The sequence below is a fragment of the Mobula hypostoma genome, chromosome 14 (genome assembly GCF_963921235.1).
Source record: "Mobula hypostoma chromosome 14, sMobHyp1.1, whole genome shotgun sequence".
In the NCBI taxonomy this organism is placed as follows: Eukaryota; Metazoa; Chordata; class Chondrichthyes; order Myliobatiformes; family Myliobatidae; genus Mobula; species Mobula hypostoma.
Window position 1 is genome coordinate 29448463 of NC_086110.1, and position 144179 is coordinate 29592641.

The 144179-nt window shown below is 39.6% G+C and overlaps 1 protein-coding gene and 1 pseudogene across 4 annotated transcripts; both read left to right on the forward strand.

Moving 5' to 3' along the window:
- The first annotated feature begins 3437 nt into the window (after window positions 1-3437).
- On the forward strand, window positions 3438-112128 carry tox3 (TOX high mobility group box family member 3). 4 transcript variants are annotated; one of them, XM_063067440.1, is made up of 9 exons: window positions 3438-4131; window positions 66542-66607; window positions 81610-81861; window positions 98210-98479; window positions 99264-99491; window positions 101234-101314; window positions 104344-105114; window positions 109226-109401; window positions 110817-112125. In XM_063067440.1, exons 1-9 carry the CDS (start codon window positions 4030-4032, stop codon window positions 110875-110877), a joined length of 2007 nt encoding a protein of 668 aa, XP_062923510.1. In that variant the 5' UTR covers window positions 3438-4029; the 3' UTR covers window positions 110878-112125. The 4 variants fall into 4 exon arrangements, with proteins under 4 accessions (XP_062923510.1, XP_062923512.1, XP_062923513.1 ...); XM_063067441.1 differs by lacking the exon at window positions 3438-4131 and adding an exon at window positions 43752-43825 and having other exon boundaries at window positions 110817-112128; XM_063067442.1 differs by lacking the exon at window positions 109226-109401 and having other exon boundaries at window positions 110817-112122.
- On the forward strand, window positions 44410-49398 carry LOC134356404 (sin3 histone deacetylase corepressor complex component SDS3-like; annotated as a pseudogene).
- Window positions 112129-144179: the final 32051 nt, after the last annotated feature.

The following is a 144179-nucleotide window of genomic DNA, read 5'->3' on the forward strand; positions in this document are numbered from 1 at the left end:
CCTTTTTCTTCTATATTATGTATCGCATTGAACTGCTGCTGCTAAGTTAACATATTTCACGACACATGCCGGTGATAATAAATTTGATTCTGATTCTGAATGCACTTTTGTACAGAATTTATGTGTATGAATGGTATGCAAGACAAGTTTTTCACTATACCTCAATACAAGTGACAATAATGTGCCAATTTAATTTACCAATATGATCACATTACAGACTGCTTTGTGAATTCAAAGCAGAATCAAAATTGCCGACAGACATTTCTTCACATTATTTTATCAAGTACCAGCATCAAATATTACTAGGTTTAACTTCTGAAGGTGAGTACTTGTTATTGAATGTGAAACAACATGGATCTGCAACAGTCAAATGGCCACTATAAAGAAACTGAGGGTGGCCTTGAGTGGGAGAATGATGAGATCTTTCATTCGTACACCAGGAACCAATAATAACGTATGCAACTCTCTCACATCTTTTTTAATCAGCAATAATACACAATTCACTGAAATGTTACTGGTTGTAAGGAAAGGTAATAACCTGATAACACAGTAATCCCATCATTTGCTAATGTACCTAACTCTGCGGCCAGAATCTCATTGATGCTTCCTCTTCTTTGCAATGTCTTTTTCCTCCTTTTTGTTGCCCCCAACTGTTATGATATCCCTTTTTGCCCAGAAATGCCCTAATCACTGCCTTCACTATGTCCCAGATATCCAATATAATTACCTCACTGCTTGTGATATCCTCCCACTGACCACAATATCTCATTCACTCCCATGATGCTCAGCTTATCCCCCCCTCCCACCACTACGATGTGAGGTATCAATCTCTTTGCCCCAAAAGGATGTCCTTTTACTCCCCCTAACAAGATCCAAACCACCACAATGTCACATTTGTCCTTTCTTTTTGATCATTTTAAACAGGTCCCACTACTAACTTGGGCAGAAATAACAAAAAAATCTGCACCTTACACTTCTGGTTTCATTACTGTCACAGTGTACCATGGTTTAATAACCATCCTTCTCCCTTAGTCTTAGACATTACAGTGTAGATCCTAGATTTCAGCCACTTTGCTTCCCTTTTCTCTTACCCACAGAGCAATCTTTCCCCAAATACTCAAATTAAAGGCCAAAGTTTTAATTCAGTATATTGCTGGTTGGATTTCTCTTTGCTTTGCAGAAATTGCTAGGTTACACATGTACCCCATTCCTTTGTTTTCTTCCTGCATCTATGCCGCCATCATGACAACATTGCCATTGCTTTCTCTTTCTCTCTCTCTCTCTCTCTACTCTAAACAGTAATCTATCAAAACTTCCCCCAAGCAAAACTAATCCACTCTTCCCAAACATGCCCCTCCATTTGTGCTGATCATACCTTTGTTCTCTCTGAATTTTCCGTCTGCCTGTTAGTTTGTCTGTTCGTCCGTCCATCTAACTACCTATTTATCTTTCTATATGCCTGTCTGTCTTTAGGTCTACCTATCTATCTGTCTATCTATCTATCCATCTTCTACTACTAAATTCCTATCTGCTAGATTGATGGGATTTGTCCTTTCAGATGACATCACTCTGGCGATTGACACAGGTAGACCCAAGACCGAAGATTTTTGATGGGTTGGATGATTTCTGCCAAGCTAATGATAGGGTGCACTCTAATTAGCCTCAGGTCCTCTAGTTTAGGCAAGTGTGAAATCCACCCGTAATCCTGCTCATTTTAAATAAATTGGCGGCCGTTGGGTTTGCCGCTCATTTGACTCACTTTGGCTGGGATAACGTTGTGTCTACTTGACAATCTTCTTTTATCTTTTTGTTGCATCTCCATGCTCAAGTCTGTACATAATTGCAGTTGGCTATCATACCCATCTCTAAACACAGTGAATTCAAGATCTAACTCTCTGTATCAAACCACTCCTTTCCTTCTATTCACCCATCTTACTTCTGCAACTTTCTCCAGTTCTCTAGTCACGTCCTTACGTTTCTCAGTTCTGACTCCCTTTTGTGTTCTTTGTTCTGCCTGCCTTCCCTCCCATCTTCCCCAGCCTCTTCTATAATACACTACTACGAAATCCTATAACACATTATTGTGATATCAGAGAATTGTCCTCCTGATTTACTTCCCTTCTTGATCAGATAATGTTTTACTGATCATTTCTCGCCACAAAGAAAATAATTTTGGAATTATCATTGCAAAAATTAAAAAGGTCTCAGACCATTTCATGGTGTTGCATTAAGAGCTAATGTTCGTAATTCTATAGATATCTTAACAGTGAAGTGTTTTCTTTAATGGCTAATCTTAACCATGCAGAGAGAGAAGCTATTTAAATGTTTTAATAGTGGACATTTGATTTGGCTTTCATTAAATGGCTATTTTTTCTTATCTAATATAGATGTAAATTACTCATAATAGTTTAATATTTTAGCTTTGTGGTATGTACTCAGAAGTATGAGGTGATTCCTTTTCAAAAGCCATGGGTCAAGCTAGACTGCATTCATATTGCAAGGTCTCTTTCTAACAGATAATGAGCGAAGCCATTTATTTTCATTTGGCTGTACTTAATTGTATGACTCTTGCTTGGAATATTAACTCAATGGACAGGTGGTTGGAATTCCAAGCAAAGACAATGGAGCTGTTGCAGGAAAATAAATTCCTTGTCCTCAATGGGAAAAATATGACTAGAAATGTAGCCAAAATGCTAAATAAAATTAATTTAAGAAATGAATAAATTTAGTCAAGGTTGCATTAAAATTGAATCTGACACCATGCATTTGCTTGGAGTGCGGCAATTGTCGTCTTATTAACTGAGATCATTAAATAAAGTTTTAAAAATAGGAACCTGCCGTATCCGTGGATGGGTTGCCTGTAATTTGGTTCACACTCAATGTAGGTTAATTTATTAATGAACTGATTTTAATTGATTGTTTTCACTGGGTTTTCGCAGTTTGCCTGCACATAGTCACTCAGAGGGGTACGAGAGTGATCGGGCATAAGCCCTAATGGTAAAGTGTTAGAGATCGACAAGAGTTGTTTATTCTGTAAATTTGCGAGCAGGGTTCGCATTGATCCCCTGATAAAGGTGCGGTGGATGATATTTATAACATGTGTTTTGTATTGTGTTTACATCTCTGCGCTTCTCTGCTCGTCTACTATCGCTTGATTACTTTGTTTAAGAAAATAAGACTTACGAAATGCAGTTCCAATTGGTCTGAACCAGGAAAAGGGACTTGAACAAGGAGACTGAAACTGGCCAGAAGTAAACTGGTTTATTATGGCTGAGATACAATGTAATCTTTGGTTTGTGTGTGTGTGTATGTGTGTGTATAGTGGCAGCTGCTCTTGGTGGGAGTGGTGAGCATTACTGGGAGTGGCTCATTATGAAGCTTTCTTTACTGCCTTCCAGGGGCTTTACTTATTCATTATTCTCAGGGAGCGCTGCCAGTAGCGGCTTCATAGCTCTTCAGCGCTTTAGACTACAAGCTGTGACCGTTGGGTGGAAGACTTGCACTCCTGTTAGCAACCCCTGGCTTTAAATTCTTCAAGGACAGCTTTTTAATCTTGCCAGCCCAGCTGGCTGTGCGTGCGTGAGTAGCTATGGACGGCTAAAGGTACTGTTTTAAGAGTTAACAGGAAAGGAGCAAAAAAAAAGGCTTTGGAACCGCCTCCGTTTATTATAAGGGACTCAGTTGCTGTTCCAGTGTTTATCAGCAGCCCAGATCAGAGTCTGCAGTGGTGAAGCTGGAAAGCATCAGCTTATCAGTGCTGGTCGCGTGGCTTCTTTGTGTACAGCAGCTGCTGTTGAATGCATGGGCAAATACTGAGGCTCAGCACTGGGCAGTTAAACACAGACCCAAGGAACACAGGAAATACATGTATCTTTTCTAAACAAGAGATTTAAACCACTTTGTACACAATCCCCAGGGTTACATCTGTGCATTATTTACCCTCAATTGAGTTAACACTTAAGTGGATGTCAGAAACCCCCACAATAATCAAAGTGGTTCATTATTGAGGGTTGTTATATTTTTTAAAAAATGGATGTACGTTTTTATCCAGCTGCTGCTGGCAACACTATTCCTGGAGATCCTTCCAACCTGGACCTTTCCCAATGCTTGGGCTACTACAACTACAACAAGGTGAAAAGATTTCTTTATCTTCATTGTTTCATGCTTTACGTGATAGTTTGTAAGAAGCAAGATGATTGAATAACTTAGCATTAAATTGTATCCTGCATATACATTGTCACTGTTTTATTGATTTTATGACTCTACCATTTTGTTTCTATGATTTCAAATGTATTGTGTACACTTAAAGTCATTAGAAAGTAACTCCAAGTGCATAATCATTATCTGTCATTTTAGATTTCCAAAATCAATAGAGACATTGATGAGTTTGGCAGCACTATCATGAGCCAGAAACTTATTGTTAACCATCTTCTGAAGAAAAGGCCATATTTGCACTCCTGAAAATCAGGCAGTTAACTGAAGCATCATTTTCAATATTTTATTCTGCTGCCTGTGGATATACACTTCAAAAGTAGTGTTTTTTAAAAGTGGATTATTTGTTTGAAGTTATAAACTTGAATACCAGAGAATTTTACAGATTCAAGCAGTGTAAAAATGTTCTGTCACGTAAAAGTTTACAGCCCGTTTTGGAGATCATTTGAAATTAATTTATGTCTTATGAAATGCAGTATTTTATTGTGTTGGTAATGTGCTCTCCTTTTGATACATGCACTGCATTGACTTTATTACTTGTTTACTGGATGCTTTTACTGTCTCTGAGTAACACATTGCCCTGGCAATTGTTGCTGCAGGCTTATGGGACATTGCATCTAATTATTGCTTAATTAATGTGAGAAAGTTTATTTCCCCCCCCCCTTCATTTTCGTCTGTTATCATTTTCATGGCAGATTCTCTTGTTCTGTGTATTAGGAAAGTAATCCTTTTGTGCTGTAGAACCAAGTACTATTTCTGAACTCTCACATGGTAAATACAAGGTTGTAATAATCACGTTCTCTTTTCAGCATTATTAGCACTGCTGATCTTTGTTGATAGCTGCATCATCATTGCTGCTTAGTAAAGAGTATGGTGAATTCTAAAGAGAGGGTTTGGTAATTCTAAAATGCCTTTCTGTGCTCCTGTGACTGTTTTGATGACCTGCTGTAGATATGCTACCATCTAGCAAGTCCAATTGATTGTGTTATTTAGCATACAGTTGTCATCCTGCTGAGTAAATGCTTGCTCCATTCTCCCATGTTTCACTGGAAAGGTGTTAAATGTTTGGAAGCAGTTCCTAGTTTAATTTCAGTCATGAATTTGTGAACCTTTTTGAGTTGAATTAGGTGTTAATAGTACATAAAACTTTCTGAATATTGTACTTTGAAGCATTTGATGTTTAAGAGCTGAAACTTTGGTGGAAGTGCGGCAGTAGTTATATGAGTAAAGATTGTACCATGCTGAAGCATGCTGAATATTGAAAATCACCTGCAAAGTTGGAACAATAATACTATTTTAGTTTGTTTAAAGGATAATGTAATTTTGTAACAAAGAAACTGTCTTAAACTGTTTAGAATTAACTCAGTGCCATGGTGAATGTTAGAAAATGAAAATGCTTTGATTATTACTCAACCACAGGCTCCGCCCACTGTTATTACTCCATCTCTGAGCATCATCATCATCATCGTTATCATCAGCATTAACTTCAATGTGTCAGAATCTGATCTAAGCAGTGACAGTCTACCCTGCAATCATTGACATCACAATGGATAAAAATTAATTTTCTTGTAATACCTGAAAACATCAGTATTATCAGTGTAAACATCGGGGTGCTTTTGTAAAAATAAATCTTGTTTCTGAAGATGGAAAATTTGTCATTTTTTAAAAAAAGACAGTTATTTCACACAAGGTTGCAATTAGAATATTTTCCCTCCCTAAAATGTACAAAAATGATTGTACTTGTATCTAGAAAATGAGTGAAAATGGAATTCTGATATATATTTGGACATTTGGCAGAGGTTGATAGGCTTCTATTGCTTTGAGTAATGCCTACTTAGAAATTGGAGAACTGCAGCATTGTCACTCATACCTTAAGTACAGTAAAGACTTTTTCTGGGTACAAGTCAGAAACATTATGCATTTAATGATCTTGAATCAGTTTTTTTTCCCCGATATTGTAAGTGCCTGAAGTACAATCTAATGGCACAAAGGTAATTAGTTTAGATTGACTGGCTAACCCATGTTTTTGTTGACTGTGTGCAGTTGTCCAGTCACCATTGTTTACCAACAGTAATATATTCAAAATATCCTGCATGCAGTAAAGTCAAAATGGTGCATGAAATAAAAATCTTCCAACTACAGAATTTGAGAGTTTGTCCCATAATTGGAGTAGGAGGAATCTGCTGCAGCTATATGAGCTTGTCCAAAAGGTATTCAACACAGTTGCAGTATATATCATTTGTACTACAGTTAGATATTTTTGGTCTGAAGTTCAAAGTTTTTTTTGATTATTAGATGAATTGGAATGATCCAAATTTAAGATTACAGGTAATCCAAAATGTTGCTATGCATATTTATGAGAAAGAGGAGGAGCTGGAGTATGTTTGATGCAAATATAATATTTCCCAGCAGTTAAATGCTTTTATTCTTAAGCTGAAGAAACAAGTTTTTGTTTTTTGATATTTTCTGTGTCCATTTCAACATAGCCTTATGGCATGTCTTCAAGATAGTTTTATAAAGTACCTACCAAAAACTTTAGTCAGGCTATTTGTTCCCAGGTAGTTCTCTGCAAAGGTAGTAGATATTGTTGATATGCAGAGCAGCTATGATGTAATGGGATGTCTGAATAGTTGATGGAAGTTAGATTAGAATGTTTAGACTAACCCTGTGTTGGTGGGGAGGAAGCTATGCCCATTATTAGTACACTTGTCAAAGGTGGATGCAGTGAGAATTGAATAAAAGTGTGTGGTTAACATTCTTGGTGGACAATAAAATTCTAACTCTTCATTAGTTTGTTCTGCATCTCAACTATTTGCGCCTCCAAAAAACAGCAAGTGAGAGGAATAATTTCTGGACTGCTGTTTTCTTTGAAATTGTAATTGGTGAATGAAGTCATTGCAAGGGAGTAGATGATAAAGGATAAGTTGAGGACCTATCTTTTTTTTGTTGTTGAAGGTATCCAAAGCAGTATATAAATAAGATGATGCATATTTGCATATTAGCATTTGAGGCAAATCTTGTTTTATTATTTCATAAAAACATCTACTGAACAAATGCAGAATTTATTTTGCAGCTTTGAGCTAATGATCCAACTCAGAATTAGCTACCTCTGGAAAAGAAGTTTTGTATTCACCACGTATTACAACTCGGATTTAATCAGCGTAGCTTAATTTGACATCAGAGAGAACACTACATTATAAACAGTGACAGTGATCATAGTTTAACATTACTGTTCATCCTCCATTCATAAAATTTTGCTAAAAGTTTATTTTCCTTTTCAGTAGCAAACCATGTTCTGGTTTTTTTGATAAATAATTTATCAAAAAATGTGATAAATAAAAATGGTTATCAATTTTTTAACATTCCAAGGCTCAGTAAATGAAAATCTTGCTCAATAAATTTAGTTTTGGGAGAGATTAGTTTTTAAATAACTTTGAAATGTACGTGCAGGAAGGGAATATTTAAATAATGCATGCATTAAATATGACACTAGAGCAATTGAACTGGGGTTAATACAAGGGCTGAGGAAATTGACAGGAAATATATACACAGCAGCAATAGAAGATTGCATTCTGTCGTTTGCAAAGAATATGTTTATATTTGTGAAGTGCTTTAGAAGTTATGATCTATTGTACAAATGTTACAAAGATATTGAGGGAAAAATGTAAATAAGGACAATTGTAATGAAAAGCCACTTTACATTAATATAGTATAACACTGATTTTATATGCAGAAAATAATGCCATCTTGCCTGGGTGTGTGCAATCATAGACTACGTTAATATGTTTTATTTTCACAGTTTGCTACTTAACCAGCATGTGGTAATCAGCATCATTCTCCAGCCTCTTTCTGTGGTGCATATTTAAACAAGGAGAAAAGTACTCAGCTGGGTCTGAGGTTCGGTGCTGGCAAAACACAAGTGATAGATGTGCTTACCATCTTTTTAGTGTGTATTGATTTAACTGCTATGATCCATAAACAGGCTGTATCAATAAACTTCTGAAAATGAATTCAGAAAATGTTACTCAAGATTAGCAATGTCAATGTTGAGGAAAAACAAAAATATTTACTGAAAAAACAAAGTGTTTTATAAAACGTGAAGATTCTTGAAGTAAGGGTTTTGTTTGTGTTTTTCTTAAATGCAGTAAATATCATTGCTATTTTTCATTAATATATAAAATTGACAATGTACTGAGTTATGATTTTAAATAACCAAAAGTGTCTCCCATCTGCTTTTGTTTGTTTACTTGGGTTAAATACATTGTGACCTTGCTGTGCTGGGAAAGAACCAATTTAATCTCAGGAAAGGTTGGATATAATAAGGAATTATAGATAGGAAGAATCTGAAGATTCCCTACCTTGTCTCTTTTATAATGTTACAGTTCAATTCAATTGATGTAAAATTGTATGGATAGATTAAACAATCAATTTTGCTTAAATATTCTGAGCTAGAGAGAGACTTGCAACTTGTATATGCCTGAAATGATGTGTTGTATATGTAAGATCACAGCAGGGAACAAGAGAAATTGTTTACTTATTATGGATGAAAAGCCTCTATTCCTTCCTGAAACACAAGAGTTTTTCAGTACCTTTGCTCCAAAGGCACTTGCACTTTGTGTTGCTAAGCCGTTGGTGGCTGTGAGAGCAGAGCAGTTGCGGTATTATTGTCCTGCTACTTGTAGTGACAAGATCCCTAAGTTTGTAATATGTAATTCTGAAATAACTATCAGATGGAGGAGATAGAACTTACTTCCAGAAAGTAGAAGGGAACCTGCTTTTGGAAAGTTACTTCATAATGTGCATGTTTCCTAAATTTGGAGGGGGAAGGGCAATAACTGTTCAATTTCTTTGTCTTGGTCCTTGGCATACCTTTTGGTAACCCTGGTAACAAAACAGTTTGCAAGAGAATGATTTGTCACAGCATGGTACTGTATTTGAAGCCACATATGCATAAGTGGTTTAAAATGGTATTTTTCTGCATCAGTTTCTCCACTGTGACTACTGAAATGATTTTAATTACAAGCTTGTATGGAACAGTAGTAATAAAAGTACCTGACCTCAGTGTAATCTGCCTCAATGCTGGCTGTCAATGATAATGCTTATTATACTGTGCATAATTTGGGTATTAGTGGCCAAACCAATTTCTGTATTTGACAATTACTAGGATTTGCTTTATTCTAAAGTTCATTTGGTGTCGCCAGCTGTCTTAGCATATTGATCAATAATTGCACACTTGCTTAATTTTTATCATGAGTGCTTTCAGCAGCTAAGTATGGCTATATAAAAACTAATTTGTTTTCAACAGGATTTGACTACAAGCATTATACTACTAATAAATAACTCTCTCACTAGAAGCATGTTCCCTTTTGAGGTAGGAACTGGGATGTTGCCACACGTCTTTACTGGAGTCATTAATGGTCAAATGAATACCCCACAATGAGACAAGGGTAGAGGGTGCAAAATCTTGTTGAAAACGTGGTTGAAAGTGTATCTGAATAATGATGATCTCGCTTTGAAAACAAAGCAGAAGTATTGACTTGGATATTGTCACTTTAATCTCAGTTCAGAGACTAACTGGAGGTGATGGAACTGTTGCGCGGCAGGGTCTTGCCAAATTACAGAATGGTAGAAATCCACAGTTCTGAGGGTGACCTTTTGGCCACTGGTGTCCATATTAGTGGAAAATTGCTATTTGTATACATCGCACTTCCCAGATATCAAACTACATTCTTGTAGGTAATGCCACGTCAGAATTGATCCATGTACATTGAAAGCGAAATTGGGTCATTTGACTTCCTCGATTATTTGAATAAAACAAAAAAAACTCAATTCCTTCCCTAAGGAGCTTCCACACTTAAATCTGGCCCTCAGGTTTTTGAACGTGTTGCTGAAGAGTATAGATTCTTCTTAATCCATCTCCAGACCTTTCAAGATGCTATCATCTTGGTTAATTGGCTTAATACTAGTCCCTGTCTGATTCTTGGTACATTTTTTTCCTGCAAACCAGGCCAATACCGATTTCCCCCACATGTGAGCAGTCTCTGAGCAAAAGGGTCGGTACAGGCAAATGGCAAGTTGTTGTAAGTAGGGTTTAAGATGTTAAAAGATGGCGAACTCCTGGAGTTGTAAATACAGATTGTTTTGGTCACTACTAAATACCATGTGGGCAGCAGCTGCATATCTGAAGGTGCAAGGAATTACTGTTGAATTGTGTAAAATGACTACACAAATAACATAGAAACATAGAAAATAGGTACAGGAGTAGGCCATTCGGCCCTTCAAGCCTGCATTGCCATTTATTATGATCATGGCTGATCATCCAACTCAGAACCCTGCCCCAGCCTTCCCTCCATACCCCCTGATCCCCGTAGCCAATGAACTGGCCTCAACTGTTTCCTGTGGCAGAGAATTCCACAGATTCACCACTCTCTGTGTGAAGAAGTTTTTCCTAATCTCGGTCCTAAAAGGCTTCCCCTTTATCCTCAAACTGTGACCCCTCGTTCTGGACTTCCCCAACATCGGGAACAATCTTCCTGCATCTAGCCTGTCCAATCTCTTTAGGATTTTATACGTTTCAATCAGATCCCCCCTCAATCTTCTAAATTCCAACGAGTGCAAGCCCAGTTCATCCAGTCTTTCTTCATATGAAAGTCCTACCATCCCAGGAATCAATCATGAAATAATACATGTTTTTCACTTGTAATTCAGAGCAAGCAGAAGTCATTTTAACCTAATCTGTATTGAAAGAAACTAACAGGACCAGGTTGAACAACAGTTTGGCAGCCCACCCAATTTTACCCTTCACTGACTTCAGTGGAGGGTAATTTGAGCCTGGTGTCAAAATGGCATGTAGTGTGGGTTTTGTCAATTTCCTACTGGGTGAATTAGGTCAAAATTACCACTAAGGTTTCAGCTTGTTGATCTTGGGATTGTTTTGGAAGAATTAATATATATCAAATATGGCTGCTATAAATGGCAGGTGCAAATTTTGTAGCTTTTGGTTTTAGTGTTGGCTATTAATGTAATAATCCCTGATACTTAAACTGCATTTGGGCATCTGCCAGTATACAATCTTAGATTTAGTAGATAACTCTTATCATATTGATTCAAACTGAAGGCAGGCACTTTGGGGGACACAATATAAATGGAACATTGGACCGGAAAATTACTGCTGTTCTATCCAAAGAATTGAATTGGTTATATATTCTATGTTGTAAAAGTTTATGGGAAAATAATGTATTAAAACATTCTTCTGTGATGACTTTTTGCCTTGTCAGAAGGTTAAGGCTGCATTCTACTGCAGTTGTACATTATTCATTATAAAACATAGTAAAGAGCACAGTTCTAAAGTCCAATTGAATTGGTTTTGGCTGCTGTATTGTGTTGTCAGTTAACTGGAAAAACACTTCTGTTGTATATAGTGACAGTGAGCATAAATGCTTTGCTTTCCAGAGTACAGAGTGGAACACAGCTTGTTTCTTTGTGATTGAAAGTGGTTCAAATCCTCCTAGGTAACTGGCATTGACTTTTAAAGCCCTGGACATATGGTACAGTAAATGATTTGTATTTACAGTACTGCCAGGCCTGGGTATCATGTTTCATAAAGGCAGTGTTTTGTAACAGTGCCCTAGTTTGTATTCCCAGTTCTCTTTTCAGTGTGCCATGTCTCGGTATCCAGCTATTGAGGTGGCCATTATCTTTTACAAATCATTGCATCTGTTATCTTCTCAGGTTACTGTTGGCAAAGGATTGAGCCTCAACTGCCTACATATTCAGTTATCACTTTGCTTGTTTGTTGGCTGTCTGACCAAATGTAGCAAAGATTTTTTTTGCTATAGTTACAGTGTTATAATTTTAAATGTTTCATTATATTTAATGATGCAGGTTTTTTAAAAGAAAAGAATGGGTCAGCAGACATGTTTCAATTTGCTTTAATTAAGTTGATTTGTTTAACTATTTATTTGGTGTTTGGAATGGTTAAGAAATCTGCTTTCCATGCACTTGCTCTTTGTGGGATTTAAGTTCCATTCCCATTTTAGTTCTCATTAACCTGAATCCAGTCTTCTGTATTGTTGCAATGCAAAAAACCTGAAGACAGTGGGAATTATAAATTTTTTCTCTCAATGCAGAATGCTCATTAGCAATGACAGGCTGACTATTATTGTATAACTGGAAGCCTGCAAGCAGATGTAGCTAAAAGGAAACTCCCGTATTGCTTGATCAACTTGTTCCAAAAGCAGCAACAACTTCTAACATTCAACCAGTGCTGTTTGAGGGGGTACATTTGAAACTGTTCCATAAAATTTTGCTCCACAATGCAAAGCAGTTGAAGTCTTAAATGGCATTTCCAAGCAGATTATCCTGAATCACATCTTCAAAATAATATGTTTATTATTCTAAATGCATTCTACACCTTGTTGTAATTTGCATTATATTTTAATGTAACTTGTTAGTTTTCTATCAGCGAAATTACTTAAAATTGTGCAGTGATGCTTAATAAGAGAACTGTTTAGGTAGTGCTGTTTATAATAGAGGTGGATGAAAAAAGGTACAGCGTTTGTATAACATTCCTCTGCCTGTGAGAATTACTTAAATAACTAAAATGGATTAATACTTTACAAGTAACCTCAGAAGGTGATATAAATAAAATATTGCTCTGTTAGCACTGCAAATAGTTTGCTTGCAGTGTACAGTATATATTCAAATGCTTCAATTTTTTTAAAATAGTCAATAGAAATGATATGAATGATTTTACAACAGCTTAATAATAGAGCAAACTACTTAGAGAATTGTATTTGTAATCAGGCAAAAAATGGATACACTGTTCATTTTGTATGTTTTTAAAAAATCCAAATTTGAGGGTAAATTTTTTCAAAAATGTGGAATATCCAGAGATTTCAGATTTGCAAGTAATGAACTTCTGAATAACTGCGTTATAGAGTGGTCTGGCTTTGGCTCAACAGGCTTGAGCAAGCATGGACAGAGGTTCTAAGTAAGTAATTTCTAGTAAGTTTTTCCTTACTGTTAGTACTTAGCTGGTGTGCTGAGAACCAGTCCAGAGGTAGTGATATGTTCTTGGTGCGAAGTGCAGGAACTCTGGGAGAATAACTACATCTGCATGAAGTGCGTCAAGCTTCAGCTCCTTGGAGACCGTATTAAGGAACTGGAGCTACAGCTGGATGACCTTTGGCTCATATGGGACAATGAAATGATAAATGGGAGCTGTAGGGAGGTAGTCATACCTATGCTGCAGAAAGCAGGTACCTGGGTTACTGTGCAAATTAACCCTGCGGCCATTCCCCTCAATAATAAGTGTACTGTTTGTTGGAGATGACCACCCAGTGGAAGCAGCAGCGATCAGATCCCTGGCATGGAGTCTGTCTCTGTGGCCCAGGAGGGAAATGGGGAGGGGAGCAGTGGAGTAGTGCTAGGGGATTCCATGTTTGGAGGAGTGGAAAGCAAATTCTGTGGATGTGAAAGAGAAACTTGGATGGTATGCTGCCTCCCAGGTGCCAGGGTTGAGGATGTCAAGGACCATGGCCATGGCATTCTAAAGGGGGAGGGTGAACAGTCAGAAGGTTGGAAAAAGGAGGTCGTCCTGAGGGGAGAAGATAGGGAATTAGATAGTATGCTGAAAAGCAGAACCTCTGGGGTAGTAATCCCTGGGCTAAGCACCAGTGAAGGTAAGAATAGGATGATTTGGCAGATGAATGAGTGCAGGGGTCAGGGTTTCAGATTTCTGGATCATTGGGATCTTCTCTGAGGAAGGTATGACCTGTATAAAAGGGACCTGATACACCTTAACCTGAAGGGGACCAATATCCTTGCAGGCAAGTTTACTAGAGCTGTTGGGGTAGGTTTAAACTACTCTTGAATGGGGATGGGAACCAGAGTGATAGGGCTGAGGATGGGGTAGTTTGTGTACAGCTAGATGTAGTGTATTGTGAAGCAGTGAGGAAGGATAGGCAGATGATAAGGCAAATTGCAGTCAGTGGTATGAGATAACATGTAACAGAAGTGCGAAGTCAATAATGGTGATAAATACAAGACTGTAGATGTTATACTTGAATGCACGTAGCATACGGAATAAGTTAGATGATCTTGTGGCGCAGTTAGAGATTGGCATGTATGATGTTGTGGGCATCTCGGAGTTGTGGCTGAAAGTGGATCATAGTTGGGAGCTTAATATCCAAGAATTCACATTGTATCTAAAGCACAAGGTAGGCAGGCAGAGGGGATGGGTGGTTCTATTGTGTGTGTGTGTGTTTTTTTTTGGAGCAGCTTGTGGTTAAACCCACTAGGGGAAAGACATTTCTCCATGGACACCTTCACAGCGATTGCGCAACCACCACGGACTCTAGATTGGTTGTTATGTTATGTCTTAGATTTGATTAGGAAGCTTAAGATAAAGGAACCCTTAGGAAGCAGTGATCATAATATGATAGAATTCATCCTGCAATTTGAGAGGGAGAAGCTAAAGTCAGATGTATCTGTATTCCAGTGGAATTAAGGGAATTATAGAGGCATGAGAGAGAAGAGCAATGGCTGGTATTTATCGGGGAAATTTGAAAGATGCAGGAATGATACATCACAAAGATGAAGAAATATTCTAAAGGGAGGATGAGACAACTATGGCTGATAAGGGAAGTCAAAAACAGCATAAAAACAAGAGAGGGCATATAACACAGCAACAATTAGGAAGTAGAAGATTGGGAACCTTTCTAAAACACTAGAAGGCAACTAAAAAGTCTTAGGAGTGAAATGATGAAATATGAAGGTAAGCCAGCCAATAATATAAGAAGATATAACAAGATTTTTCAGATGTGTAAAGAATAGTAGAAAAGAGAGTAGATATTGGATCACTGGAAAATGACACTGGAGAAGTCGTAATGGGGAACAAAGAAATAGCGGAAGAACTTTAATATTTTGACCATTGGTCTTTACTGTGGAAGACACCAGCAGAATGCCAAGAGTGTGAGAGTGTCGGGGCAGAAGTGAGTGTCATGGCTCTTACTAAGGAAAGTGTGCTTGTGAAGCTGAAAGGCCTGAAGGTGGATAAATCAGCTGGACCAGATGGACCTCACCCCAGGGTTATAAAAGAGGTAGCTGAAGAGATTGTGTAACAATCTTGCAAAAATCACTAAATTCTGGAGGGTTATGAAGGTTCCTGAGGATTGAAAAACTCCAAATGTCACTATTCTTTAGGAAGGAGGGGAGGCAGATGAAAGGAAATTATAGGCTAGTTAGCTTGACTTCAGTGGTTGGAAAGATTCTGTAGTCCATTATTAAGGATGAGGTTTCAAGGTACTTGATAAAATAGGCCAAAGTTAGCATGGTTTTCTAAAGGGGAAAAATCTGTTGGAATTCTGTTGGAATTCTTTAAGGAGATAACAAGCAGGATAGATAAAAGCTAGTCAGTGGATGGTGTTTCTTTGGATTTTCAGAAGGTCTTTGACGAGGTGCTGCACATGAGGCTGCTTAACATGATAAGAGCCTGTGATATGACAGGAGAAGTACTAGCACGGATTGAAATTTGGCTGACTGGCAGGAGGCAGAGTCTGGGAAAAAGGGGGCCTTTTCTGGTTGGCTGCTGGTGACTAGTGGTATTCTGCAGGGGTCTGTGCTGTATGTCAATGACTTGCATGATGGAGTTGATGGCTTTATGGACCAGATTGCAGATGATATAGGTGGAGGGGCAGGTAGTGTTGAGGAAGCAGGGTGTCTGCAGAAGGGCTTAGACAGACTGGGGAAATGGGCAAAGAAATGGCAGATGGAATATAATGTAGCGAAGTACACTTTAGCAGAAGGAATAAAGGTGTGGACTAAAGTGGGGAGAAAATTCAAAAATAGAGAGGTGCAAATGGACTTGGGATTCCTTGAGCAGGATTCCTTAAAGGTTAACTTTTAGGTTGAATTGGTGGTGAGGAAGGCAAACACAATGTTGGCATTCATTTTGAGAGGACTAGAATACAAAAGCAAGGATGTGATGCTGAGGCTTTTAAGACATTGGTCAGACTGCACTTGGAGTATTATGAGCAGCTTTGGACTCCTTATCCAGTGCCAGAGGGCAGAGCCTCGGAATTGAGGGACATCCATTTGAAATGTAGATGAGTAAAGATTTCTTTAGCCAGAGGGTGGTGAATCTGTGAAATTCATTGCCACAGTTGGCTGTGCAGGCCAAGTCATTTGGGTATATTTAAGGAAGGGGTTGACATGTTCTTGATTAATCAGTGCATCAAAGTTTACGGGGAGAAGGCAGGAGAATGGGATTGAGAGGGGTAAGAAATCAGCCATGATGGAATGGTGGAGTGGACTCAGTGGGTTGAATGACTTAATTCTGCCCCTATGTCTTATGGTTTAATGGGTGCATGGGACATGCTGCCTGTGGTGACGGTGGAGGCAAATACGTGAGGGACATTTAAAAGGGCACATGGATGGAAAAAGTTAGAGGGTTATACAGTAGGGAGGGTTAGATTGATCTTAGATTAGGTTGGAAAACATTGTGGTCTGGAGTGCCTGTGCTGAGCCCTAGAGTTCTATATTCTATGTGGAATCTCTCGTATTCTCCCTTAGTGATGCTTTGATTCGCAGTACCACCAGCACTGTCACTCCCAGCTCACTCCGTGCTCAGAGTGGTCACTCTTCCATTAATGAGGACATGTTGGCTTTCACTATAAACGCGCACAAAACAGACACATCAAGTCGGGCAGTATCTATGGAGGGGAGTAAACAGTTGACATTTCAAGCTGAGACCTTCATCAGGACTGGAAAGGAAAGGGGCATGGGTGTAACGTTGGGCTTTATAAGGTGTTGGTCACACCACATTGGCATATTGTGAGCAATTTTGGGCCCCGATCTAAGAAAAGGTATACCAGCACTGGAGATGGTCCACAGGGGCTTACAAGAATAATCCTGGGAATAATAGGGTTACCTTATGAGGAGTATTTGATGGCTCTGAGCCTGTACTTGCTGGAGTTTAGAAGAATGAAGAGCAATCTTATTAAAACCTATTAAATATTCAAAGACCTTGTTAGAATGGATGTGGAGGCGCTGGTTATTATAGTGGGTAAGTGTAGAACTAGAGGGTACAGCCTCAGAATAGAAGGATGTACCTTTAGAAAAGAAATGTGGAACTACTTTTGCCAGAGGGTGGTGAGTCTGTGGAATTCGCCTCCACATCCATCTGTGGCAATGAAGTCATTGGATTTACTTAAAGTGGAGGGTGATAGATTCTTGATTAGTTAGGCATCAAAGATTATGGGGAGAAGTCAGGAGAATGGGGTTGAAAGGGAAAATAAATTAGTCATGATCGAACGGCAGAGCAGCTTTGATGACTCAAGTCTTATGGTCTTAAACTTTCTTGGCTGTAGGTTAGAGTATGATGAAAATTAAGAATTGGACTCACACTGGAGACAGAAATAATGATACTGGACTTGCCTGAAGCTTTATAAAGTTGTGTTAAATCTATTCAAGAAAAAAAACTAAAAGGCTTAGTTCCAAATGCTGCTCTTCACTGCTTATGGAGTCGTGAGGGAAAAACAATAACTCATTGAAGTTCAGGTGTAAAGTGTGCACTTCCTAACGAAATATTGTCCAACCTGATGAAAATTCACTATATCGGGAATTGGTTGATTGAGCTGCTGGCATGCGTTTAACTTGCAGGCAAGGCTACATCGACATTTACAGAATACACCATGCATTATTTGTGTCAGCTGAAGAGAAGTAAATTAGAAGAATTTTATGTTGCAGAAAGTTAAATAAATGAGCTTGATGCAATTACAGAATAAGTGCGAGATGGCAAATTAATAAAATTGAAAATTGCAGTTTTTGCATGGGAAGCAAAAACAAAAGTTATAAACCAGGCTTCCAATCTGATATTGGTGTGCTCGTTCAAGATGCATTCAGAGATGATCACATTGAGTACCGTGAGTAATGACTGATTCCATTTCAATGAAGTGTGAGCATATCCATAATGGAAACTCAAAACAATAAATTATAGTTGTGGGTGGTTACCTTTGGGAATCTAATTTAGATCATGACATTGAGGGGATAATTGTGTGTTTCTGGGAACAAATCTTCACTTGCCTGCTAAGTATTCAAACTTTGGATGAGAATCATATCATGGTCCCATGTGTGACTTGAGAACTTATTTAGTAATGAGTTTAACGCTTGTGTTATCTCTGACAATTAATTTAAAATAGAGTGATGTTTTGCTCACACTTAACATGATAAGTATCTCCAAACATAACTGTTACACCAATAATAAGATTTACAGTCATGATTAGAAACTGTTTCTTTACTTTCTCATATCTCATGTTTTTATACATTTTTTCTACAATACTTATTCCATTTTAAAACTTGCTTATTTATTTGACCCTCTGCAAGGTTCAGTGTTTTATCTAATGTGGTATCCTTTTCGAATTGTATGTTTATTTATCATTAATTTTATGGTTATTGTAGATGCCTTTGTTGGAGAAAGAACAACATACTTGATTTTCATCAGTTGCCAGCCTACACAGCCATGTCATATAGAACTAGAGTCCACTTGTATCTGCCCAGTCTATTCTTCCTGACAATGGGTGATTCTGTTCTGTGAACTTGTACCTGATTTTTTTAAAATACTGGGGTTGGCAATGAAAAGTTACTTAAGTTTTAAAACTTTATCTGGCAGAAATAAAAATCTCTTTCCTTCCAAATACTGTGTCTACATTTCGTTTATAGTAACATAAGGTGATGAACTGGATACTTTAGAAAGACACTTTTGTGCTTTGACCATCCAATAAATTACAGATAAAAGTACCAGCCAGCATTTTATCTTTTAAGTGCTATCATCACATTCATCCTGGCTTTCAGCAAAATCTAAATTGTTTCTTTTTAGATAGTTGTGCTTGGAGTGATCACAAGGACCTTCACTTACGAAGATGAATTGAACAAAAATTTAACTTTTTGGTTTTGATCTAAATGAGGACTATATGTCATATTGAATCTGCAGTGAATGATACTCAGAACTCACCTGAGGCCGTATATAAAGGATTATAAGCTTCTGTCATCCCTTGAAAAATTATTTAGGTTTCTTAAAGCAAAGCTTAACATTAGTTCAAGAGTAGTATCCATTGGTAGATTTATTTGGTAACTGGATCAGCTGGTGTGCCCTTCGAAATTTTGGTTGTCCTGCTTGGTGCCATTGAAATCCCAACTAAGAGCGAAGTGTACTTGCATTGAAAAGCAGAAGCATTTGTCAGTGTATGGGTATGAAAGGGTACTTACTGTGGAGAGAACTGGAGTCTGAATCATACATTTTCAGAGTCTAAGTTGGGCAAATTATTGATAATATAGGTTTGATTGGCATCATATTGGGTGCCAACAAATTAGGAGCTTCATTTAAATATAGCAGTATGGCCATTGTGCCTGTCTTGGGGATGTTTCTGAAACTGATGTCCAGATGTTCTTTCACCCACCAGAGCATCATATTAGTTAGTCCGGCAGAGAGTTTGCATGAGGTATTGGATGCTTTTCACTTATGGGACATCAAACCAGTCAATTTATTTTTTTTTCTGGTTCAGTTATTTTACAAAATAAATGTAAAAAAAATCTTTTGCCAGGGTTTCCTTTGTTCTTAATTACTGATGATGGAAATGGCCTGGTGTTATACCATAGAGACTTCTACATCAGGTGGGACAGCAGCTTTGTGGAGTGGAGGAAAGAGATATAAACATTTTGGGGAAGTGGTGACCGACACAAAGGGGACATTGTAACCTATGAGTCTATAAGCTGAGCTAGAGAAGGTGTATTTGTGATTCTGCTTGCTTCTCATCACAACCTAGCAGTGTTTTTAAATGAGAAGGGTATGGTTTGATATTTGCTGTGGTGTAGAAAAACAATCCTTTCAAGTCTCTGCTTAGTTTTCTGTTGACAGTCAGTATACTTTAACAATACGTCAACTCTCATTGGGTGCCTTTGACTTGCCCATATCGCTGGTTGGCAGGACGGCTACATTAGGACAAGACTGGCCATACAGGTCAGTGTGCAGGTCAGTGGGACTAGGCAGAAAATGGTTTGGCACAGCCAAGAAGGGCCAAAAGGCCTGTTTCTGTGCTGTAATTTTTCTATGGTTACATCAATTGGTTCACTCTAGTCTTTCAGGGACTGGTGCTATACAATGATGAGTGCTATGCATCAACAACGAATCTGGTGAAGCAAGCTGTTAATGTCATTACATTTAATAATTCTAGACAGCTGAAGACAGTAAGTCTTAATATTCAGTTTTGTTGGCTGCATGTCCCAAAAACCTTACTGTCTTATGGGAATTTCATCTGACTGGGGGAAGAAGTGAAGGAGGAAGATGAGTCAGAAATGCCACTCAATGAGGATGAAGAGTGCAAACAGCCAGGCTGCTGAAGTTATAAAACTGCAGGTTCATGAAGATTGATTCTCTTCAACAATTCCTTCCTGTTCAGAGCTTGAACTTCTTTAACCATTCTGACATCCATTAAATCAATGCCTTTAATATTAAACAACCAGTAGGTTGATGTCATATTAGTACAGTTAAGAATAAAAGGTGTTATAGCACTGCTCTTTTCAACAGCTGCCATCCTTAATACATGAACATCTAATCTTGTGCTCGATGAGGTACTAGAGCTTGAAGGCTGCGAAGCTTCCTCGACAGCCTCCACATCCAGCACATAATTCTCTGTAACTTCCACTATCTCCAATGGGATCCCACCACCAAGTACATCTTCTCCTCCCCACCACTGCACCCCCCCCGACACACACACTTTCTGCTTTCCGCAGGGACTGCTACCTATGCAACTCCCTTGTTCTTTTGTCCCTCCCCATTGATCTCACTTCTGGCAGTTGAGCTCGCAAGTGGAACACCTGCCCCTACACCACCTCCCTCACTACCATTAGGGGTCCCAAACAGTCCTTTCAGGTGAGGGGACACTTCACCCATGAGCCTGCTGGGGTCATCTACTGTACCTGGTGCTCCTGCTGTGGCCTCCTGTATATCAGTGAGACCTTGCACTGAGCACCTACGCTCTTGTCTGCCAGAAAGGGCAGGATCCCCCAGTGGCCACCCATTTTAATTTTACTTCCCATTCCCATGCTGACATGTCAGTCCGTGGCATGATGAGGCCCCCCTCAGGTTGGAGGAACAACACCTTGTATGACGTCTGGCTAGCCTCCAACCTAACGACATGAACATCAATTTCTCAAACTTCCAGTAATGCACCCCTCTCCTCATTCCCAGTTCCCTCTCTCACCTTATCTCCTTACCTGCCCATCACATCCCTCTGGTGCTCCTCCCCCTTACGTTTCTTCCATGGCCTTCTGTCCTCCCCTATCAGATTATCCCTTCTCCAGCCCTTATCTCTTTCACCAATTGACTTCCCAGCTCCATACTTCACCCCTTCCCCCATCCCAGTTTCATCTATCACCTACTACCTTGTATTTTCCTCCCCTCCCTCCCACCTTCTTGCTTTGACTTGTCATGTTTTTTCTTCAGTTCTGATGAAGGATCTTTGCTCAAAACATAGTTTACTCTTTTCTATAGTTGCTTCCTGGCCTGAGTTCCTCGGGGGGGGGCGGAGGGAGGAGGAGGAATGTTTGTGTGTGTGTGTCTGTGTGTGTTTTTGCTTCGATTTCCACCATCTGCAGATTTTCTCTTGATTACGCTTCCAATTGTTCAGATCATGGAGGACGACACAGAGGAACTAGGACTCTTGACCTTAACGCAATGCGCAGGGATGTTAGTTTGAACAGGGTAATCTGGATGGCTTGGTAACATCTACAGAAAAAAAATTATGAAGGCCAATGGTATTTATCTTTCATTTCAGGTGGATTTGAAAACAGGAGCATGAATGATTTGCTGCTATTTTACATGGCCTTGATGAGGCCACACCTGGAGTATTTTGTGCAATTTTTGTCCCTTCCCAGGAAAGGGTAGAAAGACTGCATGAAAGGGTTACCTGACATGTTCCTGGGTTGATAGGATTGCTGTATGGAAGTAGATCAGGTCAACTCGATTTGTCTTCACAAGAGATTTGAAGAATAGTGGATCTTATTAGAACTCCCAATATTCTAATAGATCTCAACAAACTGGATATGAGGAGATCCCCTAGCTGAGGTATCTAGAATGAAGGGGTCAGTCTTGGGTCATAGGTCAAAATAGGCAGTCAGCATGGTTTTAAGGACAGATAGTGTCTAACAAACCTCTTAGAATTTTTTGAGGACCTCAAGACCTTTTTTTTGAGGAGGTAACATGCAAACTAGAAAAAGGAAAGTTGGTAGACGTTATTACTAGATTTTCAGAAAGTCCTTGACAAGGTACTGCTTGGCAGAGGCCTTCTGAAAATCCAAGTAATAACTGCGAGGCTCCTGAACAAGAGTCCACGGTGTGGGAGGCAAGGTACTATCATGGATAGAAGATTTGCTGACCAGAAGAAAGCAAAGAGTGTGAATGAAAGAGCCCTTTTCAGATTGATCAGTGAGTTCTGCAGGGGTCAGTGTTGGGACCATCCTCTTTTTCATTTATGATCTGGATGTAGGAACTGATGACATTGTGGCCAAGTCTGCAGATGATATCAAGGAAGGTGGAGAGTAAGCCATGTAATGGAGACAGGAGTCTGCAGAAGGATTTTGACGGACTAAGAGAGTGGGCAAAAAATGGCAAATGGATTACAGTGTTGACGATGTGGGATGACACACTTTGGTAGAAAGAATAAAGGTGTAGATTGTTTTCTAAATGGGGAAAGAAATTGAAGAAAATTTATCATCAAAATAGGTATATGTCACCATATACTACCTTGATTCATTTTCTTGCAAGCTCTCACAGGAAAATAACGACATACAATTGAATTCATGAAAAACTACCTAAACAAAGACTGACAAAGGACCAAAGTGCAAAAGAAGACAAATTACATGTGAAAAGGGAGATGAGAATCCTACAGCAGGATTTCTTTGCAGGTTGAGTTGGTAGTAAAGAAGACAAATACAAGTTGGCACTCATTTCAAGAGGATGTACTGCTGACAATTTATAAGGCATTGGTCAGACTGCATCTGGAATATTGTAAGCACCATATCAAAGACGTGTTGGCTCTGGAGGGAGTCCTGAGGAGGTTCACAAGAATGATCTCAGGAATGAAAGGCTTGATGTTATGCATGTTTGATGTCTCTGGTCTATACTTAGTGGAGTTCAAAAGGCTGAACGGGGAATTTTGCTGAAGCTTGCCACCTACTGAAAGACTTGGTGTGCTTAAACACTTGCTCATCCACACCTTATAGAATGCTTGCCCTTGGTGTGCACAAATTGGACTCTCTGCTGTTTGACTGTATTGTCAAAGTTGTATGTGGGAAGCCCAGTGCATTAGGACATCACTGCAGATTGTCCTTGAACTGCTGTGTATGGTAGATCTGTATCCTGCTCTGTGGAACTAGGTCGCAAGCCTTTTCCTGCCCTTCATCCATGATCCATATTCAATGTATCCAGTATTTACAAAACTTGCCTTCCCTTTTGGCATGTGTATTGTCAGTTTCTGAACACATCCAGTAATGTCACGTGAAGATTCCTATTCTCCAAAGTTGCTTCTTTCAGGGCCCCTGATACGGTGGTCCTGCACAATTGTATTACTGAATCTGCAATTTAAGGCATCCCAGATGAAACTTTTCAAGCTCTACTGAAATAAGAAAATATGAGCAGATGAAAACACAACGTAAGATGTTAAATAGATATGACAGTAATTAGAGTAAGAAGGCGAAAAGGTAAGTATGAGATAAAGTTATTTGATTTGCTAATGCACTTAATGAAGATTTGATTTCTAGAGTAGCATTTCCAAAATTACAGTGAATTGTGTAATTGACTTAATGTCTTATCAAACGTTTAATTGTGCCTACCAACACTGAAGCAATATTTTATGATATAATATTTATTGATGATCATCTTTTCACCAGAGCTACTTCACATAAGGCACTGAAATACTAATAAGCAATCTTTTTCTCAATCGAGTGAGAGTAAATGGAAACATGCAACATAAAAGGTCTCAGTTTTTATATGCAGAATGCATGCTTTCTCTGAAAAATTAATGACAAATTGATATTGGTTAAAATACCTGTGTGCAGATGTTACACTTAGCTGCAATAAAACCTGCAAATATTGCAAACACTTAGCAGGGCAGGCAGTTTCCAGGGAAAGACAGACATTTAACATTTCAGTTTGAGGATTGGTTCAGGTGGAGGGTCACTATTTCCATTTCTCCTTCCTCAGATGCTGCCTGACCTGTTGAGTATTTCAAGCATGTTCTGCTTTTATTTCAAATTTCCAATATCTCCCGGCCCACTTCCTCCTCCATGTTGAGATTCTGATTCTTGGGAGCAAATCCACTCATGACTTTAATGCCAGTTTTAAAGAGACATAAGAATGCACCTAACATGTTTTCTTTTGCCAATTGCAAACATTTTTTCAAATGGTTCCTCAAGTTAAGCTTCCACTCCAGTTTTTGTGGGTCTTGAGGTTCTCAAAAAAAAACTGTGCTGAATGCTCGGTCACTGAGGCAAGAGGTGCTTGAGGGAGCAGGTGGGATGTTGTGATCTTTGTGTGTGTGTGTGTTCTGCATGCTCCTATTGTATCTGTTCTTGGTGCTTACCGTTTTTCAGAGGTTCCTGCACAGGCAATGAATTCCCATGAGTTGATAAGGATGTTGCACTTTTTCACGGAAATGTTGAGAATGACCTTGAAATGTTTACATTGTCATTCTGGATATCTCTTCCCGTGGTGGAACTTGGAGAGGACAGCTTGTTTTGGGAATCTGTTACCATGAAGGGCATTCTGACTTGTTGCATCACCACCTGGTTTCGCACAGGATAAAAATAAAAGCTGGGGAGTGTTGTAGAATCGGTCATCATGGGCACTAACCTCCCCACCATTAAGGGCATCTTCAAAAGGTGATGCTTCAGGAAGCTGGCATCCATAATGAAGGACGCTCACAATCCAAGACATTGCCTCTTCTCATTACTACCATCAGGGAGGAGGTATAGCAGCCAAAAGACACACACTCAGCATTATAGGAACAGCTTATTTCTGTCCACCATCAAATTTCTGAATGATGTCTACTACTACTATGTCGATTCAGGCCTAGGGGGCCGGTGTCGGGCACGATGACGGACTCTCCACTTCTCCCTCTCCCTCATCAGTGTGTTCAGTTCATCTACATCAGCTGCGCCGCTGTCTTCTAGGAGCGTGTTGACCATAGTCTTAGGATGGTGCTCAGGGATCATCCTCCCGTGCTTGGGCTCCCATATGATGACTAGGCTGGCAGGTAGCTCAGGGTGGCGTAGACAATGCCCCGCTAGTTGCAGTCTTCTCACCTCGATTTTAGTGGTGAGCATCGGTAGGTTGTTATAGAGCTCAACGTTTGTCATGTGCTGTTGCCAACTCACGTCAAGAGCCATCTAGAGTATTCGTGTATAGCAACCATCTAGAGACTTTCACATTGTCTTGGTGAGTGTCCATGTCTCGCTTCCGTACGTGAGAATGGACTCTATGACTGCTATGAAAATCCTCTTTTTAAGCCCTCTGAATGGCCCATGAACACTATTCACTATTTTTGCGTCTTGCACTCTATTTATTTATTATTTTATATTTCTTATTGTAGTTATTTATAATTTATATTTATAAATGTATAGTAATTTGTAGTGATTTCTCTATTACTCTGTACTGCTACCACAAAACAACAAATCTAACAACAAAAGTCAGTGATAACAAAACTGATTCAGATTCTGGGCACGTGTCCTATCCACTGGCGCTGATTGAATGTGATCAGACCCTGAACTATTAGGCTGGGAGAAAATGCTGACGTTGGTTCACTCCGCATCATCTGTGGAGAGGAGTAGGTCTTGGAGACACTGTGTTCATGACTATCTTTGAGAAAGGAGGCAAAGCTGATTGTGGCAGTTGCAGAAGGGTTTCGCACTGTCTGCCACACAGAAATGTATCCACTACCCCCTATATCCTGTGGCCAGAGAGCCCCGATCAGAGTCGGGGAGGAGGGGGGAATGCATTTTCCCAACTAATTGGCATATTGGTCTTCTCCGTGTGATAGATCAATAAAGCTTCAGGAGTAGATGTGACTTTCCTGTCTTTCATTCCATCAGCTGATGGGATTGGGGAAAATTCTTTGCATATTTAGCTGTTGTCACTTTTAAGAATTTATTACTATTTTGCTAAGTTGTTTGTGTTATCCCTTTGGTAAACTGAATTGTTTCCTATCTTATCCCCAACAGAGTTGCTGAATCACCATTTTAAGTTGTTCCCTGCTCCCAGCACTTGTACCTGGGAACTGTGAATGGCTCTGTGGGGGTAGGAAGGCTCTGAAGGTCCATAGAAATGAAAAGGTTAATTGTATTCATTAGTTATTCCAGTGTTTTTCTTCATTTGAACAATGTCTGCCTTGTGAGTGAGCTGTAACTCTGAAACGTGAACTGGCTTTAAAATTCAACCAGACCATGCACAATGCCGTAATTCTCCAAGGTGAACTGCTGAAAGAATGGAACTACTCAGGCAGTGAGAAAGTGCACCATTTGTGCTGACTTTGACACAGAGTACTGGTTTGACTGTGGAAACAGATTACTTTTTCAAAGGGCGGGGCTCTTCAATTATCTCTGCAGGTGAACAAAACTGGTATTGGCAACCAAGCATGGATTCTCTCAGCTTCATTATTTATCATATGGTGCTCGTCAATTTGGAAAGCACAACATTTTGTTAATATTCATATAAGAAGATGCTAAATAAACACCTGTGGAAAATCGATATACAGATGAGATTAGATGAAGAGGAATGGGCAGAGGCTTGTGTACAACAGCAGTTAGTAAATGACCTGTTTCAGTGCTGTGCATTCCATGGGAAATGTCAAAGGTTAATTGGGGAAATTAATTGTAATTCAGTATGTAAAAATTAAGTAGTGATTCAAAGAGCCCTCATTGAACCAAATGAGTACTGCTCTTTTCACTTTGTGTGATAAGTCTCATCAGTAATTTGTTTGAAACACAAAGTTCATACTCGGAATTTCCATCTTTCATAGTGTTATAGAGCTGGGGAGGGGGGAGATTTTCACACATTTTTAAGAATGGTGGCTCTTTGAAAGAGTTATCCATTTAATCCCATCGTTTATCCTCTCCACATGTGCTTTCCAGGTACTCCTGCACATCACTTTTGAAACTGCAGTCCATTCCAGTTTATAACACTTCACCTCTGCTTCCTTTTGCAAATTTTATGAAATCTACAGTATGTCTAGGAGAAAGATTCTGCTTACTTAGTCCAACAAAATTTTTGATTACTTAAAATCCTTATTCTAAATTTCTACTTAATGTTCTCTGCCGTAAGGAAAACAAGCCCAGCCCGCTCCTAACCCAATGTAACTGAATCCCTTGTGTTCGACATCAGTCAAGTAATTCTTCATTTCAATATTCCTATACCCTTACATTCACCTTCAATAGTTTTATCCAAAGCTGTAAGTAATGCTCTAGCAGAACCCTGAACAGTGCTTTAATATTCAGGGTAACTTCCTGGCTTTTGTACTTTATAACTCTTGGGTTATAATGCCAGAGACCTTGCTTATTGTTTAAATCTCAGGCTTTCAGTGTTTGTGGCTAACTTTACTCCAGCTGTCCAGGGCAACCTAGGATTCAACACATTTGTTTCAGGCGACGCTTCAATGTTGAATCCTGATAGGTTCAAGTATTTTCTCTTTTGTGCAATTCCACTATTGCCATGTCAGTATGAAGATGAAGAACGGATGTCCTTTGCCCCCGCAAGATTTCCTTTCTGAACTCCATTTGGCTGAACCTTCCTGAGACTAATCTTCTAGTTTTGATATGTTTCTGGTTTCCTTTCAGGTATTATGCTGATCTGGCAGTGTAGATCTTGAGACTTTTTTTAAAAAAAAGCAAATGGTTACTGTAAGATGCACAAGTAGCTGCCCATGAGGAAAATAAAAATATTGTTCGCAGAGCAAATTGCTTATCAGGAGCAATTTTAAAGTTTATGTTGGGAATTGATAATTTGTTTCTTTGTTTTCCAAGTAAGTTGAATCTAAAACTTCATGTTGAGCAAGCATGTTTATTTGTACACTGGTCACCTTTGCTCTGTATCTATCACATACATTAAGTGGATTTGTTATATTTTTCTGTGCAAAATTGATTTTGTTGGAGGATAACATGAAGTCATAGAGAATCCATTGATTAAATCAGAAATATTAGCAGGAAGAAGTGCACTTTTCTGTCTTAACCCTGATAAGGGTATGACTAACTAGGCCGATTGAGTGTCAGATGAACCCAACCTCACCATGAACCTCTGTGCTTTTACTGAGGGAAAACATCCACTTGTGAAAAGATACAACAAAGAAAGTGTGCAGATGAAAATGTCAGTCTCCTCCTTAAACAATGCATATCTAAGAAATATGAAGTTCCATCCATTGCCTTAATTATTTTAGAACCAGCCCAGATTTCTTCTGTTAAAATTAAAAAGGATCCACTTGATCTCTTTGTCTCCAAATTGCTGTTGATGTGAGAAAGCAGATATTGATTGACCAAGACAGGAATATGAAATCTTGGTAAATCTAATTACCACAGAGGATTAAATTATTGAATGATGATTAATTAAGTACTGTGCAAGTATGTTATCCCTTTCATTTAGTTACATTATAGTTGTTAGTGGTACTTAAATATTTAAAGTTTTAAGATTTTAACTTTAATATTTAATTTTAATTCCTTTGTGTATAATTATTACTTGAAATTTGCAGAGCGGTAAATAATTTTGCATGTTGCCTGAGTGAAATTTTGGTGAACATTATTATGAATCATCTTTTCACTTGTATCTTTACCAAAAGTTTTACACTTTTTAGACATTATTTAGTGGAAAGGACATAACAGCTGCTCAATCCTGCAGACAAGACTCAGATAATGTAGAAAAGTACAGATTAAACTGAGCTAGTCGGCATGCATTTGTCAAGAGAATGTCATGTTAGATTGAATTGACAAGTCTTAAAGAGTTAATGCGGACACTTGTGAGGATGATGCATTTGACATAATTTACGTGGATTTTGGCAAGGTTTTTGTCAATGTTCCATATTTCTGCTCAGCATATGATAGGAAAAATGTGACTTCTCTGGAGCGGGAGGAGATTTACGAAAATGCAAATCTTTGGGGTTGAGGTGTGTGAGCTAGGGCTTTTTTCTTTGGAGCGAAGGAGGATGAGAGGTGACTTGATAGAGGTGTACAGGAGGATAAGAGGCATCGATAGCGTGTACAGACAGAGACTTTTCCCAGAGTGGAAATGACTAATACAAGGGGGAATAATTTTAAATTGATTGGAGTAGAGTATGTTGGATAAGTTTTTTTTTTACAGAGCACGGTGAATGCGTCGAGCATCCTGGCAAGGGTGGTGGTAGTGGCAGATGCATTAGGGACATTTAAGAAATTCTAAGATGGACACATGGATGACAGAAAAATAGACAGCTATGTAGGAGGGAAGGGTTAGCTTCATCTTAGAGTAGGTTGAAAGGCCAGCACAACATTGTAGGCCAAAGGTCTGTACTTTGCTGCAGTGTTCTGTGTTGCTGGTGCTCACAACTGGTAGCAACAAGCAAAAGCACATAAGCAATAGTTGGTTTTTTTTCCAGAGTGGTGGGTGGCAGGCTAGAGGAGATACCTATAAAGTTAAGGGGGCTGAGCTGAAATTAATAGGATGAATCTACGCTCCTTAGCAGAGAGGTTAAAACTAGCGGATTCCAGGGAGGATGAGGAATTTTATTTTATACCCAGAGGATTGTAAGGGTCTTGAACCTTCTGGCTGAACGGATGCTCGAGGCAGGAACTCTCATCATTTTTTTTTTTGAACAGTACTTGTACAGCCGTGACCCGCACAGTTGCAGATCTAGTACTGATTAGGTTAGGTAGGCATTTTGTTTTACTGGCACAAGCATGATGGGTCAAATTGTCTCCTGCGCCATGAATTGTTTATGATTCTTTGAGACAGCCAAAATGTAATCTATTCTAATTATGCATTGTCTTAAAGCCTAAAGGCTTAATATATCAAGTTATCAGCACTTTTAAATATTAAATTACTAGCGATGTTGTTATATAGTATACTTGACGAGCTTCAATGCAATCAATAAGTTAATATATTGATGACATAGTTGCATTTTATGATGCCAGTCAAGTGAAAACTTTAAATGACTATTTACAGTATAAAACACAGCCATAGACATGGTCACAACTTGCAGTTCACAAATATTTTCATTGACATAAGTTTGGAGACCTGCAGCATTTAGTTACATGCATCCATCCCAGTAGGCAACTTCTTTAGCTGTTACTATAATTACTCACCTCTTCACCCTTACTGGCAGGACAACGATATCCTCGTTTATTGGGTCACACACTGGAGGACGTAATTCAATTTTCCACAACAACATGGTTTTAGTATGTATGAAATAATCCTCCTAAACTACATTTCTTGCAAGAAAATATTTTTGCTTTTATATAAACTGCTTTCGATTTGCTTTTAGAACAAGAAATATTTAACTGCATGAGTAGATTTTGGTTTTGGCTTTCTTGTGCAGGGATTGACTTTTTGGTGATATAAAATCACACTGATATCATCAGTTAGCATAAAATAATTGTTAGGAGGAGGAAGAGCTCCCTGTTGGCCCAAACGTGATCAGGATGTTACCAGGCGGGTCAAATGTCTGCCTAATGAAGATGAATGAAGAAAATCTCCGTATGAGAGAGACATGGTGGGCACGCAGCCCGGGTTATTGAAACTGTGATAGGAAGTCTGACAAAGCATCACTGCTTCATTCATCACTGTCAAATTTGTGTGCAAGCTATTCTTCCTATAAAAATCAGTCAAATGTTACAACACTGGTTTTAAAACAACACTTCAATCTTCTTCAATTAGTTGTTTAGGCACTTGAAAATCGGTGCAAGGATCAAGATAATGGATGGAACTTCATACCACATAGCCATGTAAAGGGTCTCATCCTGGTGTGGATAACAAAGGAGCACAGGAAATTCAGAAGATTGGCAGCATACTTGTTTAAAGATTGTTTTCCTCCACATAGTTATGTGGAGAGAAGTGCAGTCTTGAACATGCTTTCAGTCCTTCAAAGAATTTAAGAAATGTTTTACTTTGCAGTAAATACAGTAAGCTTAAAGTCGTAACTAGCGTTATTTATTCCCAGTTCTACATAACCCACTAGCCATGTTGTCAAAGGCCACAATCTTCATAACGACACCATTTTTGATAGCGTCTGGACTCTTTAATGACTGCAGCTTTAGAGGGTTTTAGGGTTCTTTTTAAAGTCTCTATAATCACGTAATACAGCAGAGATGAGCAGTCTGTAAAAAATTTGTTTAATAGCTAATGCAGCTGAAACTATAATGCAATGTGGATAAATGCACTTCCACCACTTACCTAAATGTATTTACATGAAACCAGCAAGCTGAATCAACATTGACTGACAGATCGAAGTAATTGAGAAACAGGTGTATGGAGTTTTTTTTAAGGTGCAAACACACAGGACAGATGTTTCTGTGGTTCAAATTAATTTGCTACAGTCATTCTGTTAATCTTTAGCGACTTGTTGATTGGCATTTTGTAGGCATATTTTTGGAAAACACCCAAAGCAGTTTGAGCGCAGGCAGTGCTCCACTGGCAGTAAAATCAAGCAGCGGGGAGCACAAAGTAGAGTATTGTACTGGGAAAAGAGCCAAGATTTAAATTAGACAATAACCTCTGATCTGTATATTGCATCCATTCTTCAGCTGCAGGCAAAGTGATTTGTTTTAATATAGTCAGCCCTGTAGCATATAATAGACTGATGTATGAGTCATTGCTCGTCAATATGTGTTTCTCAAATTTATATAGATTGAACAACTGGTTTGTGATACTTATTTACAGTTGTGCAAACATTAACCAGGAACAGGATTGGAATGAACTTGCAAAAATCGACCTTAGTGGAATATTTCCCTGTTAAAGCTGATGCGTAACTGTGTATGAATAATTGAATTATTAAAGTAGAAGAGCGCCATTGACTTATTTGTATTTGGAAACTTTCCAAGTTATTTTAATTATCCTTACTTGTAAAATATAATTGGCTCTGAGACCAACGTAATAATATTTGAATTATCCAGATTTTATGCTATTATATGATAAAATGTAAATTTGCCTTTGATTAAATTTGATGTACTTTAATAGAAAGTAATTCTATGGTTCACAATTTGTAGCTCTCTTCCCCCTCGGAATTTTAAATTCACTGAAGTGAAGAATGTTAAAGTGGGTGTTTGTAATATTTCCCCAATTTAAATGTGTGCATTAAGCTTTGCTGAATGTAGTTACCAACTTGCTAATGAAGGAATATTAATTTTCCCTTCCTGTGCCAAGCTGAGCTAAAGTGAATTGGGATGGTTCCAAATTCTGTCTGTTGGGTCCTTGGATTGAAAGGTCATGGTTGCACTTTGGCCTGAAATTATTTTTCAATAGGCGGAGCCAGCAGCATTAAGGTCTCAAGTTAATGCTATTAACCTTCATGTTTCAAGTTTACAGTCAGTGGAGATCTTCCTTTTGACTGACAAATAGAGATCATAGTTGCCTTTTTTGCAAGCCTCATTGAGAACCTGCTTTAAAGTATTTGCTACTAGCTTGGTGGCAGACCCTATCAGACCGGGGGTCAGGGCAAGAATGTAAGTGCTAGGCACTTGCCACTATTTTGCATGTCACCATTGGACTCTGGGAATGGTGGGGTGCAATCTCAGTAAACAGCTGCCGTTGAGTTGTAGAACTGTGTGCTCACATATGTGACTGTGGAATTTGCTGGCATTTCCTTTATAAAACCCTGCCCAAGGTGAGAATCATTGCCTGATGTTGTTATCATCACAGCATCTGTTATCCCCATTGAACCGTTGCTCCAGCTCATGTGAGCGCAGTGCAAGTCTGAAAGTCAGACAAATATTTTATTTTTCAATAGTCGATGTTTTCCATCCGTGCATGAAAGTGAACATAATTGAAGACCGATGAGCATACAACCAGCAAACTCTGGTGCAAATGTGGTCATTGATCTGACTCTCAGGGCCCTTATTTCTGACCAAAGTGGTTGTATTGCACTACTGGATAAATAGCACAGGATTATTTAGTCAATTTAAGGCAGGCAATTTAATGTTAAAATCTTGACAATATGAGGGAAGATCTAAAATGAGAAACCCAATCGTGCATTGGCATTCATTCCAGATTCCATCAGTGCTTCTTGGATAGTCTTGCATATATAGAGAGAGCTACATCCCTACGCCTCTTGATTTGCTTTCTCTGCTTTAACAAGAAGATGCACATTAAAAATGCCTTTCAAGTATGATAATTGATCGATATCTTCATACCAAAGTTCTGACGTTGTAGTGCTATAGATTTATCTAAGTTGGGCAACAAACCAGCAGCAGCCCACAGCAGAATAGCACCCCTCTGGGATTATGTTGAAACCAAAAACTGAATACAACCTAATTGGCTACAGTAATGACCACACTTATGGTCACAGCAACCAACCACAGTAACCATTCTGTTATTCAAAACAGAAAATGTTGGAGCCATTTAATCTGCCAACTTTCAGTCTTTAGGTCCTTCCTCAAATACATAAAAAATGCAGTGTAGAATTGTTTTAGAAGTATAATTTTATGGAATTTCTTATTTCTGGAGCATTTAATTTATTGGGAGAATTGGAGGTTACTATTTGCAACCCTATTTTTGTTCACAGTTCCCATTAGTATGTTTTCTTTTCTGGGGATTATGCATGGTAGAATTGTCCCTCAGACACTTTAAAAATACACTATATTTCCTGCAAGGATTTAAAGTAATTGATAACATAGCTCTGTGACAAGCTTGTTTGCTTACAATTTGTTCTTGTAACACTTGCTCTAAATAAAGCTTTTACGTTTGTTAGAAATGTTAAACAGTCTTAGATTTTTCTTTCTACAGTCCCTTGGTAGGAACGTATCTTCCTGCAAATTTTCCCATTTTATCCACTGTATAGTCTCGGGACAAAAGAAGTAGTTTGTTTAAGGGGGATTTGTACAAAGCCTTGTGATTGATGGTTAGAATTTGCAATTCAGTCAGACAGTTTGCTAAAGAACAAAAAAAACTGATTCTGATGCAAAACAATGGCTATTAGCAAACAGCTGTGCAGACTTGTTCTGCATTGCTGCTACCCTTTCTTTCTAAAAGTAGTTGTTTTGGGGCTCATGGTGAGTTCAATTTGCTGGTGTTGAAATTGTCATCGACTACTGGTAATTGGAACCAGTTAACTGTGTCCTGGAAACTCAAACTTCTTGCATTCATAGTATTAAAATACCTATTTATTTGAATGGATCCCACTAACAGAATGTATATCAAAGATTTCACCTGGTCTGGATTGCATTAGCAGTCATTTTCTGGTGAAATTGCAACCAATGCAAAATTGGACTGCACTCATCCATGTGCTATTCATCTCCAAAATTGGATGTGCACCTAAGAGTGTCATTGTTCACACAATATCCATTTACTCCCTTAGTAATGTAGATTGTTCCTCAATCCTTTGAGTTAGTTTCCATTGAACTAGGAACTCATTATGCTATTTTGCTGGCTTTAATGCTGTTTCAAGGAACGCTCTGCTGGCTTCAGATATTTGACTGGTCAGCTTCATAAAATACTGCATGCTGCTATGAAGTCTTCCAAAGTTAATAAGAGCTTTTTTTTCAATCATTTCGCTGTTGACATATGCACTTGCTATTACTAAAAAGACACTTAAAAAAAATTAATTTGTTGAATTTAAGCCCTCTAACTGCCATGATGGGATGCAAAGCTTTGCTCTGGATCCGGAGTATCAAAACTTTGACTGCTTGTCCAGTAACAAAACCACCATGCCTCCGACTGGTGCTCACACCAGCAAAGAACTGGACGTGACATTAAGAGATCTCACGTCTTCATACCATACATCTGCAGGAGCAGGAAGATGCCCTTGTTGTCTTCTGCATTCAGCGAGATTGGCCAGACTGTTTGCTCACAATCTCACTCTGCACCTACATCAGTCTTGTTAACTTAGCGTCATCTGTGTTCTCCAGGATAGGACAGATGTGCAGACTTCCCATTTGGGGAGATTCCATATGAGATGCTTGATGCCCAGCATGTCTCCCTGAGGTACAACTTCATCCAACCCAGTCAATCATCTCTCATGGTGGCAGTCATGAGTTGATACTTCACAAAGGTGAAACAGAAGGTCAGCTCACTGGTAAGCAGTTTGTAGTGATACAGCATAGAGACTGTGCTGAGGATATACATGGGGATGAAATCAAGCCTCATATAATGACAACATGGTGAAAAATTTTGGTTCCACTTGTCCCTGAAGCAAAGCCTCCTGCCCTTTGGCTGAGTAATGGTTTTCTCTAGATGGGACAGGTGCAACACTTGTGAAGGGTATTGAGTGACCTTTTCATCATCATTGTTATGGAGACGTAAAATTTAATGATTGGGGTGGTGTAGCAGTGAGTAGTGTGTGAAATGACCATCAAGAAGCACTTGCTGTACAATAACCTGCTCACTCATTGTGGGATGAGTTCCACACAGCTCCTGGCTACATCAAATCACATATCCAACTATATTCTGGAGGTGGGGTGTCATTGATATAAAAGCAGATTTTACTAACTATAATACCAAGTCACTCTGGTAAAACAGAGGTCAATGGGCATCAAAGGAAAAACAATCTAATATCTGGAGTCATATCTTGCCAAAGGAAGATAGTTGTGGTTGTTGAAGGTCAATCATCACAAGCACAGAGCATCATTGCACAAGTGTACGAGGTGCGTTTCCTCGGCCGAACTGGCTTCATTGATGACCTTCCATCATAAGGTCAGAGTTTGGGGAAGTTCACAGCTTCACAAAGTGGAATTCATCCCCTCTGTGAATGAAGTAGATAGTTTCTGCATGCAGCATGACTGAGGCAATTTTCTGGCAAGAGCTGCCTCATTTGCTGAGGCACTGTGAATGGAACTGAACAGTGAGCCATTAGAAGACGACCCTGGCTGATAACGTGTCACACAAGTGCCGGTCATTGAGAGCCCAGTCATGTGCCTTTAACATCCAATGAAATTTCCATCACTAAAGACTATCATCAACACGCTGAAGCTCTACAAGGCCATCCATATAATACTTTTGCTACAAAACAAGGGTAGAAGATGGCTGCCTCATGGGTAGCAGGCTCCATAGTTTCCAAGATATCTTGAGGAGCGGTGCCTTTAGGAAGGTGGCATCCACCGGTGAGGATTCCCACCACCCAGGACACACCTCTTCTCATTGTTACCATTGGGAAGGGGGTAAATAAACATGAAAGCACATACTCAGTGATTCAGGAACAGCTTCTTCCCCTCTGTCATCCAATTTCTAAATGGACATTGAACCCATGAACACTACCTCACTACGGTTTTTATTTCTGTTTTTTTCCCCACTATTTTAACTTCACCATTTAATAGACATGTATATACTTAATGTAACTCAGTACTTTTTTCCTCTGTATTTATCATGTATTAATTCTACTGCTGCCATGAAGTTAAGAAATTTTGTGACATATGCAGATGATATTAAATCTGATTCTGAATTTGACACAACCCAGGGAAAATACACATCCAATGTTAACCCTAATAATAATTCTAATTTGTAACCATAAACATCCGTTCTCTTGCATCACTGTCACACAGTGTCTGTGATATGTCAGGTACAACGTCCACCATCGAGCACATCTTCAAAAGGTCTTGAGAAGCTGGCATCCATCATTAAGGACCATCACCATCTGGGACATCTCCTCTTATTACTACTTTAGGGAGGAGGTGCAGAAACATGAAGACTCTAACTCAATTATTCAGGAGCAGTGTCTTCTCCTCCACTATCAGTTTTCTGAATGATGTATGAACTATTTCATTTCTGCACTGCTTGTTTGTTTGTGACTTGCAGTGATTTTATTTTTTTATGTCCGACATTGTATGGCTGCCCCAAACAGCATCTTTCATGATATTCCTCAATATTAATAAACTTGATTCTGATTCTCACCTGAATACTCCAAGCCATTTCCTAAACTCATACTCTGTACTGCCTAGAAAGGTGAGGGCAGTGGGTGTATGGGGACGCGTTCCAAGATGTACACCATCTGGTTTGATACTCTTACTGCTCTGTCCTCAGTTGATCTAAATCTTGGAACTTCCTGCCCAGTACCATTGTGATGGTATCTTCACGGAATGACTTCAGAGGTTTAAGAAAGTGTCTCATCACTGCCTCTGCAAGGGCATTGGCAATGAGCAATAAATTCTTGCTTCGCAATAATGCCAGAATATGATTTAATAAAAAGCTCTGTGTTTGGTGTTTAAGGTGTCCTTCCTCTTGACAATTTAGCTTTGTCGTGAAATTTCTTCTGGCATTGTTCTGTAGTTTTGGAATATTCACTTCTGTTCCTGTCATCCATTTCCAGACTTGTTCCTGCATCCTAACTCTCTCCTCTCACAGAACATCCCGCACGGCTTCTATCTCCTATACCTGAAACTGAGTTTCATGATGAATAAATTTTGGAGCTGCCTCACTCTCCCTACCTTTCACTCTCTTTCTCTCCCTCCACCCCACCCCCATGCCAGTTCCTGTTGCCTGGTTGCCATGGGCAGTTTGCCGTTAGGAGCTGGCACCTTTGCATCCTCATTGGTGACATCAATGAAACAACAGGTTAGAATGCACCACGTTAAGGTGCTTTCACTGCAGAAATGAATGTAAACTATATGTTTTCATTGCCATTCCCCGTGTAATGAATTGTCTGGCGTTTTATAAAAAAAGACTGTGAAACTCTCTGCATGAATACTTCAGTGGAAACTAGAATTCGTGGAGAATGAAAATAAACTTTGAAATTGAGTGACATCACCCAATCTTCTGATTACGTATATTTGCATTCTTGGCTTCTCCAGAACTCTAGATTTGCTTCAACTGAAGAGCAATAAAAAGTGACAACGCAAGGCTGAATCACTCCAAGCACTGAGCCGATTTGGTGAGGTTGAGAATGGCTCTGGGCTGGGCGGCCCAATTGTATCGCTTCACTGGAATCCGGGTCTAAGCCGGGTCCAACACGGTGCTTGGACAATTTAAACGCCGGCCCAGATAGACTGTAAAGCCTGAATGTTGGGATGGTAGGCGAGGGTTGGACTGATTTCACTCGCTCTCCTATGATGTTCAGTCATCTCCGTGGTGGGCTGCTGTGCTGCAGAGACTGAGGCTGGACCTTCTCCGGCTGTTCCGGGGAGCAGATCTAAGGACTCAGTCTGGTTCTGAACGCTGTCGGTTGCTCCTATTGGTTGCGTGATTGTGTTTTATTTTCATTTTCTTTCTCTTTCTCTGTGCAGCGGTTCCAGTGTTTTTTTTAAAAAACTGGGTTCTTCATGTTTCTTGCTCTGTAGCTGCCTGTAAGCAAACAAATCTCAAGGTGTATAAGTTATACGTTCTTTGATAATAAATTGTACTTTAGTTGACTTTGAAAAAACAAAAGCTAAAATAAACCTTAAAGTTTCTTGCTGGTAAGACATGGTCTGTATTTCGAATGTGATATAAGCTTCTTGGCAATTGTGCAACTATTTCTACAATACATAAGCAACTGTATTTAAATTAGGGGTAAATTGGCTGTGGCATTTTGCCATGTTGTAATTGAAATGTGCTAAATGGAGTAGGATTACAAACCAAATTGTAAAGCACTTTAATGAATTCTACTGTTTTACTCTTTTGAGATGTCTGATAGGGCATATCCAAACAAGGTGATGGGTCTGATACAGATAGATGGAGGGAGGGAGCTTGAGGGAGGGATCAAATTAAGCACACAGTGAGTTCATGTGCTGTTCTCATTTGCCTTCTGGTCTCCTGGTAACATGAGTTATTTTACCACAGTTTGAAATACTTGTCTGGATAGAATCTCTTGATGGTATTACAGAATGTAGCATTGGCCTGTTAAAATCCAATGACCGCACATTTTCCCCTTGGCTCCCAGCTGAAGTAAAGGGAACCTTTCATAGGATACATGCAGACCAGTTTAATTTTGAACTGAAATGCCAAGCTTTTCTATATTTGTGGCTGACATGTTTGTCCAATTCTTATGCCCAAGCCTACTTAACATTGTACATTTGAGGAAGAAATAATTAAATGAATACCATTCCCAAATAGTTCTCTGCCGAACACTAGATTTGTAAATTTACCATTTTCAGCTATAATTGGGTAGAAATAAAAGCAGATAGATTATTTTTAGGAAGGGCTTATGCATACCCTTTGATTCTATTTCCTTTATTAGGTTTTAATGAGATAATTTGTTTCTAATGTGCTTCGATCTCATGTCAGACAAACATGTAGAGGAAGTAAACAAGGAGGGAGCTTAGCAGATCCTATCTCATTCCTTCAGTGATTAGCCCTTATACTTTCCATTTATAAAGTCATGTACCTTTTGAGTCTACCTAAACCATACAAAGCAATGTATATCTTCTAATCACATACTAATCAGAAATATTACTTGGGTATTGGTTATCATAGTTTATCTCTTTTTCTATAAAGTATATGTGGAGTATTAGTTCTCAAAGTGCTGTGAAGCCACAGTACTTCTAATTCGAACCTTGATCGTGTTCTTTTTTCTGAGCAGCAGTGTTCTCTGAAAGTTCAGGCCGAGCAAACAATTTACAGTCTGTGTTTTTATCGACTTTGCTGGATTTCTTGATCAGAAGTAATAGGTGTCCAAAGGGATGAAGAGATGTGCTAGAGCAGGAGCAACTTGTGTGCACGTATCTGTGGAACTGTGTGGATTATGAATGCTATACTCCAATCAGGTTTCCCTCTTTAAGTGGAAAGATCTGTTTCCTGATAAATGTGACTTCACATTACTTTCAGTATATGGAAAAATGTGTAAGTTTTATAATACAGTTGTTATAACTAGTGTTAAGTATGATAGGAACAGAGAAGGTATGTCATGAGGAATTTACTTCCCTTTGCAATTGATCATTCTTCACCTTTAGTGGTGTGTGGAGGTCAGGCAGAATTGCATTTTGTTCAAAAAGATAATGTAAATTCAAATGTATATGGTAAATGTATTTGGTACCAGAGGACGAGGAGAAGATGGCGCAATGGAACGCGCGCGGCCTCTCCGGTAAATGATATCTGTAATCTGTCAAGTAGGGGACCGGGCACAATCCTAATTTGATGGAGACAGACGTGAGAGTACGGAGGAACATCTGGAGAAACTCCTGAAATGCCCGCTTCGCTGCCGCTGCTACTGTATGGTAACCGGAATCTCCGGAGCAGAGGGCCCCGAATCCTCGGCTTTGCTTGTTTCAGCGACCGGGGCTAGGTTGATGGCGCTCGGGAGGCTGTATCGGAGGGGCTGGTTGGAGGCTCAAAGTTTTTGGATGTACGGACTCGGTGTTGTTGGCTGTGGTTGGCTGCTTCCAAGGCATCGGCAGTTGTCGGTGCCTTGGAGGTTTATGGCAGGGAGTTTCTCCCTTTTGCTGCCTGCTATCGGGGTCTCGGGAGTCGATCGGGACGAGACTTTTTTTTACCATGCCCATGGTCTGTTCTTCATCAAATTACGGTATTGCTTTGCATCGCCGTAACTATATGTTATAATTATGTGGTTCTGTCGGTGTCAGTCTTTGGTTTGTCCTGTTTTCTGTGATATCACTCTGGAGGAACATTGTATCATTTCTTTTTTTTTTCACAGTTAAATTCTTTTATTAGTAAGAAAATAATTTCCTTTTTAAAAGTATTTACAAATGGTTACTAGGAATGTTGATATAAACTATGCCAAGTCATTGAAAGGCACTTGATAAATTCTTCATTTCTTCACTGAAGTTGCTCACAGTGTGTCCTTTCAGTCTTTAAATTCTGTTCTTTACAGAGGCATCTAGTAAAGCCTCTTCACCACTCTCGTCACCTTGACTCGATGCACATAACGTCGGAGAAGCTCACCAGCTGCTGCTTTTCAAAGTTAACACTCTCCAATGAATTGGGGAGTGGATTTTGAGTGGAGTGGTACTGTTCAGTACCTGTACGATCATATCTCAGAACCTGCGATCCATCCTCGGCACAGGTGTATGGGCTGCCATTCTCTATTCCAAAACATTGATGAAGGTCTGGGAGAACACAGATTATCTTCTGCACCATCATGAACACGGACCAACCTGGAACTCTCATGGTGTTGATTTCTAGCACTCAGGATGTATGCATTTCTAAATGACAATAAAAGAGGACTGAGTGTTCTCATAATCTAATCCAATCTAATCTAAAATGCGAACGGGGATGTGAGGGAAGAAAGAGATCCAGCAAAGTGTAAGAACAATTTGTGGGCATTGCTGCTGGGCAGCGTAAGCACTTTAGCAGAGCATGAAGGGAAGGCCGTTGTCACTGGAACTCACTGCAGTGTATTTTTGGAAGCAGTGGCTGACGTAGTAATGTCACCGAGTTTTCTCTCTCACTGAATTGCATGCATGAGATGGTTGCATTGATGCTGGCTGACCAGCTGCCGTTCAGTGCTTCTTCACGGGTCTCCAGTAGGCCTCTGTCCGATGGTTCCAAGTTGAGCCTGGTTCAGTTCCACAGAATGAGCGCTGGGCCCAGTGCTGTTGCACCAGTGCCCTGTTGATGTTCCAAAATTTGTCTTAAACAGTTAAATATACATCATTGCTGATTGTTCCTTTTAAGCTCTTGCAGGTTTCAAAAGCTGTTACCTTGTTATCATAATTATTCAAAGTTGGGTTGTGAAAATCAGAGCAAGGCCATTACCTGTGGTGTCATTCTCTTCACCCAGCTGCTCCTCCCACCATATTCATATTCATGGTAGTGATCGTCTGATTGGAAAATCTAGAGTTGGATCACCAGAGCATGAGAAGATATGATGATGTTGAATGAATCACAAGATACATTTTCAGGCAAAGACTTAATAGATGTCCTCAAGGAGAACTGTTTAGAAAAATAGTTCATAAACTAGCTGTCACCTTGATGAAGTGCCTTTCAGTAGCAGAGCTGAATCAAAACATATACTGTAAAATATAATTTTATATTAGGTCTTGACTTTCAACCAGAGAAAAACAAATATTAAAGCAGAGTATAACATGGATTATTATTAAAACTAATGAATATTGGATTGTAATTGTTGTTTTTAAACCAAAAAAGAGTGAAAAATTATTTCTTGTACTGGCAATTCTTGAATGACTTGAACTAATGAGTGCATAAGGAAAGTTCTCGATATTATGTAGCAGTTCCAAGTGAAATGGTTTAAATGTAGAGTACAGGTGGCAAATAATTTCTTTATTAATTGTGCTGTAAACTGTGATGGTAGACGCAAACATTTAATTGGCGTTCGTTCTAGTTCAAGTCATTTTACTGTTTCTTTCAAAACACAAATCTGTTTATGAAACGTGCATAAAATAAAAACTATTAGAATGAATTGTCCAGTCACTGGTTTTAATACTTATCTCTTGTCAGTTGAATACATCTTAGAGATGTTTAAGTTTTAATTATAGAATGAAAAAGCTTGCATTTTTAAGAACTGCCCAAGGCATTCCATAATGGCAGACATGAAGGCCCTGCAACAGGTAGTCAAAGCCGCCCAAAGCATCACCAGCACCAGCCGACCCACCATCAAGGACGTATGTACAGATATGTACAGAAAAGTACAGGAAAAAGACTAGTAGCATCATGACGATCCCACAAAACCTGCTTACGGACTGTTTGTCCCACTCCCATGAGGGGGGAGGCTCTGTTGCATCCATACCAGGCCCACCAAACTCAAAAACAGTTACTTTCCCCAAGCAGTAAGGCTGATTAACACCTCCACCCACGAACCCACACCTCCACACCCCCAACCACTACTACTTTATCATTTCATGTCAGTCACCTTATGTACAGGCACTCCTGTGCCTTTATGGATTTTATGGATGTACAGTCAATCTATGTATATTATCTATTTTTCATATTTATATTTAATATGTCTTAATTATTTGTTTTCTTTATCTTCCTGTTTTTTTTGTGTTGCAATGGAACCACAGTAGCAATTATTCTGTTAGTCTTTTGTAACGGAAATGACATTAAACAATCTTCAGTCTTATTCACTTTGTCTAGGTCAACAAGGTCAACAAAAATTTAACGTTGGGTGCTACCTCATTAACGTGTATTTAATGCAGTGTGTTAAATCAGAATTCACTTTGCTAATTGCCAGTAAAGTGGAGAGCTGAAAGGAACTGGTTCAGGTTGCATGTATCCTGTACCTGTTACTCCAGTGCCAAGTAAAACCTATTCACGTTGAAATGACTGATCGACCTAAAAGACTAAGCTAATCCAGTTTTTTTTTTGTATGCTGACTGTTCTGGCCTCTAGAGGTGCAATTCATTCTGTATGCAGTTCATTTTGTATCAACATCAGTTTCGTTATGTACAGTAAACTGTGTTTTTATATCACTTCCTGCGTGGTTTAATTTGGATTCATCTTGAAGCACACAGTGGAAAGATGTCCATCTCCATCCGTTCTTTATTTGCCCTTGAAACAGCAATATCTGTAAGTCTTGTGTTTTGTTAATGCTGGTAAACATTTAGCAGATATATTTTGATGGAACTATCATGTTTATTTCTTACTGTTATTAAGATATTGTGCGAAAAGTTTACTCTTGTCTAAACAGCATAGTTATGCAGATTTGCATTTGTGTGTTACTTTGGTTAAAACTGGTTGTGAGAATAATCAGCAGTATTAGTATATTCAGCCATGTGAAGATTCTGTATCAAATTTAATAAGCATTTTACTTTCTGCAGTTTCACATGTAAGAATTCTCATTTTAAAAACCCTGAAGAAATCTTCCATCTTGGGTGCTTTTTGAGAAAGTGTTTAACTCACTGCATACTTTGCGCATACAAGGGTGTATTGCAAGGACAGTAAGGTGAAGAGAACTCGCCTTCAATGGCATCGCCCACGGACCGGAGAAATGTTTAACACTGTACGTGACAATGTCAGATTCTGACCTGAGCAACGTTGACCTGGAAGTGAGCTCCGAAGGTGGCGCGTCAATGGCGTCGTCGTGACACGATAACAAATCCACAAATAGTGAGGCTGCAGCTTAAGCCCGTACCAGAGCTGAAGTGGCAGGAATGGGAACGACTTGTGCTAGACCCAAAGTTGAGATGCAAATGGAGAAAGCTCGCATAGATATGGAGGAAGCATGTATAGACATGGTGAGAGCGTGTAGAGGTCTCAAGGAAGAGTGTGAATCTGAGACTGTCTCAGCAGAGGCAAAGGTGTGTGAAGCAGCAGCTGACTTGACAGTGGTGAGTCTACAACCAGAATCAGTCATGCTTTGCTGTCACAACATCCAATGCAGCATACTAGAGAATATATCCAAGTGCATTTTGGCTATTAAAAAAGACAGTGTCCCAGCTTTACAAGGAGAAGCTGTCCACACCACGCAGCAAACATGACTTTGGCGTAGTCCAGGTACCGACAGTCACAGTCTACAGCAGCAAAGACCCACAGCACCTCCGTCTGCAGTTTCACCACAGCAAAAACCTTAGTCAACTGTTGCCACTATTGCCCTATCTGAACTTCCATCCACCCTAGGACACAGATTTGCAAAACCAGACTCCACAGTGCCCTCATTCAGGAGCCACAGGTGCATTGGATTTGGCTTGGTGTCTGGTTCATCGAGACCTAGTCACAGCAGGACAAAAAGTGTTCTGACAACCAGTCTGCCACTTATCTATCCTGGTAATCAAGCTTTCGCAATGCCGTGGAAGGTCTAAGTCTCAAACCTAGCGAAGAGCTAGACATTCACTGCAAGTGGTTTGATGGAGAGTCACTGCAGCATGCAAGCAGAATAGAGCAGTACACATTAACTTTCTAGTTAATGGTTTACAGATGTTGTGGCAAAGGCCGGACAAGTGCCATGGCTCTCCAGAGTCAACATGCTTTAGCACATTCATTATACAAAGTTCTGTTTACTCATACAGTCTAAAGACGTGTTCTGGAACATCAGAATTTGTCAGAAGAAGAGCCAATGGATTTGTCATGGAGTCAATAGGAGGTGAAGTCCACTTGCCCTTGCCAGCCCTCAGTAGGAATTGCAACAACAGGGGTGAACTCCTGACTCCTAAAGCTGTATGCGGTCATCCACATCTTAAGGACCTAGCTGACAAGATTCACTCCCCCCCCCCCGACTCTTCTACTGAAATTCTACTTTGTTTTTGCAGAGACGTCATCCATGCACATAAGATACGTGAACAGCACAATGGTCGACACGTTGCACCTTATGCCCAATAACTAGACCTAGGCTGGGTCGTAGTAGGTGATGTCTCGAAGATTGTACTTAAGCAAGCTAAGAACCCTGTCATACTTGTCTCTACTGAACCAGATTTAGGCAAGCTGGTCTTCTGTGACTCGAAAGATGACTATAAGAAGGTGAGGTCTTCCTTCAGATCATGAAAAAAGGGTTTAGCAAAGACAAGTCAAACAGTTGTGTAGCTCCCCTTCCTTTCCACTCTCCGTGACAACTCCTACCAACTGACAGAGAGAAGGCCCTTAGTTGACTCGTGCCCCTCAGTTGCACATTGAGAAATGAAAAATTATTATGCGGTGCTCATGGATAGACTCTTAAGGAACAATCATACTGAGTTAGCGCCTTCATTGGATCCTAACACAGGAAACGGGTATTTTCCCAACATTGGCAGTTAATATAACCAAAAACCTGCACAAATACAAATTCTTTGATTCAGGTGTGCAGTTCTAAGGCATATCACTGAACAATGTGCTCTTGTAGGGTCCAGGTTTTAAGAAAGTCTGCTCAAGGTCCGCATGAACTTTAGAACCAAGTCTTATCGCAGTGATGGTAGATGTCGAATGAATATTCCACAGCTTCCTCATGAGAAAAGATAAGTGGGACAACCTCAGGTTCTTGTGGTTTCATGACCACCAACTGCACAAGGAGATTCTGAAGTACTGCATGAGATTTCATATATGTGGTAATCTGTGGCCTTGAGAGGATAACTATCGAGGGAGAGATGGAATTCTGGACAAAAGCACAGAGGTGCATAGAGAAGCATTTCTACGTTGCTGATGGTGTTAAATCATTTAATAGTGTAAGCAGCTTGCTGAAATCAGTGCAAGACACATTGGTGCAGACAGATCTCAGACGACATTAGATTGCATCCAAGAGTCAAGCAGCATTCCCCATCTGGAGATCTGGCCAAAGGTCTAAAGACTCTTGATCTTGGGTAGATCATCCCTCTTGTGCAGCATAGTTGGGCCTTAGATGGGACATCATTATAGATATCCTTACTTTCCAGGTTGCTGATACTGAAAGACCCTTCACGTGACATGGAGTACGATCAACTGCTATTTGACCCTCCTGGATTTGCTGCTCTATTCAGTATCTAGGGACGATTCATGTTAAGAGGGTTGACTTTGGACACTTGTTGATGGGATGTGTATCGTATAGCCTACATTAGAATAAGAGACTACTTTATGTTTTAGTAACACGTCGTTGCATGCGCTATTTGGCACGTATTGATCTGTACGTGTGTGTTGAGTTCGGTTTCTGCCAGTAAAGAACCATGAACTTTAGCTCCTGTCTCAGCGTTTTATTAATAACATTGTTGTGTAAACAGCCCACATACACAACAAATTGGCGACAAGGTTAATGAACCTACATCTTAGCGGAACGCCATGTTTTAGTTGATAACACTTGGAGGAAGAGCGCAAGGAACGAGCCAAGGAGCGGGAGAAGGAGGCACAGTGAGGCCGCGAGTCCAAAAGGAAGCGGGAGCACAGCTGGGGTCGGGAACGTCGGGAGACCAAGAGACACAGTCGGAGCCGCAGCCGGCACTGACCCCCAGGGGCTGAGGGTCTGCCTGCCCCAGAAGGGAGATAAAAAGGAGCAACACACACATCTAGACGGAGTGCGCTCGTGGCGCTAACAAAAAGGACAGGCGAGTCAAAAAGAAAACAAGGGGAAAACAGGGCTAAATTAACATAACAAAGATGGCAATGATTGGAATCATTACAGCATTTGATAGTGGCATTGAAGACTGGACAACTTACACTGAGAGAGTGGAGTTATATTGTGAAGCTAACGGTGTTAATGATGAAAAGAAAGCCAGCGTCTTACTCAGTGTTATGGAAGCAAAAATATATGGGCTGCTGCGGAGCTTGTTAGCCCCTGAAAAGTCAGCTGACAAAACGTTCAAGCAAATAGTAGCCACTCTCCAACAGCATTTAAACCCCAAACCACTAGTCATTGCTGAAAGATTTAAATATCACAAACGGAATCAGAGCAAAAACGAAAGCATTTCTGAATTGCACAAATTATCAGAACATTGTCAATTTGGAGCTGGTCTATCGATGCATTGAGGGACAGGTTAGTGTGTGGCATGCACTGTGAAACCACACAGAAGAAGCACCTGGGTGAAAAAGACCTTGCGTTATAGAAGGTGCTGAACTTTGCAATATTATTGGAAACAGCAGCACGGGGTGCTTCAGGGATGCAAAAAAAGTCTCTGGAATATGCTACAAATAAAATGTCACTGAACAGAAAATAAGGAAAGAAATGTTACCGTTGTGGGAATATGTCACTTGACCCTGATGACTGTGGGTTTAAGGACAAAGAATGCAGAAATTGTGGCAAACAGGGCCACACTGGTAGAGTATGCAAAGCTAGTAAGTAGTAGAAAAGGGACAAAATACAGACAAACAAGAAACCCCAGAAAGGAAAATACAACAATGTACACAAAATGGAAGAAAGCAGTTCTGATGAAAATGACTCAGATGAAAGTGAATTGTCTTGTCTGCAACTTCACAGCGTGAAAAAGTCAGATGATCAAAGAGTAATATGAATCACTCCACAAGTGGCAGGCATGAGACTGAAGAGTTGGACATAGGCTCAGCTTTAACAGTGATCTCTGTACACGACTACAAGCAACTGTTTTCTCACATACTTCTGAAATGAATTAAACTACTGCTAAAGACTTGCACAGGACAGAAGGTGTGTCCCAAAGGCAAAATTGGAGTGACAGTGACCACAGCATCTGAACCTCCATGTACTGAAAAATGGAGGACCACCATTGCTGGGACGGGAATGGCTCAGGAAAATCCAGTTGGTTTGGCACACCATCAAGGCACTAGATGTGTCAACAAAGGAGGGCAGCTCGGCGGGGAAGATATCCGCAGCTCTCCTCTTACCCATTGTCGACTATTACAACAACGAGGCGGAGCTAGACAGTGTCGACGATGAGGACAAATGCAGTGTCTGTGGCCGTGACTCGGGTGAAGATGCAGAGGATGCAAGGGAGACAGATATTGCCAATAAGCAGGATGATGAAGACTACCTGGAAGTAAAAGAGCAGATGTACCAGGAGAAATTGACATCTCTCAAAAGACAGCTACAGTAGTTACAGGAAGGCACTTTGCAAGAGTATCAGAAAACGATGAAGAAACTGGATCAACAATACAAAGAAAGAACAGGAAATGCAGAGCTTTTTCTGCAACTGGAGACAGAACAAGTGGAAAAGAATTATATTAAAGAGAAGAAAGCAGCAGTGAAAGAATTTGAAGATAAGATTGAGTTAGAAGAAAAGAAAAAGAAGATTGAGAATGAGAGGCTAATAATGGAACTCACAGGAGATTCTATGGAGGTAAAGCCAATAATGACTAGGAAACTAAGGAGGAGACCTAATGACCCTGCTCCAATTACAGACAAAAGACGAAAACCTGCACCTGTGCAGTTAAATTACTTGTTAGCAGATGAACAGATAATGGAAGATCTGTGAACTCTCAATAAGCTTAAATCTCCTAAAAGACCAGCATCTCTGTCTTTTCCAGAGCATCTTCCCAGCACTCCTGCTGAATCACCAGCACAAAGATAGGAAGCATGAATAGAAGATGGAAAGTTATATTATGATAAGAGATGGTATCATAAAGGTCAGGCTATCTATTTGGAATCTAAGGAGAATACGAAGATTGGCTGTGTAATCAGCTCAGTTGGAACAAATGAGATGTGGGTAAGGAAGACAAGTAATAGCACGAAGATGCGTATATATCTAGGACAGCTGCACAGAGGAGTCTTCATTATATGGAGGCGATCTGCTGCCTAGAACTCTTAGCAAGTTTGAGGCGTACATCTTACATCATCTTAACTCCCTATGCTCAGAGGTCAACTGTTCATGACTTTTATATGGAAATCTGTATTAAAACAAGCAATTTTATTGACAGACTGAAGAGCACACTATTTGAAGACACTTTCCAATGCCATCTCAGTTTTGAAGATTGTACATATTTTTAAGAATAGCATTCACCTTTTCACTGATTTCACTTCGCTCTTGTTATCTTTGCAAGATGGAAGTGACTACTTTTTATGGCTGGAACCCGCCAATTTGTGGATTATTCAATTTATTCTAGTGAAGACCTATTTGCTTCAGTGCCAGACAATCTAGAGAAGATCTCTTCTCCCCCCCACCCCCCCCGAGACTTGAGTTATAAATGGGTCTTAGACCAAAAGTAAAAAAAAGGCTTGTTATAATTCAATATTATTACATTGTTATAATTTGATATTATTAAATTGCTAAGTAAACAAATGGTAGGCGTTTGTATGTTAAGGGTAAACATATTTGTTTAGCATAATGTCCCAGTAAAAAAAATGTTGATGCACTATTAAAATAAAAGGGGAGGAGTGTACTGTATAGCCTACATTATAATAAGGGACTACTTTATGGTTTAGTAACATGTCGTTGCATGCGCTATTAGGTGCATATGGATCTGTATATATGTGCATGTCGAGTTCGGTTTCTGCCAGTAAAGAACCATGAACCTTGGCTCCCGTCTCCAGCGTTTTATTAATAGCATTGTTGTGTAACCAGGCCAGATACACAACAGGATGTCTCACTCCCAAAAGAAAAACATAAACAGTGGCAACAGTGGTGTTCTTCCCTCCGGGATCTTAAAGGTTTGAAGATTCCAAAAACCTACAAAGCAGTTCCACTGCCTGGACTCAAAAGAAAAAGGTATTCATCTTCTTATGTCAAAAAGCCAAAGAAGAATGATTAAACCAGGAATGTGAGCAAATAGAAAGAATCCCTATTACTGATCCAAAAAGGTTACATCAACAAATCAAGAATATCACTGGTAAAAAGCTCCTCTGTTCTTCAGGTGGATGTTTGAAAGCAAAGGACGGTACCATTATCATTGAAAAAGATGAGATTATGAACAGATGGATTGAGTATATTCAGGAATTGATCGAGGCGAAAAACCAGAAATTAAGAAAAACATCGAAGGTCCAAATATTTTAGAATCTGAAGTTCGTAATACAGTAAATAAGATGAAGAAAGGAAAGGCAGCAGGTCCTGATAAATTAGTAATAGAACAAATTATTGCCCTTGAAGATTATGGAATTGAAAAACTTACTGATTTAATCAATGACATTTATGAGACTGGAATAATACCAGAAGAGATGAAAAAATCAGTATTCATCACTCTTCCTAAGAAAGCTGGAGCAATGGAATGTAAATTACATAGGACCATAAGTTTAATGAGTCATATCACCAAGATACTTCTAAGAATTTTGATGACAAGAGCGAAAAGTAAGATACAAGCTGAAATAGGCAAAGAACAATGTGGTTTTGTGAAAGACAAAGGTACAAGAAACGCAATATTGATGTTACAGATACAATCAGAACGAGCTATTCAAGTGCAAAAAGATTTGTTTGTTTTATCAACTACACAAAAGCATTTGATAAAGTGAAGCACAATAAGTTATTTGAAATATTACAGAAAACTAGATCTAGATTCGAAAGACCTCCGCCTAATCAGAAATCTGTACTGGGAACAAACTGCCGCTGTAAGAATAGATGGAGAAGTGAATCAGTGTACGAAAATCAAGACAGGCGTTGGACAAGGGTGTGTTTTCTCCCCTGATTTATTTAATGTGTACATTGAAACAATATTACAAAAAATAAGAGACATCTTGGGAATCAAAGTTGGCAGTGAAAACGTCAATAATTTCAGATATGCAGATGACACTGTGTTAATTGGAAGTACGGAGGAAGAACTACAAAACTTAATTGATATAATTGTTGAAGAAAGACAGACCCATTTTTTGCATTATCAATTGCAAAAAGACAATGTATGGTGATATCTAAAAAGAAGGAGAATCCTATCTGCAGGTTGAGAGTAAATGGGGAAGACATAAAACAAGTAATAAACTTCTGCTACTTAGGAAGCTGGGTGACATCAGATGGCAGGTGCGACTTGGATGTCAAAAGAAGAATAGGGATGGCAAAAGACACCTTCATGAGAATGAAGAGTATTCTGACCAATTCTAAACTAGGCATGACAACCCGCCTCAGAGTACTGACACGTTACGTTTATCCAGTTATGTTATATGGCTCAGAATGTTGGACAATATCTACTAACATGAGGAAATGAATTGTAGCAGCAGAAATGTGGTTTTTGAGGAGGATGCAAAGAATATCATAGACAAAACGAATATCTAGCAAGGATGTCATGAACTGAGCAAACACAAAAAGAGAAATAATGTATGAGATCATGAATGGGCAATGTAACTTCATTGGACATGTGGTTAGGAAAGAGGAGTTCGAATGCACGGTAATTATGGGAAAGATTGAAGGGAAGACAGCAAGAGGAAGACAGACAAATGATGATGGAGACAGCAGCCAGAGAATTGGAAATGAATACCGATGAATTAATCCACTTGGCCCGAAACAGGAGTGAGTGGGCCATGGCAGTCAAAGCTCAAACTGGGCATGGTACCCGATGATGATGATGCATTTTCTGTAATATGCCATTTAAAGCTATTGCTGCTCTTGAATACCTGAAGTTCATAGATGCTGCTGGATGTCGTGCGATTGGATTCATCCCAGGCAAGACAAAGCTGGCTCCCAATCCAGATCTCACCAAACCAAGGCTTGAACTTAACGCTGCTGTTCTCTCAGTTGAGATGGCAGAGATGATAACCAAGTAACTGGACACAGGACTAGATGCTATCAAGTTCTTTACCAACAGTTTGGTTATGCTTAGTTACATATTTAATAAAAGATTCTATGTTTATGTGCGTAATAGGATCCAACATATTAAACGATCAACCCAGGAGAGCCACTGCAACTATGTTCCCCCTGACCACAACCCTGCTGATCATGCCACAAGAGTGCTCCAAGTTAATCTACTCACCACCTCCTCATGGCATTCCTTGCTTGATCCCCACCAGCAACGTCATCATGGCTTGTATTTTCAAATTGAAAATAGTTAAAGACTGCAGTAAGACTGTCTTCAAACTGTAATATCGTTAGCCTTAAGTTTTGTTAACATCGTTAAACATTTATTAGGTACAGCGCTGTGCAATAGTCTTGGGCACATATATACTGTACAGCTAGGGTGCCTAAGACTTCTGGACAGTTCTGCAGTAGTTTTATACATTGCACTGTACTGCTGTCACAGAACTGCTGTCACAGAAAAAACAAATTTCATGATATGTATGACTGAAGAAAAACCTGATTCTGATAAGGGTCTCGATTGTGGACTGAGAGTGGGAAGAGGACTGGACAAGGGGAATCATAGCTGGGAAAGGGGAAGGAAGAGGTGAGGGAATAGGAAGCACTAGAGAGACATTCTGCCATGATCAATAAGCCAATTGTTTGGAATCAAATAACTTTGCCTGGTGTCTCAGGGCTGGGTGTATGTGCACCCATGCCCATCCCACTACTCCTGGTACTCTTTCTCTGCCACCAGTCTAACACCCCTCCCGTGGCACCCCTCCCTCACCATTCCCATCATCCTTTGCTCCTGCCAGATTTACAAACTCATTCTCCGCTTCACATTGACAAATATACTGTTGTGCAAATGTTTTAGGCACCCTAACTATATATACCTAGGATTTTTGCACAGTACTGTATATTTTGAAGGGAGTATTGTGTTTACTGCTTATTGTTATTAAGGTATCATTGCACCATGAACTTACTTTTGTTTACATGGCATAGTTATGGAGTGTTGCAGATGTATTTTACCTTAGTTAAAACTGGTGGTAAGAATAGTCGACAGTATTAGTATATTCATGCGCACAATGATTCGGCATCGAAATTAATACATATTGTATTTTACTTATTTTTTTTGCAGTTTCTGAAGTAAAAATTCACATTTTAAAAACCCTGGAGAAAATTTCCATCTGGGGTGATTTTTTGAGAAAGTGTTTACTTCGCTGTATAGCTTTGCACATAGGCACTGTGAGGGCAGTAGACTAACTAGTTCACAAGGCATGGACCGTTTGGTGTATTGGTCCATTGCTTTTCTGAAGTCCAGGGTTTTCAATGATGCCAACGGTAGTGCAACACCCAATTCAACTTCTGGTGAGATTTTCAAACATGTTGTTCTGAATCATGATGGGCTCTTTTTACTCAAAGAAAAAACAGCATGATAAAGGTTCAAACTAAATACTAAAGAGATCCTCTGCAGAGCAAAGGTCAAAGACAGACCAAGTAACAAGTGGTATTCCTTTCAAAAATTTTCAGTCAGAATTAGCAGAAGAATTCCAGCATTAAAGAATGATTCTATGTTCACCCGATCAAAAGTGAGTATAAAATTTGGAGAAAGACTATTGACAAAAGAGATGACTTTCATGCAGAGAATTTGCCAAGGACATAACCTATAAGGCAAACAACTTCATGTCCAAAATGGCTTTTTCTGTTTCAAATTTAAAGGTCACGTTTTTCATAATGGAAGGTTCCTTGCTATGTTGGTAGAGCGTTCATAGACTTCAGCAATATTCATTGGCTTTCATTGGCTTCTGTAAGTAGCAAAGTATCATACTTGACACTTCTCACCAGAGGCAACCTGGGAGGTTTCAGAAAGTGGGACTGATAATGACTTTCACTGTGAAAGAGCAATGCAAATACTTATTCAGAAGATAAGCCTATAGTAGTCAGGTCAACATCCCCATAGTTGGTCCATTGGGGTCAGCTATACTTTTTGACCATTATGACAAACTACACATTGTAGCTGCTTTACAATACCCAGTGTCCTGCTAAGATGTATCTTCAGATTCTGCATGCTTTTATTGTTAATAATACTTTGCTAATTAACTCTGCCTGTAATCAGGTGGTCAGCAGCTGTTAGTGTTTCTACTAATATATGGATGTTGAGTATCATTTCCATTTTAAAGTAGCTGCATTTAGCATCATTGTAAATATTAACATTTATGTTATTTAAGTCCAACTCTCTGCACGTCTTGTCAGATTCACAATCGTAAAAGCTTTTGTGTCTTTCTGTTATAAGTTTTCCCTTAAATTGTGGAATCAACCTGGCTGACATTATTCTTGTTTGCACCCCGTGGATTGGCCATATACACTGAGGCTAAGTGTCCTTTTTGTAGTCGAAGCATCTTACTGCTGTAAACTGCTATGTCTATGGATGATTTTCAATACACCAGTAGCACTTTCCCCATCATTCTTGCCTTTTTCTGATTATAGGCCAGTCGCTCTCACTTGAGCAGTTATGAAAACATTTGAACATTTGATGTTGGCATACCCTAAGTCCATTACGGGTCCTCTTCAGTTTGCTTTGCTTATGGAGGAGGGAGGAGAAGATGGCGGCACGACGCAGCACGCGCAGCCGTTCCGAATGATATCAATATGTGTTAACTAGGGGGCCGTGCACAATCCTGATTTGATGGAGACAGCCATGAGAAGCACGGTGGAACATTTGGAGAAACTTCTGAAATGCCCACTTCGCTGCCGCTGCTACTGTGCGATCAAGAATCTCCAAAGGGGAAGGCCTCAAATCCTCGGCTTTGCCTATTGCCTGTTGCCAGGGCCGGGTTCGAAGCACTCGGCAGAGATGGTGCTCAGTGTCGGAGAGCTGGTCGGAGGCTCGGAGTTTTCGGACGGACTCGGAGTCGGACTGTGGATGCTGCATTGGCCAGTTTGCGGCGCTGGAGGTTCACTGTCTGCGTGAGATGATGGGACTTTCGAGAGACTTTGAGACTTTTTACCGTGCCCATGGTCTGTTCTTTATCAAATTACGGTATTGCTTTGCGCTGTTGTAACTATATGTTATAATTATGTGGTTTTTGTCAGTTTTTCAGTTGGTTTGTCATGTGTTTTTGTGATATCATTCTGGAGAAACATTGTATCATTTCTTAATGCATGCATTACTAAATGACAATAAAAAAGGACTGCGTGTCCTCATAATCTAATCTAATCTAATCTAAAATCACTCAGTTGAGGATGCAGTTAATTTGTGCCCTTCTTACATTCTTCAACATTTGAACTCCCCCAACACGTATGCAATGTTCCCTCTAATTTGTAATGGCCAGTGTGTGCAAAAATCTCGAGCTGTGTAATTTTTTGCCCAGTGACAACATCTGCGAACTGAATAATGTCTTTGATTAAAAACGGTAGAAATAAGCCAGTTCTAAAATCAGCAGACAAGTCATCGCGAACTCCACGTTGCCAACACTGTCCGCATCAGAACTAGAAAAGAAATGTGATTGTTTATAATCATGAAATATACTTGACATGCCAATGAAGTAGAGAGTGACAACCTTTTGTGCACAGTTTAAATTCCTTTGTGCGTTAGTAGCAAAAGATGTGTGCTTGTGCACACCTTAGGGGGAACATTGCACTTGCGTGAGGATCTTTTTTTGTGGATTTTAGCTGTGCCTTGAACACTATTGTTCTGGAATTGCTCCACAACAAGCTAACCCTGCAGTGTCTGTCAGTGGATTATGAACTTCCTGATGGGAAGGAAGTGGTATGTAAGGCTGGGCTCCTACTTGTCCAATCCAATGTCTATAAGCTGTGTTCTTTTATCCTTCCTGTTCTCACTTTATACAAATGACTAAATTCAAAGACAAATCTGTTAAAATTGTAAAATTTGCAGATGACCTGACTGTAATTGGTCTCACCTCATAATGATGTGATCTACTGTCAAAGAGAGCAGACCATTTTGCAGTATGGTGTGCTTGTATCAACTTGGAGCTTAATGCTATCAATACAGTGGAAATAAGGATTGACCTCTGCTGACAATTCCCTACCTGCCCCCTCCCCTTGGAAATTAATGGTAAGACTATGTCTATTGTCAAGTCATCAAAATTTCTAGGGATCACAATTACCAATACATTGAAGTGGTACAAGCACATTACGGTCATCACTAGGAAAGTCCAGCAGAGATCGTTCTTTCTGCACCATCTTAGGAAACTTAACATCTCAAGGCGTATCCTGATGAATTTTTACTCATCCAGCATTGAGAGCTTTCTGTGGCCACCTGTCACCATTTGGTTTCCTGCTGCCTCCTCCCTCACCAAGTCCATTTTGAAGCGACAAGTCCACTCAGTGGAGAAGATCATTGGCTGTCAGCTGCCGCTATTAAGAGACCTGTTCATCATCAGAGCAAAGAACTGAGACAAACTACTGCTGATTCCACCCATCCTAGTAGTTGTATAGTCACTAAATTGCCATCGGGAAGATACCATAATCCATCCCCACCATGACTACGTGTCAACTCTGAAGCTTCTTTTCTGTAGCTATCTAGCTTCTCAACACAACTCTCTTGGGTGTAATATCCTAACTGTCCCTACACAACATGCATTAAATGATCTTTCCTGTTCTCCTTGTTCTGTTGATAATTATTTAGTCTGCTCACATATTCATATTTATTTAGGTTTGATTGTTGACGTTTATGTTTGTGACCATTCTGCTAATTATTGATTGCACTGTTGTGTTGTGAACTGTTGGGTGCTATTGTGTTGTCTGTTATGGTATTGTCCTGTGTTTTACGTTTGACACCAAACCACAATCAATTCCGGTGTGCTTCACATACTGGCAATAAAGTGATTCTGATTCTTGTGCACCAGTCTCACTCAGTGATTCATGTTTTGTACCAGCGTTTCCATCTTTGCTATCATTGTTTACGCACACATTGACACGGAGCAGAAAGGATGCAGGAGGGACTCAAGGGACCAGACAGCACCCAAGGAGGGAAAGGGACTGTAAACGTTATGGCTTGAGACCTTTCATCTAGACTGGAGATGTCAAGTGTTGATTTTAACCCACGGATTCTGCCTTGCCCATTGATTTCCTCCAGCATTTTGCTCTTTCATTAAGATAGATTTCCGAGGATCTCACCTGGTCCCTGAACTCCTCCATCCTGATCAAAAAGGCACAACAGCACCTTTATTTCCTGCGGAGCATGAAGAAATCTCACCTCTGTCCCAGGGTACTGACGGACTTTTACTGCTGTACCATTGAGAGCATACTCACCAGAGTGTCTCAGAGTGGTATGGCAATTGTCCCGTATCGGACCGCAAAGCACTCCAGCGTGTGGTGTAAACTGCCCAGCGGATTATCGGCACCCAATTGTCCACCATTGAGAACATCTACCATAAACTCTGCCTAGGCAGGGCGAAAAGCATTATCAGGGATGCATCTCACCCTAACCATGGACTTTTTAATCTCCTCCCATCCAGTAGGTGCTACAGGAGCCTCCGCTCCCGCATCAGCAGGCACAGGAAGAGCTTCTTCCCTGAGGCTGTGAGCCTGCTGAACCTCTCACCACAGCGCTAAGCAGTATTGCATCCATATTGTACTGTCTCAGTACTTTTATATTTGTGTGCTGTAGCACTTCTTTTATTCGCAGTTATTTTGTAAATAACACTATTCTTTACATTTCTGTTCAGATGCTAAATGCATTTCATTGGCTTTGTATCTGTACTCGGCACAATGACAATAAAGTTGAATCCAATCTAATCTAATATCCCCATTAAAATGAATATTGTGCTCCAACTGAAATTCTTTTGCATTTTTGAAGGTCATTAATATCATAATTTTGCATGCACTTTAAAAGCTACATGTTTAATAACTTGGGTGAATATCCTGATCCGTTAAACCACACACACAAACTTTTCTTGTAATGCTTGATTAAAGCAGAAAGCAAAATTATAGCATTGGAAATAGATTCTGTATATTTGCTGATGATTTCACCAGACGCTTAGCTCAAACTTGAGTTTTTAGTTTTCTGTAAGGCCTGAATGCACCAGGTATAAGTGATTCTATAATCATGTTATCACCTCATTGAAGTTAATGTCATTTGTCTTGTGTGGCCTCTAGAATCTGCCAAAATGGCAAATGTAACCAAATCTAGGCTCTGAGTAAGATGTAGGATTATTTGTGCCCTCACCTTTAATTGCTACAATATTGTTTCTCCATTTATAATTTAACAATGCCATTTTAACAGTTACAATTCTTACTGTCAGCAACCTAGGTGGGCTGCCCTTTTTCTCCTACGCTTGGTTCTGAATCGAGTTGTGTTGCTTGAAGTCTAGTGTAGCAGTTACAGTGACCAACTGTGAGTTTGCTGACTCGCTTACTATGTGTAGCAATTCAGTGTAATTTGATAACTTTGTAAGTTTGGACAGTTTTATCTCTTTCCCCATCCTATCCTCATCATCAGCATTAGGTATACGTCCCCCATGGGTTCCTGCACTGTAGGGAGCTCTATAGCAGAGTAATACCAAGGAAATACACAGAGCTTTGGAAAATGCATGTGCTTCATTTGAGATTTTTCTCAAACTACACAAATTCCTTAAGTTTAGACACACAATTTACAAAAACGTGCAGTAATGTTGCGTTTATTTACATGTACTTCATGAGTAAATGCATCTTTAGAACCAGGATGAGCAATTTGAAAAACCGGTAAAACAAAAATATTGGGAATGTTCAGCAGTTCTGTCAGCATTACTACAGAGAAACGGAAATATGGTATTTCAGGTGATAATCCTGGACCATTGATCTGAATGTATTCAATCCAGTCTGCACTTCCTGTTTGTTCTCTGTGCAATCCACAACGTAAATTCACCAAGCTAAAGTATTGTAAACCATTTAATATTAATCAATATAAAGAAAGGATTTCTTTTACCTGCCATTAACTTTGCAATCCAGGTCAGTACTTGAGTGGATGGGGCTGCATGACATGCCTAATAACGTAAACCACATGGGTTTTAATATCAACTAGCCACTAGATGCAATGCTCGGTCCAGCTGTGGGCTTAGCGGTTGGAGGAAACAGCAGATCAGACCTCTAGCACATTGTTTGGTTCTGTGTTGCTGAGAAGGAATGCAGAAGCCTGGAATAACAGGAGGATATTCCTGGCAGTGTGGAGATTCAGAGGGATCTTAGGGTCAGAGTCCATAGGACGCTCAATGCAGCTGCACAGGTTGACTCTGTGGTTAAGAAGGCATACAGTGTATTGGCCTTCATCAATCGTGGAATTGAATTTAGGAGTCAAGAGGTAATGTTGCAGCTATATAGACCCCACTTGGAGTACTGTGCTCAGTTCTGGTTGCCTCACAACAGGAAAGATGTGGAAACCATTGAAAGGGTGCAGAGGAGATTTACAAGGATGTTGCTTGGATTGGGGAGCATGCCTTATGAAAACAGGTTGAGTGAACTCGGCCTTTTCTCCTTGGAGCGACGGAGGATGAGTGGTGACCTGATAGAGGTATATAAGATGATGAGAGGCATTGATCGTGTGGATAGTCAGAGGCTTTTTCCCAGGGCTGCCACAATGGTTGCCACAAGAGGTCACAGGTTTAATGTGTCGTGGAGTGGGTACAGAAGAGATGTCGTGTAAGTTTTTTACGCGGAGAGTGGCGAGTGTCCGGAATGGGCTGCTGGCAACGGTGGAGGCAGATAAAATAGGGTCTTTTAAAAGACTGTTGGATAGGTACATGGAGCTTCGAAAAGTAGAGGGTTTATGGGTAAGCCTAGTAATTTCTAAGGTAGGGACATGTTCGGCACAACTTTGTGGGCCGAAAGGCCTATATTGTGCTGTAGGTTTTCTATGTTTCTATGACTGGCCTTGCAGTGGTTTAAAAGAGAAGTCCTAGAGGATGCATACATGGTCAATTACATCATGGTCATCGTTATTTACATACACTCCAATGGTGTGAATGTATATTTGGAGCCAGGAAGAACACGATGCTTCTGACGTTCTGATATTTAGAACCAGGAAGAACGATGCTTGAGTGAAAATTACAACAGGATTACTAGAAACGTGCAACAGTTCTGACAGTTTTAGGCTAATAATCTTGTACCCTTGCTCTGAAGCACTGGATTGGAATATGTCCACATCAGCTCGTGCTTCCTGTTTGTTCTCTGTGTGATCAGCCCAATGGCTATGCTCTTCTCCCACAGATGCTATTTAACAAGTTGAGTATTTATTTGTATTTTCATTTTAGCCTTGACCTGGGCACAATGTATGATTTGATATCGTGAATCTCCAATATAATCTAAAATTCTCTGAATACTTTAGAAGTGCTAATTTATATGTAATAATTGATGAAGTTTTATTAAATATTTTACGGTGTTGTAAACATAACATTCAGTGGCTGTACCATGAGCAATCATGTAACTGAATCATTTGTTTATAGGTATCACAAAGGACTATAATAATAGGATGCAAGTATTGATTTACTCAGCATTTAACCATATTGATTACAATCTTAACCAACCTTTTCAAACTGAAGTCAAAGAATTATTACACCAAAAGTATTGGGATACTTGTGCAGCATTAAGACACTTCTTGTGATGTGAATGTTGTCACACATCACTATAGGAGGAAGGTTTTTTTCAGGTTTATTTCTGTTTTCATTGAGCTATTGAAATATAACTCATAAGGAGATCCAATACAAACAGAAGAGATGCTGCAAATGCAGATTAACAAATCCAGAATGCTGGAGGAACTCAACAGTCCAGACAGCATCTATGGAGAGGAATAAACAGTCAGTGTTTCAGGCTGAGACCTTTCATTAGTCCCAATATAGGGTTTTGGCCCGAAGTGTTGGCCGCCTTTTGATCTTCATTAGGCTGCCGCATCTGCTGAGATCCAATACAAGCAAGCCAAGACAAGATTTTGAGCATTAAGTTTGCTAGCTTTTAGAGAATGCACAATTGCATCCTTAATGGAATGAGGTGAATCAATGCATATCTGTTTCATTCTGTTATAAGCATTTAGGATTACTGGGGACAGTCCTAGCCCTTGCTGACACCCACCTTGTTCAATTCCCTGTATTCTCTGTGCAGAGAAAATCAGGTAGTGACATACCAGGCTACGCGTGCGTACCAGGCTTCCTCTTTTTTATTTAAAAAAAATCCAGCCACAAGTTATAAAAAGTGAATATTTAAACTTGCTTTATGTTGTGAAAGACAAATTTTCAGAAATTCATCATTACTTTTATTAAATTTTTACTTTTTGCAATTATTTATTACATACAATGACAAATTATTTAAGGAAAATATGAAATCTATCTTCCCTTTATATCAAAATATTTAACCTCTCAGGTTCCTTGTTGACATGCTTGATATTCAGTGTCAACTAAAAACAAAAGGATTTACTAGTAAGTATTCAATAATGTAAATTGCGATGTGCCATATGTGTACTAAACCAACCTGCTGAGCTAAAGCATTTGTGTAATCCCTTTTCCTGTTTCCAGCCAGCTGATCAATTGTAGATAGACATTACATCGTGTTTTACTACTGAATTTAATCTACAAGTATAAAATGGGGCAACATTTGACATTCGTTATTGCATTAAGTCTCAATAGTACACCTGACAGCTGAGCATGTGTTTCTGAATCACACTGATGCTTTGAACCCACTGTCATTGCCAAAAGATTTTTTTAGTGCATATTGTGTTGTTTGGACTAATCAGGTTGAAGTAGCATTAGTCAGTCTTCTCATCTTTTAATTACAGACAGTTTATTGTCTCTGCTGACCCAGATTCTGCACCAGCATGGCAGGCTTAGCAATCTCCGTTAATTTAATTTGTCATTTCATTCAATCAGACAGACTGTGAGCATGATGAAAAAAAAAATTAAAAAAAAAATAACTTGCTGTTCATCCTTAATTGATGCCCCTATCAGCCTTTGTCCTTGCCAGGACTGGCAATTATTTGCCAGTCATTCAAGCAGAATGTATCCAAATGTATTTTCTTCCGTGGAAGCACAATTTAGAAACCTGATTCTCTTTCAGAAATAAATTGGAGCAGGTCTATAATTATGGCTTTGGAAGTATATTTTCTCTTCACCCATGGGTGAAGATTTGAGGGTTGTGAGGTGGATGGGGGGAGTTTTAAACTAATCCCCAAATGTCGGGCTTTCTAGTGCTTCTGGGTCAAAGGTTATTTTGAGCTGGTGGAGCTCCTGCAGTTTGTTGGCTCCGATAATGACTGTTTGTCCATGGCAGACCTTGTGTTTCAGGTGAGGGCCTCTCTGCAGATTCCTTGCACTAATGAAGCCACCTGTTTTATCAAATGGCATGAGGCCCTGTTTCTATCCCTATCCCTGTACTGTAGTGCTAACGTTGTCACAGAGCTGGTTGATTCTCCAGGGGAAACTGTAATTAATGGGCACCATTCACAACTGATTAACTGTAGTTCCCCTACTAATTACATTCACACAAAGCAGAAATCTTAAACTTGCTTTTCATTTCATTCTGCCTGCTTTCTCCTGCATTATTCAACGGAAGATGATAGTTCTATTATTTATTTAACTAAACTTTCTGGAGTTACCATCTGTCTTTTTTTTGTGAGGGTACTGCGTGGGGACTTTAAAATGGAATAAACCAAACAACTAAAGTTTGCAACACACAAAATGCTGGAGGAACTCAGCGGGCCAGACAGTATCAATGGAAAAAAGTACAGTTGATGTTTTGGGCAGAGACCACTCATCGGGACCATCTTGGCCAGAAACATCAACTGTACTTTTTTTTCCAAGAGTTCATCCAGCATTTTGTGTGTGTTGCTTGGATTTCCAGCATCTGCAGATGCTCTTGTTTGTGATTCAACTTAAGTCTGCTTTCAAATTGGAAACTGACTTTCTCCCTCAACCTTTTTAGTATTTCATATGATTACTGCTCTTCACATCTTAAAAAAAAAACCTAGTTTTTAACTCAAACAACTTAAAGCAATGGTCCTATCTTCCAACCAGGTAACCACATTTCTAAATGTGGCAAAACTATCAGAAACTATTAAGGATGAACATACAGACAATCTGGAAATTAACTTCTGAAACCTGGAACCTGCTATATCCATATTGACCAATACCCATATTGAGAATAAAAAGGATGGGTTGTAGAATCACTAACAGGTAAGATTCCTGCACTCTCGTGCATTTAAAAAGCACACTAATAGCAAAAGGATGCAGATGGATAAGCTAGAGCAGAGCAAATTGTACAATAAAGAAACAGTGGCATTTGTATAGCACCTTAGAAGCATCTCAACTTTTCAACAACTGTGAGAAGTTTTTAAGTTTCACACAACAGGAAAGAATTTGAAGGAATAGGGTCCAGTAAAAATTCATTTTCTGTGTTTTGAGCTTGTAGAGAGAACAGGAGCAAGGCTCCAAACTTCCTAGCCAAGAATTCCTTTGAGGCCAAATAGATTTTAACAGTCAAAGGATTTTGCTGTACAGGTACCTTGTGCAGAAGGAAACCTATCTCTGTTGTTTTCTCTCTAGCACTTGAGTAAGTCAACTGGGTGTGTGAGAAGGTACTTTGTGAATGGGGCGGGGGTGGAGAAAACCTCAGTCAGCAAAGACCTCTCTTTGCTCCTTCCGATTTCAGTTTTGTACTTTCTGTATTCTCCATTTCTGGCATGACTGGTTTTATTGGCTGGTGAGCTGGTGGTAGATGCTTCAATCAGCACAAGATGGAGCATTCCTTGACGTAATGTTAGACCATTCGAATCTAGATTTCCATGCATTTGTGGGGTGCAGTTTGGATCAGGCAGCTTCAACCAACCCATGTCGAAATGGGTCATGGGAGTTGTAAAAGCAACGAAGTCAACCGCTTGGACTTCTGTCCACTAAACTGTAGGTGCATTTTCTCTTCCTTCAGTACCTCCTTCTGTGGCTTAGTAACAATGTTTTTCTAGTCTAGCAGCTTCTAGTCATACAGAACTTTCAACCACAAAATGTGCTGTGGCTCTTTCCAGGACTAGTAGTAGACACTGAGTCACAAATGGGAACGCAAGTAAATAGATAAAATGTCTACACATGACAGAAACCCAAGTTTGTAGTGTTGTCGCTGCACTTCTGAATGAGAATAGCAAGGCAACTCTTCGTAAAATCCAAATGGTGAAGGGTTCCCCCAACTGCACACTCTAACATTATTTTAATTAACTCTGGTCTCTTGTGACAGTCCAGACCTCAGCTGCTCATTTCTTGTCAGGCCCAGCATGTGGATGGACAAACCCACATTTTGTCGTGAATCTGGTCTACTTCGATCAGTGGACCTGGGAGGATATTTTTGTTACGCCACCATCGGTTATCTTAATCGATTTGAATTACAATCTCTTGGGCCTGAACTGTCGATTTATAGTAATGTTTCAGTGTCATCGTAAGGTCATTCTGTGCTCCTGAAGAAACTTTGCTTGGGTCCAGGATCAGAATCTGAATCAAGTTGTATGACATGAAATCTGAGGCAGCAGTACAGTGCAAAGATGTACAGTATAATTGCTATAAGTTACAAAAAAATGAAAAGTGGAAAAAAAGGAATAATGAGGTAGCATACATGTGTTCTTGGACCATTCAGAAACCTGATGGTGGAGAAGATGTTCCTACATAGTTGAACAAGAGAAAATCTGCAGATGCTGGAAATCAGAGCAACACACATAAAATGCTGGAGGAATTCAGCAGACCAGGCAGCATCTAGGAAAAGAGTACAGTCGACGTTTTGGGCCAAAACCCTTCGGCAGGGCACAGTCGACATTTTCGGCGGGCAAAAACCCTTTAGCAGGACTGTACTCTTTTCCTAGATGCTGCCTAAATAATTGAATTCATTTCAATGTCAAGCCAAATTTTATTATCCATCTATAACCACCTTTGTGAGAGTGGGCTGCCTTCATGAAATGCTGCTGTTCTCCCGATGAAGGTACTCCCATTCTACTTTTGTGTTAGGAATTCCAGGACTGGTGAAGGAATGCCGAGATATTTCCAAGTCAGCATGTTGCATGAATGAGAAGCAATTGGAGTGGTGGTGTTCCCATGTGCTGACTTGTCGTGTTCCTTTTGGTGATATGTTCACTTAGAAACTTAAGTGTGACTGACTTTATGTAAAGCACATAGATACCTTCTGAAGAACGTGATGAAGTTATATTGAAAGCAAGTTTGATTTCTTGAGGCTGTTACTTAATCTCGGATTCTTCCCTAGTTTATTTTCAGCCACACGTTTAAATAAATTTGTTTCACAAAATATAACCAGAACCTTTATTATTATTCTTGCTGTTATTGTCCCCTTGTTACAGCAAACCAAAAACAGCACAATGTTGTTTAATTTTAAAGCTGCTTATCGTGTGTGTGTGTGTATGTGTATGTTTTGGACCTACTCAGCATGAAGATGCCATTGCATCTTGGCATAGTCATGAAAATTTTATATACTGCCCCAATGGAAAGAACAAACAAAAGTTTACACTGTTCTATTGCTTTCAAAACTGGTCTTTAAAAGCTGTTGTGAACATTGGGTGGCCATCAAAAACCATTGCTCATGTTGATGTGTACTTTGCATTGAATGTACTGGTGCATTATTTAATTGGATTCAAGTCTAGAATAGTTAGAACTTCATTAAGATAATAGTCTCAGGGTTTAGGCGTTTCTACACATCTCACGTGGCCTCGCTTTCATAGAAACAATGCTCATTGGTCTAGGGGTATGATTTTTCACACTGGGGATAAATTTCTATGGTGTATTGCCAATCATGTGAATTTGATATAATTTAAAGTCAAACTTTCTCCTGTGGTCTTTGCATCATCAACTGAAAAGGTCTTCGGTTAAATTAATCTGAAATCAAAGGGGATGAAGTAACTTTGAAATACCCAGTAAAAGTTACAGCCTCATTTATAATAGCACAAAAGTTGAGATATTTTAAAAAAATACTTCTGCTATTTATATTTCATTATATTCTGGAAACCTAGAATTATAGATTACAGAATAAATGGCTATAACTATTTCTAACAGTGTATTAATACAATATGAATTTACACAGTATTCATTTCTAATTGTCAGCACTTTGACAAATGCAGACATTCCGTACTCTGTAAATCATATTTAAGAGCAGAGTAGTGAGAATGGCTTTCCCAAGTGAGTAAGAACAACGGGCAACCTCTAGCTCCATGAATGCTTCAAAGTCAAGTGGGAATAAATGCAACGACTGTAATCCTTATGGCTTTTCCTTTCTATTCCAGTTTGCAGGGAACAATAACTACATGAATATGGCAGATCCAAGCCATGCGTTCTTGACCACCAATGAGGCAAGTATACTAATTGTCCTGTATCTGTCAGAAATAGAAATGTACATTATCTTATACTATAGTACATTCATCATCAAGACCACGATGTTTGATTTGCAGCACCTCTTTTACTCATCTTATGGACATTCATTCCATCCAGGGCCACGTTCCACGCAGTATTCCCTCTAAGGGGTGCGCGTGTGCGTGCGCACACATCCCTTGCTACTAGTGCTCAAAGAAATTTAAACTGCACACTAAAGTTTGTTGCCCTCCACCTTGCTGGTGAATTTGTATGTGGGAAGAAGTGGAGTGTTATCTGGAAACTTGGTACCCAAAAGTAATGCTGTGAAGCTGTCTCCTTGAGTACATAAACCTCCGACTTATTAATAGATCAGTTATTGATGTGCTAAATGATTGTCTCCATCTGGTCTGCAAGCTTCCTTGAACTAAACAATATAGCCAGTGTTGACTGTTTTGAAACAAGCCAAATTAAATAATCCATTGTTTTATACTATGCCTCTTGAGCAGCAATAAATAAGGTGCACTGACTCAACCTCCTGCTTTCTGTAGACAAAGTGTCTGTTTGCAAGGTGCCTTTCCAACTTCAAACTGATTAGTGCTTTCCATTTACATTTAGAACTGAAGACTGACTCACATTTATGACAGAAGCTAAACAAAGAATATAGTTGGAAGTTTAACTTACAACTGTTTGAAGTTTACAAGCGGCAGCTGCTCTGTTTAGAAAGCCGAGGTTGGCAAATAGAAGAGGCTCCCTAGCCCAGGAAGTGAATATCCATCACAACCCCTGCATGAGCTGCAGATGCTGTAGTAGTTTTTGAAACCTTAGCCAAACAGACTTGCAGTTTTTATGGGGGGGGGGTGCGGGGGGAGTTATTTTCAATTTACCTAAGCATGAGCCGGGGGGAGCAGGAGTGAACTGTCTGATACCCGATACCATCTTAGCTTTTTGCATCCACTGCTGCCTCCCTCCCTAGGCTCCTCATCTGCACCAAGCCTTCATCCTCCTTGTAAATGGCACTCTGTATTCTGCTGTGTGATTACTGCCTCCTGCATGTAGCTCACATTGATGTGCTTGACCATTAATTTCTATGTGCTGCCAAAGTGTCACCCAGTAGAAGACAACGGTGCTGGCACATTCTATCCAGAATGTGGTGCACTATTTTCACATTCATAACTGTGTGTTTAAATACTGTTGTACAGCATTACAATTGAAATCAACATGCAAGGTTAACATTAAGAAATGGGGAGGGGGTGGTGGTGAATGGCACATTGCATCGTAAGAAAAGCTAAAATACGCATAGCATTTTAAGTGACATGGCATTAAGTACTACACAGTTCATGTTTAGAGAATCATTCTGACTTTACTGACCAAATAATGAACAATTGCCATGGTATTGGATGTGATTTGCATTTTAGGTATTAAAAGAGCTTTGAGGTCCAAAGTGGGATATAAAGCGTTCATTAGCAGTGTTAAGTACCATTTTGGTACGCACACTGGTGTTCATGGTATACCCGAGGGATTATACAGAATGAGCAGATTTTGATATCAATATGGTCTGCTGATCTTTGTAGTACTACCGTCTTGGAGCTGTAGGCTCTTACTAATCATTGCTTCTAGAACAGGACAAAACAAGGCAGTGTAAGGCCGCATTTCCCTCCACACCTTAACTCATTCCAATAGCACTATTTAAACGGTTCAACAGCTACTGACAACTAGAATCTGGTTGATTTCCCCGGTTGTCTGTATGGTTCAGCAAGTATCTTCCTGTTGCCTATTCATGTTTTGGAAGTCTTCAATGGAAAATGAAATCTGGTATTTGAAGCAAGGGGTAATGTACATTTAATACTGATCGGACCTTGGCATAAACCAGTTTCTCGCTGTCATAGATAACTTGCTAATCATTCCTCTCATTCCCCCCCCCCCACCCCGCGACAATACCTAAAGGCCACAGAGGAGGAGGAGAACAGGGTTGGCTTAAGGCAGGAGGCTACATGTACCAAGCTGAATGTTGGTAATGAACAAAAGAGCAGATGTCATTATTTCCTTAATACTGTTGTATCCACAATCACAGGGTAAGAATGTATTGTCAGTAGTTCTGAAGGTGTCTCTTGACAGTGAATATTTATGCACCTGCCTCTTTTCAGATTTACCTCACACTTTGCATGCAGTGTTACACAGGGGAAGTCACCAGTGCTCTCTGTTTAAAGAGATCTAGCTACATTATGGTAGAACAGAAGACAGAGATGACATAGACTTTTGTGTGGCTTTCAACAAGGTCATGCATGATCAGCTGGTCCAGAAGGTTAAGCCACAAGAGATCCAGGTCCTGTTGGAAAAAAAACAGATCTAAAATTGTCTTGATAATAGGAGGCAGGATAATAGGTTTCTTTTTAATGATGGGAAATCTGTAAGAAGTAATATACCACAGTGTTGGGAACTTTGTTGTTTGTATGAAAATGACCTAGATGAGAAATCATTCAAATATATTGAAGACAACAGAGCAGTGGCAGATGGAACTTAATCCAGACAATTACTGAGATGAGTAAGTCAAATTCTGGGAAGATCAAGTATAGACTGGCAGTGATTTTAGAAGCTTTGATATATTGAGAGACCTTGGAAAGCAAATCCACAACTCTCTGAAAATGGAGATACAAGTAGATAGGGTAGTGAAGAATATATTTGGAAGGCTTGCCTTCACAAGTTGAGGCATTGAGTATGAGAATTTGGATATCATGTTCAGCTGTACAAAATATTGATTAGATCACACTTGGGATATTGTGACAGTTCTGGTCTCCACATTACAGGAGAGATGCAGTGGCATTAGGAAGAGTGCAGGAGAAATTCCCAGAAATGTAACTTGAAGTTAAGAGGAGAAATTGGATAGCTGTGTTTGTTCTCACTGGAATGCAGATAAGGTGACCTTAGGAGTTTATAAACAAAATTAATAGGAATGATGGAGTATTTCTCCCAGGATAGGAAAGTCTAGAACTAGAGAGTATGGTTTCAGCAGAGAGAGGGGAAATTTGAAGATCTGAGGTGTATGTTTCTCATACAGATGTAGTGGTTTGCTGGAATGAGCTGCAAAAAGAGATGGTAGAGGCAGATGCAATTATAGCATTTCAAAGGCATTTGGGCAAGTAGACAGTCAGGTAGAAAGGCATAAAGTGATTTGGGCCTAATGCAGGCAATGGGAATAGCATAGATTTGCAGCACAGCTGGCATGGATGAGGTGGGCTGAAAAGGCCTATTTCCGTGCTGTACAATGGTTGTGGTTATGTTTGGTTTTGCCTCAGGTCATGTGGTTCTCTGAGGACAGTGAGCTGTGCTGTGCCCTGGTAGTGTTACAAAGGTTGCGTTCTGTCCTTTGTGTCCCCATGTTGACTCTGCCTCATTCCAAGTGTTGAGGTTGTGACGGAACACGAACAGTGAATCATTCAGAATAACGCCCACTGTTTCCATCTTTAGTCATGATGCCTTTTATTCTGTGATGGTCTATGGAGCCAGCTGCCTTTGAACCACAGCAGCAACCAAAAGGTGACCACTGATCATTTAGGGTTATCCACCAACTTTGATGTTTAACCCATTCACACTTGGCATTGTTCATACAATGAAAACCACTGGATTTGAGCAATCTGTTGTGACAAAGCCTCCACTACCTGCGACAGGAATTTGCACCACCTGACATGGTGAGCTTTTGGGTTTGCGGTGATCTGCACAACCTCAACAGTGTGAATTCACAGCTGTTGCCACAGGCCGTGTATGGCGAGCAGCTGAGGAGGAGGTGTATAAAATGGAAGCGTAGCACATTTGCTTCTGCATAAATTCTATGTGAAGAACCCCTTCGAGGAACTGTAGCCCCAACTCTCCATTCTTCTGCAATTTTGTACCTCCCAGCCCTGATGGTACTTCTCTGTTTTGGAAAAATCAATGATACAAAGCAGAAGTTTGAGCTTGCAAATGTTGGTTGGTTGCAGTTGTGCAGCAATGGAAGCTACTACATTGGCCATAATTTACTGAATCATGGTTAGACCCATGGACAGTGAATACTCTCACTTCCACCCTGTAAAAGAACGTGCCAGAATTCTCCAAATGCCTTGATGCTGGAAGCAAGTTTCCTGACAAATTTAACAATTCGTCAGATGTTTTATTATTCACGTCCACCAACTACCTTCTGAAAACTGGTCCAAATACTCAGCAACCCAAATTCTCTCTTGCTTGCATGATTTCACTTACAAAAAATTGAGAATCATGTTGGTGGTGGGTGGGGGGGGGGCGCAGAAAACAACCTGTGGTGAGATCACCCTTTTTCCATGGAAATGTATAAATATGGTCTTTCTTCCTTGGGAATGGGAATGAAAGTTGAAGTTTTCCAGACTAGCGGCTGAATGCCACAGGAACTGTGGTTCAAGTGCAATTGAAGTTCAGATCAGTTATGACTTATTTCAATGAAATCTTTACTGATTTGAAAGGGATCTGAATTTATTTCACCTAATGCACTTCCAGAGGTGAAAAGGGATCATTACATCATATGGACTAGATTGCAGGTGCCTCATGTTTTAGTTGCATAGTTTTATTCTCCTTTCCCTTTGTAGTGTTCCTATAGTCCAGATCTGCAGATACCCTGAGAAATCCTTTAAGTACTTGATTTTGATTCCAAGGACTGGCTGATTTGGTACATGTTGCCAACTTCCAGAGGCGTCAACCACCACGCTTCTAGCAAAGGAGTAGGCAATCTGACCCTGTGGTTCTGCAGGTAGGCAGCTGTTGAGTCTTTTGGGTACATTTTACCAGGATTTGCCGCTTTCCGTAAAGATCTCTGAATTTAAATATTCTACGGATCTTCCAAATCAATTCAGGTTGAGCATAAACCGTAAGCTTGGGCTCTAACATCACTAACAAAAGCATTCCTGGCTGCTGTTCATTTAACCATTGCCGAATGTTTGTTTAAGACTCCACATCTTTTCCTTTTTGATATTTTGTAGCCAGTTTTATTTGGCATTGCTTTGACCTGGTGTGAGCTGGCTCTAGGAGTGGCAGAATGCTCTCCTGAATTCTCATTCTGTAGCAAGGCAGACAGAGTTACACATCACTACAGCAGCCAGCCCAAGTCCCAAGGCTCTGTTGACGCCATTCATGGATTTGAAGTAAAGGCCAAGGGCATCAGCATAAGTCCCACTCATTGTCACTTGAGTACCTTTGACTGGGTCTGCAGAATACCCAGTTCTTTTCCTTGGGTTCAGGTAGGATCAGTTTTTGTAACTGGAGGATTGCAGTAACTAGAGCTTGATATCATTACATTTATTGGGCAATTAATTGTTCTTCATAGAACAACATTGCCAGTGGGTTCAGGTTTTATGTGTACTCCACTGGGTAATAATTTGTACTTGAGAAATATAACAAAACATCATTACTACAAATTACTTTTAATTATAACACAGTAATAGGAACACTAGTCATAATCTACAATCTACAAATTAAGTATGTGTACCTTCAGACATCATTGAATTAAACAGTTGTGGGATTTACCAGTGTTTCATTGAGTTTCAGAGTAGCTGAGCCTTGTAGCACCGTACTGATTTCTGCCAGCAGGGATCAAAGTTGGAGAACTACAGGTGGCCTTGTTGTGCTGAGGTTTGGCTGGAAATGATCATTCCACCTCTGGTTCACCATCTAACAACCCTGCCTGAATGTGCTCATGTACGGCAGCTTGAGAAAGCACGGACACAACCTTTTGAAGTTGACTGCAGTCAAAGTGGAAAGAGACACTGTTGAGTGTGATTTTTAGAATGCTCATGTTGACTGAGGAAAAAAAATGCTGGACGTTTTGTTGGAATTTGGCACCAGTTAAGAGTTAAGAACTTTCAGAGAGAAAGGGAAAGGCATGGGATGGGAAGGAGAATTCGTAGAAATATTAACAAACAACTGTTGCCACATTGAATTTTGCTAAGGAACACTAATACTATGGTTTTAATAGCGGGGAGGTGTGAAGGCTCAGGATCCTTGGTTTTGTCTCCAAATTAGAAAATTGATCTAATAATAATCAAACCTGTGATTAACTGTAGGATTTAGCAGCGGTGCTTAGTGCATTTTAAATTGTGAAGGAACAGTAGTTGTGGCTTGGAGTCAGAGGTGCCCATACCATATATCAGCATTGTGAACAAACTGCATTGTTGATCATCATTCATGTTAATACACATTTGTCAAACCTCCTCTTTAACCAGCTCTTCTGATGTTCAGCTTCTCAACTATGTTCATTTATAGTGTGGGATATTATGGGAGGAAAGCTTTGTTGTGCAGCATGCAGTTTTGGGATGCTGAAATTGTTAAAATAACTCTTGACATGGCTCTTGACGTATCTGTACACCATTAGCGGTGCATATGAAGTTGGAAGTCATTTTGAGAGTGTTGTTGCAAAACAGCTGAAATTTTAGAGAGCTGTCAAATTATACAAGAACCAGAGTGAAATATATGATAGCAACTTTCTGAGCTTACGCGATGATAAGCTGAGCCTGTTAAGTGGCAACTGGAGTTTCGGCTGTGTGGCATCTAATACTACAGTGGTAGTCGCTTGTCCAGCCAGCGACTAATACTAGTTTGGCCAACAAGTGTGCTTGTGGAGTTGCTCGTCCTAAGCAAGATGTATGTGGACTTCTCCAACTTCATAATGTGGAAGAATTTTATGTTACGTTTAAAAGTGATATCCCCTTTTGAGGCAAAAAAAAAACACATTAGAAAACATGGTCCAGACGTGCCTATCAAGGCAAGATAAAGACAATATTAATATAAGCAAAAAAAGCTTGCAACATTATCAAGTAAAGCTGTAATTCTAACTGGAAAATATCATAATTCAACAAAGTAACACCAAGGAATTGAAAAAGACAGAGAAAGCCAAATATATGAATAGGTGAGTGAGGACCAGCCTTGGTTAAAAATCCCATTTAGTAGAAGCTGTGAGACTTGGAGTGCTCAGTACATGGGAGATGAGCCGATGTAGGTAGGGGTCCTGATTAACAGAGGTTGTTAAGGAGTGGTGAAGACAATGTACTCACTGACACTGAGCACATTGAATGTTTTGGTTCACTCAATCCAGATCAATGAGTCTGGATTCTTGCCGTTTCTCACTGTGATTACATCTTCTACTTAAGGACCAAGCAGTTTTCCTCACAATCTTGTAGGTTGTGAGGAAGTTTCTTCTTCAGCTCTCAGTATGTGCAGTATATTCAGAAGATACTAACATCCTCACTTACCTTGCCCTCTAACAGATTAACTGTGTGATTTGAGAAATACAACAAAACATCATTTTGTAAGTAATAATCTTCATCTCTTTGCTTCCTCTATCAAACCGTTGAGTGCAGCATGGAAAAATCATGATGTCTGATATCTTCCATCTAATACTACTCATCAATATCTTTTAAGTCAGTAGAAGTTTCTGGTTCTTTAGTTCATATAATTTTCCCTAGGTGTTTTAAACCTGTGAACCCCTTCCTTGTGTTGGAAGACTATACTTTATTTCAATTAGCAAATCTTAAGGTTCACACATGAAGTAGCGGAAATGGTAGTACATTTCAGCTTATCATTTAAATGCCAGTTAAGGAACACTGATGTCTCCTGTGATCCACTGTTAATCACTGAAATGACAAATGTTTGATTAAAGTAATCAACAAATGATTATTTATTGACGTTTATGTCACAATACCTGCAGTAATTTAAAGACTGCAAAGTGCCACTAATTTGTCTGTTTCCAAAGTTTCAACCAAATTCATAAGAATACTGAAGAAAATGTGTATTATTTTAAAATAGTCAAGAAAGCATTGTTGCTTTCTCATGCAGTTAAGCAATTACTACTTACAATTTCAAGGCAAGTTTAATGGTGCCATTTGCCAGTTGAATGTGCGTTCATTGTATGGAACAAGTCATATATAAGGTCACAATGAACAGAGTGTAAATCATTCAACTGATATCTTGTAGTTCGTATATGCTGTGTCAATATTGCTCAGTTAATGAGGACTAAAAGTTAGATTTTTGCCTTTTGAACCAATGTTTGTCCTTGAATTGTAGAGAAAAAATAAAATAAATGCAATGAATTTGTCCCAGTTTTTAAATTAAAATTTACTGAGAGAAATAGCCATTTAGAAGTCAACAAGTCTAGTCATAGAGGCAGAGTCTTCACCCCATCTAGTCCATGCCAAACTGTTATTCTGCCTAGTTGCATTGACGGAAACCTGGACCATAGCCCTCCATAGCCTCCCCATCCATGTACTTATCCAAACTAGCCTCACCCAACCTCAGTGCAGGGGCGGGGGGATGGAGCCCATAAATGCCATCTATACCGCTCATGATTTGCATACTTCTCTCAAATCTCCCCTTATTCTTCTATGATTCAAAGAATAAAGTCTTAACTTATTCAACCTTTCCCAGTAACATCCTTGCAAATTTGCTGTGTACTCTTTCAATCTTATTAATATCTTTCCTGTAGGTAGGTGACAGAACTGCACACAGTGCTCGCAATTGGTTGGAGTATCCTGGTTAGACAACCTAATCTGGCTCCTGTCCATTGCTGATGGAGATTAATCTGGACTGCACAAAGCTCAGTAGAAATTGTTGCAGGTTTTTTTTTATTCCAATCTACATGCAAAATATAATGGATTGACTGTTCCTGATTTTCAGTGCTTATAGTGGTTGGTTTTTGAAAGTCGTATATTTAACTGTGGGCTGTCTCAATAACAACATCCCCATTGGTGAATCATGAGTACCTTCCAGAGAGAAGGCGGCTTACAAGGGAAGTTACATCATTCCTGGGAATTTAGAGCCTATTCCTTCAATCAGTCCTCAAACCTTGTGTTGTTTTAATATGCTTTTTAAAATCTATGCAATTTCTAGAGTGCGATATTCCGTCTTCTGTTAGAGGGCAAGCTTTCATGAGTGGCTATTAGTAAGCTAAGTGTGGATGAGAGTCTCTTCTGAATGCACTGCATGTATTGTGAGTTGGAGAAAAAGAAAGACAGTTTGAGGCTGTGTAGCTGAAACCAGGTGTGCGTAATAGAATGGAGTAAAGGGTGCAAGCTGTTTGCATGGTGCAACATCCCTAGAGTTGAAGCAGCACGTGGTGGGATAAACTCCAGAGACAGAGGACCATATGTGTCCCAATGGTGTCTTTAAGCATGACAAACTGGGTTTGATTTTTTTTTCAAACAAATTTTGGAATTGACTACAGAATAAGAAACTAAATTTTACATCAAACCTTACATGGGGTAGTTAATAATTCCTAGCATGGTGATAGTTCTCATATTAATATTGTCAATTATTTTTTGATAGTTGTTTATCAATAGTATGTTGGAAAGGCTGTAGATTGGCGTATTTAACACTGTGATGCCATCATAGAGTATCTAAAACCTCTGATTTGTAAATTGGAATCCAGACCATTGCCATTATATTATGACTTTGCCATGGGATACAGACGTTATTTTGTGTTTTAGACTATGTGGAAACCAATTAGTTTTCCTATTAAATGCGTGGACACAATTTGGAATCAAGTTGTAAAATCAGCCTTGCTTATTCCTACAGTTCAATGAACAGATTAGAGGATGGATTTGTAGTAATATATCTCAAGATGAGCAGAAATTGCAATATTCATATTCTTCTGTTACAGATCCCAAAGCAATAATGAAGGTTATAAGGTCTCTGATAATCTAATGCTCCCTTACTTATTGTTTCCAAGATATTCAATAAAATCTCTTTAATTAGTATTTATTATATTGTTAGCTGAAGAGTATATGTTGGGAAACCTGATATGGTATTGAAAATGTTGGTGGCAGCAAGTGTTGATAATTCTTACGATCTGCTGGGCAAATGTGGTTATCCTGAAGTTTCACCGGTGGATTCACCACCTAATGTAGCAGTGGAGCAGGAACCTGTTGAGACTTCCCAGCATTTACTCAGGAGAACCAGTTCACAGATCCTGTGCTAAGTTAGATTTTGCATAGGATCAAAGTTTCCATCCATTTGGATACCGATATAAGTAAGGCCACCGAGAGGAATGGAAAAGAAGTGTGCTTTTCACATGAAATTTTATTTTGCTTAATAACCTTGAGGCAAATGCTTTTCCAGTTGTCAAAGTCTCGCAGAGGAGTTTTGTGGGTGGTATTTTAACTGGTCCATTGTGTCATCCAGTTGTTACACTATATGACTACTCAGCCCTTACCTTGCCATCAGACTCCAACACGATCTTGGCATGTCGGATTGAAAGTCAATTTCCTGAGTGGATCAGAAACAGAACACTGGAAGGACTCTACAAGCCAAGCAGCATCTGCAGAGACAAAAGGTGCAAGTCGAAGTTGCAGGTCAAGACCTTCATTGGGACTGGGAGGGAGTACGAAATATTGGCAGAATATATGAACTGAGAGGGAATATAAAAGATTGCCTGAACGTGTGGGGGGTGGGTGTGTAAAGGTTGGTTGTAGGATAGAGGATGGTTGCTGGTAAGTGGAACCAGATGCAGAGGGGATGATGAGTGTATGGAAGCATTTGGGGCAAAAGGATGGGAGAAAGACTGGCAGGTGATAAGTGGAGATGGAACCAGATTGGAAGGGGAACGGAATATGAGGTGAACAAAAGAAGAAGAAAACTAGGTGTAAGGATATGTGTGTGGGGGAGGTGAACAGGGGTTGTGGGTTCCCTGAATTAAAAATTGATATTGAAAAATTGGTTTGCAAGTTGCTTAGGGATAGTCACCCTAGCTTTGTAAGGTGTAGATTGTGCTTCACAAGCCTGATTGACGACTTTGGGGAAGTGACAAACCATATTGATGAAGGTGTACCAGTGGATGTTGTGTATATGGATTTTAGTAAGGCATTTGGCAAGTTTCCCCATGGTAGGTTAATTTAGAACGTCAAGAGGCCTAGTTTCTAGGGAAACTTGGCTATGCGGATTCACTGTGTAGCTTGTACTCAGAAGGTAGAGAGTGACAGTAGAGTGGAATCCGCTTGGAGTTCGGTGACCAGTGTTGTTCTATAGGAGTCTGTTCTCAGACCCCTGCTCTTTCTGTTTGTTCTAAAGAATTTAAATGAGGAAGTGAAAGGGTGGGTTAGTAAGTTTGCAGATGACATGGAAGGTTGGTAGTATTGTGGATAGTGTAGAAGGTTGCCGTAGGCTACCAAAAGAACACCCATTGAAGCAGAGCTGGGCAGAGAAGTGGCAATCCACAGAAGTGTGAAGTGATTCACTTTGGAAGGTTGAACTTGAAGGCAAATACAAGGTTAATTAGTGGGGGGGGATTCATAGCAGTGTGGAGGTACAGCGAGATCTTGGGGGTCACTTTCATATATCCCTCAAAAGTTGGAGTGGAAGTTGATAAAAGTTGCAGTGGAAGGTGGGTGGTTAAGAAGGTGTATGGTGTGTTGGCCTTCATTAGTTGGGCAATTGAGTTCAAGAACCATAAGATAATGATGCAGCTCTCAGAAAGTCTGGCTGGTCCACTCTTGGTGTTCTGGTTGCCTCATTTTTGGAGAAGATATATCAGGATGCTGTCTGGATTAGAGAACACACCCTTTGAGGACTGGTTGAGCAAGCTAGGGTTTTTTTTATTTGGAGAGGAGGAGGATGAGAAATAACTTGATAGAGGTGTAAAAGGTGGTAAGAGGTACAGATAGCCTGGATAGCGAGACTTTTCTCCCCAGGGCAGAAATGGCTAATATGAGCAGAGTTTGGAGGAAAGTGTAGAGGGGATATTATAGGTAGATTTCTTACGCTGAGAATGGTAGGTGTGTGGGACGCCCTGCCAGGGCTGGTGGTAGAGACATATAGATTAGGGCACTTAAGAGACCCTTGGGTCGGCACACGAAAGCAAAATGGAGAGCTATGTGACAGGGAAAGATTAGATTGACCTTGGAGTAGGTTAAACAGTCAGCATAACATTATGGGTTTAATGGCCTGTACTGTGCTGTACTGTTCTGTGTACTGTAGTAGAACATGAGATGTTGTTTTCCTAATTTCCATTGGATCTCCAACAGAATGGATAGGGCAATGTGAGTGTGGGAAGGATAGTTGAAAGGGCACGCAACTGGAAGCTCAAGATGGGTTTTGTGGATAGTATCCAGGTGCTCCACAAAACAGTCACCTTGTGTACAGTTGGTTTCACCAAAGTAGTGAAGGCAACATCACAAGCACCAATTGCTTGGTAGGAGGAGAACATCTGCCTCACCTTGAAGGGCTGTTTATTTCCACAGCTGGTTCTGAAAGTGGAGGTGAAGGGAGCTGTGCTATACCTCCTTCTATTTCAGGGAAAAGTACCAGGAGACAGGGCTGGGTGAGTTGGTATAATTAAAACCTTAATCCCAAAGTGTGGCCATGCTGAAAACCGAAAGGGTGGGGGGGGGGGAGAGAGGGGGGCATTTATAACTGGCCCCACTCAGGAAAATCAAGGAATCAGTTGTATAACCTTTACTGGCACTTTCTTGTGGAACACATTGATATCTCTGTCAGTACCTCTGCTGGGCATAAAAAAGTGACTTTAAACTGTGTGAAGCTATTCTGAGGTTTTACAATGTATAGTAACATAATCACATAATGGCTTATATTTGCTTGGGTTTCATGTTTGCAGTTCATGGCATCATGCTGCCTGTGATCTCTTTGTTCTCAACACAATTGATCGCTCGATACAGTCTGACCGAACACCTACTGAAGTGTTGCCACCTCATATTAGTACTACCACCAGCTTTATAAGCATGCCTTTTCACCAAGTTTCGAAATTAAGCTGCATATAATTTTGAATAAATGTTAATTGGTTGTGGTATTTTGCTTTAATCTGCAACAGCAGTCAGATGATTTATCTCTGTAACATTCTGTTCAGTCTCAAAATCTCTCCAGTCAATCGCAGTAAATAGATTCAATGACAGATTAATACTGATTACGGGGCCATTCTGGGTTCCAGATCTTAAACCAAATGTAATATTTCATTTAGGTACAGGCACATTTGTAATATGCTAATATTTCACAAAATAATAATTGTCATCCATGTATCAGCAAGACCCATCTGTGCTGTTTCAAAAAAAAACATCAGAGCCTAATGTCTAAGGTACACGCTCTTGTCTCTACATTATTAATTTGGAGCAATTAAACTTTAATCACAAACAAATGTTTTCAAATGCAGACTTAAACAAGCCAAGCAGTTATTTTTATCTGAAGTGACACTAATAGAAGCTATGCTGTGCTGATATTTCTAGCCGCTCACATTGACTCCATTATCATATTTTGGTTTAAGGGACATAATGATAGCTGACTCCTGTGTGCTAACAGTTATCAGTGAATTTTTAACACTTTCCAGTGTTATTAATTTCGTATTATCATTAACAATTTGAGTTGTGATTATGTTTAGGAGGAGATAAGTATTTTCATTAACTGTGAATTGCTCATAGTTTAGAAGAAGTGCACAAACACAGTGAGCAGTAAATGTAATTGTATTCCGATTGTGGATTATGTTTGAAGACGGTGAATATTTGCACTTAATATATTGCCTAGAAAAGTACGATGTCCCACATCAGAAGGACCACAATATTTTGATGAATGGATTGAACACCATTGGAACCAGAACCAGGTTTAATATCACTAGCATGTATCATAAAATATGGGTTCTCCTCCAGTTTGCTCACCAACTTCACTTTGAACTACATAATTTGTTTTTTATTATTAGCAGAAGGTCTAACTCCTGCAAAACTGGCAATGCTTTGACAAGAAGCACTACAGTAGATCAAGTAGATAGTTCACTGCCACTTTATCAAGGGTATTAAGGGAATGCTGGTTTTGCCAGAGATGCTTTCATTCTAAACAGAATGAATTTCAAAAAAAAGTCCAGTTACTCCTAAATTGAAAGTTGTCCATTGCAAAGTCAACCTCTTGGCACTTCTCACTGCTGCCCTCAGCTTCTTCAGTACCTGGTCTTGGTTGCTACTCAAATACTCATACATGCCCAAGGCGCAACCAATCTTTTGATTATTCCAATGTCCCCTTACCCAGCTGATGTTGCTAACCGTTATCTTGAAAATTCAACAAATTTCGTTTAAGCCAAAAGTCTACTGTTTAGGCAGAGTCATTCAAACAGCATCTCTTGTCTCTGAAGACCTAAATTGACTTGTGTTCTTGCTTTATCAAAGAGCTGAAATTTATATCCTTCTGTTTAAATCTCTGTAGATTTACCTTCCCTGTACACTTCTTCAGTACTAGAACTTCCTACTTAACTCTGTGATTCCCTGCCTCTACTCCCTTGTGACTCCCCCCCCTTCTCAAAAGTTTAATCATTTAGACCCATTTATTTCTTGCAAAGTCGCACAATAACATCAACTCCAGTGCACATTGCCATGGTTTCCTCTAATGGAATCGCACCATTGTTTGCTTTGGTGCCTCATGAATAGCGAGCAGCTTTCACTAGCAGTGAACTTGTGACCAGGCTTAGTAAGTGTATGACATGACAAAGGAGCTGTTACATTTGGTTGCATAAAGAACAGCTGCAACCGTATATCAGCATTGCTAATCACTGTAGGTAGAAGGTGAGTCACCAATCATCAGAGTATTGAAGTAAATTTCACAGGACCATTTTGTAAACTTTCAGAGTAAGGTCAGTGATGTACTGTATATTGAATTAATCTACACATGGCTCATGTAATCGTTGAGCTGATTTGGTAGCCATTGGAATGGTGCTTGCTTCGCACTTTTTCATTCAGAAGCTTTAATAACCCAAGTTTTTGTGGGATTGTTTCACTTATACAAAACTGAAAATAAAGAATCCTCTGCATTTCAGTTGTCCAAGTAAATCACTTCTTAGCAGATCAATATCATTTAGTTGGAGTGAAATTCTGAACTGTACTAAGTTTTGGTTCATCAGAACTTTTACTAATAATCATGCTTTAGAGTGGAAATGTAAACATGTACTTGAAGCATTTCATAATTCAGTCCTGATAGTTTATGTTTGTACTGTACACTGATTGTTTGCAATCTGTTTTTTCTTCAGACATTCCACACTCCGAGCCTTGGGGATGAAGAATTTGAGATTCCCCCCATAACCCCTCCACCAGAATCAGAGCCCACCTTGGGACTTACAGACATGGTGTCAGCTTTCCAAGGCCTTAATGATCCACTGTCCTCACAAGAGAATGAATTCACGCCTCACTTTCCCCCACAGAGCCTGGACCTGCCTTCCATCACAATATCCAGGAGTATTATGGACCAAGATGGTACAATGCTCAACAATGGCTTGACTGTGGTGGGTGGAACTTAAAACACAGTTGTATGGAATGTACGACATTCATATTTGAAGCAGGGATTAGGCATGGTTTATGTGGGGTTCAAAATAATGCTGAAGTCAAAAATTGTAATGATACATAATATTAATTGTAGTCAATTTATTGATACACAAATTAGACTTATTCAATACAACTCTTTTGTTTAGTATTCAGTTTGGTTAATCCGTTAGTTTTTAATAATAACTTCCTGATCGTAGAACAATAAACTGTAGAAATAATTGTTCTGCTTTGTAGTGACTGAGAAAATTTACATTAATTGAAATGGTCCATCCTTGGGACCAGTTGGTGGCTTGGTGAGTTAAACTGATGAGCCATAAAAAAGCAGGGAGATCATAGGTCTGATGTTCGTTCTTTCTTAACCTCAATCCTGTAGTGATGAGAATGATGGCACTGGCAAAAATACTCTAGATAAGGACAAAGGGGGAAGGTTCTCAAAGTTGATGGTTGCCCAGCAATGCTGTTTATGTTGCTTTGATGTGCCACATGCTCTGGCTAAACTCTGATATGCTCCACACTCACTATAAAAAAAACCCATTCATGAATGTTAGAGCTCCAACAATGATTTCAGGCCTTAATGAAAGGAAAGCAAAGTGTTAACACAGAGGAATACTCACGATTTTCTCATACCTTTGTGTGAGGTATTTTTTAAATCCAAGCAATCAATTAGATTCCAAATCATGAATTATATATTTTTTTAAAAGTTGATTGATCTTTAAGTTGTATATTAAATAATTATTTAAATGGCTACAAGAAATTTGCCTTAAGAGATATTAACGCACTACAGATAATTACATACAATGACTTTATAGTTCCAAGCTGATAAAATGTGGGAATAAATTGAAACATAATATCTATGATTACTTAAGTGGGCCATGCAATACAATATTAATTTGAGTCTTAAATAGTCACACAAGTGCATCAGAAACAGCCAACATGGGTTCTTACTATAGCATGATCACTTTTACTGCTGCTGTTTAAAAAAAATTGAACAAGATGGATTAAGATATTCAAGCTATTGCTCAGGAACTTAAACTGCAAATTTATTTTGAATGATTAAAACCAACATGCAGTTTCAAATGGGATATGAATATAAAGACTTCTGCCTCCATTTCCTGAAAGTTCAGCAACACTAAACTTAGTTCCATTGATATTAATCAAATGAATTTTGGAGGCAGAGAATGATGTGCTGACACATCTAGCATTACTGACTGGGATAAATTTCTAGACACCATTCTTTTGCATTTCTGTTGGGATGTGGGTTTGAAAATGAGTTTGTCTGTCTTGATGAGTTCAGCAGTATAACATTGTAACCTTCAAATGCTCTTTCATATCAAGGCTAAACTTTTTATCTTGTCTGGGCTTTGTTTTTTGAACGTGGCCCAGCTCTGTTTTATTTTCTTTCTCATGATCGGCAGCGGTTTATAGCTATACCATGCATTTGTGTTCTCAGCTGTCTGTTCAGTGTTTGCAGAATGTAATCATAACCAGTACGCAAAAGATTAGTGGCAGGTGTAGAGCCAATGCTTACGTTGGAGCAGGTGACTTGTGTGGAAGTCATTCAGGTAAAATGGAATACAGCTGCTTGAAAAATGCAGCATTCTTAATGTCTTATTGTGCAAAAAAAAATCAGATCCTTAGCTGTGTTCTTTGGGTGCTACAGGTAACACTGATAAAGCAAATGATTATGGTTCAAGACACTGGACAATGTTTCAAGGGTGTGAGAAAACGGTGGACAGCACCAGCTGCAAGTATTAAGACCATAACACATAGGAGCAGAATTAGGCCTTTTGGCCCATTAATCCTGCTCTGCCATTCAATCATAGCTGATCCGTTTATCTCCCCCACCCCTTCCTCAACCCCACTCCCTGTAACCTTTGATCCCTTGGCCAATCAAGAACCAATTAAGCTCTGACTTAAATGCACCCAATGTTCGGGCCTCCACAGCTGCCTGTGGTAATAAAATTCCACAAATTCACCACCCTCTGGCTAAAGAAATTTCTCCATATCTCTATTTTAAATGGACACCTCTCTATCATGAGGCTGTGCGCTCTTGTCCCAGACTGTCCCACCATGAGGAAGCGTCCTTTCCACATCCACATCTAGGCCTTTTAATATTCAAAAGGTTTCATTGAGATTCTCCCCCCCCCCCCCCCGCATCCTTGTAAGTTCCAATGAGTACAGACACAGAGTAATCAAACGTTCCCATTATGATAACCCTTTCATTACCGGAATCCCCTTCCTCACCACCAGCTCAACCTGTAAGTTAATCTTCAGGGTGTTCTGCACAAGGAATCTTTACTCCCTTTTCATCTCAGATTCTTGGCTTTTCTCCCCATTTAGAAAATAGCCTGCAGATTTATTTCTACTTCCAAAGTGCATGACCATGCATTTTCCAACATTATATTTCATTTGCCACTTTCTTGCCCATTCTTCTAATCTGTCTAAGTCCTTCTGCAACCTACTTGTTTCCTCGATGCTACCTGCCCCTCCACCAATTTTTATATCTTCTGCAAATTTGGCAACAATGCCATCTATTCCATCATCTAAATCATTGATATACAGCATAAAAAGAAGCTGTCCCAACACCGACGCCTGCAGAACACTACTAGTTATTGGTAGCTAACTAGGCAAGGATCCTTTTATTCCCACTCGCTGCCACCTACCAATCTGCCAATGCTTTAATCATGTTACTAACTTCACTTTAATACCTTGAGCTCTTAACTTGGTGCGCAGCCTCGTGTGGCACCTTGTTAAAGACCTTCTGAAAGTCCAAATATACAAAATCCACTGCATCCCCTTTATCTATCCTACTTGTAATCCCCTCAAAGAATTCCAACAGGTTCGTCAGCATACCCAACCACTGAGATCAGGCTAACTGGTCTGTAATTTCCTTTCTGCTGCCTCCCTCCTTTCTTAAAGAGTGGAGTGACATTTGCAATTTTCCAATCCCCTGGAACAATGTCACAGTTTAATGATTTCATCTCTTCTAGGTGACTTGTTCATCTTTAGGACTTTCAACTTTTTGAGCACTTTCACGCTTGTAATAGTAACTGCATTCACTTCTCTTCCCTCACACCCTTCAACATCTGACACACTATTAGTGTCTTCCACAGTGAAGGCTGATACAAATCACTCATTTAGGTCATCTGCCATCTCCTTGTCCCCTGTTATTATTTCTCCAGCCTCATTTTCTAGCGTCCTATATCCATACTCATCTCTTTTTCTTATGAACTTGATAGCTTCTTCTATCCACCTTGTCAGCCACAGTTGTACTATTTTGCCTTTTGAGTATTTTTGTTTTTGAATACATCGATCTTGCTCCTTCCTCATTTTTCCAAGAAACCCACTCCACTGCTGCTCTGCTGTCATCCCTGCCAGCACCTCTTTCTAATTTACTTTGGCCAACTCTTCTCTCATACCACTGTAATTTCCTTAACTCCACTGAAATACTGCTACATCAGTATTTGCATTTTCCCTGTCAAATATCAAGTTGAACTCAATCAAATTATGGATCACTGCCTCCTAAGTGTTCCGTTACCTTAAGCTCCCTAATAACCTTCCGTTCGTTACATAACACCCAATCCAGTATAGCTGATCCCCTGGTAGGCTCAATGACAAACTGCTCCAATAGCCAACTGGTAGGCATTTAACAATTTCACTCTCTTGGGATCCATTACCAGCCTGATTTTCCCAATCTACCTGCATGTTAAAATCTCCCATGACTATCATAACATTGCCCTTTTGATATGACTTTTCCGCTTTCCATTGTAATCTGTAGTCCACATTCCAGCTACTGTTTGGAGGCCTGTATATAGCTGTGATCAAGGTCCTTTTACACTTGCAGTTTCTTAACTCAACCCACAACGATTCAACATCTTCTGATCCTATGACGCATCTTTCCAATGGTTTGATACCATTCTCTACCAGCAGAGCCACACCACCTCCTCTGCCTACCTCCTATCCCTCTGATACAATGTGTAACCTTGGACGTTCGGCTCCCAACTACAACCACCCTTCAGCCACGATTCTGCGTTGGCCACAACATCATACCCGACAATCTGTCATAGTGCAACAAGATCATCCACCTTATTTCTTATACTCCATCCATTGAGATATAACACTTTGATTATTGTATTTGATGCCCTTTTTGATTCTGCATCCCTAATGCTCTGATACTCATGGAGCTGACTGCAAATTTGTCCTATCATCTGCCTGCCCTTCCTGACAGTCTGCACATTTTTTTACCATCCATCCTACCTTGAGTCCCTTCAGTCTGGTTCTTACACCCACCCACCCACCCCCGCCAACTTAGTTTAAACCCTTCCCAACAGTACTAAGAAATTGTCTTGCAAGAATATTGTTTCCCCTTGGGTTCAGGTGCAACCCGTCACTTTTGTACAGGTCATACCTCCCCCCAGAAGAGAGCTCGGTGATCCAAGAACCCGAAGCCCTGCGGAGACAGCTCAGGTGAAAATGGTTGAGCTGTTTGGCGTGTCTGCTGTAGATAGTCCAGGTCTCGCTGGCGTAAAGGAGGGTGGTAAGGACCACTGCACAGTAGACCTTCAGCTTGGTGGTAAGGCTGAGTCCTCTCCGCTCCCAGACGTTCTCACGGAGTCTCCCAAAGGCGGCGCTGGCTTTGGCAATCCTGTTGTTGACCTCAGCATCTATGTTCACTGTGCGAGAGAGTATGCTGCCCAGTTAGGTGAAGTTGTCGGCTGCCTGGAGGTTCTGGCCCTTCACCGTGATGCGCGGCTCCTGGTATGGCTTTCCTGGGGCAGGCTGGTACATAACTTCGGTCTTTTTGGTGCTGATAGTGAGACCGAAGTTGTTGCAGGCTTGTGAAAAGCAGTCCATTTCACGCTGCATCTCCTGCTCTGTGCTGACGTTTAGTGCGCAGTCATCAGCAAACAAGAAGTCTCTGATGACAGTCTCTCGCACCTTTGTAACTGCCTGCAGGCGCCTAAGGTTGAACAACCTGCCGTCAATCCTGTATCTGACGTGGATTCCTTCTTCGTAGTTATGGAAGGTATCTGTCAGCATGGCAGAGAATACCATACTGAACAGAGTCGGGGCAAGAACGCAGCCTTGTTTGACGCCATTTGTCACTGGGAAGGCCTCCGACTCGTCGCCGTCATCCAGAACTTTCACCATCATACCGTCGTGGAACTGCCGGACGATTGTGATGAACTTGCTGGGGCAGCCAAACTTCTCCATGATCTTCCACAAGCCTTCTCTGCTGACCGTATCGAAAGCCTTGGTTAGATCGACAAAGGTCACGAAGAGGTCGCTGTGTTGCTCCTGGTATTTTTCCTGGAGTTGGCGCGCAGCAAAAATCATGTCCGCGGTCCCACGTTCAGCACGGAAGCCGCACTGGCTTTCTGGGAGCAGACCTTGCTCAAGATGTTGGAGAAGGCGGTTGAGCAGGACACGGGCCAGAATCTTCCCCGCAATGGACAAGAGGGAGATGCCTCGGTGGTTGTCACAAGACTGGCGGTTGCCTTTCCTCTTGTAAATGTGGACTATGCTGGCATCTTTCAGCTGTTGCGGGACCTGTCCCGTTTTCCACATGGACTGGAAGAGAACAGTCAGCTTTTGCATCATGACAGAGCTTCCTGCTTTGTATACCTCAGCAGGGATTGCTTCGGGTCCTGGCGCTTTGCCACAGGAGAGTTGCTTCACTGCCTTCCTGACTTCATCTACTGTGGGGAGGGTGTCGAGGTTCTTGTTGATCTCTACCTGGGGCAGGCGGGCAATGGCTTCGTCGTTGATGTTGGCAGGGCGGTTAAGGACGTTGTTAAAGTGCTCAACCCACCGATCCAGAATCTGCTTCTTCTCTGTCAGCAGCTGCGTCTCATCTGGGTTGAGGAGGGGTGAGGAGCCGGAGGACCGGGGTCCGTATACAGCCGTAAGCGCATCATAGAAGCGCTTTATGTTGTGGCTGTCTGCATAGCCCTGGATTTCATCGGCCTTCTTGCTGAACCAGCTGTCCTACATCTCGCAAAGTTTTTTCTGCACCTTTCTTCTTGCGTTGGTAAAGGCATCTTTCTTGGCTAGCGACGTGGGGTCGTTCTGATGCGCTCTGTAATGTTGATGTTTCTCCGTTAGTAGTGCCTGTATTTCTTCATCATTCTCATCGAACCAGTCTTGGTTTCTTCGGGTTGCTGGTCCGAGATGTTCGAGGGCGGTAGTGTAGACAGAGTCTCTGAAGGCCGTCCACTGTTCCTCAACGCTGGTCCCGTCTTCCTGTGGTGTGTCTGGCAGACTGCCTTCAAGGTCATCGACGAATTCTTCTGCAACCCTGCCGCTTTTCAGCTTGGAGACATTCAGCCTCTTTGCAGTCTTCTGCCCTTGGGGTCTTCTCATGGGCAGAATGCGAAGCCTGAACTTGGACACAATGGCGGTGGTCGGTCCAGCAGTCAGCACCACACATGGCTCTCGTCACTCTGACATCCATCCTGTCCCTCTTCCTGGTGATAATGTAGTCAATCAGATGCCAGTGCTTCGAGCGTGGGTGCATCCATGACGTCTTCTTACGGGTGGGTAGGCGGAACAGGGTGTTGGTGAGGACAAGGTCGTGTGTGGCACACGTCTTGAGGAGCAGAAGGCCGTTGCTGTTACACTTGCCAGTGCCGTGTCTTCCAATGATCCCTTCCCAGGTTTGGTAGTCTGTCCCTACTCTGGCATTGAAGTCCCCGAGAACGATCAGCTTCTCTGACTGTGGGATTGCTGAGATGAGGGCGTCGAGTTCTTCATAGAACTTAATGTCATCTGGGTTGGTTATGGTGGGAGCGTAGGCACTAATCAGCGTAGCACTCTTCTTGTTTGTAAGTGGGAGCTGAAGTGTCATCAGGCGGTTGTTGATGCTCTCTGGGTGCTTGGTGAGTTTATGGGCGAGGTTAGAATTGATGGCAAATCCCACGCCTGCTTCTCGTCGTTCAGCGCTGCTGCGACCGCTCCAGAAGAACGTGTATCCACCACTACGTTTTGTCAGCTGGCCCTTGTCTGCCAGGCGCGTTTCGCTGGGAGCTGCTATGTCCACGTTGTAGCCAGCTAGCTCTTTTACAACCAGTGCAGTTCTTCTCTCTGGTCTGTCTGCCTTGACGTTATCTCGCAGAGTTCTCACGTTCCATGTGCCAAGGTTGAGCACCATCACTTTCTTCCGCGTTGGGTTTGAAGTCATGACTTGCGCTTGACTTGGATTAAAGTGAGGGAGAGTTGCGCAGGTCGTCAGCCTCACTCACTCGTCCCGGCCTATCTGGACCCAGTGGCAAGACATAGTCGGGACGGCTGGAGATAGGTCAGGATGCAGTGGATGGCCAGCAGTGTTCTGTGTGTCTCACTGTGCCCTCTTAACGCTCCACGACACATTGCTGAGAATCGCCTTTCTGCCCGTTGAACCAGTGATGGTTTCTTCCGCGCAGTCCGCCGAATCCAGGCTTCACACGCTAGGTAGACAAGCCCTGAGTGTTGTGGGTCTACGGCAGTTCTTGCGGCGTGCTCGCAAGCCTCCCTACCCATTGTTGGACATCCTCATCCGCCATTGCAGCCGTTGGGAAATGTCTCCTCTTCCGCCTGCTCCGCCGTTGGGATGATCACCTAGTGGTGTGGTAATGACACCACCCCCTCACTTGTTTTCACCCGCTAGCTGCTCCACCTTTGCCGGGTCCTGCAGCTGCTTCTGACCGTACCAGGCGGCGGGGGCGGGCGGCGGTTGTCGCGACGAGCGGCAGGCCAGCTCCAGGCCTCGGGCCTCGCCCCCTCCGCCCGCCGCCGCCTCGCCTTATACCTGTATAATAGGTCCAGTGTCAGTTCGGCAGCCTTGGATGGGAGTCTCAGCACTCACGACCCGGTGTCGGCTCGACCTCGGACGGGAGTCTCGGCGCTCACGGCCCGGTGTCGGCTCGACCTCGGCCGGGTGTTGTCTCGGCGCTCACGGCCGGGAGTCTCGGCGCTCACGACCCGGTGTCGGCTCGACCTCGGCCGGGTGTCTCGGCGCTCACGACCCGGTGTCGGCTCGACCTCGGCCGGGTGTCGAGCTGTCAGGTATCTACCATCTAATTATGGCTGAGATAGTTAGTGCCCCTCGTAACTACACAGCTTAACAAATGTCCAGCAACTGGGATAACCTCACCTTCCTCCGGCATCTCACCAACTTTATTGAAATGGATCATCAAATGCTGTTAGTTGCTTTTGATTTCCTCTCAATGTTGCTACAGTTCTACAAGTGCTTCCTGTTTCTTAGTGATAAGGCTCCACAGGGTCCAGCATCTGAGGGAAGACTTGATCCATCTTTTCAGACCGGTTATTCCCACTTGTGGATACATTTGTAGACATTCCTCTTGGAACACAGATTGGCTGGGAGATGAGCTTCAAGAATAGGGTAGTGGAGGAGAGTGATGTAAATAGAAGGCTATTTCATCTCTGGTTACTTGATACGCCGTTTCCTATATGAATATTTTTACTGAAATTTTCCAGTTACATCTGGCATAATGACAACCTCACAAAAAAGTGAGGAATGCATAGCTACTGGCTGTCAAGGTGATCATAAATATTAACTTAAATGCAACAAGCTCCTTCCAAACTGGAACTGCAGATTTTTTCACAATGTCTTTCTAGTGTTGTATGAGTGAGGTGACTGACATGCTTTATTCAAACTCAGGTAATTATTATCAAAAGTAATAGATACAGCTTATTCCACTATTTCTATCCCATTGGTTATTTTCAGAGGCTATGATTTTTTTTTGATCCTATTTGGTGAAAAGTTTACACAGCATCCTCAGAATCAATTGGGATTTTATAACCAATAATAGGATAGTTTTCATAGTTCAATAACAGCATCATAATGTTTTATATTTTGTCTTCTCCTGTATGGTATGCAGTTAAAAATTTATAACCAGTCATTTGCCACAAGACTAGTACCTCGCTTTATTAGGGCTTGACAAGTCAGAGGATTTCTATTTACATTAAAGAAGCTGTTAGTTCAAACCTGGCTCCAGATTCCTTCCTCTGTCAAATCATGGAAAAATTACTTCAGTGGAATTGTTAGATATTTCTCCAACCTAATTTAGCAGTCATGTGACTTGATAACCATTCCAAAGTTGTAACAAGCAACAGAGTGGATTATTTGCCTTTTTTAGTTCTTGGGCACTGATCGGACAGGCAGACTACTAACGCACTAGAGATCCCATCCAGTTTACATGTCATTGACCAACAGCTCACACATGGTGTGGATAGGAGCTTCTCAGATCCATTTCATCAGATCATCTAATGCTGTTCAATAAAAATGGAATGACAGGTCTAGAACTCAGTCAGCTGGTTCAGCTACAAGTTCTTAAACTCTCATTTCCAGTGTAGTTGTAGACTGATGAATTGAAATGACCAGAAAGCTACTTTTATGACCATTACTCAGATATTCTTCTCAAAAGCGTAACAGTGACAGCCTTGTTCTGAGCCATATTAACATTGAGGGTATGATGGACATGAAAGGAAGGACCATTATCCCTATTAAATATCCTTTCTTTATTCCTTCTAATTAAATTCTGTAAATACACCAGTGGTTAGCATTCAGCCAGGTTATATTCCTGCATTTGTTTTTCTCTAAAGAGGAAATTATGTGCTTTTCAGTATAGTGAGGGTCCATCAATAAGGACCTTTACCATTCCCGGGCATGCCCTCTTGTTACTGCCATTCCTATTCAGATTTATTTATTTATCACATATACATTGAAACTTACAGTTAAATGTGTTGTTTGTGCCAACAACCAGCTTAACCTATGGATACTCTGGGGGTAGCCCGTAAGTGCTGCCACATATTCCTACGCCATCAAGCTTGTGTGTAACGTTCACAGAATACATCGTCAACGGTAACAACAAGAGAACAACTGCTGCCAAACATGCCGATTACCTCCTTCTCACTCACCCATACGCACCCTGAGAGGGTCCTCTAACCACAGGACAGGCTGTCTCTAGGCCTCCAGCCTTCAGTCTCGTAGAGATCGAAGAGGAGGTACAGGAGCCTGAAGCCCCACACTTTAATGTTTTTGGAAAAACTTCTTCCCCTCTACATAATATTTCTGAAGTGTCCATGAACACTAACTTGTTATTCCTCTTTTGCACTATTTCTTCCGGTTTGTAACTTAGAATAATTTGTGTCTTCCACTGCACTGCTGCCAGAAAACAACAAAATTATCGACGTAGGTCAGAGATAATAAACCTGATTCTGATACAGCACTTGATAGATCTCTTGGATAATAAAAGAGAAATATACAGTAAATCATTTCAGGAAGCAGAACATTTTTTAAGTTTCTTGTTTAAAAAGAATATGCCAGGGTGCATGATAAGTTGCAAAGTAGTGCAAACATTATCAATGTATCCGGTTGAATGAAATGTAGATCAAACAGAATTACAGCTGGGTCCTCAATTAAAAGAAATAATGATGCTCCTTAGGGGAAACAGCCAGGACTATTCATTCATTTTAATCTATTTTACAGCACAGTAATGGTTATTTTTAGTTTATGGAGAGAGGCATTTTGTACCAAAAGGATATAATTTACCTTTCAGACATTAAACATGTCTTTCCCTTTTATATGAGATTTCAGTACTTGGTCTCAGCATGATTGGCATTTTCTGCTCAGAGGAAGTATTTTGCTTTCATGACAGACAATGGGAAGAAACTCACTTCTGTAGAAATAATAACTGCTGAACAAAATTATTATACACCGAAATAGACTAATTTTTGTGCATTGTGAATCAGACAGAATCAGATTGGAGGGATGAATAGGCAGAGTGTCATTTCATGGGAACATTTTTAAAATAAAATGTTTAGTGAGGATACATTTACTTGACTTTTTTTACATTCTTTTAGCATAAACATTATTTGAAGTGAATTTCCTAAACTCCTATAACTAATACGCACACAGTAGCCACTTTATTAGGTACAGCAGTACACCTGCTCGTTAATGAAAATATCTAATCATCCAATCATGAAGCTCAATGCATAAAAGCATGCAGACATGGTCAAGAGATTCATTTGTTGTTCAGTCCAAGCATCAGCATGGGAAGAAGTGTGATCTAAGTGTCTTTGACTGTGGAATGATTGTTGGTGCCAGACAGGATGGTCCAAGTATCTCAAACTGCTGACCTCCTGGGATTTTCATGTGCAACTCTCTCTAGAGCTTAGAGTGAATGGTCCAAAAACACATCCAGTGAGTGGCAGTTCTGTGGGTGAAAACACATTGTTAATGAGAGAGGTCAGAAGAGAACGGGCAGGCTGGTTCAGGGAGATGGGAAGCAAGAGTAACTCAAATAACCACATGTTACAACAGTGGTGTGCAGAAGAGTAGATATCAACACATTGAAACTTGAAGTGGATGGGCTACAGCAGCAGATGATCATGAGCATCTACTCAGTCGCCATTCTATTAGGTGCAGGATGTACCTAATAAAGTGGCACTGTGTGTATATGCATTGAGTTATCTGCTTTTCACCTCGTAGATCAAACTTCCAGTTTGTCTTAGGCAAAAGTGGACCAGTAGAGTGTAAACAGATAGGTACTTGTGGTCATGTTGTAGGCTGTCATACATCCAAAGAAGAAATAAGATTCTCTTGGTGGAGCATGGCAGAGAAAGGGCAAGTATTGATTATAGCGAAGATTGTGCTGCTTTCATGATCAGAGATCATGTGGTGCAATTAGGATGAGAATGATTAGTTCTTGGAAGAGTAGCTTCATGGAGCACCAGTCCAAGGGAAAACTTTTACACCTCAGGGGAGAAACTAAATGGCTGACTTGTCCAACAACACTGACATCCCTCATTAATTGTTCACTTTAGTGATCATAGAGAAGATTGTAGCCTTAATTGTCCTTTCTTTCTGGCTGATAGATGTGATAAATAGGGAGTTTCTTAGATAAAAATCTAAAGACTTTCATCAAACTATTGTATATTACATAAACCCTTTTAACAGTCTTGATTGACAAAGAAAATATTATACAGTAGATATCGGTTACATTAAAAGAAACTAAGATGAATTTTGAGGAATATCTCAAATACTGACGGCAAGTTAGATATGCCTGTAGGAATGTTTGCACAGTATCCTGTATGTAGGTGGTGATACTGGAAACCCAGGAATAAATTTCAGTGCCATCTACATCATTAGTGTTTATAATGTTAATCTTGACTGCAATAGTAAATTCAAAAACACAGTTAGTCTTTCACATTTTAAGCTTATTCACAGTTTCAAGAAAACATAACGATCAATTCAGTCACATAGGTTTGTGCAATTGTAAATAGTTTCTTTCTCCAAAGTGAAGATCCATAAACATCATTCAAGGTCATTTCACATCAATTTGCAAATTTAATTTTTTTTTTAAAATCCTGCATGCTTTTTTGCAAAATGCCCTCATTTCCCCTCACCCAGCTACCTGCAGTCCCTACTGAATTTATCCTTGGAGAAGAGGATTGGGGCAGTTCATCTTCTTCAAACAAAACTTTCAAGAAAGGATCCATAACCCAAAGGACTAGTGGCTTTCCTCTGCTGGCCCCTTTTTGCAGCGCCCCAATATGTTTAAGCAATAATCTCCAAACAATCAGATTTCCTAAATTATATTCAAAATAATAAAAGCAACATATAAATAAATTCAAGTGATACAATATGAATTCTGATCTTCAATTTAAACCACTCAAGCCATATTTGGGATTATGAATCTGACCCCTGCAAATATTTATTTCTTTTGTAATGTATTTACATATATTCATTATTTTACATGCATATTCTATTGGAAAACATGTTTAACTTAACAAGCTTATTCACCTTTTCTTTACATGTGAATTAAAGCTATTCTTGATGTGTACAATTCCATAAATCATGCAGTCTGCACTTGGGAAGACAATTTCAGTTTAATATTTGTAATACTAAATTCAAATTTAATTAAGTTCAGCTCATTGATAATTTCCTTTTAGCATTATTTTTATTGCTTTATAATAATTGTATAGTTATCCCATGACATTTGCTTGAATCTATGGCTACTGGTTCAGCACATTCTTTTAACACCTCTCTGTAATCTGTCCAGTCCACTGAATAGCAATGACTTCTGTAGTACATCAGTTTCAGAAAGTGGAATTTTTACTAGACAGCTATTGTGACATATTGGGTCAGTCAGAAATGAAAGATATTCATGCAAGCATGCAATACTTGTAATGAAGTCTCACTCTGACCTTCTGTATGATTGATTCTGTAATTTAGTTTTCTCAGGCTGTGCCAGAAATGAAATGAAATCGTGTTGAACAAGTTCTGAATACCCACAGTGCACCACAAAAAATCTTCAGCCCAAGAGGCTTGAGGGGCAACAGCTGAGCGATTTATCTCTCTGCTATTATAGGCTTTGCTAGCATTCAGAATTTCATTTTTCTCATTTGGTTTAAGAGCTTAATTCTGCAGGTAGTTGTGAATGGAAGGGGGGGGGGGTTAAAAAAAAAAGTAAAACACAGTTCACATATAAATTGCCAGAACAGGAGTATGTGCGGAGAGCTGATAAAATGTCTGAATAGAGCTGACCTTTCATGTTGCTGAAAGTTGCTGGGGGATTCATCCTCATAATTACCATATAGATTATTTTATTCCTCTTCTGCAATGAAACATTTCAGAGAGCAATACTGCTGATTGAATGAAAATTGAACTTGTTAACAGTCTTTCCAGCTTTGACTTAGATGTGCTGGGGGACTCTGGTGTATGTTATGTGAGGTTAGTTTTAATGAATTCTGATATTAACTCAAAAGGAGCAGTGAATGTCAGAGTGATATGCATTTTCCTATAGTCCTCTCATATAATGCAGGAGATTTCACTTAAGTATACATACTTAATGCAGAAGATTTCGCTTAAGTATACATACTATAATATTGAAGGCAATTTACCAAAGTCTGCACAATATTCAGAACACCAGTTTTTGTACTTGATCTGTCCCAGTAAATTGTATATAAGCGAGTTTACGTTCCACGATTTTCAGTGACAATATTGCCCTTTTCCATGTTTCCCGGCAAGTCTATAGCTGAGGTTGCAATCCCCATTTTAATTGAAATGTGAGTTGATGCAGCTAATAGCACACTAAAAAGGAAAATTGCTTTATATATCAAACATATTGGAGTGTAGTTGTAGTTGTATGCCAAATCCTGTTAGTGAATATTCATTAGGGTTAAAAAGAAATTGTTTTCACACTATAAATGTGGAGCAAGCATTTATCTGCCTATTTTACCTCCAAGCAAACCATCCAATAATGGCTTTTTTTTTGCTGTGATTTGTGGCATATTTAAGCAGCAGTACAGATGCCCTTTTTTATGTATAAACATTGTATGTAACATTTAAATCAATTCACATTTTTAATCAATTTGGTGAATTAACAGCCTTGTTTGCAGGGCTGCAAGTGAACTAGTTATTTTATGCATCATTAAAATGTTTAATGTCTGGAACGCTTTGTTCTTTTTGACAAAGTATTGGCTGAGTTGTTTATCTTCTTTTTCCTATAATAAATGTACCTACGAAATTGTCTATTTTAGTGTTATAACCTTAAGAAATAAAATGGCCTGCAATTATCGTATTTCCCTCAATTTGACATTTAACGAAGTTAACAAGGTTGATGGAAAATTGAGTGACTGAAAATTCATTATCAACAACAAAGACATCAGTCGGGGAAAAAGTACAAGGATAATGATGGGAGAAACCAGAAATAATGCCTTTGGGTGCGGCAAATGTTCATCTTAAGAAACTGAACATCTTCTAACTTGTTCAGTGACAATTTTAGCTGATAGTACTCAATAACAATTGCTCTTAATTCCACTTACTGACAATTCACACTGCTTGCTTGTTCAGATTAAAATATTTCATAAAAACATTAATAATTAATAACTTCCACCTTTGATTCTAAGAGCTGATCTTTAATGTGCATCACCTATTAATTTTTTTTTTGCCACAACTTAATTTGTGAGGTTTGTGAACACATGTGAAGATCCCCCAGTTATTAATAATTACTGTATGTCAACATCAGGTCTTCAAGTTTATAGAGATACATATTGAGATTTTGCATCAATATATTGTTACATTTGAATATTTTAATAAAACATATCAAACACTGCAAAGCATCAGAAAACGGGATGGGTTGTCTCTGTACAAGCTTCTTTATAAAACCCTCAACAATATGGCTGCTGGATTGTGGTTCCTGCCTCATTACTATAAGGGATGTGTAAGGTATACATTTCATATACAAAATACAATGACTTCTCTCCCAAGTTTGATGAGAAAGCAGAAATGCAACATCATTCTCTACTTCCACCTGTGCAGAAATTAACCACAAACATTCTGAAGGTCTTTGTTAAGAACATGTTAAGTGTTCTATTTCTAATTTTCCATTTTAATCTGTATCAAAGTTGGCTGATTTATTATGCTTCACGTCTTGAATGCAAAAATGAATTTTCAGCAAATGATAACAAGAATCCATTTAATATCACAGTATCGACACATATAGGAGGATTGTAGTTAATTTACAGATTTATTCAATGCACTTGAGCATCTTATTTATTTGTTTGGCACACAAAAATGTTGCACTATGACTTTGGATTTGTGTTCTCCTAGTGTGCACTTCAGTAGAAAATTCTATCCCAACAGAATATGTATTTCCACTCCAGAGGATAATAATCGGGGATTCCCATTTTAATATAAAACAACTTCAACTCACTTTGCTTGGTTATTTATGTAAATTATATTTTTTAATGATTAATAATTTATTAGGTCAAATATCTCGTGGACAGAATATGCCTATAGTAGCAATGACAAAGGATGAATTCATTGGACAACTCCAACTAAAACGTGCCTCTTGTACACACAATCTCATTTATGGGTCAGTAATATTACATGAGAGCAATCTCCACAGTAAGCCCCATTATAGTTTGGCCTAATGGAATAATTAATATTGTCTCATAACCAGAGTACAACATTTTAAAATGCATTTTATAAGCAATTATATCTTTCCCTCAACTGGTCAGGCACAATATTGCCAATATTCACACTTTTCCACATTTGTGCTCTGCCACATTTCTATCAGTCTATCTTGTCTTGTTGTCATCAATGACACTTCTCCCAGTCATTGGAGGTAGAATTTTGTCTTCTGGTAGAGAGTGCTGGAGCCAGTAACTTATACAAGATTTCATCTCTGAAGTGATGAAAATCTTATCAGTTAGGCTAAGATTATTAATTGCCTTCTTTTGCATCACAGTCTGATTCCACTTAGCATTATTTGAAACTGTTTTCCTCTTCTTCCAATGCAGGACCTGGTCCAGGCACAAGTTCCCCAATACCACCATGATCCAAACATGGGGATGAGGTCTGTTGTTCACATGGCTGATGTTAATCAAGCAGGAATAATGCAACATAATCAGCTGACCACCATTAACCAATCACAGCTGAGTGCCCAGTTGGGGTTGAATCTAGGAGGGGGCAATGTGCCACAGAATTCACCCTCACCTCCTGCTAGCAAGTCAGCTACCCCATCCCCTTCCAGCTCTGTAAATGATGATGATGCTGAGGAATTCAATCGGGTAGGTAGATGGCTAATTATCCAAAATATTTGTATTGCATGCTAACCTCATACTGTTCCCCGGCAATATAAGTGTGTCTATTTAAGGCCATATGTGCAGATGATATTATAGCTTTTTATCTTTAATGGACATTATTCTTACTGAGAATCTTAAATACTCTGATGTCGAGAAAGATTGACTTTGCTCATTGCAGTGTTTATTTTCATGATTTTGATTCATTTGTAGAAGTGGTTTGGTTGAAATGCAGACAAATGAAATTTCAAGGTCAATGATTACTGAGTTTCTTCAGGCCCATTTTAAAGTAAAAGCAAATGAACAGTTCCATTGAATGTCACAGTTAATTTTCATAAAATAATTGCAGTTTTTGAGTTTGCTTTGAATGATATTTGATTAACTAATCTGCCTTGATTTGCTTTTGTTCTGTCAAGCACTTTGGAGATTGTTTTAAAACCAGTTAGCTAATCTAGATCAAGAAAGGACTGCTACTGTTTGATTGCCTAAAGCTTTGATCTGCTGTTGCTAAATCCTGCTTGATTCAAAAGTATACTGTACATTTAAATGCCTAAAGCCATTTCATATATTGTCATTTCTTTTTGATTTATCTAAAACTAAATGTACAAATATTTGTTCTTTCAATTTACCATGGTTGGGAGAATTACATTCCTAAATGAATGATCATTTTTCAACTTAACTTAATCCAAAGCATTTACAAATTCTTACAATTTTAATCGCCTTGAAGTGAGCACTTTGTGTAATGGACCATTTTTCTTGTGACCCATTTCAGGTTAGTGTAGAGAAACGAGCTGCAGTTGATTCAGGAAAAAAACCCAAGACACCAAAGAAGAAGAAGAAGAAAGATCCCAATGAGCCTCAGAAGCCAGTGTCGGCTTATGCTCTGTTCTTCAGGGATACTCAAGCTGCCATCAAAGGACAAAACCCCAATGCCACTTTTGGAGAAGTTTCTAAAATTGTAGCATCAATGTGGGACAGTCTAGGAGAGGAACAAAAACAGGTAACTCCTAGATTTTCTCTATAGATGTTGATGGAGTTGCAATCATTCATATCTTTAGCAGATAAAATAGATTTGATAATGCAGCTGGATTGTAGTAATATATTGGAACTGATACTGATAATACCACAGGGCAATTTTAAGCATGCTATTAGTATGTAGCTAGCATTTTTCCCATCTTCTGGGGTACAAGTATTTACAAGTAGTAAAAAGCAACATTGTCAAATTCCCAAAGTCCATGGATTATACAAAGGTTCTGACAAAATTAAAGGTAACAAAGGTAAACCCAGTACTTTTTAAAACAAATACGGTAGTGAGGAAGTGTGGAACTACAAATTAGTTGAACTAGCAATTGGTAGTAAGGAAAATATTAGAATCTATTATTATAGAAGTGCTATCACAGCATTTAAATAATAGGATTAGGCAGTGTTGGCATGAATTAATAAAAGGGATATCATGTTTGACAAAACCATGAGTGTTTTGTGGTTCTCAACAGCAAAATAAGGGCAGACATATGGTGTATTTGGACTGTCAGAAGACTTTAAGCTGTCAAGAAAGAGCTTGTCAAACAAAATGGGGTTACATAGAAATGAGGATAACATACTGGATTGGTTTATAGATAGAACACGGAGGGTAGGAATAAAGTTATTTTCCACTTAGAAGAATAAGACTAGTCTGGGCCCTGCTCAGCTTATACTCTTAATTTGCACTGGGCCCCTTTTATATCATCTAAATCTGAATGTATCACGTTGTGGTGTAGAACGAGTTATGAAGAGAGTACTGAGAGACTTCAGGGGATATAGACTGGCTATGTGAATGGACAAGGAGAGAGCAGATAGAATATTGTGCTGAAAGATGCAAGGTCATCCACTTTAGTAGAAAAATAGATAAGTAGAGTTTATCTTCAATGTCGACAGTTGAAAAGTGAAGTCTTCAAAAGGACCTCAGCAGATACAATAAACAAATAGGAAGGAAAATGATTTGTTTTAACTTTTTTACATGGACCTGAAATTACTTAGGGCCCTTGTGAATATTGGTTTCCCTGCTAATGGAACTACAACAAAGATTTACTACATTGATTGCTGGGATGGGGTAATTGTCCTATGAGGAGACAAAATGTAGACTGGGCTTATACTGTCTTGACGACACACACAAAATGCTGGAGGAACTCAGCAGGCCTGGCAGCATCTACGGGGGAGAAAAGTACAGTCGACGATTCAAGCCGAGACCCTTCGGCAGGACTTATTTGTCTTGTACTGTCTTGAGTTTGGAGAGCTGAAAAATGATCTCATTGAAATGTATAGAATTCCTATGGGCTTGGCAAGATTCTTGGAGAGACAAACTTGGCTGTTGTGTCTAGAACCAGGAATCACCATTTCAAGATATTTGGTTGGCTATTTAAAAAAAAAACGGTGAGGAGAACTTCCTTCACTAAAGAGAGCTCAAAGCTTGTCACAGGATATTTAATGCAAAGTTCAATATACTTTAGTTAATTAAGGGAATCAATGGAAAGAATGTTACTGATGGAAAGTGGTATTGGGGTAGAAACCACATCTTGATCTTGCATGGTGGATCAGGTACTAAGGGCTAACAGACCTATTTGTGTCTTCATTTCTAAAATATTTTCAAATTTATATTAATCAAATGCAACATTGCTGCATGTTGCAAAATTCAAAATTGTAGAATGCTAACAAATATTGAAGCAACATACAGTCTTTGAGAATATGCTTTTCTTTTAAATACAGGTATATAAGAGAAAAACAGAAGCTGCCAAAAAGGAGTATCTAAAAGCTCTTGCTGCCTACCGAGCCAGCCTTGTTTCAAAGGTAATTTTCTGAAGATGCTTTGTGAACGTGGTTTGTTTGCTTATGCTGGTTTTTATAGTTCATGCTAGGTCGTGGGTTACTGTGAGAGTCAAACTGAATTAAACCTTCACAAATCACATAACAGAACTTGGTTTTATATCACAAGTGACAAAAAGTGAGTGACAAAAATATCTGCAGCACATATTGGATTTATGGAAAGAAGCTGCATTTCATCATTTGTCATCTCTGTTAGAATAAGTTGCTGCGGTAACATACATCTTTCACCAGCTCTATCATCGGAGGAAGAAAATATAATTTATTTTTAAACAAAATTTTAAATGTAGGTCAGAATGTTATGAGTTCAAGGCCCACTGCTAGGATCTGAGGAAATAGTCTAGGTAGATAGCTTAATATAGGACTGATGGACTTCTACATGGTCTTTTAGATCAGACATTAAAATGAGAGTTTCTCTGATAGGTTTGAAAGATCCCACATTATTTTTTAATTGAGAGTGAGGGAGACCAATACTTAACATTTGCATATTTTCACTAAAGCAGATTGTTTGGTCATTTGTTTCATATTCTTTGGGGATCTTACTGTTAGCAGAATAGACCCATGCATTTCCTATATTTCAGCAGTGAATGCATGTCATCATTTCCCTGAGAACTGTTCAGCTTTTGGAATGATGATGCCATATTGTTTCTTTCTTTTGTAGAACTAAAATATGCCAGTGGGTTAAACTACCAGATTACATTGCACCTATTATGATATAGATCTCACCAATGGCCACTGAGCTCAAAACAATGGGAAGGGGACCTAAAGTCTGGCAGGAGGGATGGATTTGGGCTCTAAGTTCATTTTGAAGGAGCATTAATCAAACTGGATGGAGATGGTCTAGGGATCCATAGATACTGGTAAATTATTATTGACCGTGGCCGTGACGGTATGTGTGAGAGAGATCTGAAGATCTTGATTCATAAACTTCATTGCATTTATGTTCTCTTAAACATGCTTCCTCAGAATTGGAATGAGATGTTACAGAGATGATTGGCGATAGAGATTCTCTTGTTTTCATGTCTTAAACTACCTAATTCCTTAAATGATTACCTTCCAAACTGCGTCTAATATTCTTGTTAGATTTGGCTAATTTACAGAGATTCTATGTGTTATTTATGAGAGACTTGAAACTAAAAATGTTGACATTTATTGTCTAAGCATTGAGAAATGTTTCCATTCAATAAATTCAATGCACTGGAAAGGTAAACAGGCAATCAGGAATCAAGTTGAATCATTTCAAAATAATAGTTTAACATGATCCTTTTGTGTGAAGATCTACCTCAGTCAATATCTTATACACATATTAAACAAAAAGATATTCCTTTGAATGAATTCTAAATAAACAAAGCTGTATTCAACTTGGTGCACATGCTGGCATTTTCTCCATAAAGCTTCATCAGTTTCTAATGATACAAATATATTCTTGTTTAAAGACCTAAGTAAGCAATTGATTAACAATCATATCTTTCATTGTTTTTAAAAAAAATTAAGCTCTCGGCCCTCAGTTTGAAAAAGCAAAAGTAATCATGGCTTTACATCACTGTTTGACAGAAAACACTGTTTGACATTCTGTCTACATTCACTGTTTGACAGAAAACTCTAGAAATTCACTTGTGCAACTCCATGCGGAGAACGAGAAGTTGATGTCAATCATTGCTTGCTCCATTACGAATTGTTATGTGATGTTCTTTGCAGATGCAACCAATACTGAATAAATAAATTGATACAAACTTCAAACTTCTAATAACTTATTGTGGTAAAAGTGATTGGAAAAATTAGGCTTTGTTGAATGACGTACAACTATTTTTCTTATGATATAAAATTTCTATCACAAATATGAAATATCTTTCTCTCTATCCCTTGATTTAAAAAAAAATAGGGTGCTTAAAATACTTTGTACAGGATTTACATTTTTAATTCTACTATAATCTTAAATACATGTAACATGCTTTCTTTTGTTTACTTTAAAATGTGTAAAACATGACTTATAAACTCTACCTTTTGGTTGTTTCCTGCAAGAGTTCTTCAAATGTTTTAGTTAGCTTGGCATTTTTGATTACTTTGTTGTTCCTCGATAGCACAGGTCCCTGATTAAGAATGCATGGCTGAAGGTCATAAGAGAATTGAGAGAAACAACCCCACAGAACCCACTACATTTATATGAGCAGCTTTCATTGTGGTCAGTGTGGCTTGGCTTGTGTTCCCTGTACCACTGACTGCAAAGTCCAAACCATCATGTTTGTAACAGGCATGTTCATGGATAGATAACCTTCCAATTTCTTATAATTGGTTCAAAATTACTCCAAATGATTATTCATCACAGCATGCCTTTGATATCTGATTTTTATTGCTGCTTATTATCACATGGCTGGTTGAAATATTTCCCCTTCATTATAGCTGGTAATGATCAACATATTAATTTACCAGCTAACTAGCCAAATCCCTCAAGTGCTCCAGAATTGATTAAAATGTTTCCAGTGCATTTCACTGCAAAAATATACTGAATAGAAAGGAAAAGTTGTTAAATACTTCCATGTCACTTAATCATAACTGATTCTTTTTGTTCAAGTAGTGTCGTGGCCTATTCAACCTCCCATTTATGTTTGTGTATTCTGTTTAGCAAAATATTGGGTTGGTCTATGCTACGGAAATTCTCTTGAATCAAGTCTGCGTTATCATTAATCTCAGCAGCAAAATAACAAAGGTGATATGTTGAAGCATTGATTCCCATTTCTCTGATGTTTTAAGCTATTCTACAGTGATGCGTAACAAATTACCATCCATAAAAGAAAATGCAGACTTTATCAGTCTGCCCCAACTACTACCAATGATGTGGAATATACCTCAAAGCAGTGGGGAAAAGTTAGCCAAGTTCAAGTGATGTGGAGATGCACAATTACTTCTCGGTCAATAGTATTATCACCATTACATATGGATATAGAAGTGACGTGCATTACTTAGTTTAAGGTTGCTGCATTTTGTTCTTTTCACAGGCTGCTGCAGAATCAGCGGAAGCACAGACCATGCGTTCTGTGCAGCAGACTTTGGCATCGACGAGTCTTTCAACCTCGCTCCTTATGAATTCATCACTTTCGCAGCATGCATCTGTTTCAGTGTCAACTCAATCCCTGCAACAGACACTGCCAAGGGCAATTGCCCCCAAACCAATGAGATTGTCCCTGCAAGGCAATCAGCTGGCATCTGTTTCTATCACACCAAACATGTCAACAAACATTGCCACCCCCATGGGTACTTCTATTGGCACTACTATGGTCCCCACTTCACCCACACCCCAGTTAAGCCCTCCACTGCAGCCCCAGCAACACCAAATACAGCAGATGCAACAGCATCAGTTGCAACACTTCCAGCAGCATCACATGCAACAGCAACTGCACCAGCAAATACAGCATCAGCATCAAATCCAACAGCACCAAATGCAGCAGCAGCAAATGCACCATCAAATGCAGCAACAGCAAATTCAGCAGCACATGCAGCAACAGTTGCACCAGCAGTTGCAGCAGCAACAGATCCAGCAGCAGTTACAGCAAATGCAGTTACAACACATGCAGAAACAGCAAATCCAGCAGCTGCAACAGCAGCACCCACCTCAGCATTCACCACCTCAGCATTCCCCTGTTGCATCGCAGTCAGTGGTGGCCCCACAGATAACTTCTCCTCTTCCCACACGGTCAAGTCCACAGCCAGTCCAGCAACAACAGCAATCTCCATTACAAACCCAGGCCCAGACCCAAGTATTGCCACAGGTCAGTAAGTATTAAAAATAGAAAATTCCCTGTGAATCAAGTCGATGTGCCATGTGACTAATATTGCTAAAATGGGAATTGAGTGGTATTTCATAAATTGATGTATCCGGTGTACTAATTACCTCAAGCTGTTTGTTATAATAAAAATAACATACTTCAGGATCTTCTTTGTCTTGTAATATACTGATCACCACATGGATTTTTAGTAATGAATCATGCACCCATTAAGTTTATTCATTATAATGTGAAGCTGAGCATTTTAGCTTCGTTCCATACTGTGTATAAAATACATTTTGTACAGCAACACATTTTGCATACTTTGAAGAAAATGTAAAACTAGTCAAAAATGTTTAAATAAAAATTATAGCAAATAAAACTGTGTGGTAATTGCTATAACCATTTTTGCAAATCAATATAGAAATTGAAATAATCTTGCACAATTAGATGAGTTAAGTGAGGATTGACATTAACCAAATCTATCTATGGTTTAATTGATGGCTTTGAGTAAAACATTCCCATTAGTCAAACATAGTAAAATTTAATTATATTATCACCACATTCTATATTTTTATTCTACAGAAATTAATATAATTTCACTCTTCTATGTCTGTACACCAAGTAAATGAAATAAGGATTACCCTTGTAGTATTGTCTCATATAAGCTCTCATTATCATGTCCACTATTTGAGCAATGTCAGCTTACAATTAGAAAGGAATTGGAATCCATAAGGAGCATCAACCACAGAACAACTAATATTGATTTTTTTTTTCTTGGTGGGAAATCAACAAATATATTACTTAGGGGGTAAAAGAAGCCTTTTATTCCATCCTATTTACTTTAAACTCCATAGAATGTGTAGATCTTATTGGATTTAGTTCACTCTTGAGGAAGGCCTTCATAATTCATTAGTATCGATGGTCCTTTCACACTTCTGAAATGAACCCCACAGATAACACACTGATTATCTGATTTTACAATTGGATGATGATCAGGAAAATGCAGTTACACTCTATGTACTGGTATGCTGCTTTGCAAATAAAATCCATCTGCTTCACTATCTCCAGTGAGCAATGTTGAACAGAATATCGAATGCATAATGAATTTGATTTGACGAAGCAGGAAATGAATTAAAAACTACTTCAACTAGTCTCAGATTGCCTCACATTTTATTAACTATATTTTTCCTTTAAATTCTCTTAGGATATTTAATGCCAAATTCTTTTTTTTTTGGATCATCCTCCCCACATATCAGCAACAAGACATTTCAGGATAACATGCTACTCTGCAAATGCAAAACTAGAATAATAGCTCATGTAAATGCACAGCACATATAGGAATAATAATAAGAATCTAAGATAATATATTTAAGAAATAACATTCATTGAATTAAACTGTGTTCTAAATAGTTGGCGGTAGTAAAAGATCTTATCAGTTGTCTAATCGTTCATCAGTAAATGAATTTGTAATTTGTATTAATAGCATTGAGAAGGAAGTACTGAGCACCTTTGTGCATACTGCCTGCACACAGATGGGATTAGCAGTTCACATTATTTCATTTCTCATCCAAGTGCTTCAGAAATGAGGCTGCCATTATAATGTTCTCTGGAACAGCATGGCTGCCGTCCCCAGCTGTCTCTAGTGATTAATTACAGCATCTGTCCTGTCAGAAGCTATAGTGGAGAAGTCTGGTTAAAATTGCAAATTAGCACTGGCAACAACCTTAAACTGCTGATGATAAAATGAAAATTAAAAACAGCAAGTGTCATGCATGACTGGAATCCCAATACACACTGGGGTACATGCTAGAGTCTATGTGTCCACAGCTACCAGCTATTAGATGTAAACAGAAATTAAAATAATAAGCAGTCACAAAATAGCAGGTATTGTATTGAGGCTGAACTACAGTGTTTCATTGATAAGTAACATGCATTTCGCATTTGCTCTGCAACTGTTCAGCATTTTGATCCCTGTGTACAAATATTTAATGGTGTAGTGGTGTATATCTGATTAAATTCTTAAATCCATTGCTCAGAATAAATTAGATGGGAAGAAAAGAAAGCTTTGTGTGAGGAAATTATCTCCTCCAATTAACATTTCATCTGCTATCAGAAAATTAATATGAATTAGGCATTGAGATAATTTGCTGTAAATTAGCTTTTTATATTTTATTGTCAGGTATAATTACATTTTTACTTCTGACAAAAGAGTAATATGAATCATATTTTAATTTATGTTTATTTTTGGCTATTTCAGACATCAAAGTTTGCATGACTCATTCTGCCCCAGGGAAATTAGCTGCCTCCAATGTAAAATTATGATGTGATATCTCACTTGCAAGAACAGAATTTTTCAGGCCCTTCATTGCCTATTCATGGCACAAATGTTTAACATGTCAATAATGTACCATCGCATAGAAAAGTAAGGAGTTTAACAGTTAGGCTTAAATAATTTTATTTGTTTTCATCTAATGCGGCAAGATTACACACAGGGATTTTTAACATGCTGGTGGAGAGCTGTATCATTATTCCCATTAAACAGCTTTGCATTAGTTGAATGAACACAAAGTTTTAATTATAGTTGGCACTAGGTCATTAATCACTAAGTTAGAGTACAACAATCCTGGTGACTGTATACAGCATAATTTCAGTCAACCATTATCACCTGACCCATTGATGTTTGGAGTATTACGAGACAGATGGATTAAATATCTCAGGTTTAACCAGTGTCTTCTGCCTTGCTCTATTGAATAGTCTTTAAGCATTTGGAAAGATTCTTTCTATTACCCACTTCATGGAGTAGTTTGTAATACTGGACTTGAGTATAACCTTTCTTGCCCCTTTGTTTGGCTTTTGTTTTGTAACAGCTGTTATCATCGTTTTTGGTCAGCTGTGATTGCTGGAGGGAAAATAGGACCAGATGGTGTTTTGCTATGCATGAATGGAGTGTTAGAGTAGTTTGGACTGAATAGGCCACGATTGAATGGTGTCTGTTCACCACCTGCCCCCTTAGCAGGCAGTACTTGGATCAGAGTAGCATGATCTGTCTTGGACTTAGTAGATTTGGATGGGAAAACATAAGAGAACTTTGTTGGATTTAGCTCATATTTATTGATCTGCTGTGAGGGCAGCAGTATTCTGCAGTACACAGTCAATTTGATTTAATTGGATATGACACCCCATGTACATGTAATCTATCATTGTTTTCTTTCAATACTGTTTATCTGTTTGTTCCCATGGAAACGTGGGATTGCCATATAGTATCAGATAAAGGAAGGAAGGAGGCAGGAAAATGTCTCAGTGTGTGTTTTTCCTTTTGTTCATCTTTTTATAATTGTGTTGCGTATAACAAAGATGCAAATCTTCAAAAAGTGTCTCCAACAGTTTTCTGGTGCAAGCACCAGTCTGAAAATGCAAAGATGCAAGGCACGATAGCATACTTGAACCATATATTGTTGTCCCAATTAATTTCAAAGATTAAAGTGTGCAAAATGGTGTTTTTACTCATTTTTAATTTGAATAGTAATTACTAATTGTTGTGCAGACTCTACAAGGGCAAGCTCTCTGAATATAATGCTGATTTGTGCCTAAAATGACCCTCCTTTTGTTGTGGAGTACTTTGCCTACCTAATTTGTATGCAATCCTTGCTGGTCCTTGTCTGTTGGAAGCCAAAGTATGGTTTTCTTCATTCCAGTATCTACAGGTCACTCCCTCCTTTGAAAAGAATGATTGTGAGTTTTGTTACCATGTATAAAGTTTAGTGCTTGACCTTAGACAGAATTCAGGGTCAGATTGGGTATTTTCTTTATTCTCGTCCATTGTGCACTCTCTGTACTTAGCATGAGGCTACAGCAAGTATGCAGCTTCACACTCAATATATGAAGACAAGCTAATAGGACTGAATCCACATTGTAGAGACCCCCATTTATTCATTACAAGGACTGTTGGTATCATTATTCCTTGCCAACTGTTGATACTACATTTACATCTTGTTTGGGCACCACAGGGATAGAAAATTTCACCAGCTCCTTACCCTCCACTTCAGAGCCATTTAAACATTGGATTAATTAGAGGAAAAAATTACCTATTTAAATAGTTTTTAACTACTTCCAGACCTTTTCACCACCTCCGCCTGAAGTCCAGCCTATCATCAGCTCTCCCCCACCAACTCCTGTGGGTGCTACCACTCCAATACGATGCATGAGGACTGGCTGCACAAATCCACCAATCCAGAGCGTGGAGTGGGATAATGAATACTGTAGCAGCGAGTGTGTAGTTAACCACTGCAGGTAACATTTCACATATACCTGTTTTATCAGATTAGTTACAATATCTAAATGAAAATGTATTTTTTCAAAAGACACAGTTTGGAAGCAGTATGCACAAATTAAATCAAAATCTCAACCCACAGTGGTAGGCAGTTAAATGGATATATCCAGTGCAAGCCCTTTTGTGGCTGAAAACAAGAATTAGGCAACACACTTTATGTTGTTTTAGACATGACAATACATCCCCTCCCTGGATATCTATTTTCATTATGCAAAACTTATCAGCCATCAATCCTTGTCAGTTGGCAGAAATCAAATAGTGATTAACCCATTGAGTGTACTAATGTACTGGAAGATGAATCTTCTGATTATAATACTAATATTCTTAGTTGATGGAGCATAGATCATTGTGGTTAAACGTTATTACAATGGTAGGCGTCCTGAAACAATGGCATTTTCGAATTGCTGGTAAATACTGTAACCATCCATTCGCAATGGGAAACTGTATGGCATATGTTAAGGACATGGTCTTTATATATTATTTTATATTCTTTTGAAGGACTGGATATGAATATGAATCCTAAAATCTTTTATTCTGCCTTAGTGTAAACAACAATGTCAGCTATTGCAACATTAAACTATTTAATTGTTTCTTTTCATTGTAGCTCTGAATGAAAACATAAAAGTGAATTCTGTCTTCATATGGCGTAGATGGAACTGTGAAACATACGTCTTAAAAAAAAAGTCATGAATTGTTGATATTTTCCTATTGCTAACCCATGGAAAAATTGATACACTTGCCAGTGTCACATTCCTTCCTGACAGTGATAAAGAGCAAGATGTGGAAACGACAAGCAGAAATAAAAATATCACTGGATATCGTTATTTGCTTTTGTTAGCATTGCCATTGTGTACATTGTGATGCTTTGTGAGCAGTTACTTGCACCTGGAGTATGAATGTAATTTGAAAAATTACCATTGGTGTTAAGGTGCAAATTTTTTATTACTACCATTCCTGGTTGAATCACACTGGTCAGTTAAACCATCACTCAGTGAATGGGGGATTGCAAAACTGCAGCGCATTTGACTGAAATGGATGTCTTTCTGTTACTACTTTCAGTTACAAATATTTTGCGAGCCGGTCTGAAATTCTAAGATGAGTGATGTCATTACAATGAGATGAAAAGACTGATCTGTCAACATGTATCTTATTTATTGCTTTTTGTCTGATAGGTTTCTTAAAATGATAATTTAAATAAAATACATAATATTCTTCTAAAAACTAAAACATATTTTGTCACTAAAAATCTAATCTCAATCCTTTGTTTAAATGTCATAATCATTCTCTTGTCAAGATTGGTAGAGAAAATGTGTGTCTAATTTTGCTTGAGATTAAATCTAATAGCAGTAAGGTTAAACTCTCATGTCTTCTATAGGGATATCTTCATGGCGTGGGTTGCCTCTCGTAATCAGAGCAATACTGCTTCGGTGAAGTGAAGATTTGCCATCAACATTTTTGAGCCAAAACTCAGCATTTATCAGACGGACTGCCAAGAAGATGTTCTAAAAGGCAGCCTGACATGCTTTGTTTCCTTGTAGCTACATGGGCACAGACTTCAGAAGGCTTTCCAGTGACAGGCTGTACAGACTTTCTTTAGGCCCACCTGCCATTTCTGCCAGTGCCTGGAGAGCTGGCCATTTTACATTGTGTAATGTAGCTTCAGATGATTATTTTGTTTGACATGAACTTAAAGGGCATGGCTTTTAGTAAATGACATGCCTCTGCATGATTGCTGAAGACTGTGAGAAGACTCAGATGCAAAAACTTCTTTTGTGACAGTGATGTCATTGTGACCAGTCAAGACATAAAGTACTGAGTGAAGCATAATACTTAAATGGAATGCTAATTACTTTTTTTTAACCATAGCTCTATCACTTTCTAATGGCTTAAAGGGGAAATTAGATTTTTTTTGTTCAGAAAATCTTTCCATTTTACCTATTGTACACAATGATCAACTTTAGGAACATTGGTTTCTCAAAGATGTAATTATTTTCTAAGTTCTTAAGAAACCAGGTTCATCATGTAATCAAGCAATTATGTGATATCCATGCAAAATCTTTTTCATTATTAGTTTCTATTTCTGCAACCAAAAAGCATTATTTTAATATGTACTGTATTGTAGGAATTGCTTTTTGTATAGCAATTTCTTAGCATAGTCTGTTCCGTTGAACTGTGGCTTCTTTAAAGAAGAGTTCTGTGCATAAGGCCAAATGCTTTTAAAAAGCTCCTCTTTAATGTAGTAGTCAAGTTAGAAATGGCTAGAGAAAGAAAAGCCCATAAACCAAAATCAATAATGTTTAATATTTTTACTTCTGTATTTAAATTTTTTGTATTAAAATGTGTTCTTATTTAAGGTTTAATTATTGAGAAACAATAGCTGATGTATTAATGATCGACCATGCAGTGAAACATGTTTCTTCATTCAGAAACAAAAGTTTTCTTTCTCTATTGTAATTGATCTTTAATTTCCTTATTTTGGCTGTAATAAAAAGAGACATGAAAATACTTCAGAGACTGTGTCGTGAACCACATGAAAGATAAATTTCCCATTGTGGAAGACAGCACTCTGACATTTTTTCCACATAATTATCAATTCGTACATCAGGGTATTACAATGACGGATGTGTCACAACCCATGTAGGACAACTAAATCCACCAGGATACAGAAGAACTGGGGAATCTAGATGGTTCCAAGGTCAAGAAAGTCACTGTAATGTTGTAGGTCCAACTACTCACCCTGAACCTGCGCTCAGGTTAGCAATTTTATTAAAATTCGCAAAATGTATTAATGAGGGTTTCTGAGAGTTACTCCTGTTCCAACGACATTGTGTAGTGAGCAAGTTCTCTGACAAAACAGATGCAAGATTATGTAAGGATTATGAATTGAGGTATAGTCATGAAGTCCAGTTACAGATCTTCTATACTATAATAAAATGGCAGAATAGACTTGAAAGACCTAGTGGCCTACACTAGTCCTATGATTTTATGATCAAGAGATTTCCTGGGCAAATATGTCAGTGTAATTGAATTTATCTGCCAGTGTGTTTTGCCAGCTTAGATACTGAATTCAAACCTGTAGTTAATTTCATGTTAGATTTGGGATCCTGTTCTTCATTAAAAGAGGTGCTACTGTTGCTAACTGTGAGGAGGAACAAGTAAATCCTTTTTTTTCAAGTAGGGAAAGCCTCTTATGATCCTGGATCATCAGTTTTAGATCCCTTTTGACAAGAAAAAAAACCCTGCTATCCATCCTAATGATTCAAAGATGATGAAAAAAGTGTAATTAGTGGCTTTTAAAAAAAAATGGTTATTTTCTGTTGATTCCCCGTTCCTATACCAATGACTCTCAGACATCCAAAGACCACATTGGAATAAAACTACTGTTGGATGGCGATGAAGAATTTCAAGTTGGTTTGTCCAGGAGTCGGTGGACGAGTGCCTTGGTAGCATCAATTTTGAGGTGGTGACAACATTGGAAAGAACTTTGCCACTTCTTGCTGAAGGCCCACTCAGCCTTCCAACCACCCAGTTTCTCAGTATTGTACTGCCCACAAGCTGCAGAGGAGCATGCAATTGAACTTGCAAGCTGGCAACTACCCTCAAGTGAGATCCAAGCTTAAAACTACTTTGGACCTCCTGAGACCATCTTTGGATGGGTGTTTGACCCAGGTTCACCATCAATTTCTTTTCAATTTTGGATGATTGCCTCCAATTCCTCTATGGTTATGTATAATGAACCTTATTAGGTTGCTCTGGTGCAATAGAGCAGGCTACAACGGTGGACAGAAGGCTGTATGATCTAAAAGTGGTAGTTAATCTTTGTGGGCAGCCAGTATCAGAAAGAACTCTGCCTGAAATTGGTATTGGGTTGGGACACTTAAACAGATACATTTTCGGCCAATCAAACAAGTAACTAACAGAATTTCTATAGATAATTGCTTGAGATTGGGAGTGTGTGATTAAGAAGTAGTAGTAGTGACTCTCAATGAAATCAGCATCAGCAATAAGTGAGGAGCAGATAGAACTGGACACTGCTTGTTCAGTGGCTATTCCTAGCCTCTGCGAACCTCCAGGTAATTAATTTTGGGATACTGAGATAATCCCTACCCAATCCTCTTCGCAACCTTCCCTCTCCTCAGGGTACTAAACCTCTATGATGTTTCATCTAAGTAGTTGTTTGCATTTAGGCTGAGAAAGCTAAATTAGCCTTTTATAATCATTAATATCATAGATGGCTCTTGAGAACTGCAACAAATTGTAAATTATGCACATTGTTAGGGAGTATTCTGAAGTTATGTGAATATAGCAGATACTAATTCAAGGAGGAACCAGTCTTCTGTTCTTATTGTAAATGGCAAGCAGTAAACGGAAATTAAAATCCCACAGATTAAGAGATATGGTTTGCAAAATAATGACCATGAGATATTTGCTCATGCATGAGTCAAACATGAAGACAATAGGGTTGTATTAATTGGTCTGCACCAGAATAGGCACATGGGCTAAATTATTTTCACCTTTGTGACTTGAGTTCAAACTGGCAGACCAGTTTGATGTTGTCACTTAGCATATCAAAAGCAGTCACAAGTATAGGCAATCAATAGTATTTTGTGTACTCAGGATATTTATGTACTCAGCGACAGTCCCAACAACAACATTAATTTTGGTTGTCTGGCTCTCTGTCTTCAGAAACTTTTAGACTATTGTGCGAATGACTTTGTAACAAAGGTGTTTGAACATACAGAGCTGTCTGTCACTGTAGATATGTAATTTAAAGGAAACAATGTCAACCCAAAATATTGAAGTGAGTGATGTCATTGTAACTATTGAAATTGTTTTGAATCACCTGCTGTTACCTTTGATCTTAAGGGTATAAAACTGTGATGTACTTTTGGGTTTGTGAGCCTCTACTGAGAGTCTCTCCAGTAAGATGCCTGCTTGTTGTGATGAATAAAAACTTCTATATCACCAACTTCAGTGTCTTTTTGGTGACTTTAATCACAGTCACAACACATAAATTACCAAATAATTAATATGCATTGAGACACATTGATACTTCAGTTTTCTAATATCTAACTAATAATTATTCAGTTTCTATCTGGATAATATAGAAAAATAAGCTACTGGAGAAAGTATTTTAATCAATACGGTTTTGCAAGTACTTAAGCATTTAACTCAATTATTTCATTGATTGAAGTAAGTGCAAAAGGTAGAAGGTGAGTGAAAATGATAAGCTCAAAGAAGGTATGTTCTACATATCCTTTTCATAATTCACAATTCATTCCCATTAATTTAAGGTTAGAAGTATTTCAAATCACATACAAACATATGTGAAAATACCCAAACATATTAGTCCTCTTATGCATGTAAAACTTCTTTCTGCAATATATTTAATGACAGCTTAGGAGATGAGCTCTCTGTAAAGTTTAAACATATCTGGTTATGGTTAAAAGTATTATTTCTGAGGTGAGTTGCAATCAAGATTTAGATTTCTCACGCTTTTGTCTCCCACATACCTTAAGGGCTTAAATTCCCAAATGGTTTCCGTAGTTCAACATAGGATTAGTAGCATTTCTGCTGTTTTATTCTACAGAGGGCTAGAGGTCGGCCTGAAAATAGGTTCCTATCAGAGGACAAAATTATGAGAACAGTTGAGCCTTCAAATGTTGACAATTATCTTGTCATGAGGATAGTGGTCAGGTTGGTGGTTTTACTTTGCAAAGAAAAGCCTGCTGATAGTCTGTATAATTTTCATAACGGATATAGATGCCAGGCCCTTGTCTGAATGTTTATGGTCTGCTAATTGTTATTGCCATCTCCCAGTACTCAGACCTTACCACTCCATCTGTAGCACAACATGGAATGTAGTACAGCACAGAAAGTGGTCATTCAACTCACAATATCTGCACTGACCATAATCCCAATCCAATCTATTCCCACCTGCTACACATGGTTTATACCCCTCCATTCCCTGCCTGTTCCTATGCCTGCCTAAAAACCTCTTAAATGATGCTATCTCATGTACTTCCACAACTTCCCCTGACAGTGCATTCCAGGCACCCACCACACTTGCTGCATAATTCCCCTTTAAACTCCCCCTGCCCAATTTAAACCTATGCTCTCTAGCACTCGACATTTCCTTCTTGGGTGGAATACGCTGATGTTCCACGTTTTGTATTTACTTTTCTCAAATGGGTAACGTGAGCTACATGAAAGTGCTGTTTCAGAGTATCTTCAATAAATGCTGTCCCGAATCTTAATACTGATCCTTTCACCAGTAAAAATAATCATAATAATCAGTCAGGATGTCATTACATAAATAATCAATCGTACTCCATAATATTTAGCCTTAAATATTACAGTGATTAAAGTGATTGTTAAAATGGTTTTGTTGGTTATATCTACAACATGATTATTCAGCAGACCTGAGAAATGACCAGAGACAGAGTTTAACCATGTCTATAAAATGGAATCAACCTATACATGTGATTAAGGAGATATGATAATTATATGTTTGATGAATGAAGGGGTTAATAAAATTCTCATTTCAAACCCCTCATTTGAAAGCAAACTACCAATGTGATCCACCTACCTAGCTACTGGCAACGCTTTCAATAGCTGGCTGAATTTCCACCTCATTGTTACCCAGAAAGGGAGGGATTGCCCTCACTCTATCCATTTGCACTCACTAACAATGTCTTCTCTTGTTGGATCCATGCTGTTCAATCCAGTCTTCCTGAGGGTTGATATTTTAGCCCTTCTCTCTTTCACTCATCTCAGAAACATCAACAACATTCATACACGAGTTTCTGCTCGTAACAGTCAACACTCAGCTCCATCTCCACTGAGCCACCGCTGATCCCCTCCACTACCCTGAAATTAGCACACAGTCTTTCTGACAGCCATTGATACTAGTCCTACATAACATCTAGTCCTACGTAACATACCTGTTCTCCTATTAAATAAAACCATTGCTTTTAACTGTAAGCTATAAGCACCTCCCATGTCCCGGTCCAGCAATATGGCAATTTCCTGTTGCAAAGTCACTTTACTGTTCTTGGGTTTTGGAACTGGCATCTCGAACTTCCTTACTTGTTGTAGAATGGGAGGTCTGTATTTAGTGGTGTTTTGTAGGGATCTGTGCTGGGACCTCTGCTTTTTATGATGTATATAAATGACCTAGATTAAAATATAGATGGGTGGGTTAGTAAGTTTGCAGAAGATACCAAGATTGGTGGAATTGTGGATACTGTAGAAGACTGACAAAGAATACAGCGCAATATAGATCAACTACAGATGTGGGCAGAGAAATGGCAGATGGAGTTTAACACCGACAAATATGAGGTGCTGCACCTTGGTGGGGCAAATGCAAGGAGACAGTACACTGTTACGGGCAATATCCTTAACAGTGTTGCTGAGCAGAGAGATCTTGGGGTCCAAGTTTATAGCTCCTTGAAAGTGTCTACACAGGTCAATGGGATGGTTACGAAGGCTTTTGGAATGCTTGATTTAATTAGTCAAGGCATTAAGTTCAAAAGTTAAGAGGTTATATTGCAACTTTATATAACTCTGGTTAGGCCATATCTGGAGGATTGCATACAGTACTAGTCGCCCCCACTATAAGGAGGAGGTTGAGGCTTTGGAGAGGGTGCAGAAGAGATTTACCAGGATGCTGCCTGGATTAAAGTTCGTGTGCTATGATTGGAGGCTGGATAAACTTGGATTGTCTTCTCTGGAGTGCCGGAAACAGAGTGCACATCTGATAGAGGTTTATAAGATTATGAGAGGCATAGATAGAGTAGACGGGCAGTATCCTTTTCCGAGAGTAGAAGTGTCTAATACCAGAGGGCATGTATTAAAGGTGAGAGGGGATAGGTTCGGGGATGATGTGAAGGGTAAGTTTTTTACTCAGAGAGTTGGGAGGGGGAATGCCTGGTAGGGGGGGTAAAGACAAATATATTGGAAAATTTTAAGAGAGGTTTGGATAGACACATGAATATGAGTAAGATGGAGGGATATGGGCATTGTGTAGGTAGAAGGGATTAACTTTTGGAGTTTTATGATTTACCTTTAGATGGTTCGGCACAACATTGTGGGCTGAAGGGCCTGTACCTGTGCTATACTGTTCTATGTTCATCTATATAATCTACTGTCCTGGAAAATTTGGCAATTCTGAGGAAAAGAGTCATAAATTTAAATTAAATATTGATAGGGCTTCCTATATATTGAGTGTGAAATGGGAACCAAAATTTTTTATCATTACTCATTTGAGTGACAAATAGCACAAGAAAATGTTCACATACATACAATGTGGTGGAATGTGAAATCAGTTGTTGATTTTCTGTGTCTAGAACCCCTTGAGTTTTGTCAAATGCTCCAAAGAAGTGCAAGGTAAACAGATATTAGTGAAGTTCATTGATGAAGAGCATGTGCAGCTTTCTACTTTGAAATTTAAAAGAAGAAACAATTTATTCTGACATAAGACAGACATGTTGCCTTATAATTTCAGAGAAATGCTGTTACATTGAAACTTCCTTCCTATCAGTTAACATTTCCAAGGTCATAGGTAATTAGTATTGCTAAATGCTGTTGGTTTTCATTGTGTGGGGTTGGGGTGGGGTATGTGGAAACAATAAAGTCTGGAAGATCCGTGTAATGTTATTATTACTTTTATGGGCATCCAGAAGGATTTGAGATCAGTTTAGGTCTGGAGACTTACCCAAGTAACAACTTTGCCACCAATGTAATTAAGACAAAAATCAATTAAATTGAGCTAATGTACTTGGACGTCTGGCTGTTAAACAGCATGCCTATAGAAAGCAAGTACTGGCTGGAGTTTGCACTGAAATGGACTTTAGTACTTAGCTCAGGAAGTTGCTGGTAAGGTGAGCATTTATGCCTATCCATAATAGTCCTTGAACTGTTTGGCTTGGTTATCTATTTCAGAGAGTATCTAATATTCAACTACATTGCGGATAAGCAACTTGTGTGCTTACTACTGAGTAGCTGATCACCCCCACATCTAATGCTCACTGTGTCTGGGAAAACGACACCAACAGGTAGAGATGAGGGGCCTTTTAACTGGTAAGCTCTCCCTGGCCTCGCTTTCCAGCACCGTAGCTCGACTCGCTCTCTCTGTCCTCCTCTGCTTTCTGATGGCTTTATGCACACCAGGGGCTCTGGTGGTTTCCGGCGGAGCAGGAAAAGACCGTGTATGTGCATCTCGGACTCCCTACTGAGCCTATCCCTCGCTCTTTGTGCATCGCGGCCACTGACGGCCATCCCTTGGAATCTGGGATGGTCAGAGCATGCATACAGCCTGTGCAGATGAGCATTGAAGAGCACCATGATACCACCCAGTTCCTCCTCATTGACTCACCAAGAATCCTCTCATCTTGGGTTACCCCTGACCCTCATTTCGCCTGGTCATCTAGTTCACTGATGAGTTGGGGACCACTTGCCTGCAATCTCAGTTAACTTTATCCTGTAAGTCCGTGAAGGCGGATGAAACCTGTGACCTCACCAAACTCCTGCAAGAATACCGTGGCTCAGGCATCACTTTTAGTCAAACGAAAGCCAGCACCCCGCCACCTCACATACTGCACGACTGTGCAATCAACCTTCTCCCAGTCACCATCCCTCCCTGAGGTCATCTGTTCTCCCTCTCCTCTCCTCAGACCCAAGCCATGAATGACTAAATCACTGAAGCACCACAGCATGGCTTCATTCAACCATCCCAGTCTGAGCAGGTGCTGGTTTCTTCTTCGTCAACAAGAAAGATGGGGGTCTCCATCCTTGCTTTGACTACTGTGGATTCAATGAAATCACCATTAAGAACCTCTCCCCTGCGGCCCAGATCTTCAACAAACTGGATCTACGGAGTGCATACAACCTGATCAGCATCCGTCAGGGAGATGAGTGGAAGACGGCGTTCATAACACCCACTGGCTTATTCAATGACATGAACTTTGAATCATAGAACCATAGAATGGCTACCACACAGGATGTGGCTATTCAGCCTATTATATCAATGCTGGTTTTCTACTGAAGCAACTGTCAAGCTTCACCCTGTCGACTTTTTCCCATAGCTGTACAATTTTCTTCTTCCCCCTGTTTCGTATCCACAATTCCCCAGTTGCCATAATGGGATTTAAGCTCATGCCTCCAGATCATTGACAAAGACCTCTAAGTACAAATCTAGAAATAAGCACAATACTGTTGAACTCCTAAATTGCCAGGTTCCTTAAGGTTGCTGTAGCCGGGGGTGGTAATGGGGACAAGCTCCCACTACCCATTAATTGCTCCCAATGGTGTGCATCTCAGATAGCCTCTGACAAACAAGTCCAGCTCCTTGCCTTCACACGTGGCTTAGCTACTAAACCCCGTGGATCCATTTCTACTGCCAAGAGAAGGGGCAAAGATGGGTTACTGGCTCCTTAAAACCAATTGCTCTGGGCAGATGGGGCTCATCAGCTGTGTTTGGCAGCTCATCTAGGAGAAGGAAAACTCTGATCTCAAAACTCCACTGCCTTGTGACTACACCCGCTAATGGGCAAGTCTGGGAGTAAACCTCAAGGAAAAATCCAGAGCTGCAGTCATACATTGCAATTGGCACTGACTGGCAACTACTGACACACCGCTGGTGCCAAACTATGTTGCTCTCTGCTCTTCGTTTGGATTCATCTGCTGAATGGAGAGAGGGTGCCTGCTCTCTGGGCAACAGCTTGCTCTCCACGTCATACTGCCCTGGCTTGCATATCTTGCAGCCAGCTGGGATACAGCTTCCAGAGTTGACCATAACCAACGGAGGGCCTCATAAATTGTCACAAGTTAATGACTGCTGAGTTCACTGGATACCAGAATTCAAGAGTGTCTCTTTAGTCGAACATGCAAATTTGAGGAATAGCATATCCACGTATAGGTTCTGAGACAAGCCTCTGAGAATGGCCACCATGTAGCTCTTAAATTTGCTGGAGAAGCAATATTTTATGCAGACCAGCGGAATGTGTACCAGTTCCATTGGATTACCCTCCTGACCTGTACATAAGAAGTAACCAGAAGCCAACTGGTGGCCACACCTCCTCATAAAGGCAGACACCTGGTGCCAAGGGACTACATAACAGTGCTGGTTATGGAGGCTCTAATATGTTTAACTTTCCATCATGACTCTGAGATAAGCCTTCTTGTTGATAAGCGGGATCATGGATCCTTTAAGTGGATCCGGGGTTTTATATTCCTTAAGGGATCAGCTCACAGCAGGCCATATGATCTCCCTTCCCAAACCAATAAATCAGTAGATGCTAGGGGATAACATTAGTCTTGAGCATCAGTGACAAAAAACATAAATTTATTATTTGCCTTTGTGTAGTGAAACATGCTGCAATGTTTTGACAGCATAATTATCAGATAAACATTTGACACACAGCCAAGCAAGGGGACAGGATAGGTGACTAAAACCTTGCACAAAGAGCTGTATGTGAAGAAACAAACTGAACAAGAGAAGAAGTAGGAAGGCTGAGTGGCTCAGGGTGGAATTTCAGACCTTGATTCCTAAACAACTGAAAACACACCCAACAGTTAGAGAGTGATTAAACCTGGGATGCAACCGTCCAGGGCAGAGTCAACAGCCTCCTCTTATCTCCTTACACCATCACACCCTACATTTCCAGCTATAAATCAGCTTGTTGCATGCTGAGACAGAAATTGCAAAAGGTGCCTTCTAAATATGAGCTTTTGTTTCCCATGCATTATGTTATTGTAAACAGGAATATTTTTACAAAAGAAATTTGGAATACAGTTGGATTTTATAAAATGCCAAATTGCAAGAACTATTTCAAAATTGAAAAAATTAAAATTGCTGAGCTGAGTTATAAGATTTTTTGATTAAACTATAAAAGATAAACTACTGTTAATGGGGAATAGGAGCATATTTAAAATGTCGTTGCCTCAAATTGTACAAATTTGTCTAATTAACACTTTGAGCTAATAGTAAAAAAGTAGAAACTCTGGTCTAAACTTGAATCAACAAAGGACGCTCAACGGTTGTGGCATGGTTTGAATACTATCACTTCTTATAAAGTTAAATCAAGGCAACAACAAAGCTTCGCGTCCTGTCGAGTTCAATGCATTCTAAGCTCGCTTTGACCACATAGCCCCACCTCGTCAAATGTTTGCATACACCACAAAATAAATTAAAAGGAGACACACCCAGACTAAAGGACAATGTATTGGAGCACCGCTGTTCTAAGGTTAGAGATAACACAGAGTGAGTCAATCCCCTCCAACATGGATCAGTTACAGCTATTTAACCAAAAGAAGTACACAAATTAGTCCCCATCCAAACAAAGTTTCCTTTGTTCTTTGAACTTTACCTTGAATAACATGCATCTAGATATTGCATTTGATTTCTAGCATGTGCTTAGCGAGACTTCAAAAATTCAGGAAATTAGTTATGATAGAACTGATCTTTCTGGATTAGTAATAGCAATATAACTATAACTTTCCAGAGATCCTATCCAGGGATGATCTCTGGGAAACCATCTCATGGGCAAAGAAGGAATTCCGGACTAAACTTGAATCAACGAAGGATGCTCTACAGTTGTGGCAGGGGTTGAATACTATCACCTCTTTTAAAGCTAAATCAAGTGACATAGGCAACAACAGGGCTTTGCTTCCAGATGAGTTCAATGCATTCTATGCTCACTTTGAACATCAAGATATGAAGGAACTATTTTGAACTCCCACAGTTCCCGTAATTTCCATCTCTGAGGCTGATGTGGGAGAAGCCTTCAGGAGGGTGAACCCATGAAAAGCATCCAGCCCAGATGGGGTACTTGGCCAAATACTAATTACCTGTGTTGATCAATTGGCTGGTTGGAGTGCTCACTGAGATCTTTAACCACTTCATGAGATGAAGGACTCTTCATCTCAATTTTTTGATACTTATTGCTTATCTATTACCCTCAGCCACCAGTGGGGATAACTTCTCTTGTCCAAGCAATGAACTGTTCCCACAACCTATCGACTCACTTTCAAGGACTCTTCATCTCATGTTCTCAATACTTTTTGCTTATTTATTTATTTATTTATTTATTATTATTCTTTTTTTTGTTTTTTTTATATTTGCACAGTTTTGTTGTCTTTTGCAACTTGGTTATTGGTCCGCACTGTTTGATGCAGTCTTTCATTGATTCTATCATGGTGCTTGGATTTACTGAGTATGCCCGCAAGAAAATGAATATATATATATACACTTTGATAATAGATTTACTTTGAACTTTGAGACTCACATTATTCAGACAATCCCATCTTCCAAATCAGCCCGGTCCTAGCATTGTCAATCAGTAAGCGAAGAGAGTCCATAAATATCAACCATTTCAGTGACAGAAGTGTCATAAGAAAACAGTAGTGACTGAATATAAACGCAAACAACACTGAATATTCTATAATACTTGCTGATGGTTCAGTGATTCTCTATGACTGAGATGAAGAATGTGGGCTGATAAATATTATTTCTCCATGGCTACAGTGATACTGAAAGGGAGGTGGCATTTTGACCACGCACGGTGGTATAAAAAAAACAAGACTAATTCAACTGTATGCTGCTTTGATTTCTAATGGTTTAATGGAAATTAAAACTGGCAAAGTTATGTCTCAGGCACCTGAATTAATCTCACATGTTTTGTACAAGTGCACAGTTAAAATCACTCTCATACTGTTCATTTACCATCCACAACAAAGCAACCAGCTCTGTCACAGTGCGTGCAAGCCTTTTCAATGCTGACAGATCTTTTGTTCAGGTACAAGTCAATTGTCTGTTGCTGTTTATAGTGCAATGATTGGAAAGTGATCTTCAAAAGATAATGTATAATAACAGTACAAAAGCTGCATACACTGGTGGAATAAGATTGCAAAAATGCTTTTTGACATTTTGTTTATAGCAGAATACATGCAACGAAAAACTCATTTACATAGAGGCTTAAAAAAAATTATTTGGATAGTACGTTATTTCACCACTGCATGACTATAAGACCATAAGACAAGGGAGCAGAATTAGGCCATTCAGCCCATCAAGCCCACTCCACCATTTCATCATGGCTGATCCCAGATCCCCTTCAAAGTCATGCACCTGCCCTCTCATCATATCCCATGCCCTGACCAATCGGAAATCTATCAATTTCCGCTTTAAGTATACCCACGGATTTGGCCTCCACTGCAGTCTGTGGCAGAGCATTCCACAAATTAACCACTCTTTGGCTAAAAAAAAATACTCCTTACTTCAGTTCTAAAAGGCAGCCTCTCAATTTTGAGCCTGTACCCTCTAGTTCTGGAACCCCTACCAGAAGAAACGTTCACTTCACATTCACCTTATTTAGTCCTTTCAACGTTTGGAAGGTTTCAGTGAGATCCCTATGCATTTTTCTAAATACCAGTGAGTACAGGCCCAAAGCTGCCAAACACTCCAGATATATTAATTCCTTCATTCCTGGAATCATCCTTGTGAACCTCCTTTGGACTCTCACCAATGACAATACATCCTTTCTGAGATAAGGAGCCCAAAACTGTTGACAAACTCTAAGTGCAGCCTGACTAGTGTCTTATAAAGCTTCTGCATTATCTCCTTGTTTTTATATTCTATTCCCCTTGAAATAAATGCCAACATTACATTTGCCTTCTTTACCACAGACTTAACCTGTAAATTAACCTTCTGGGAGTCTTGCACAAGGATTCCTAAGTCCCTTTGTACCTCTGATGTTTGAATTTTCTCCCCATTTAGATAATAGTCTGCACTATTGTTCCTTATACCAAAATGCATTATCATACATTATCCAACACCATATCTCATGTTCCACTTTTCCCCCCATATTTCCAATTTGTCTAAATCCTGCTACAATCACATTGCTTCCTCAGCAGTAATTACCCCTCCACCTATTTTCATATCATCCACAAACTTCGCTTCAAGCCATCAATTCCACTATCTAAATCATTGACAATCAACATATAAAATAATGGTCCCATTACTGACCTCTCAGGAACACTACTAGCCACTGGCAGCCAACCAGAAAAGGCCTCCTTTAGTCTCATTCGCTGCCTCCTGCCTGTGAGCCATTCCTCTATCCAGACCAATGTAGTTTCTGTAACGTCATAGGATTTTATCTTGTTAAGCAGCCTCATGTGAGGCACCTTATCAAATGTCTTCTGAAAATCTAGGTAAGTGATATCCACTGCCTCTCCTTTGTCTATCCTGCTTGTTACTTCCTCGAAGAACTCTAATAGATTTGTCAGGCAAAATTTCCCTTGACAGATACCATGTTGACTTTGATTTATTTTATCATTAGGCTCCAAGTACCTCAAAACCTCAACCTTAATAATGGACTCCAACACTTTCCCAACCACTGAGGTTATGCTAACCGGCCTATAATTTCCTTTCTTTTGCCTTCCTCCCTTCTTAACGAGTAGAGTGACATCTGAAATCTTCCAGTCCTCTGGGACCATGCCAGAATCATGTGATTCTTGAAAGATCATGACCAATGCATCCGTTATCTCTTCTGCAACCTCTTTCAGGACTCTGGGATGTAGTCCATCTGGCCCAGATGACTTATCTACCTTAAGACCTTTCAGTTTGCCTTGTACTTTTTCCTTTGTAATAGCAATGGCTCTCACTCCTGCTCCCCGACACTCAAGGACCTCTGGCATACAGCTGGTGTCTTCCACAGTAAGGACTGAAGCAAAGTCCTTATTAAGTTTATCTGCCATTTCATTGTCCCCCATTACCACCTCACCAACATCTTTTTCCAGTGGTCCAATATTAACTCTCACCTCCCCTTTATTTGTAATATAACTGAAATATGAGGGCTAGTTTGCCCCCATATTTAATCTTTTCCCTTCTTATGGCTTTTTAGTTGCCTTTTGATGGATTTTAAAAACTTCCCAATAATCCAGCTTCCCGCTCACTTTTGCTAGCTTATATGCCCTTTCTGCAGTTTTTATGCAGTCCTTAACCTCCCTTGTCAGCCATGGTTGCCTAGCCATGCCATTTGAGAACTTCTTCAGTGGGACATAACTATCCAATGCCTCATGAACTATTCCTAGAAACTTCAGCCAACTCTGCTCTACAGTCATCCTCGCGAGTACCCTCCTCCAATCCACCTGGCCAAGCTCCTCTCTCATGCCTCTGTAATTCCCTTCATTCCATTGTGATACTGATCCACACAAAATGCTGGAGGAACTCAGCAGGCCAGGCAGCATCTATGGAAAAGAGTTCAGTAGACGTTTTGGTCTGAAACCCTTCAGCAGGGTTTAACTGGTGAAGCACACAAACAATACACTGAGAAATGTTGACAGCTCCTCTTTCCCCCAATAGATGCTCTTTGATGCATTGAGATATTCCAGCAGAATATTTGTTGCTCCAGATCCCAGCATTTGCACTTTCTTGTGTCTCCAACTTGTCAAACATCATCTATTTTCCTTTCCACAGATGCTGCAGTGTTGCTTGGCCTGGTCAGTCCTTACAACAATGTCTGTTTCGATTTCAGATATCCAGCATCCGCAGTGTTTTTCACTATTTTTATTCAAGTTTATATTTAAAGTACATTTAATTTGAGTGAACCAGCGCTCTGTTGTCTCCGAGAAGATTCTGCAAAGTCAGTGTGTACTAGGACTGCATTGAGAGGAAGAAACTTCAAGACGGGACACAAGATGATGTTTGACTCAATTTCACTGATTAAAGCGTCCATTAATCGACAATCAAAGCGCCGAGCAAGATTGAGACATCCAGACAAATGCAGAAGGCGAGTGTGAGTTCAGCGCTGACTGCCTTCCTTTTGATTGGTGCTGGAGAAGGATTCAATGAGCAGCTGATCAGTGTGTGGCTTGCTGTGGCAGGTGGGTAGACCTCCCTGCATTCAAGTGGTGTTCCTCTCTTTCAATGATGGAGGAGGATACATGGTTCTGTGTTATGGATTGGACTGTTTCATTTGTAGACTGTGCACTTACTCAGTCTTATGGTTTTTATAATCTATGTTTTTCACCCATTCTTTTCTGTTCTGTTGTGTGAGGGGAGGGGTTTGAGAGTTGATGTTCTTATTGTGTTCTGTTAGTTTTTTGTGCGGGGTGAAGGCGGTGTTTGGGAATCGAAGTTCTTGTTCCGTTTTGTGAGAAGGGGGAGTGGGCTTGATGTTTCTCTCTGAATGACTTTCCTGTTCTTTCTTTGTTTCGTGGCTATCTGGAGAAGAAGAATCTCAGAGTTATATTTGGATACATACTTTGATAAGAAATGAACTTTTGAACCTTTGAAAATACTTTTAAATTATATTCAAAATTTGGAAGTCACACATTGAACACAAAATTAAAATAACCATACTTTTTGATGTAATTTTAGGATGTTGTCCAAAATTCAAACCCTTTCAGAGTACAACAGCGCTTGCTGTAATATTGAACACATGGATCTTACTCTTTCCACTATCTAGTTAAATATACAAGCTTCTCAAATGAATAAAATAGTCCTGGGAGATTTGATCATTTTTAATTGTATTAGGGGTGACACACTAGCCTAGCAGCTAGTGTAATGCTATTACAGTGACAAAACACAGGTTCATTTCCCACTGCTGTCCTTAAGGAGCTTGAAGTTCTCCCCATGAACTCATAGGTTTCCTCTGAGTATTCTGGTTTCCTCCCACCTTCCAAAGACATGCAGGTTAGTAGATTAATTGGTTGCAATGGTGTAACATCGGCTCGTTGGGTTGGAAGAACCTACTACAGTATTGTATCTCCAAATTAAAAAAATAAACATGTAGCATTTGTGGAGATAGAGCAATTAAAAATGATCATGACACAGTCTCGTAGTTTAGCAGCAAAGCCTCATGAATATGCACAATTATGGGTTGCATACCTTATCACTCTGTTTAATTCTTCCACTAATGCATATCACTTGAAGACATTGATTCCTTTTGCATTTATAGAAACAAATCATAAGCAGTAACTTCTCAACACAAGCAGGAAAGATTTTCCATCAATGAGCAGAATACTTCAATTCAAATTTGAGGTGGGGAAAACAATTCTAATACAGGTTGAGTACTCCTTATCCAAAATCCTTGGGGCTGGGAGTGTTTTGGATTTTGGATTTTTTTTGATTTTGGGGTGTATAATAAGATAGCTTGGGATTGCCATAATTTCTGACTCTGAATTTATGTGCAACTGATAAGCAATCTTTGTCTTAAATTCAACTGCATCTTTTCCATTTCATGCATGTCTGCTCTTACCCCATTCTCCTGGCACCCTACCAGAAATAGGGTTCCTCTTGTACTCACCTACCACCCCACCAGCCTCTGCTTCCAGCACATAATTCTCCAAAACGTTCACCATCTCCAACAGGATCCCACCACCAAGTACATCCTTCCCTCCCCTCTTCCTGCTTTCCACAGAGATCGCTCCTGACGTGAATCCCTTGTCCGTTCGTCCCTCTCCACTTACCCCTATCCTGGCACTTACACTTGCAAGCTGAACATGTGCTACACCTGCCCCTCAATCTCCTCTTTGACCACCATTCATGGACCTAAACAGTCCTTCTAGGTGAGGTGACGCTTCACCTGTGAGTCTGTTGGGGTCATATATTATGTCCAGTGCTCCTGGTGTAACCTCCTGTATGTCGGTGAGACCTGACGTAGATTGGGAGACCACTTTGCCGAGCACCTATGCTCTACGTACCAGAGAAAAGCGGGATCTCCCAGTGGCCACCCATTTTAATTCCAATTCCCATTCCAATTCCAATACGACTATACATGTCCTCCCCCAGTGTCGTGATGAGGCCACACTTAGGTTGGAGGAACAATACCTCATATTCCATTTGGGTAGCCTCCAATCTGATAGCATGAACATCAATTTATTGAACTTCCGGTAATGCCCCCCTTCACCATTCCCCATCCCTTTTCCCTCTGTCACCTTATCTCCTTGCCTGCCCATTGACACCCTCTGGTGCTTCTTTTCTTTCTTCCATGGCCTTCTGTCTCTTTCACCTATCAACTTCCAAGCTCTTTCCTTCATCCCTCCTCCTCTTAGGTTTCACCTATCATCTTGAATTTCTCTCTCTCCTCCCCGCACTTTTAAATCTACTTAAGGATGTTAAAGATGAGGTGATGGAGTACTTGGTGACACAGGATAAGATAGGACAAAGTCAGCATGGTTTTTCTTCAGGGAAAATCCTGCCTGATGAACCTGTTGGAGTTCTTTGGGGAGATTACAAGTAGGATAGATAATGGAGATGCAGTGGATGTTGTATGTTTGGACTTTCAGAAGGCTTTTGACAAAGTGCCACACAGGAGGCTGTGTACCAAGTTAAGGGCCCATGGTATTACAGGAAGGTTACTAACATGATTAGAGCATTGGCCGATTGGTAGGAGGCAGTGAGAGGGAATAAAAGGATCCTTTTCTGGTTGGCTGCCCGTGACTAGTGATGTGCCACAAGGGTCAGTGTTGGGACCGCTTCTTTTTATGCTGCATATGAATGATTTAGATGATGAAATAGATGGCTTTGTTGCCAAGTTTGCAGATGATACGAAGATTGGTGGAGGGGCAGGTAGTGTTGAGAAAACAGGTAGGATGCAGAAAGGCTTAGACAAATTAGGAGAACGGGCAAGAAAATGGCAAATGAAATACATTGTTGGAAAATGTATGGTCAGGCACTTTGGTAGTAGAAATAAATGTGAGGACTGTTTTCTAAATGGGGAGAAAATCCAGAAATCTGAGATGCAGAGGGACTTGGAAGTCCTTATGCAGAACACCCCTGAAGGTTAACTTGCGGGTTGCATCAGTGGTGAGGAAGTCAAATGCCATGTTAGCATTCATCTCAAGAGATCTAGAATACAGAGCAAGGATGTGATGCTGAGGCTTTATAAGGCATTGCTGAGGCCTCACCTTGAGTATTGTGAACAGTTTTGGGCCCCTTTTCTTAGAAAAGATGTGCTGGCATTGGAGAGGGTCCAGAGGAGGTTTACAAGGATGATTCCAGGAATGAAAGGGTTATTGTACAAGGAACGTTTGATGGCTCTGGGTCTGTACTCGCTGGAATTCAGAAGGACGAGGGGGAGATCTCATTGAAACCTTTTGAATGTTGAAAGGCCTAGACAGAGTAGATGTGGAAAGGATGTTACCCGTGGTGGGAGAGTCTAGGACAAGAGGGCACAGCCTCAGGATAGAGGGATGACCTTTCAAAACAGCGATGTGGAGAAATTTTTTTAGCCAAAGAATGGTGAATTTGTGGAATTCATTGCCACATGCAACTGTGGAGACCAGGTTGCTGGGTGTATTTAAGACAGAGGTTGATAGGTTTTTGATTGGGCATGGCATCAAAGGTTATGGGGAGAAGGCCAGGACTGGGGTTGAGGAGGAGAGAAAAAACAGATCAGCCATGATTGAATGGTGGGGCAGACTCAGTGGGCCAGATGGCCTAATTCTGTTCCTATGTCTTATGGTCTTCTAATGGAAGTATAATGTGTGCAGAGTAACAAAAGCAGTGCAGCAACATCAGGAAAATACCTGAGTCAGCTGCTCACCAACAACAAACAATGTCAGGCTTTCAGTCTCCACCTACGATGCTGTGTTTTGATCAAAAGGCTACAGTACACTGTATTTACTTGTTTTTAGCTTTTATATAAAGTATAAAAACAATCAGCCTTGTGGGCTTGTTGTGGTGCTAGATTTTCATCACCGATACTTTAATAATTTAATGTTATTATGTTTGGTATAAAAATAATCAGCATCATAGACTTGTTCTTGAGCTAGGTTATCGAGATCACAAACGCTTAAAAAATTATTGCTGAGCCTTTTCTTAAGCTTCTGTAACCAGCCAGATGAATATTCACAATTACCTTTAATTTTCAGTTTGTTGTGATAGATCTTTACATGTTTCATGATCAGCATACTATTAAGTGGCATATCAAAGGTTCAAAGGTTCATTTCATTATCAAAGTATGCCTGTGGAATAGATCTCTGAAATTTGTCTTCTCCAGATAGCAATAGAATACAGAAAACCACCTAAGTAGTTGAAAGAAAGTTATCAATCAAACAAAAGCTCACAAGCCCCAAAAACCCTCAACCCCTCCCTTGCACAAAAACTAAAAGATCACCCAATCCCCCAGCCCTCCAAACCTCAATGAGGAGGAATGGGTGAGAATACAAAAAAAAAGAACTAAACGAGGCCAATATAAACTACAGTTCATATGAACTACAGTCCAATCGATAAATCTCAGAATTTCAATATCATCTCCAAGAGCATTGGGACTCCAAGGGCAGTGACTCAAGCCAACAACCTCTCTGAGGGAAGAGACTTGGACCAGCAGTCCCTCCAAGGCCAGAGATTCAAACCAGCAGCCTCTCTGAGGAAAACTACACCAACCAGCAGCCTCACCAAGGAAAGCAACATGTACCAGCAGCCTCTCCAGGAATCACTCGCACCCCTCCACATTTGAACATTTGCTTCTATGTTTCAGTCTTCTTCAACACTTTAATCGGCAAGAAATGTGGTCTCGTCTCTGAGCTTCTCCTTGTGGTAGCTCATGCTGGCATTTCTCTTCTGGAGTTTTCTCGGGGACATCAGAGCACTAGCTTACTGGATCAAACTGCAGACTGTAAGTCACATGCTCCAACAGTTTTCAAAACAAAATTAAGATAAAGAGAATAAGTGGAAGACGTAGAAAAGCTGTAATAATTGACTATCTGGAAGATGTCACCTGAGGACTCATTGTTCACTGACGCCATCTTAGCAGATGTGGCAGAGCCGACATGTTCGCTCTGACGCTGATGAGACACAATTGAGATCTTAATTTTTCACTTTTTGCAGTGATTTTCTATTTTTTATTAACTTCTGTTCATTACGAAGTCACTTCTCAAAACTGTGTGCAGTGCATAGAGACCTGAGAACCTTTCCAGCAGCTTGTGGAATTTTCCATTTGTGATGTCATGTCAGCGCACAAAAAAAGAATTCAGATTTTGGAGGTTTTCACATTTTGGAATTTCTGAAAAGGAGTACTCAACCTGTAGTACTAAAGCTGTTTTCCAATGTAATATATAAAAAATAAAAATAGATGCAATCATTTGTGATATTTATAGATACGTATTACACAGTTCAAAGAGTGTGCAAGACGTTTTTCTCTTTCATTTCTGTACTTGCTTTGTTGTTCGCCTAGTTATCCAAATAAGTATCTCATGGGTCTCTTGGGGGCTAGTCTGGCCAAGAACCATGCAATTACTGAAATGGATTAGACATCTGTGAATAACAAATCTACTTGCGCTATAAACTACACCATTTAATTGGACAAAACTGTTTGTGGTTACAATTAAAAGCTGACTTCTTCATTATACAGAGCTTTCAGCATCACACTAGAGAATTATGCACTTAATGGTGTGTTAATTTTGTGTAGTGCAGTTTTGCCTATTTAGATTCTGTATCACTTTGCAAATTAAACCAACCTGCTAGCAGAGAGACATGGAATATCTCAGGCTGTTCTTTTCCTAATGAACTTACCTTTGTCTTATCTTGTTACATCTATTTTGAAATTCTTAAATTAAATCTACAAATTATTATTTAATGGTTTTAACACTGCATTTCTGATCAGTTTAATAATTTTGCAAAATTTCTCACTTACAATACCGTATCTCAAATGCTTTGATTATTCACTCATTATTTCTCTTGATGCACTATATTAACATTGCAATTCAGATAACATTTTTTTTGTTTTCTTCACAAATAGGAACACTCCGTATTTCATTGGGGTTGTGACTCATGCAGTTGTCATATCTAAATTATTACTTCAACAATATAGCAAATCATAGTCTTTGAAAATAAAAAAAATGTACAATGCCTATACTATAAAAAGTATTCACCCTCCCTTGGAAGTTTTTATGTTTTAATGTTTTACAACATTGAATCGCAATAGATTTAATTTGGCTTTTTTGACACTAATCAAAAGACTCTTTCATGTCAAAGTGAAAACAGATCTCTACAAAGTGATCTAAATTAATTACAAATATAAGACACAAAATAATTGTTTGCACAAGTATTCATCCCTTTAATATGACACACCAAATCATCACTGGTGCAGCCAATTAGTTTTAGAAGTCACTTAATTAGTTAATGAAGATCTGTCTTTGGAGACCTGTGTGCAATCAAGGTGCTTCAACTGATTGTAGTAAAAATAAACCTGTATCTGGAAGGTTCAACTGCTGGTGAGTCAGTATCCTGGCAAAAACTACACCATGAAGCCAAAAGAACACTCCAAACAACTCTGTGAAAAGGTTATTGAAAAGCACATGTCAGGAGATGGATACAAGAAAATTTCCAAGTCACTGAATATCCCTTGGAGTAGTTAAGTCAAGAATATTTTACAGCTGTAGATCTGCCTATAGCAGGCCGTCCTCAAAAACTGAGAAGGAGAATAGGAGGGATGCCACCAAGACACCTATGATAACTCTGGAGGAGTTACAAGCTTCAGTGGTTGAGATGGGAGAGACTGTGCATACAACAACTGTTGCCTGGGTTCTTCACCAGTCACATCTTTATGGGAGAGTGGCAAAGAGAAAGCTACTGTTGAAAAAAAAACTCACAAGAAATCTCAGCTAGAGTTTGGCAGAAGGCAAGTGGGAGACTCTGAAGTCAGCTGGAAGAAGGTTCTATGGTCTGATGAAACCAAAATTGAGTATTTTGGCTATCGGACTAAACGCTATGTTTGACATAAGTCAAACACTACACATGATCAAAAACACACCATCCCTATCATGAAACATGGTGGTGGCTGCATCATGCTGTGGGGATGCTTCACTGCAGCAGGGCTTGGAAGGCTTGTGAAGGTCGAGGGTAAAATGAATGCAGCAAAATACAGGGAATTCCTGGAGGAAAATCTGATGCAGTCTGCAAGAGAACTGCGACTTGGGGGAAGAATGTTTTCTCGTAAGACAATGACCCCAAGCATAAAACCAAAGCTGCACAGGAATAGCTTAAAAACAGAGAAGTTAATGTCCTGGAGTGGCCAAGTCAGAGACCAGACCTCAATCCAATTGAGAATTTGTGGCTGGACTTAAAAAGGACAGCTTGCTCACATTCCCCATGCAATAGAGTTTGAGCAGTTTTGTAAAGAAGAATGGGGGAAAAAATTGCAGAGTCCAGATGTGCAAAGCTGATAGAGACCTATCCACACAGACTGAAGGCTGTATTTGCTGCCAAAGATGCATCTACTAAATGCTGACTTGAAGAGGGTGAGTAATTATGGAATTAATTATTTTGTTTTTAATAATTTAATAAACTTAGACCAATTTGTAGAAATTTATTTTCACTTCAACATGAAAGAGTCTTTTCTGTTGATCAGTGTCAAAAAACCAAATTAAATCCACTGTGATTCAATGTTGTAAAACAATAAAACATGAAAACTTTCAAGGGGTGTAAATGCTTTATATAGGTTCTGTAAGTACAGACCATCCCGTTATAATGAATAAGGTCCATTTGTACAGATGCCTGTGTCAATATTGTCTGTAAGTTGAAAAATACACTAAAATCCATGTGGTAATCAGTGCTCCACTAGTATCAAAAGCACACATGACTGAGCAGAAAGAACAATTACTAAAAGCCATGAGAGAGAGGGAACTAATTTTGCTGTTTGAAGGTGCAAACATTCGCATGTACGCTGGGATTTTGAAGTAAATCATTTTATGGGAGCTTGCTCATATGTGAGATATCTATAAGTCAGGTATTTGTAATGTAGGGAAAGCCTGTACTGCAAATCTGAAAAAAAAACAATTAGTTAAAATATCTTGCTGGTAACACAACTTTTGACTTAAAAATAGATTTGAATTTTATCAGTGTGACTCTGTATCACTCAGAAAAACAATAGGGCTGCATTCAAAATTTTAATATTCTTCTTCATTGTGAATATATTATTTTAAGAATGAGTGGTTCTCAAGGATTGAATGATTATCCATCACTGGCTACCTTTGGCAACGGATTACTTTTAAAATATCTTGTCCTCGCCTTCTGGAAAACAAACAATTTATAATACAGTATAAAACTACAGCTTGATTAAGGAGGAGAAAGCTTTATTTTGCATTAAAGATTCTTGGATAAAATTATAAATAAAATTAGTTTGAAGGCCTTTATGCTTTCCCTTCAGAATGGTATTTTTATTCACCTGGCTATAGTTGCCCAGAGCCCTTTCAATATTCCCTGTTGGCCCATTTCTTTCATCGTTCTTTCCTCACCTGACGTTGCAGTGATGTGTTGAAGGAACCCAGCACTGGTTTGCTGGCTTGATCTGCTGATTATTTCTAGCATTTTCTGTTTTATTTCAACATCTGCAATAGTTTTGATCTTCCCTTATTACTTTTTGGATTAGTTCGGTAACTTCTATAATTAACTCAATAACTCACAGGTCAATAGCTTACTGTGGGCGGGGTAAAATAAGGAAGAACTTGAGAACTAGCACAATGGTCCAGAAGGAAAGTTTACTGCCTTGGCATCAGGAAGACAAGAGACACTTATAGCCTGAAATGCCATGTCAATTCTCTGGAAATGATCTCATTATTATATTACCCTCTTGAAAATAAAGGATCATTTTTTCAATGCTGTAACACTGAAAAGAAAAACAGAATTATGCAATTGATTTTCTAAGTAAATCTATTTTAGCCTACAATAGCAATGCTACCAAACTGTCTATTGTCAATTCCCATTGGTGAGATTTTTTCAGATTTTATTTTGCTGTTATAAGCTATTTCTCCACAGTTCTTGTAAATTCTGCTTTGCCCACCTTTATGCTGCTTGGAACTTAGCTGATTCAGATTTGGCTATCCATGGACTATCCACACATTGCAATTTATATTTATTGAGAAAGTTTATAATTGCGAATCATGTTCAAGGTATTTCATATTACCCATCTTGGTAATTAAATTTTTAAGACCTTACATCTTGTCAAGTGTAAAGAAGTGTTGGCTATATAACTTCTCCATATTCATTGCATGGCTGTCATTTGGAGAATGTTTTAATTTCTTATGATTGCAGGAAGATTGTAGAATATTCTCACATCAGAATTTGAAGTAAGCAAAATTGGATGGGAGCAGACTGTTGGCCAAATTACCATTTAGTGGGTGAACACACCCAAATTTTATTTCTTAAGATGTCTGCTGATGGTAGTTTAGAAGTTAACATGTTTGAAATTATTGGGTAGAAATTCTACTGCAATTCTAAAAGGCTGCACGTGAATTGTTCAGCATGGGATACAAAGATTGATTCACTCTTGACACACCACATAAGATGTCAAACATGTAACATTGTAGTAAATGGGTGTACTAGGCTCAGTCTCCAGTATGTTGTAAAGCTTGTGTTCTGGAGCAGAATATATTTTTTGAGCTCTTAACATTCCGTGCACTCAAACCCAAGCACTCGTGCTCATCCAGGTTAAAATGCCTCTGGGATTAATTTGTAGTAAATGATTAGTTATTTTATATCCTTGTTATTGCAGGGAAATATTGGATGCTATGAACACAAAAGACATTGAGTTTATTTTATCATATGGTAAAATACATTAAGTTTAAAATTTTATAACTTTTTTCATTTTTAAAAAATCCTTTGTGATACAAATGTAAATACGCAGCACCTCCTTTCTCTCAGATAGACTTGATAGTTTGTAAACCACTTAACATTGTTCTGTGAATGTAGTTGACTGTCCATCCTGGGAAATTCAGCTGTATTGAAGTTCTGGAAGCATGGTTTCCAATAGGTAACTGCGGAGAGGGCTATACTAGAAAGACAACCAGCCAGCAATTTCGGGGTAAAGGAAGATGGGTCCTTACATGCTCTGCTGTGTTTTGGTCCCCATGTTGTTCTTTATTTTACTTCCTGCACACTGTGAGCTGTAGACCTGTGAGTTGTATCCAAGTCCAGCCTAAATGTAATGAGCAACTATATTGAGGGTGCTGGAAACCTGAAGTAGAAACAGAAAATTCTGGAAGCACTCAGCAGGTTGCACAGTATATGTGGAAAATGCTTCAGGTCAGAGAACCTTCTTCAGAAATGATTGAAGGCTTCAAACATCAATTTGGTTGTTCTTTCCACAGATGCTGCATGACCTGCTGAGTACTTCCAGAATTTTCAGAGAACGATACAATCACAGAAGCACAAGAGACGGTGAATGATGAGATCTGGAGGAACAATCCTTTAGAGGAAGTCAGCAGGTTGGGCTGCATCTGTGGGGTGAAATTAATTATTGATGTTTTGGGTTCATGAAATAAGTCAATCATTGGCTTCATATAATCATAGAATTTTAAGGCACAGAAAAGGTCCCCTTCACCTGTGCTGCCCACCAATACTAGTAGCATTTGGCTGCATCAGGCAAATAGGACTAGTTTTACATATCAGGCGTGTGTCCAAATGCTTTTTAAATACTCTAATTGTTTCTGCATCTACCACCTTCTCTGCTAGCTCTTTTCTAAATGAACTGGTTTATGAATAGTGAATTCCTGTCAGTCCTCTTTGAGGATGACTTGCTTTCACTCCAGTTTTGTGGTTTATGAGGTCACTGATGGGGTCAAAGTAGGACGTCCAAACTCTTCCATTGGTAGGACAGGAAACATGTGGGAGTCAGACAGATGGCTTGTAATGTTGCGCACTTCTTGTAAAGTGTGTGTTAAATTATAGAGATGTGGAGTTTAATCTATTCTCAGTGCTGTTTCTTCATTGCAGGCAATTGTGGGAGAGGGATTCATATAAGTCAGTGAAGGAATTATAACTTTCAAGGAGAGTTTGAGAAAATTCTTTATATGCTTTCTCTGTCCATTCGGGAATCTTTGTCTCTGAAGTGAAGTGTTGTTTAGGAAGCTTGGTGCTGGGCATGTGGAAAGCAGCTCACCTCATCAGAGCTGGGTCTGCATGATTAAAACCTTGATGCCGTAGAAGTTAGCTTGGGCGAGGATGTTGACATAGGTTCACTGACCCTGCTAACTGATTTGTTGCAGTTTTGCAGAGCAGATTTGGTATCAGGAACTGGTGTATATAAAGTAGCTAAAAGGATTCTAGTGCTCTCCTGGTGTATATGATGAATAAACTCTTCTCGGGGTTCCAGCTGGATATAGGTATCGATTGTAACTGATGTTTCAATGACAAACTCTGCCATCTTCATCAGGGATGATGCTGAGGAATGTCTAGTACTGTAGTATCTATACGCATGTCATCCGTCCCTCCTGATTGGTTAGTCCTCATCCAATCAGGTTTCCGCAGTCCTACTATGTTTACAATCAAATTCCAGTTCTTACTTAGAGTGAGACCTTTGTCTTTGATAAAAGTCTTTACCTCTAGTTTTATTTCAATGGTTTCCTTTACCAGAAGGCTCTAAAAGCCATTGGTGTGGAACAGTAGTTCTGTGATGTCAAAGTCAATCTTATAGCCATTGTGAATGCAGTATCCTGCTCCCGCCGATTTTCTGGGAACCCAAATTGGATAACCGCCTGTGCTTCTTGATGTGGATTTCCATTGTATGTCCCACCTAGCCGATATATGCTGCTCTGTATTCACAGGGAATCCTGTAAACACCAGCTGTCCCAAGTCCCAGGTCATCTTTGACCAGCATAAGCTGTGACTTGAGCTTCTTTGCTGGTTTGTGGATGACCTTAATCCAGTATTTCTTCAGGATCCTGAAGTGAGATATGCCAACAAGTGGAGTGGTGTCACAGCAACTTCCTGGCACTTACCATCAGTAAAACTAAACAGCTGATTGTGTACTTTTGGAAGGGTAAGACGAAGGAACACAAACCAATCTTCACAGAGGGATCAGAAGTGAAGAGATTGAGCAGTTTCAAATTCCTGGGTGTCAAGATCTCTGAGAATCTAACCTGGTCTCAACATATCGATGCAGTTATAAAGAAGGCAAGACAGCGGCTATACTTTATTAGGAGGTTGAAGAGATTTGATATGTCAACAAATACACTCAAAAACTTCTATAGTTGTACCATGGAGAGCATTCTGACAGGCTGCACCACTGTCTGGTATGGAGGGGCTACTGGACAGGACCAAAAGAAGCTGCAGAAGGTTGTAAATCTAGTCAGCTCCACCTTGGGTACTAGCCTACAAAGTACCCAGGACATCTTCAAGGAGCGGTGTCTCAGAAAGGGAGCATCCATTATTAAGGACCTCCAGCACCCAGGGCATGCCCTTTCTCACTGTTATCATCACGTAGGAGGTACAGAAGCCTGAAGGCACACACTCAGTGATTCAGGAACAGCTTCTTCCCCTCTGCCATCCGATTCCTAAATGGACATTGAACCGTTGGACACTACCTCACTTTTTTTAATAGGTAGCATTTCTGTTTTTTTGCATGATTTTATATCTATTCAATATACATGTACTATATAAAGTATATTGAATAAGATTTACTTATTTATTTATCATTTTTTTTCTTCTATGCTAAGTATTGCATTGAACTGCTGCTGCTAAGTTAACAAATTTCACGTCACATGCCGACGATAGTAAACCTGAATCTGAATATGATCTTTCCAGAAACTGTGGAAGTATAGGGAGGATAAGCATAGATGTTTAAAACTTGAAATGGTATTCTTCTTAATCACCTTATTTGGTGTTTTTGTGATAAGAACATAAGAAATAGGAGCAGGAGTAGGCCATCTGGCCCATCGTGCCTGCTCCGCCATTCAATAAGGTCTTGGCTGATCTGGCCACGGACTCATCTCCACCTACCTGCCTTTTCCCCATAACCCTTAATACCCCTGCTATGCAAAAATCTACCCAACCATGTCATAAATATTGGTTTGTATTTACTGAGGTACCTCGGCTGCTTCATTGGGCAGAGAATTCCACAGGTTCACCACTCTTTGGGAAAACCAGTTCCTCTTCATCTCTCAACACACACAAAATGCTGGTGGAATGCAGCAGGCCAGGCAGCATCTATAGGAAGAGGTACTGTTGACGTTTCAGGCCAAGACCCTTTATCTCTGTCCTAAATCTACTCTACCGAATCTTGAGGCTATGTCCCCTAGTTCTGATCTCACCTATCAGTGGCAACAACGATCCTGTTGTTGTATAATGATAATTAATGCACCTTGAAGATATAATTGATGATTAGCAAATTGCTTTAATTATTAACCAGTATGAAATAAAGGTGCTTTCCTGTCTTGTCTGCACACATGCAGTGAATGGTCTGTGGTGAGTTTACCCACTAATCCTTGTTAGCCCTTTATTTACAGTTATATGAGATTTTCTGAGCCCTAGTCTGACAGGCTATGTGTTTATTAATGAATTTGCTTGTCTCTTGTAGTTCTGTTTTATTTGGTACATTGTGCTTGCATCTTTATTTCAATAATACCAAAAGAGATCAGATTGTACAGTTTTACAAACATGTTGGTTTAAACAGAATATTTAAAGCATTTCAAGAATTTTTCTTTCACGAGACATGTTGAGATAATGAGGCTCATGAAATTTTACGAGACACCAAATTATCTAATCATTATTAATCTGCAGAAACATGCTTCAAATAGCTGGAGAAGGTTGTACAGTGCTTTATTCCATAGACAATGGGAACTAAATTGGATAGATCTGGATAACATATGCTGGGATTATGATGCACAATTAACCCATGTCTGTTCAACTTGGTACACACAATTTTCAATTGCATGCTGATTACTGTGAGTTTTGCAACCCACTGATTCTCTATGTGGTATCATCAGACTTGTTCAAGCTAAGCTGGAGGAGCATTGTCTTTGGTAAAAATGGTAAAAGTCATTCAGTTGTCTTTGTGCCTTTATGCAACAGATGAAAGAACAGTAGGGAGAGTCACCACCCGGAATTTTGACAGTAGCATTGGTACTTGTGCCAGAGGGGAAAGAATTACTCCTCAGCAGCGGTCAGGATACCCATATGACATCCATTAAGGAGGATTGGGAGAAGTTCATTGTTGAGTTTAATGTGAGATGTGCAGCCCTATAAAGTTAGGTGTACTGCAGCAGATGCTTCAAAGACCTCGCACGTGCGGTCAGTGTTAGGGAATGTACCTTCAAATGCCACCATCCACAAAAGTACCAATGGCCTCGGATGTATCCAAGTCCTGCATTTACCTATCATCAATATCTGTAAATCAGGGTTCACTTGTAACCTTAATAGCATCCACCACGCACTCATGCTTCCTGCTATTTGCGGTTTCGTACAAATCCACCTCGCAGCTTCCACAGATTGTCTGCTATCCTGCCTTGTCAGCCACGTTGCCAGTGCACAATTTGTTGCTCTCATTCCACACTCACAGGAGAAACTGCTTCATTAGAAACAGCAGCAGCAAACTGGCAGAGAGAAGCAGCCTATTCACAGGTCAATCCAATCAGCATTCCTTCAACTAAACAGCAACAAGGCAATGCTGATCTTTATCAATAGTGCAATGGATGGCTTCCTTCCAGCAGAAACCACTGTCATTTATTGCATTAGCAAGACTGAGTTTGGCCTTATTGGTGTCAAGTTGACATTGCATGAGGATTGATGTCCTGATCTGTCAACTTTGCATATTGAGGGATGAGTGATTAGTATGTGAGCTAGTCTAGTGCTGGTTACAGTATATAAACAGTACAGTATTGGATCAGCTGATGGAATGGAAGAGCAGACTCGATAGGTGAATGGCCTAATCCTGCCGCTGTGTCTTTTGGCCTTGAGCTGTATTGGGTCTGTACTATATATGCTGTAATGGTATGGTGGAAGCCCAAGCGATCATGTGCAGTCCAGTAGTGGAGTCAATATTCAGGACATCGGCATTGGCAATGCAAGTGCAGTGATCCGAAATTGTAAGGAATCAAGATTGCTCTTGTTCATGTCCATTTTCTTGAATGCATGACCTGGAAGGATGGTGGAAAAGATTCAAAGGTGGTTAGTACTTTGCCGTTGACAGCAAAATGACTGTGTTCGACGCTGAACTTCCCTTGACTTTTACTGCATCCATACTGGTAAGTCATTGGGTAGCTCAGATATCCAGGAAGTGTTATATAATTAAGTAGCAATTCACCACTGATTATTATCCCAGAGAGTAAACTAAGAAGTATAAAGCACCAGTTTTGACAAGTATTTTAATATTTTACAAGTTTTAAAGTAAGAACTGTGATATGTCTATGAAATGGCAGCAGAGGCTGAAACAGCTTCAGTTTTGATGAATTGGATAGCTTGCTCTTTTGGCATATTTGAATCAGAATAAGTCTTATTTGTTTTATTTCTCTTGAACTTTGGCCCTTTGGGCATGCTTCTCAGACATTTTCAGATACATGTCACCTGTGCTATCTTATACATTATCTGTTTCTCTTTCAGTGAGAAGATGATAAAAAAATAATAGGTGCTTTTAAGATTGATTACTTGAACATCCTAAATTTTTTGATAACAATCATAACTGGAAGGACGCTACAGTCCTGATATATAATTGAACGTTTACTTGAAAATTGTTTAGCTCTGATCTTGAGAAGAATGCTTTATTTGTTCACATTATCAATAATTGCACTAGTTGAAGGAGTGGAACAAAAGAGAAAAATCAAACATTTCCTCAAAATCAGTCTTTTTTAAGCTTTTTGGAGAATATGGAAACAACATCTGGAAATAGGCTGAATGGATTCATTATCTTTAAGTTAAATAAATCATTGAACTGAAAATGCCAGTGCGAAGGTAAACAATCTTCACATCTGTTTACACTACAAAATAAGGTGTCATATAAAATATTATTTAAGATAAAAAGATAAATATTGAAATTTCAGCTGCATTTGCAAGGGAGAACATATATTAGCTCCCTTCAAATATCCATCTGTTTCAAGAAATAACTTGGAGATGCTGGTATATAACAATCTGCCACACTTGTTAAATGTCCTGCGGTTATAAGAGAACTGCAATGGTGTCATGAGAATTTATGCTTGTGTTGACAGCAATAACAAAATAAAATAACTACAATAACTGGGCGCAGAACACATGCACTCTTACGGCTCAAACACATTCTTATTTTACTTGTTGCGTAAGGAGAACAGTGTGGTTCCTGTCACCCACACTGTTCTGTAGCCAGGACAGAAAACTGCTATTCTTATACAGAATTGGTTCGTCAGTTACAGATATCGACCATTTAGCAAATCATATATGTTTGAATTCCTTACTTGCAAGATCAATCACTATTCACAATAGAGGATTTAAAAGTCAATCGAAATGTTAAGCAGTCAATTGATCATATTTTGAAGTTAGTAAAGCAATTGTGCCTTAGTTGTTGAGTGTATCTCACATACTTCCCTTAGTCCTATCTTGTCTCTCTCCAGCACCCCCTACTGTGTAAAGGATGCTATGTTTAAGAAAGTCTCAGTACAGATGCCTCACTCGTCTGGCTTGAGTACACAGTGCTGCAGCTAACACCCCCCCCCCCACACCCCGCCCATCTGTCGGCAATGGGCAGGGTTGGCTCTGGCGGTCTCACTTCAAAGGTCTCCCTCGTCTGGGTTTGACTACACACCACTGCCATCATCCTCACCCGGATGTTGTCTTTAACCCTCGCCTTATCACAACTTCCATAATTACTTGTGGATACTAGCTAGTGAATGGCAAATTATGACTTATTTATGATGAAATCCAACCAATCCTGGAGGAATACTTAGCAAAAAATTGAGGGGGGAAAATATTCTACCCAGATAGGTAATTAGAAGTTGGAAATACCAGTGAAATCTATTGCATCAGAAGAGAGGAGTGTATGTGTGCTGTATATGTATACCATATAATGGTGCTCTTGTTGTCAGATGTGCTGCCGCAAACAAAAGCTCCCAAATATGATCTTATGTAGTGTTACAAAGGATGTTTCGTGTTCACAGATTAAACTCTGGATTTAGGTATGCCAGCATTAATTCCTGCTTGAGAGGAATACCATATAATGATATTTCTTTGTAGCATATTGGCAGGCTTTAAAATAATAATCTGGTATACTGTACCTGCTGTCTCACAGAAACTCCCAGAATGCCTATAGGTTCTTGCTAATGAGGATGGTGGTAATGGAAATTTTTTTTAAGCGTGTCGCACCAGACAGACAGCCATTCTTGGCTGGCACGTGGTGTCAGGATTAACCGGGTCACGTTATGAACGTTCCTGACTTGACCCTTGTATTTTTTATGTGGCCAAGTGGCTAGCTCGACACTCAACCCGGCATGGATGGAAAGCGTGCTTGGGGGTGGCCCGACTTGGATTCGAACTCGGGAACCTTCGCTCCGGAGTCTGGTGCTGATCCCATTGCACCTCCAGCTGGGTAATAGAATAATTTAGAAAAAAAAATAAGTACCTCAACAACAACCTTTCACTTAATATCAGCAAGACCAAAGGCTGTTTATCATGTACTGGAGGAAGAAGGTGCATAGACCAGTTCTCATTAGGGGAACGGAGGTGGAAAGGGTCAGTGGCTTTAAATACATTGGCGCCAACGTATCAGAGGATCTGTCGTGGGATCAGTACATAAACGTCGTCACAAATAGGGCACGACAGCACCTTTATTTTCTTAGAAGTTTGCATAGATTCATCATGTCACCAAAAACTTTGACAAACTTCTGTGATACACAGTGGAGGGTATCCTGACTGTTTGTATTGCAGCCTAGTATGAAAACACCAAAGCACAGGAACAGAAAAGTCTACAGAAAGTGATGGATACAGCCCAGTCCATCACAAGCAAAGCCCTTCCTGCCACTGAGCACATTTACATGGAGTGCTGCCACAAAGAAGCAG

What these genes read in the sequence shown, in the direction of transcription:
- tox3 (XM_063067440.1), top strand. Translation starts at nt 4,030, where the DNA reads ATGGATGTACGTTTTTATCCAGCTGCTGCTGGCAACACTATTCCTGGA. An exon ending in ATGCTGAGGAATTCAATCGG is followed by an intron (nt 98,480 to 99,263) that starts GTAGGTAGATGG and finishes GACCCATTTCAG; the next exon opens with GTTAGTGTAGAGAAACGAGC. An exon ending in TGTGTAGTTAACCACTGCAG is followed by an intron (nt 109,402 to 110,816) that starts GTAACATTTCAC and finishes TGTCTTCTATAG; the next exon opens with GGATATCTTCATGGCGTGGG.